General features: G+C 45.7%; 3 protein-coding genes, 1 long non-coding RNA gene, 1 other non-coding gene and 1 pseudogene across 30 annotated transcripts; 2 read left to right on the top strand and 4 right to left on the bottom strand.

The window, feature by feature from the left end:
- Nucleotides 1-13749: 13749 nt before the first annotated feature.
- On the bottom strand, nucleotides 13750-17136 carry TLE7 (TLE family member 7). The gene is made up of 9 exons (XM_060083178.1): nucleotides 16829-17136; nucleotides 16685-16707; nucleotides 16450-16508; nucleotides 15748-15960; nucleotides 15400-15641; nucleotides 15060-15201; nucleotides 14769-14922; nucleotides 14167-14240; nucleotides 13750-13854 (listed from the first exon to the last, which is right to left on the bottom strand). Exons 1-9 carry the CDS (start codon nucleotides 17134-17136, stop codon nucleotides 13750-13752), a joined length of 1320 nt encoding a protein of 439 aa, XP_059939161.1.
- Nucleotides 17137-29041: 11905 nt separating this feature from the next.
- Nucleotides 29042-44150, bottom strand: ZNF23 (zinc finger protein 23). Of its 14 annotated transcripts, none has more exons than XM_060085565.1 (6): nucleotides 44125-44150; nucleotides 43601-43709; nucleotides 37585-37649; nucleotides 35233-35359; nucleotides 34243-34356; nucleotides 29042-31323 (listed from the first exon to the last, which is right to left on the bottom strand). In XM_060085565.1, the coding sequence occupies exons 3-6, from the start codon at nucleotides 37615-37617 to the stop codon at nucleotides 29522-29524; spliced, it is 2076 nt and encodes a 691-aa protein (XP_059941548.1). In that variant the 5' UTR covers nucleotides 37618-37649; nucleotides 43601-43709; nucleotides 44125-44150; the 3' UTR covers nucleotides 29042-29521. The 14 variants fall into 14 exon arrangements, with proteins under 14 accessions (XP_059941548.1, XP_059941553.1, XP_059941552.1 ...); XM_060085570.1 differs by lacking the exon at nucleotides 43601-43709 and adding an exon at nucleotides 36187-36341 and having other exon boundaries at nucleotides 35233-35410; nucleotides 37516-37649; nucleotides 44125-44146; XM_060085569.1 differs by lacking the exon at nucleotides 44125-44150 and adding an exon at nucleotides 36187-36341 and having other exon boundaries at nucleotides 35233-35410; nucleotides 37516-37649; nucleotides 43601-43634.
- A 7133-nt stretch (nucleotides 44151-51283) lies between these two features.
- Nucleotides 51284-74448, top strand: LOC132480950 (uncharacterized). Of its 2 annotated transcripts, XR_009530711.1 has the most exons (4): nucleotides 51299-51367; nucleotides 55273-55509; nucleotides 71776-71936; nucleotides 72934-74448. It is a non-coding gene; the product is annotated as an uncharacterized LOC132480950 (long non-coding RNA). The 2 variants fall into 2 exon arrangements; XR_009530712.1 differs by lacking the exon at nucleotides 55273-55509 and having other exon boundaries at nucleotides 51284-51367.
- ZNF19 (zinc finger protein 19) lies at nucleotides 67161-114864 on the bottom strand. 12 transcript variants are annotated; one of them, XR_009530703.1, is made up of 14 exons: nucleotides 114488-114789; nucleotides 113988-114052; nucleotides 111727-111832; nucleotides 109166-109279; nucleotides 99663-99815; nucleotides 97451-97515; nucleotides 94421-94547; nucleotides 93738-93851; nucleotides 89055-90144; nucleotides 83957-84076; nucleotides 78724-78867; nucleotides 75176-75246; nucleotides 74262-74399; nucleotides 67161-68059 (listed from the first exon to the last, which is right to left on the bottom strand). XR_009530703.1 is itself a non-coding variant. In XM_060085579.1 (8 exons), the coding sequence occupies exons 5-8, from the start codon at nucleotides 97481-97483 to the stop codon at nucleotides 89051-89053; spliced, it is 1368 nt and encodes a 455-aa protein (XP_059941562.1). In that variant the 5' UTR covers nucleotides 97484-97515; nucleotides 99663-99815; nucleotides 109166-109279; nucleotides 113988-114052; nucleotides 114488-114788; the 3' UTR covers nucleotides 86273-89050. The 12 variants fall into 12 exon arrangements, 1 of the variants encoding a protein (XP_059941562.1); XR_009530701.1 differs by lacking the exons at nucleotides 111727-111832; nucleotides 114488-114789 and adding an exon at nucleotides 114846-114864; XR_009530700.1 differs by lacking the exon at nucleotides 111727-111832.
- On the bottom strand, nucleotides 107088-107197 carry LOC132481019 (U6atac minor spliceosomal RNA; annotated as a pseudogene).
- Nucleotides 114865-119649: 4785 nt separating the features above from the next.
- On the top strand, nucleotides 119650-119755 carry LOC132481034 (U6 spliceosomal RNA). Its single transcript, XR_009530741.1, has one exon. It is a non-coding gene; the product is annotated as a U6 spliceosomal RNA (small nuclear RNA).
- The last annotated feature ends 23755 nt before the right edge of the window (nucleotides 119756-143510 follow it).

Here is a 143510-nt window from a genome sequence, read left to right as displayed (position 1 = left end):
ATGCAGGCCAGACACTGGGTCCAGTACTTTGGGGATGGAAATGACAAGACACTGTTCCACCCACCATGGAATTTCTTGAGTGAGGCAGACAACCAAGGAAACATAGTGAGACAAAGATTTGATGGAGTGCAGTGGGCTGGGGGAGTAGAAAGGCGGAAAAAGTACCATGGAAATGGATCGGAGGGGCTCTAATGGCAGACAAGGTGTTTGAGCTGAGCTTTGAGGAGGAAACAAGGAGGACAGATATGGAGAGAGGGGAAGGCATTTGTGGGAGATGGAACATACACAGCCAATACCCTTCCTCACTTGTCTCTTGTCCCAGCTGCTTCCTCTTCCTCCCTCTCCTCCTAATTCACCATGGGTCACAGTGGCTGTCCAGCTAGAGAAGCCACCCACCTTTCCTGGCTGCAGCTCCCCTCTCTGACAAGGTCCGTGTCTGACTGGATTCCTGTGACTCTCCCAGCCCTCATACTTTGACCCTGCCAAGGAGCACTTGGTTTCCTGAATCCTGCACAAGCCTGTCCACAATCTGGACACTTGAGAATTCAATACGTGGGAAATATTTCCTAGGCAGGGGATTCAGCAAAGTCAAAACCATCCTATGTCTCTAAGAAAGAGGATTCATCCCAGGAAAGGAGAAAAGGGGCAAAGGTGTCATGCCGAGAGAAGTTTCTCTGCACATTCTCTGCAGGCCACTATGGCTGCTATACACCCTCGCTCATGGCAGAGTGGGTCCTGAAGGTGCAGGGAAACCCATTCACCCTGGACAGCAGTATTATTCTGATACTCCTATCTCCTTTGTAAAAAATCATCTTGAGCTAGAAATCTGTGCTGCCACCAGGGGGCAGCAGAAGACCAAAGCTTTACCTGAAAACAGCTAATTTGTTAAATTCTCTGCCCAGGAGGAAGAGCAGCCGTTCCTAATCTTGGCTGCAAATCAGATTCACCTGGGGAGGTTTAAACAACACTGATGCCAGGTTCCCACCCCCAGAAATTCTGATTTAACTGGCCCGGGGTGCAAGCCAGCATCACACTTTTTGGCCTCCCCACAAGAACTTTAATTTTGTTTAACAGGGAAAGTGTAGACGAGGAGAAGCAGCAACCTCTCAGACCATTCTACATTTCAGCCAGGGTGAGAACCACTGGGCTAGACAGACCATTGTAACTCAAAGCATGGTTCACAGACTACCAGCATCAACATCACCTGGAGCTTGTTAGAAATGCAAAATCTCAGGACCCACCCCAAACCTATTGAATCAGAATCTGCATTTCAACCAGGTCTCCAGGGGATTTGTTTGCATATTAAGATTTGAGGAATGCTGGTCTTAGTAACCAGAAGGGCCCTTGGGGAGATCCTAGTCCTACACCAAATCTGGTTTACAGATGTAGAGGTTGAAGCCAGACGGAAGAGTCCATCTGCTCAGACATTGGCGATGCGTTGGGTGGGATGGCACAGACCTCAAAACCCTGATTCCCAGTCCAGTACTCTTGCTCCCACAGCACCCAGAGTGGGCCTGGGCACCAAATGGCCATAAACAGTGGCGCGAGTTTGGTGAGGTTTTGGAACTTCCCCGTAGCTCTCAGCAAGCGGACTGTGGGCATCCCAGAGATGGCTAAGTTACCATCCCGGCTCGAGGTACTTCCATCCTCATATGTAACTCAAAACACACACACACGGCATCAGCCAAGCACAGCCTCTCACCTTGAGTCACGCTGTGGGACCATCTCTAAATCTAGGAAGAAAGAGAAGGGAAAAAGATCAGTGTGGACGGATGTGTAGCCAGGGAAGGTTTCCTGCAGGCTGGGCTTGTGAGAGGGGGTGGGTGAGATTTCAGTGGCTGGTGGAGGGAGAGGCAGCCTTTCAGGCCAAAAGACCAAGATGAATGAAGGGTATTAATAAGGCAGGAAGGGGATCAGTGTGACCAGGGCACCAGGTAAGGATTGGGCAGCAGTGAGAGATAAAGCCGGGTTGGGGGAGTGGCTCAGAACACAGACAAGGCCCTGAAAGCAGACAGAGGACTGCTGGGTAGAGCTGATTCAGTTCCTGGGCTGGAGGCCACAGTGAGCCATAGAAGGCATTGGAGCCAGGGTGGAGTCTGGTCCTTGGACAGGTCTTCTGGGGTGTATCGGACATGGTACAATGGAGGAAGGGGCTACAGGAACCCTCACCCTGGGAGCTCATTGAGGGTACGGCTAGAGGCTCGTTCATCTCAAGGTCACCAGCATTTGGTAGAGCCTTGGCCTTGGAAGGTCTCCTCCAGCTGACCATATGCAACCCAAGGGCCATTTAAGACTCAGGCTCTAGATCAGAACAGGAAATTTAAGTCATGCTCTTGTGACCTTGGGCTTGTTCCACCAGAGAGTCAGGATGATAACAGAAACTCCCTCATAAGGTTAGTAAGAATTATCTGTGATAAGACCCTTTCCATAGCTGGCGTCTACCTGGTGCTCCATATCATGATAACTCCTTTCTACTTCTTAACCCCTGCTCTTCCCAGGGCCTCAGAAAGTTAGCACCACCTTGGTATCCCTTTGAGTTGCTCCTTCAGTCTCTTCTCCTTCCCTAATTAACGGTAGCATCTGTTGAGTACTGTACCCATATAAAAGCACAAGCCCGTTACATCCTACAATAATGCTTTGAGATCGGTTCTATTCATTCCCTGATTTAAAGATGAGAAAACTCAAGGGCAGAGTTTTACATGCACACAACAAGGGCTTGAATTGGGTTACCATATCAAGCACCCCTCTCCTAACCACGCTTTCACATGGCCTCCAAGTGAGATGGCCCAGGACTCGCCATGGCTCCTCCATGACCCTCAAACTACACATTCTCCCTCCACAATTCCTCCTCTGACAGTTATAGGGACCAATCTCAACGTTTTGTCTTTGGCCTTGGTCTTCTCCTTTGATCAATAGACCCACATTTCCAAAGGCCAGTGGGATATAGACCCACATGGATGTCTGTCTTCCTCTAAAACCTAACCAACCCCAAGTTCCCAGCCCCTCCCTCTAGCCTGAGCCTGGGTAGCTCATGCCTTGTACCTCCTAAGTTCATTCCATCCAGAAGGGTGGCCATGCTGGTCTCCATCCCCAGTGTGGGGTCCTGGAGAGCAGGAATCTGTCCTCAGGTGCCTCTCGCAGAGCCAAGCACCATCAATACAGGACTTACCTATCCCTCCAACCAGCGTCCCCTCCCAGCTCTCCTATTTCGGCTCACAGCACTGTATCCTGCATCTGGTCCTTTAAGATATGAAACTTGCCCCTGGACCATCCCTCTCCAGCAGCCTCCTCATTCTCCCAACATCCTCTCTGCTCAGAACCGCCTCCCAACTGCCTCTGAGGTTGTTCCCTTCCCCCACTTCCCAACAGACCGACTGCTCCCCGCGCTGCCCTCCGGCAAGCTCAGGTCAAATCCAAGCCCCCTTGAGTCTTAACCACACCCTGGCCCCTATTAGAGTTAGTTCCCAGTGTATACCTTAACGCAATGAACCATAAACTCCCTGGCGGCAGGAGCTGTGTCTTTTTATTTTTTGTCCCCATGACACCATTCACAAAAATTAGCACACAAAACCACTAATAAACATATTTTGAGTAAAAGAATTTGGGGATTTAGTTAAAGCAGAAAGTGTCTGATTCAGAGGGAGCATGTTTTTTTTTTTTTAATTAACAGCATGGAAGTTATATGTGTTCCCAACACCGAAACTTACAAAACTGCCCACTCCCACAGCCCATATCCCTCAGCTCCTTGCCATGCACACCTGCCCTATTTTTATTGATTCATTAGTTTATTCTGTTTTCACCCACTGATGTGTGTTGACTATTCATTCAAATACTTCTTGAGCTAATGAATGAAGATGTTAATGGTCACCTGATCTGGGAGAATTTACATTTGAGTACTGGAAATACCTAAGAAGTTTGTGCAAAGTACAATCCTCAAGACCATTTCTAAAATTTCCTGAATCAGAATCTCTGAAGGAAGGCCTGAGGGCTTCCATTTTTATTTATTTGTTTTTAACTTTTAACTTTCTTTTTAAAGTAATTTTCAGAATTATAAAACAGTTTGAAAATAACAAAGTTCCCATATACCCTTTACCCAGCTTCCCCAAACATTAACCCTTAGGTAACTGTCATGCAATGATCAAAACCAAGAAATTGGTCTTTCCTGGTGGTGCAGTGGTTAAGAATCTGCCTGCCAATGCAGGGGATATGGGTTCGATCCATGGCCCAGGAAGATCCCACATGCCGCGGAGCAATTAAGCCCGTGAGCCACAACTACTGAGCCTGCGTGCCACAACTACTGAAGCCCACACGCCTAGAGCCTGTGCTCAGCAACACAAGAAGCCACTGCAATGAGAAGCCCGCTTGACCCAACTAGAGAAAGCCCGCGCACAGCAACAAAGACCCAAAGCAGCCAAAAATAAATAAATAAATACATTTAAAAAAAAAAAAAAACAGGAACACTTTTTTCTTTCCACTAGTACTTCCATGGTTTCATTTTTTTACATTTAAATTCATGATCCATTTGAGTTTATTCTTCTATATGGTGTGAGCTGTGAATTCATTTTTATCTTTTTTGAAATGACTACTCAGTTGTCCCAGCACCATTTATTTAAAAGTCTATCATTGCCTCTGAGATTGGAGATCCCATCTTTGTCATATACTAAATTTCCATTTGTACTTAGGCCTATTTCTGCATGTTCTGTTCTATTCCATTGGTCTGTCTATTCATGTGCCAAGGCCACTCTGTCTTAATTACAGATGCTATTACAGTTTGTTTTAATGTCTGGTAACTACCTACCACCTCCACCCCCTGCCCGGCTCTTTTGTTTCAATGTTTCCCTGGATATTCTAGCAGGTTTATTTTCCATATGAACTTTAATATCAACAAACTGTGCCCCCCAAAACAGCTCCAAGAAGTAAGCAGTCCACCAGAAACTTCCTGGAAGACACTCTCAACTACCAGAGTTCCTCTGGCCCAGCCGCCAAAAACAGGTGAAATCTTGCTCCCAGTTATCAACAATAAGCCAACCTGTGGGGCCTTAAGACTCTTCCTTTTCTGGGAGCCCGGCCCGGACTGGAAGCCCTGACAACCATTCCCAGGGGTCACCTGAGCCCTCCAGTGCGGTGCCTGCCTCCTGGCTGGTTCATCGGGGCCCCACCAACAGATGCAAGAAACCCTTCTTTTTTTTTTTTTTTCAGTACGCGGGCCTCTCACTGCTGTGGCCTCCCCCGTTGCGGAGCACAGGCTCCGGACGCGCAGGCTCAGCGGCCATGGCCCACGGGCCCAGCCGCTCCGCAGCATGTGGGATCTTCCCGGACCGGGGCACGAACCCGTGTCCCCTGCATTGGCAGGCAGACTCTCAACCACTGCGCCACCAGGGAAGCCCAACCCTTCTCTTCTAGAGAGCTCGATGTCACAGGTCACCTGTCATTTCCACGATTTCCACGATCACACGGAGACGAAGATGCCCGCTGCACCGGGAAGACCGCTGTCTTATCTAGGAGGACCTTGTGCGCCACCCTTCCACCTATGGCTCCACTTAGACCTACTTAGAGAAAATACAATCTGTGCTCCCCCCAAATACGAACTTCCTTTTGCCCAAGGGGGTGTATGCAGACAATAATCTGAGGCTTGGAGTTTAAAAAAACTGTTTGACTGGGCTTCCCTGGTGGCGCAGTAGTTGGGAGTCCGCCTGCCGATGCAGGGGACGCGGGTTCGTGCCCCGGTCCGGGAAGATCCCACATGCCGCGGAGCGGCTGGGCCCATGAGCCATGGCCGCTGAGCCTGCGCGTCCAGAGCCTGTGCTCCGCAACGGGAGAGGCCACAACAGTGAGAGGCCCGCGTTCCGCAAAAAAAACCCAAAAAACTGTTTGACCATTATAAAGACCACTGCCTAAACTGTTTCCACCTATAGAATCACCTACAGGATCACCTTCTTAGTTTAACTCCTACCACCTCTGTAAGTATGAATGACTTAGAAATTTAATTTAATTTCTAAACGTGATAAACTTCACACTATAAATAAATCCTTCTCTATGGATGATTAGCAAGAGTCTCACAGTTATTCCAATGTGCAGCCGGGTTTGAGAACCGGGGGAATACAATAGACAGGACTGGGATCTGGCAGCCCCAGGGGTGCTCCTACACCCTAACAGGGTCCTTGCGAACAGCTGAACCCGCCACACCAGGCAGTGAATAGGGAAGGCTCAGCAAGACCAGGGGAGTCCTCCAGCTCAGAGTGGTCAAACCATCAGTGATGAGTACCTGTCACCACAGCTGCCTTCCCAAGCTAGGTGTATTCTGCCAACTCTAGAATTGTATCTCCCTTCAATCTTCCAGCAGCCCAGTGAGGTAATTTCAGGTATGATCACCATTTTATGGGAACAGAGAGGTTAAGATAACCAATCATGGCAGACCTGGGGTGAACAGAGGCATCTTACCCCAGCAGCCATGCACCCTTATTTCCAAGACCTTGGATTCTAAGGACATTATGAGAAGTAGAAAGCGCAGCACTAAGTCCCACTCTCCACACTGCATGGCCATAGCCCAAGGTGAAGTTACATGATGCTGGATCCTAGAATGGGTGGGAAGGGATTGACCCTGTCGTTTCATAAAGGAGAAACAAACCCAGAAAAGGAAGAGACTTTCTCAAGATCACACAGCCAGTCAGTGTCAAAGCTGAGAACAGAGTCCAGGTCCGCTAAGCAGGGGTCTTTGCACCCACCTGCAAGGCATTCGGGAGTTTAGAGGCAAGGCAAGGCTGCCCCCTGGAGGAAAGACTGGAAAACTGCAGGCGTCCCTGTCCTGAGACCCTGGGCAGCTTCACTCTGCATGATGGATTTCCTGACCCTGTACCTCCCTGAGGGTTTCTCCTTCTTTACTAGTGCCCCTCTGCAGAACCCCCCAGGACTCTGTTGATGAAGTCACATCAGGGGTCTAGCATACACAAAGCAGCTTTTCCTCTCACTGCATCCTCGAAATCACTGGCTCAAGAAACACCTAGATAGAGATGGCTTTTCATGTATGAGGCACTGGGATGGGTGCGTGGGGACAGAATCTGAGATGACCCTGCCTGTCCCCACGGAGGTTATGATGTGTTGGGTGTCTCAGACACAACCTGTGGTGAGCAGAGAGCTGAAATGGGACGAGGAGGCAGGGGAGGACCAGACGCCAACTAAAGAATGGAGAGAGGGACTCATGGGCATCACATCTGAGTTAAGTGTGAAGAGGAAAGGATTTCAGGACTGAAGATGATGGTACAAAATTCCCGGGGAAAGACGGAAAGCAGGGCCAGGGCCTCCCCTCACGTTCCCTGGTGCCTGCCCTTCCCCTCAGCCCCTCACTGCCCAGGCACCAATGTCCGGCTCCTTACAAAGCCCCCTCCCCTACCTGGTCTTGATCACATCTCCTGCAGTCACTCAACCCCAACCCTGAACCCTCAGATCTTCCAGTCCTTTGTAGGCCTGTCTACAGAGAAATCTCTATGGTAATCAATCAATAAGCTAAAACTAGTGCTTGTGTACCTGCTGCAGAGGATCCAGAAAATTCCAAACCAACCTCTGCCCCAAAGAAAAAGAAATCATCTCAGGGGAACAGTAGAAGTGCAAGGAAGTGAGGGAGAGGGAACCATTCTCTGCTAGTTCTGGGCAGCTGTGCAAGGGGAGCCCAGGCCGGAGGGACTTTGGGGGTGACCGACATCGGATTAGGAGGCGTGGGTAGGTGGCAGGAAGGCAGCAGCAGAGGCTGGGAGGCAGGAAGGCCCTGGGTGGGTCTGCAGGTCAGCGCATGGCCTGACTCCTCCAGCTGAGAGGCTAAAGGGTAGCCTTATCGGCCGAATATTTCCCCAAAGGAACTGAGGAGCCACTCAAGACTGGGTGCAGGGACACCTTGAAAAGTGTGTTTACAGAGATTCCTGGAACAAACAGTGTCCTTTGCTCTGCAGCTTCTCAAGGTGGCGGGGGTGGCAGGAGGGAGCTCTGGCTACACAAGCTCTCACAGCCCCTGAGAACCTGTCCCTCTGGGGGAGCTGCCTGTCCTGCAGCCAGTTTCTTCCTCCAGTTCTCGGGGCAGAATTTGTACCACCCCAGGATGACCGGGAGGGGAAGACACAAGGTCAAGGCTGGGTAGTGGCTGAGAGAGAAGAGATGCCAAGCCCTGACTCTGTGCGGTGCTCTTTGCTCACTGCACAAGCCCCCTCCAGCACTGAGTCTAGGCAGGAGGTGTCAGCAGAGAGTGGCTTGGGGGTGGGGTCCAGAACCTCCCCGAGCATGCTTCTGAAAATGGTGTTTCCAGGGGTGGCTCAGATCCTGTCTGTGGGTCACAGAGCGCTGAGTCAAGGGAGGAGACAACTGACATACAGGGAACAATTGACCACAGGATGCAACACTATCACTGAGTGCCCTAGGAAATCAGAGCAGGAAGGGGGAATCAGTGTGAACAGCTGTCCAAGAGATGACCTGAAACCTGTGTCCAATTGAGCACCAAACCCCTGAAAGGGGCAAGTGGGGGAAAGGGGCTAGACCCACCAGATATGAAAATACATTGTTTCCCCGGTGAAAACAAGAATTCCACAAGCATTCAACGAAAAGAATAAGCTGCCCAGTCCAAGGTAGTAATCCTACCCCATAATAATCGTTGGACACATGGGAGGGGGTACTGATTCGTTTGTAGTCATCCCTTCCGGGCATCAGCAACAGAAATTCCCCTGAAGAAGTAAGGAAGGAATGCTTTCTTAGAGATGGTTCTATGTTCTGCTCACCTGCCCATCCATCCATCCCTCCATCCACCCCGCATTCTTATGACAAGACCTAAAACCTTGCTCCGAGGGAATGCTGCTACTCTTCTGCCCTTCAGAACGCGATGCCCTATACGTAATAAGGAAACAAACAGAACCACAAGGCTTAATAAACGACTAAGATGGCAAGTCCAAGGCAACCATAGTTTCTCCCTCCGTTTTCCAACTGAATTCACATCCAAGAGTCTTCTGGAATCTTCTCTCCCTTCTCCTACCTCACCTCTACGCCCAGTCCCGGACCAGGGCCTGGAGAGTTCACGCCCCCAACTGCTCTGCGCCCCTCTCTCCTCTCTCCTCCTTCTCCTCCTGTCCCAGCCTGCCCGCGCCCCAGGGCCCTTCCCACCCTTCAGGGGCACCCTCGATGCCCACCTGCAGCCGGTGTCGCCCCCTCCAGCCTTCGTCCACCCGCCGTTTGTCAGCAATACGAGCCTGAGCTCACGCACCGCGCGCTCAAGCGACGGAGGCCGTCTGGGCGGACGCCCTCGTCTCGGACAGCCGCTCGCGCCGCCTCCTCCGTGCGCTTCGCGTCCCCGCCGCCCTGCCTCGCGCCAAAGCCAGGCGCGTGCCTTCCGGGTTCCCTCGGCGCCTGCGCGCCCGCCTGGCCCTAGCGTGTTCTGCCCCGCCTCCTGCTGTTCACACAGCAGAACCCCGCCGGCCACGCCCCTTCCCAACCCCGTCCCCCGGCGCGAGCTGCTGCACGAGCCAACGTCCTCCCCGGGACCCGCTGCGCTCCCGGCAGGCGCGGGCCACCATCCCACCGCAAGACGGCGCCTCTCGCCGAAGAGCGATCCTCCTTCCCCACGTGTCTGGGGACCTGCCTGATCTCTGCCGGAAGACACTGGCACTTGGGAGGCAGCTTGGCCAGAGGAAGGGGCTGCAGGCACTTTCCCTTTATTGATAAGGAAGACTTTTTCTATATTTGCCTTCTTGGTGCAGTGGGAAGCGCGTCAGTCTCATAATCTGAAGGTCTTGAGTTCGAGCTTCAGAGAACTCATGGCGTTTTGCTGCCATTCACAGAAAATAATCTGCATTCTGGGATGGTGTTTACAGAGGCCCCGCGGGGCCCAGCATGTAAAGGGAATTCCACGTGCTGCCAGAGGACATAAGTAAATGCTTAGGTCCACACAGAGCCCATTCAACCGCAAGCCACGGCCACGAGGGACGATCATTGTCCCCTCTCCCATAATAATAAGATAAAAACCCTTAAATGTGAAAACGTGCAGCATCGGCGCGACTGCGAGGAAATGGACACTGCGCTGCTGAGTGGTTCAATTCCTCTCGCAACATCCGTGAAAAATCTCGGTCTCCGAGATCACTTCCGATCTCCTTTTCCCCAGCTTCCTCTATTCGAAGCAAGGCCGTGTCTCCGCGTTCTTTTTCAGCTGTCTCCGGAGACTATTCTCGCTCCAGTCCAGACCCAGCTTTCAAGATCGGCTGTCAGTGCCGGTCCCCTACGTGGCCCAGGAAAGCAAGGTGGGGCGACATTGATGAGCCGGGAATGGCCAAGCTCTAACTATAGCTTTAGCTGAATCCTTCAGTTTTTGATTATTCAGTTTACAATAGCTTCCAGTTACTTTGTGATTTAGCCTCTACTAATTATTTAGAAATATATTTCTTAATTTCCAAAATAGGGAAATTTCTAGTTTTCTTTTTATTATTTATTTCTATCTTAATTGCATTATGGTCATAGAATATATTCTGTAAGAATTAAATACTCTGAAATTTATGGCTCAGTATTTGGTCAGGTTTTGTGTTTCTTTGTTATTATTATTATATAATTTTATTTATACTAGATTAATATCAAATTAAACAATATACTATTAACAATGAGTTAATAAAAGTATGTCAATTATAAATATAAATAATAAAATTTATTAAACTTATATTATTATATATTATTATACTCTATTATTCCAGTATTTTTCCTCTATTAGTTTGGAAGCTGTACCCTTGTTTCATATTCTTTTAGTAATTAATCTTGAAATTGCAACACTACTCCTTGATTTATCAAGACTACTATTAATTTGGAGTTTTACCTTCTTTCCAGAAAAAAAAAAATTACAGTTCTTTTACTTTATCATTTCCAATTATTACCCTCCCAACTTACATTTGTTTTCAATTCTCTTGGGTATATATCTAGGAATCGAATTGCTGGGTCATATGGTAACTCTATGTTTAGCACTTTGAAAAAGGATGTAGACAAGCTGTTTTTCAAAGTGGCTGCGATATGTTTTACAATCCCACCAGCAAGGTATGGGGGTTCCAATTTCTCCATATCCTCACCAACACTTGTTATTGTCTGTCCTTTTTATTCTAGCCATCCTAGCACATGTGAAGTCACATCTCACTGAGGGTTTGCTTTGCATTTCCCTCATGATGTTGAACATCCTTTCCTGTGCTTATTGCCATTTGTATACCTTCTTTATAGAAATGTCTATTCAAATCCTCTGCCCTTTTAAAAATTGGTTTACTTGTCTTTTATTGTTGAGTTGTAAGACTTCTTTACACCTTTTGGATATAAATCCCTCACCAGAAATATTTTTGCAAATGTTTTCTCCCCTTCTGTGGGCTTTCTTTTCACTTTGTTGATGGTTTCTTTCAAAGCACTCATTTTTGACAAACCTTTTTTTTGAAGAAATAAACATTGCAGATAGAGTTGAAGCTCCCTTTTTATCCTTTTATGATCCAATTTCTCTACCTTTGTCTCCATAGTTTACCACCATTGTGAATTTGATCTTTATAATTCCCTACATTTTAAAAAAAGTGTGTAAAGTACACATAACATAAAATTTATCATCTTAACCATTTTAAAGTATACAGGTCAGTGACATTAAGCACATCCACACTGTTGTGCAACCATCACCACCATCCATCTCCAGAACTTTGTTCATCTTGCAAAACCAAAACTCTGTACCCATTAATCTTCCATTTCCCCCTCCCCTCAGCTCCTTGTCACCACCATTCTACTGCCTGTCTCTGTGTATGACCTCTCTTAAGTACCTCATATGAGTGGAACCATACAGTATTGTCCTTTTGTGCCTGACTTATTTCACTTAGCATGTCTTCAAGTTTCATCCATGTTGTAGCAAGTGTCAGAATTTCCTTCCTTTCAAAGGCTGAATAATATTCCATTATATATATTTTATATATATAACAATATCACATTTTGTTTATCCATTCATCCATCGATGGACACTTGCTATAGAGACACTGGGAGTCTATTTGTTACTATAGCCTAGTAGGATAGACCTACTGTTGGACTCTACCATCTGTATTATATTTTTCAGTGGATGCTAAATAAATATATTATTTAGAGGCACGCTGGCTACAGGAGTCAGCAAACTACAGTCAGCAGACCAAATCTGGGCCACTGCTTGTTTTCATAAATAAAGTTTTATTGGCACACAGTTACATTCACTTATCTGTTGCCTATAGCAGCTTTCATGCTACAGCAGCAGAGTTGAGTAATTAGGACAAAGACCACAGGGCAAAGCCTAAAATATTTACTATCTGGCCCTTTAAGTAAAAGTTTGCTATTTCCAGGGCTATAGTAACAAATAGGCTCCAACATGTATAACAATTCGAATACAAGTTTCTCTCCCATGAAATAACCCAAAGGGGGAAGCTTTTCTCCATGTGTGATTCGTGGACATGGGATGCTTCCATCTCATTGTTTTGCAATCCCTTAGGGCCTTCACATCGCTTACCTGGAGCTAGTCGAAGGGGACAGAGAGCCTGGAGGGGACACCCCACTCCTTTAGCATTGGCCCGGAAAGGAGACACATTCTTCATTGATGATCCATCAGCAAGAACTAGGACCCAATAATATCTCAATGCAAAAGATGGTACATTTTGTCCCTGGCTTTGTGCCTCTTCCGGTGAACTCTAAGCTACAAAACGTTAGTGGACAGCTAGCTGTCTCAGCCATGCTAACACCAAGCAAAGAGGCGGGAGGATGGAAAAGACTAGAAAGCAGGCCTATATTGCTTGATTCAGGGAGCTGGGGCTTTTTCAGCCTGGCAAGGGCCAGACAAAATATCACACCCACCAACATGAGGAAGTTGCCCTGAAACAGAGACAGGCAGCTTTTGACTGTCACAAAATGCCAGAATTGGGATCAGGACTTTGAAAGCCTCAGATAAAGCGAGGTTTCACGAAGTAGGTAGTTAAAAGGACAGCTCTTCCTGGGATATGGTTAGACCAGTGACTGGAGTCTTAACCTGTGTCAAGGGTTGAGTGTTGGGGGCTTCCCTGGTGGCGCAGTGGTTGGGGGTCCACCTGCCGATGCAGGGGGTGCGGGTTCGTGCCCCGGTCCGGGAGGATCCCACGTGCCGCGGAGCGGCTGGGCCCGTGGGCCATGGCCGCTGGGCCTGTGCGTTTGGAGCCTGTGCTCCGCGGCGGGAGGGGCCCCAGCGGTGAGGGGCCCGCGTACAGCAAAAAAAAAAAAAAAAAGAGTTGAGTGTTGTTGGTCTACCAACACCCTGATACAATCTGAAAGTTTGTACATGGACATACATTGCTTCTTGAGCTTTCTTAAGAGTCCATGAATTCCAGAAAAGTTATAAACAGAACTAAGTCTGGTATAAAATTCCTTCCCCAACCTGGAATTTGCTGAAAGGGGGCATAAGCAATCCATCACAACGAGTTTGTTGTTTGAAAGAACTGACCGGGTATCCAAGCCATTTTAGTTTTTGTTTTTCCATTTTATTAATTAATTACAAAATAAAGAAATCAGTGGTAGAAAAATAAAAAAGGAAAAATCCCTAAGTTACATAATAAAAACCTAGAGGACAGGCCAGGTGTGTGCTGGGTGGGAGAGGAACGGACAGATGACCGGTCAGGGAGGAGAAGGTGGGGCTGTGGGAGGTGTTAGCGTTGCCTGGCACCCCGAGGTCACCTTCCGAGCACGCTGGTCTTCTTTGGTCTTCACCTGCAGGACCGTGGCTTGCAAGCTTCAATACAAGAGCTGGTAAACAGTGGCACTGTTCTTGGAGCCCGTGACCAGGTACTGGTTGTCGGAAGACATATCACAACATAGGATGTCCGTAGACTCCTCTACCTGGAGGGAAAGAGAGGCCACAGAGGAATGATATGCAGGGGCCAGACTGGGGCCGGAGATGCACACTTCACGCAGGTCTGTTTCAGGGCTCCGTGTAGACCTGAGGCTCAGTCTGGAGACCAGGCCAGGCTCAGGGCTCAAGGTGGAGCCCAGGAGTTCCCAGGACCTTGAGTCCTTGTTCCCTCCGTGTACTCAATGGCCCTGTTTGCCATCTCAGAGGTACTTTGCAGCACTATTTCTGGGGCCTGACCAACTGGGATCTGGGGCTGTAAGCTCCAGCTGCCTGGGTTTGCGCAGGCCTCCATCCAGTACCTGAAACAATCTTTGTAGAGAAGGTGCAGCTAAGCAGCGGATCGACTCATCCAGTGTGGACACAAAGTAGCTCCCTGGCGAAGGAAAGACAGATGGAGGGGTCAGAGACCAAGCCTGCCTTCCAGTCCCCTCTGCTCCTGACTAGACCAGGGAAAGGATCACTGCTTCTCTGCCTCAGTTTCCCCATCTATACAACTCAGAGACATGACCCAAACCATCCCCTCATCTGCCCGCTCCCTCCTGCCACTCCCGGGATTGTGGTGAGGGGCACTGAACAACTGGACAGCCACATGGGGCTTCGAGCATCTTCTGTCTGCCAAGGTCTTTGGGCTGTGGTTCCATATAGGAAGCTACCATTACAGACAGAGCCAGAAAAGGAGAGGGGGTGAGCAGAAAAAGAAGGGAGGAAAGGTAGCCAGGCTGGCAGGGGAGAAACACCGGTGACAGGAGGAAGCAGAGGCAAGGGCAGTGGGAAGGTGGCCCTGGACCTTGGCCCGGCCAGTGCTGGGGCTGGAGAGGGGGGAATTAAGAGTCTGAAATAAGGCTGGGCCCAGACTCTACAGGTGAGGGCACCCAGAGGTGTCCCCTGCCTGCTCACTCACCACAGGAGGAAAACTTGAGATTGTGGTGGTAGACGTATTTCTGCAGGACAGCCTTAAACTTCTGCCTTCGGTGTGTGTGCAGGATTAGGATGTCACTCATCCTCAGGCCCACTAACAACCACTCCTCACTGGGGTCATGGGTAATGCTGAGGATCTGTTGGGAAGGAGGTTTGGGGTCAGCGCGCATCATTCGTGCCCACCTCTTCAAACTCAGACGCAGCTCCTGCGGGCACCCGCAACTCCCAGCCCCCAGGGGGACCGCACTCAGCACAGCCGCAGCCCTCCAGGCACCTCATGCTGTAAATCGTGTTGCTGCAGCCTCTGGTAGTTCCTCAGGTCCCAGGAATACAGTCTGGTGTCTTCACCTCCCGTCCAGAACTTATTGCCCGTGAGGTCCACACAGCGGGACCCGTATATGGGGACTTCGTGCTTCCTGGTGGGAAAACAATTCAGAGCTTCGTGCACTGGTTGGACCCTCAGAAGTTTCGGGCCCAGGAAGCCCCTAGATACGTAGCCCAGATGCGTCCTCCACACCGACTCACCTAGTCCTACTGCAGAGGAGACAGTGAGGTCGGAAAAGGGGCCCAGGCTTCCCCAAGGCCTCACCATCCAGCCCTCCCCCGGGTCATACCTGATCAAGATTTGGTTCTGCAAATCCCAAATCTCAACAAATCCTTTGAAACAAGCCAAGCAGATCTGGGCATTGGAGGAGACAGCCAGGGAATAGCACATGAGGCCTGTGGAGGCCAGCTGTGCCCTGACGCGGGGAGTGGGCACCAGGTCCCAGAGAGTCAGGGTCTGGGACAGACCCCCTGTGATCAGGCTTCGCTCATCGGGGGACAGCTTGCAGGTGAGGACACAGTTCTGACGGTCCTGTAGGAATGGGTGACATTCTCAAATCATCTCCTGGAAGCACGGGCTCCAAGTATTAGGACACAGGTCACATCTAGGCTCCCTGAGCCTTCTGATGACCCCTCACCTGTAAGTTCAGCTGGGCCTGGGGGGCGTGGTCCCAGGCATGGAGGGCACTCTCATCCCACACCCTGATGTAGCCATGGCCGCACGTGTACACGTGGTGAGTAGAGCTGCTGATGGCCAGGGAGTAGACCTTCTTTCCGTGGTGGAGCTTGCCAACCTTCCAGGGCTCACATGGGGTCATCTGCCTGACCACCATTTCATCTGGAATGGGAGGCTGGGGTGCCCATAAAAGGGTCACAGCCTTGACCTGCCCTCATCCATGGGGGACAGCCTTCCTTGTCCTCCGACTTGATTCCTGACCCTGCATCCAACAGCTCCTCTCTGACCCCCAGGCAGGACTGTGTCCTCAGCTGGGGTCCCCAGACCACTGACATCCTTCTGCACTAGCCCAGGATAGCCTCCCTGATAAACAGGCCACATTTTGAGACACTTCTGAGTACAAGCCACGAGAGCAGAGCCTGGCTCAGAGTCTCCTAGGATGTAGCTCTAAAAGTGACCCTGTCAGCTGAGGCCCTACACACTGGTGATGGGAGGAGGGCAGCTTGGGTCCAAAGAAGCAGGAAGCCCAGTGCACCCACCACCTATGGGAGAGTGAGGATGTGGACACACCGCATGCCCTCACCTTCTTCCTACTAGCTTCTTGTTCCAGGGGTAACAGGAAGGGAAAGATGCCATGTTTAAAAAAAAAAAAAAAGACACTTACAATTGCTCTGAGGCATGACAAGACTTCTTCACTGGGACGAGGTGAAGGACAAGGCTGACCTGCAGGGAGACACCCGCGGTCAACCACTCAGAGAGAGGAGGTCTGGCAGTAACAGCATCACGGGATCCAGGGAGAAGACGGCTCTCTCCACCCAGGGGCTTGTTCCAGGTCTCCCATCCAATGCCCAGCCATGGGCTACACCCTGCCTGCCCGCACCATCCCAGCTGCGACTTACCGAACTCGGGTCCTGGTGGGGAGCTGTGACAAACAGAGGAAAGAGGGAGGAGACAGCGCATGAGACGGATGGAGAGCTCTGTGTCAGGCTCCCTCTCCCCGAGACAGTTCGCACCCCCACCAGTCTTGTTCAGGTGAGACCTACCTGAGGCTAGGCTCTGCTTCTTCTGATTCTGCCTCGGAGAGCTGAGTGGCCTGCAGTTCAGATCCGTCCAGGGCCTGGGGGGCCCACCGCTGTGGACTCACACAGCTCATCTCCTGATAAGCCGGGTCATGCTGCCTCGGGGAGCCTGGGAGCCGCTGGGTGGGACCACACGCTTTGCCCAGCTGGGACTGTGCATGGTGCTCATGCTGGGAGGAAATGCCGAGGCTCTCGGGCACATTCCCCCTCTTCTCTGGTTCATCGTGAATTGTGAGTATACTGAATGAGGGCTCTTCCTTCTCTTCACTCATGGTCTTCGATTGATGAAGTGCCTGAGCTACCGAGTTCGAGTGCTTAGAGGAATGAGCCCGTCACCCAGATCCTGGGTTCCCAATTTGTCCCGATCCCCTGTAGCAAGAGAAAGAACAGATGCTGACACGCAGACGCAATGTTCCAGGTCTATTGAGAAGGCTCAGAGAACACTCCTCTGGGGGAGAGGATTCAAAAGATTGGTCGCCAACTAACTTTTGATACTACATGTTGGCAGCAACGGAAATGAGGGTAAAAGTTCACACGCACGTTTTGAGTTGTTAGTACCAGGTAAGTTATGTTTTTCCTTCTAGACACACAGACTGCATTTCCCATCCTCTAAAATCAAATTCACCCTTTCATCTGACCGTATACTTTTCAAATGAGGGCTCACCCCCAACCCCCACCCCGGGTAAAATAAACAAGAGGTGGGACTTCCCTGGTGGTGCAGTGGCGAAGACTCCAAGCTCCCAATGCAGGGGGCCCAGGTTCGATCCCTGGTCAGGGAACTAGATCCCACATGCATGCCACAACTAAGAGTTCACATACCACAACTAAGGAGACCACGTGCTGCAACTAAGGAGACTGCCTGCCGCAACTAAGACCCCATGCGACCAAATAAATAAAGATTTTTTTAAAAAAGAAGAATGGCTAACTTTTTAAAAAATGAATTTATTCTGGCTGCGTTGGGTCTTCGTTGCTGCGTGTGGGCTTCCTCTAGTTGTGGCGAGCGGGGGCTACTCTTCGTTGCGATGCACGGGCTTCTCACTGCAGTGGCTTCTCTTGTTGCAGAGCACAGCTCTAGGCACGTGGGCTTCAGTAGTTGTGGCATGCGGGCTTAGTTGCTCCATGGCATGTGGGATCTTCCCAGACCAGAGCTTGAGCCTGTGTCCCCTGCCTTGGCAGGCGGATTCTTAATCATTGTGCCACCAGGGAAGCCCCTAGAATGGCTATTTTTTAAAAAAAGAAAAAGAAACAGGAGGGCAACAGGAAACTGCACACACATCACAGTGTCTCTCGCCACCCTGCCCCACGCAGCCCCCCAGAGGGGAAAGCGTGGAAGAACTCAGTGGTCCTGCAAACAAGACAGTCCCTTTGGATGGGGCGAGGCTGCAGAATGATGAAGAGGCTGGCTGGTGGTGATTTAATCTTTCCCATTCTAGGGGATAATTCTGAGAACTAAATGGAATCATGCATGTAGAATACTCATAATTACATCAGGCCAGTGGCAAACACTCAATACGTGGCAGATAGTGCATTTATTTGGAGGCTGTGCCAGGGACCACAGCTTTGAGGATTTAAGGCAGACCAAATGCCTTCCTTCAGGCTGCCCAATAGCCATCCCCAGAAGGCCCTGAGGAGACCCAGTGTTCCACCCTCAGGACGTATTAGAAGCTTCAGGGAGAAGACGATGTGTAAGGCTGGGGAGGGGATCCTCCAACTGGAACCAATGTCTTGAAGACCAGGCTCAATCCTTGGCTCTCAGACACCCGGGGGCACCCAGGCTGCCTGCCCTTGGGAAGACGTGAGGGCAGCTATATGGCCAGACTCCACTCCTCTTGACACTTGGAGGTATCACTGTGTCTTTGGCCCTGAACCAAATACTTTACATAGTTGGTCCCATTTCATCCACACAACTGTGTGGGCCACATTTTACAGGTTTTAAACACTGAAGTTCTGAGCAGGTGAGCAAATAGCTAGAAAGCACGGAGAAGAGGTTCAAATTCTGCCCTGTCTGGTTCTCAGCAGTCTGCTTTCTACTTCCCCATCAGAGGAAGGAAGGCAATATCCACCACAGTGACAATGCAGTTACCCTCTGACCCAGCACTTCCACTTTCAGGAATTTATCCTAAAGGTGCCCTCAAATAAAATCCATGTCTAGACTGAAGCATCACAGCATTGCTTATGATAGTAGATGACAAACCCAAAGTCCATAAGGGACTGGTGAGATAAGTCACAGTATATGCATGAAGTGGAATATGACACAACTGTTAAAAATAACAAGGACACTTACATCTGGACATGGAAAATCCCAAGGTCAGTTAATGGGGGAGGGGTGGATTCAATGCACATAATGCACAGATTTGCTGTAAAAAGATGGAAATTAGAACCTATCTTTGCATATGTTTGTATGCACATAAGAAATTAGGAAGGGCACTGCCCTTGGGAATAGAAATGGGCAAGTAGGAAAGAGGAATGGGAGGAAGATTTGTCACTGCAGAACTTGGGATAGTTTTTGCATATCTGTGGCTATTTAAACCTAAATTAAAATTGTTGGGCCATGAGCCTTTTTCTTCAACCAAGTCCTTTCTTTGTCATCTTCCCCCAACTGACAATTTGGGGTCCTCATGATTCTTAGTTACTTGTTTAAATAATTTAGCAAATTCGCCCAGACACGCAGCAGTCTCCTTTAACTGGGACCCCAGGGCTGCCTCGGCCCTGGGGAGGGTGAAAGCGCGGAGGACACACATTCCCAGCCCAGGGTGAAGAGGATGGGCAAAAGAGTTGGGCAGCAGCCCAGGCTCACATGTGGGTAAACCTTAAAGGCAGGGAGGCCATTTAACCAGGATTCCATGGATGAGGAGGATTTCATCCTAAGAATAAGACAAGGCTTTCTAGAAAGTGTACAAGGAAGAGTCAGTATGACCGATTCCCCTCTCCACTCTACCCTCAGAGCTGAATACAGGCAACTCTTCTTTCTCAAGCTTCAACACAAAATGCTAGGGCTGGGGTCCACCCTGCCAGCAGGACGAGCGCTCATCAGTCCCCCGGAGCATGCAACTCACCTCTGAAGGCAGGTCAGACCCTGGAGATGGGAGGTTAGAACTGCACCCAGCTAGTGCGCTGGGAAGACCCTCCTCCAGCCCCGGTCCGCCCCTCCCACACCCAGGCACTGCCCCTTCCCCTGCAGTGCTGCTATTTTACATTAATTGATAATCAAGCCCTGGGTCAGAACCTGGATCAGGTGCAGGGCCCTGAATGGCTCATCAATTACTGGGCGTGGCCTCAGCCAGCACCCACAGCAGAGCCACCTGCTGGGCTGCCAGTTCTGATAATGCTCGAGTCCTGGGATGCACCAAGTAAATTCACAGCAGGAGGCCAGGTGGAGTGAGACATTTTTCAGGGGATGAGTCTGGGTTGGATTCTGGGAGCCCCACAAGGGCCACTGTTTTTGTGCAAAGATGGAGAGTCGGGTTGAGCTGCACCCAAGAGCAGTTTCAAATTCTCATCTCCAGGTGAATCCCCTTTGCTTGGGGAGGCTGGCTCAGTCATCTCTCATCTCTCACCAGTGTCTCTGAAAGGGAAGATCAGGGAAGAGTTTCTTCTCTGCGGTGGCCTCATCATGATTCTTACACTGGAGCACTCGGAACTCCCTGGAGGGCTTGTTAGAACAGAGCGCTGGGCCCACCCCCAGGACATTCTTTTTCTGTGGGTCTGGGGTGGGGTCTGAGACTTGGTATCTCTGGCGACCTCCCCGGTGAGTGTGATACGGGGCTGCTGGTCTGGGGACCCCATTGAAGAGGCACTGTCTGGTGGTCCCTTTCTGGCAGGAGGGGAAGGGGTGAGGCCAGGCCCTCTCCTGCCCTGCTCCCCTCATTCAACTCCGGCCATTGGCCACCCCTCCCACTGAATGCACTCTTTTTCTGTTTTTTTCACATTCATCGGCTTCCTTCTTCTTTTTTTTTTTTTTTTTTTGGCTCAGCGGCCATGGCTCACGGGCCCAGCCGCTCCGTGGCATGTGGGATCTTCCCGGACCGGGGCGCGAACCCGTGTCCCCTGCATCGGCAGGCGGACTCTCAACCACGGCGCCACCAGGGAAGCCCTATCGGCTTCCTTCTTTTGAAGCAAAGTTCTGAAATGCCTGCTGCTTAGAAAGAAATCTTTTACCACCCCTGACCTCCAATCTCTAAAGCTCTCTGTCTCTCCCTTTCTCTCTCCCCCTTCCTGTACACAGCCCTTGTCCCCAAAACTCTAACAGCTGCCTAGGGCCTTCCAGACAATGCCTGTATTTAAGATCCATCCCCATCCAGGCCCAGCGTGTTCTCACTTTTCCTGTGATTATACCCTAACCTGACCCCCAATGTACTTGACTGTACATTTCCACCCGCACACTGTTCCCTCATCCAGAAATGCTGTTCCCTGCCCATTCATGTATTAAATATGTGCTCCCATATACTCTGAGCAATGTGCCAGGGCCTGTGCACAGTGCCAGAGATCAGCCTAACACCTGGCCCAAGTCCTTGGAGAGTTTCAATCTGAGAGGAGGGATAGGGGTTGGGGGTGGTCTTGATATATATACAAATAACCCCCCATCTGATACATGATCCACTTTTGGAAAATTATCTCTTTTTTGATTCCCATAGGAACACAACAATGTGGGATACCGGCATGGATTTGATCCCCAATTTAGAAATATGAGAAGTAATTTAGGGTGTCAGAAACTCAGAGAGACCTGTCCAAGATCTCACTAAACAGGTGGAAAAGCCAGGATCCAAATCCAGGCCTATATGATGTTTACAAGGAAGTCTGTGGGAAAGTGGATTGAATCATAGAAGCTCTTTCTCTATGCTGGATACGAACCTTTTGTCAGCTGTGCAGACTGTGTATGTCTCTACCACTCTGTGGCTGGCTTTCTAACTCTTTTAATGGTGTCTTTAGATGAGCAGAAGTTCTCCATTTTTTTTTTTCAGCAAAAAAAGTTATCGATTTTAATTCAATCCAGTTTATCTTTTCTTCTAAGGTTCGTTATTTTAGAATCCTATTTAGGAAATATTTGCTCTCCCCAATGTCATGATGATGTGCTCTTTTGTTTTCTTCTAGCAGCTTCTCTATTTTACCTTTCACATCTAGATCTATGAAATTTAGGAACTTGGCACTATCTAGAAAGGGTTGCAGGGAACACAGAGGGTCCAGGACCGAGGCCTGGGTCTCTCTCAATGGGAGGCAATGGGTGCAGGGGCGAGGAGCCCGGCCTGTCATGATTTGAAACCCAGGCCTGTCACTTCCAAGCAGCACGAGCTTTGACAGCTTGCCAGCCTGTGCCTCAGTTTTCTCATCTGTAAAATGGAGATGAGGAGATTACATTCCTCCTAAAGCTGTGGTCAGACCTGGAGGTTAACAGGGCTTTGATGCTGCCAGGGTTAAAGTCAACGCTCATTCAGGGTAGGCAGTTCTTAGGGGACTGAGGAAGAGGAAAGAAAGAGAGAGGTGAGAGAGGTCAGTGGGGGGAACCTAGTGGTCAGCGAGGCAGCCCATGGAGAAGAGGGTTTGTAGAAGGGGCCTAGGGTCTGGATCATAATCCAGAGCATTGTTAGGCACTGGACATGCATTTTCTGCATTATCACAGCCCACTCTCAGAGCTGACCCAGGAGGGAGGTTTACACTGAAGGAAACTAAGGCTCAGAAAGTTTAAGTAACTTGCTCAAGATCGCACAGCAAGGAAGCGCTGGAGTTAGGGTTTGAGGCCAGGTTCTCACAACCCCACACAGCCCTCCACCAGGCTGCAGGGAGACAGAGGAGGATGACAGGAACAGGGGGCCACTTGGCTGCAGCAGCCTGGAGTGGTGCTTTCTGGGCACTCTTAGGCCAGACGCTAGATTGCTAAGAGTTGAATTAGCTGCTGATAAGAATGGAAGTCGGGGTGCAGAGAACTCACTGAGACATTCGGACAAAAGAAAAAATGGGGCATCCTGAGGGGTTACAGGGTCAAGGAGAACAGTGGTTCTGAAACTCAAGACGCAAGTTAAAGTAACCTGGGTGCTTTAAAAGTACCTATGCGCGGGTATCTGTGTGCCCCCCTTTCCCATTTAATTAGTAGGGATGCAGCCTGGGCATGGGGATTTTTCAGACCTCCCACTGTGATTCCAATTCCAAAGCTAAGGTTGGAATCTCTGAAGCAAAGGGTTTTGTAGGGAAGGAAATAGGGCAGAGGGTAGAGATAAGTGGGTGGGAGATACTGCAGAGGCTGGGAACGGAGGGACAGAAGTGACAAAGGAAAATTCCTGAGGTGCTGGGGATGGCTGAGGTCCAGGGCACAGAAGAGGGAATTTAAGATGGAAAGGAATTTAAAACCCAGATGTGGAAAGATAATATGGACTTACTGCCCCTCAACCATGTCTGTGGATGAAGGCGCTGGCTTGAGCCCAGGCTGTGCGTGGATGAGAGTCAGATGCACGTGGCCAACTCGTGGGACCAAAATGTCTGAACCAGGGTGGAGGAACTTCCAGGCAGAGGAAGCAGACTGGGGCCAGGTCGGCAATCAAACACATCTACGCATCCACCCACGAGCCCGTCACCTTTCCCTCCAAGTGACCAGTCTGCACTGTTTTACTGAGACCCAGGCTGTGCTGGGCTCTTGAGGATTCAAGGCTGAGCCTACAGACCTGACCTTGACCCTTGTGGGTTTCAGCCTTTGAAACTGACAGTTGAACTGGCAATTACAAGTCAGAGGGGAAAGTGACATGATGACGGAGACAGGGTGTGATGGGGGAGCACAGAGAAGGGGCACAGAACCCTGATGTGAAAGGTTATGGGGAGCCAGTGAGGTCTGAGACATGATGGATGGGAGGCCTTAGTGGGGGAGGGGCAGAGGAGAGCATAGGAGGATGTTCTAGGCAGAGAGAACAGCAGGTGCAAGGGTTTGCAGAAGTGTCTTTTAGCACTGGAAGAACTTTCTAAATGCTGGAGCACAGAGGGTGTGTTTTAGGGGCAGGGAGGGCAGGGATGTGTGCTGTATCTAGGGAGAGTGGGTGGGAGGGCACTGAGGGGTTCTGAACTGGGGGAGACATGATCAGACTTGTGTTTTATAAGGACTCAGTCTACTCTTCAGTGTAAAGATTGGAGGAGGGGGCAAGTCTGAGAAACCAGTTAAAAGAGAAGATGCTCAACATCAGTAATCATTAGGAAAATATAAACCAAAACCGCAATGAGGTACCACTTCACACCCACTAGGATGGATGTAACAACAACGAAACTACAAAAAATAATAAATGTTGGTGAGGATGTGGAGAAATTGGAACCTTCACACGTGGCTGACAGGAATGTAAAATGGTGCAGCCACTGTGGAAAACAGTTTGGCAGCTCCTCAAAAAGTTAAACATAGAATTACAATATGACCCAGCAATTCCACTCCTAGGTATATACCTAAAAGAACTGAAAATAGAGGCTCAGATTTTTGTACACCTATTTCACAGCAGCATTATTTACAATAGCCAGTAGGTGCAAACAACCCAAGTGTCCATCAACGGATGGATGGATAAACAAGAAGTGGTATATCTATACAATGGAATGTTAGTCACCAATAAAAACAAATGGAGGACAGATATATGCTACAATATGGATGAACCTTGAAAACATTACACTATGAAAAAAGCCAGACACAACTGCTCCATATCGTCTGAGGCCATTTACATGAAATACCCAGAATAGGCAAATCCACAGAGAGAGAAAGCAGATTAGTTGTTTCTAGGGGGTGGAAGGCAGCGGGTATGGGGAGTAACTGCTTAATGGGCATGGGGTTCCTCTTAGGGTGATAAAAAAGTTCTGAACCTAGATAGTTGTGATGGGTGCACAACATTGTGAATGTACGTACTGCCACTGGGTTGTACACTTTAAAACAGTTAAAATGGTAAATTTTACATTATGTGTATTTTACCACAATTAAAAAACAAACAAAAACAGACACTGTGTCAATGAGTTAGAGGCCTTGCAAGTCCCAGCAGCATTTTTTCCTTCTTCCTCTTTATCCACCAAACCCCAGACAGTTTAGCTGGTGGTTTTCTTACCTTTGCTTTCTCAGGAGAAGAACCAATCATATGCAGGTATCCCTGCGAAGACCCTGGCCAGCTATAGTCAAATGGGCAGGGGCTTGAACGCCCTCTGGTGGGCAATCGGAGAGCAACCCAATTCTAACTTGACCGTAAAACGTTTGTGCTCACAGCCCAGTGCAGTGCACTCGATGGTTGTGCTCAGGATACTGCTCTCCCACCCCAGAATTTCTCTTTCTTCACTAGAGCCCCCGGAGAATTGACCTGGGCGCCTGTTGTGGATGAAAATGTATAAACCATATAAACACAGGCAAAAACCACTTCTTCCCTTACTAATTCACTGACATCATCCGCTCAGAAATTATTCTCAAGCAAGTTCCGGCCTGGCCCAATGCACTACCCCCAATGACCTTGCTGTCCACAGGGCGAGCCGGTAAACCAGCAGCTCCAAGTAGAGAAGGCAGAGAGTGGTAAAGTCTAGAAGGAAGTGAGAGCAGAAAGCTGGCGGAGGACCCAGAGCAGGGGACCCAATGCCAACCGAGGAGACCAGAGAGGCCAGCGAAGGGGAGGTGGCGTTTGGCTGAGCTCAATTTGAAGGGGGAGGGGGAGAGTTCTCCGGGTATAAGGGACACTCCTCATTGTTCCCCTGGTCCCTGCACTTCCTCTCTCTTCCTCCCTCCCTGTCATGAGGAGCCTCCAACTCACCACTCCTTCCCAGGAGCCCTTCCCAGGAAAGCAGGGTGGCGGGTCCCACCTCCCCCATCTTGCACAGTTCTTCCTACCCACCTCGTGCCCGCGGCCTGGCTATCGAACGCTTGCATTCTGAATCCTGCGTTACACTTTCCATCCTGGATCGACCTTTTACCTCCCAAGGGACGTTTAAGCAAAGCCCCTGGCCTTCACTCCCAGGGGCCCTCTGGCAACTGCCCCCTCCTCGCAGTCCTACAGCAGCTGTACATATGTGCATTTACAATACAGACCTCTAGGCAAGATTTCATGGGTGATGGGGGAGGGGAGTAGGCTGTGCTTCAAGAAAAGTTTGCAATGCGTTGTGTGCGTTCTTCTGACTGGCCTTCAGGGCATGGGGTCCCGGCCGCAGCCCGGCTCCGCGCGGTCAGGGATCCCTGCAGTCCTCCAGGGCCTCTAAGACCGTGTCCACCACCACCCACCCCCGCCACCCCGCGGATCCACAGGAGATTTTCCGCGGAGAGCTCAAACCGGCTGCCCCAGGACTCCGCTCGCGAGACTCTGTGCGCGAGACTCTGCGCGCGAGACTCCGCGGAATCAGAGCAGGGAGAGCCGGCCCGCGCCGAGGGGAACCCGGGCAGCCTCGCGGTCGTTTTCTTCCCGCCCTGCAGTGAGCGGACCGGCCGTCAGGGGCAGCAGGGGGCCCAGGATGGCGGCCAGTGCCTCCTAATGGCTTCTCACGCCCACAGCACAGGCCTCAAGACCCTGGACGCGCAGGCCCGGCCTCCCCGCTCCGTCTCACTTCGAGGCCAAAACGGGGTACCAGGGCGAGAAGGCGTCGCCCAAGGCCGGCGGGGAGGGAGGCGGCAGGCGGAGGCCGCCACCCGTCTCCCCGTGCTGCGCCCCTGTGGCCCAGGGCGGGGGTGGGGGGGGTGGAACCCAGAGCCTCGGGTCCCCTTCTAGAGCACGTGGGCCCTGGGCGCCCGGGCCACGCACCGCTGGCAGACGCGCCAAACCTGTGGCAGGACGATCCCTTACCGTGGCGGGCTGAGGAAACCAGCCGGGAGAGGCGCGTGCGGCCGCGCTGCCGGGAGGGCTTCCTGGAGGCTGGCTCGGGCTGAGCGTGGGTGGGATTTCAGTGGCCGGGAGGAGGTGGGGGCCACGCTTCAGGAGCACTGGAACCTCCCAGGCTCTGGCCTGCGCGTGCACAGGCTGGCGAGCGGTGGGAGGGAAAGACAGAGCCGGAGGGACGGTCAGGCCGCGGGCAGCCCAGGAGCAGGCGCAAAACGCAGGGCCCCGCAAAGGGGGCTCAGGCTGGGCGGAAGCCTCAGGAGCCCCGTGAGGTGTTGGATTTGCTGAGACCACATGGTCTGTTGTGCGAATGGGGCCCGAGAGCAGGCGGAAGGGGCTGTGGGGAGCTCGCCGAGGGGAGACGTGGCCAAGGTGCCCCCATCTCAGGTTCCCTGAGACTTGGCAAACCCCGGCCCGTGGAAGGGCCTGTGCGAATGTTCAACTGAATTGAATGGACTGTGTAAGGGAAGGGGTGTCCTCAGTTCCTTGTCAGGAGAAAGGATAGCAGACAGGGTGGGGCTGTGGTCTGGGGAGAATGGAGACCTAAGAGGCGGAGGACAGAAGAGCCTCCAGGCGCCTCTCCTCAGAACTCCCAGCCCCATCACCAGGAGAGGGCTGCCAGCCCAGGGAGAGCTGTGCTGAGTCTCTCGTACCCCCACATGACACCCAAGCCCTGTCTCCACCCACCCACGGACCCTCCCAGCCCTGTTTGGACCTCTCTCACCAGGCTTCCCGGACCTGCTGGGGCCCCGCAGCAGCCGCGTTTTCCACTGAGCCTGTTTCCCCTCCTGACCTGGACAGGGCAGGACCAGATGTTCTCTGAGGCCCCTTCCAGGGTGACAGGCCAGGGTGGGAGGGTGCCCTGTGCTGCAGGGACGGAACATGCTGACCTGGACTGAGGGAGAAACTTGCTTTAATCCTGACCCTTCCAGGCTCATGGCTCCCTTTCAGAAAAGAGGTGCCTTTATGAGGGGAAAAGGGTATCCAGAGCCATGGCTCCTCTTTGTCCTCATAAGGCCTCCACTGAATCCAGGCAGCTCTTGGCTGGAGTAGTGAACATCAAGACTACAAGGTGTCAGGACTCCTGGGCCACGGGACCACATGACTTCATGAGAATTTGCAGGTATCTGCCTTCTTCACCCTCGTATCCTTGGGATCTGAACAGAAGGACCTGCTGTGGACAGTAACAAAGCTACAGAAAGGGAGAAGACCCTCAGGGACTGACTGGGTGAGAAGGGTGTTGAGCCCTGGGACTAGCCCCCACCCTGCACTGAGAAAGAGCCTGAGACCCAGAGGCCAAGGTCACACAGGACATTGGTGGCAGATCTGGAACATCTGGGCCTGTCCTCAGTGCTTCTCAGCCCTCCTAGAGTCCCTGCCTTGGTCCTGCCACAGCAAACTGCCAAACCCCACTGGGAGCCAGGACGGCAGGACTTCCAGTCCCCATCTTCCCTGTCACATCTGGAGACCATCTGGAGGCGATTCATGATCTAGGAAGGTTGGGGTAAGCCATGGCCTTCTGACCTCTCCTCTGGCCTGGGTAATGGACCACCTCAGCCACTGATTTGCTGTGTGACCAGGGGCAGTGCCATCCGCCTCTGGCCTTCAGTTTCTCTATAAGTAAATGAAGGACTTGGACCCCATGGCCCAGGGCACTTCTGGGTCTGTGTGGTCTGGAGCTGCTCACAGGAGCAGGGCCAGATGGTCAGGGGGAAGGACTCCGCTCCCTCCAGGATCTGCTCCACCCATATGCAGGTGGGGTGGGGGAATGTCACTTACACAATGGCCCTGGACACTCTGCTGAGGTCCTATACCATGTCAGTAGCTTTCTGACAGGAGTGGCTCCTTGGAGGTACGCAAGACAGCATTCCCAGCCAACACGCGCCTCCTGAGCTACAGAGAGCACAGCAGCAGGTATGGGGAAAGGGGCACTGTGGGGATACACTGTGTGTCTGTAAGAGGGTCTGTGTGTTTGTCTTGTCAGTGGGAGAGAGGTTGGAGGGCTTCCTATGTGTAACTGTATGCATGTTTTAATTTTTTACTCCTTAGAGTACTACTGAGACTGAACATCTTCCTTTATTAGTCATTTTTATATCTTTTTAAAAGCTGCTTGCTATTGTCATTTATTTTCCTCATAATTTAAGACCTCTTTGTATGATACACTTTTATATCACAAATTTTACAAAGGTATTTCCACTTTTTGTGCTTTATCTTTTAAACTTATTTGGGGTTATTTAAAACAAAAACAAGTATTTCATTTTGAAGTCAATTTATCAATATTTTCCCTCGTGGTTGGTTTCTGGCTTTCATCTGATGCTTAGAAAGGTTTTCTCCATGAAAATAAAAAGATTTACTCATATTTTTTCCTTAAGGAACTCTTTATTGTTTTTCCTCTTTACAAAAGTGATGCATGCTTGTTGTCAAAAGTAAAAGGGCAATAAATTAATTTAGGTAGGTAGTATCTTTATGAGTTTTTCTATCTAAGAACAAGGTATCATTCTCTCTCCACCCATTTATTTAACTTTGCTTTTGTGCCCCTCAGCAGAGATTTATAATTTCTCCACATAGGTCCTAGTAAGTTTATATCTAGAAAATCAACTTTTCTTGATGCTGTTGTGAATGGGATATTTTCTTTCATTATATTTTCTATTGGCTGTTGGTATAAAACAAACTATTTATTTTTGGATGTTATTTTAAAACTGGTTGTCATTCTTGATCTAAAATTGAATAAAATGGAAAAGATTTGTTTCCTTGTGAAGACTCTGCTATATCCATTTCTCTCTCAAGGTTTTCCACCAGGGTGAATCTGAGGATACTTGATCTAGTTCAGCATTAACCTTGACAGTTTTCTACATCCTTCTCATTAGGATTTTCCTTCACTATGGACACTCTGATGCTGACTAAGTTGGAAGCTAAACCTGAAGGCTTTCCCACACACATTACACACATAGGGTTTCTTCCAAGTATGGACAGTCTGATGTATAATACAGTCAGAACTATAGCTGAAGCCTTTGCCACACTCCACACATCTGAAGGGTTTCTCCCCAGTGTGGCTTCTCTGATGCCGAATTAAATGGGCATTAACATGGAAGGCTTTTCCACACTCCTTACATTGAAAGGGTTTCTCTCCAGTATGGATTCTCTGATGTACAATATAGTCAGAACTACAGCTAAATGCTTTCTCACATTCCATACATTTGAATGGTTTCTCCCCAGTGTGTATTCTCTGATGCCTAGTTAGTTTGGCATTGATGCTGAAGGCTTTCCCACATTCCTTACACTGATAAGGCTTTTCTCCAGTGTGGATTCGGTGATGATCAAGTAGGTTTCTTTTAGAAGTAAAGCATTTCCCACACTCATTACATTCAAAGGGCTTCTCCCCAGTGTGAATCCTCTGGTGCTGCATTAGTTTTGCATTAACGGTGAAGGCCTTTCCACACTCATTACACTCATAGGGCTTCTCCCCGGTGTGGATTCTCAGATGCTGCCGAAGCTGGGAGTTACACCTGAAGGCTTTCCCACATTCTTTACACTCATAGGGTTTCTCACCCGTGTGGATTCTCTGGTGCTGGATTAACTTCCCTTTGACGCCAAAGGCTTTTCCACATTCAGTACACTCATAGGGTTTCTGCCCTGTGTGAATTCTTCGATGCTGAATGAGTTTTGCATTATTACTAAAGGCTTTTCCACACTCCTTACACTGATAGGGTCTCTCTCCAGTGTGGATGCTCTGATGCTGCCTAAGCTGGGAGCTGCACCTGAAGCTTTTCCCACACTCATTACATTCATAAGGTTTCTCTCCAGTGTGGATCCTCTGATGTTGAATTAATTTTGCATTAACATTGAAAGCCTTCCCACAGTCATTACACTCATAAGGTTTCTCTCCAGTGTGGACTCTCTGATGTGTGATATACGCAGAACTGCAGCTAAAGCCATTCCCACACTCCTTGCACTGATAGGGCCTCTCTCCTGTATGGATTCTCTGATGCCTACTCAGACTCCCATTAACGCTGAAGGCTTTCCCACACACCTTACACTGATAGGGCTTCTCCCCACTGTGGATAGTCTGATGTGTGATATAATGGGAACTGTAACTGAAGCTTTTTCCACACTCTACACATTTGAAGGGCTTCTCCCCACTGTGAAGTCTTTGATGCCAAATTAATTTTGCATTAACGCTAAAGGCTTTGCCACACTCCTTACGCTGATGGGGCTTCTCCCCACTGTAGCTATCTTGATCCTGATTAAGTTGAGAGTTACACCTAAAGCTTTCCACTAATTCTTCACATTTGAAAGGTCTTTCCCCGGAATTAATTATTTCATGTTGAATAAGTTTTGTGTCAAAGCTGAAGGCTTTCTCCAATCCTGTACACTCAGGGGCCTGCTCTCCAGTGGAGATGGTATGACACTGATTCAAGTTTGGACTTTGCCTAAAGAAACACTCCTCCATGGGGCTTATATTGCCTTTCACTGTCCCATCAATGACACTCCTGTTTTCTTTCTCCATACTTCCTACCGAGTGGACTTCCTGCTGTTTCTCTAGAATATAAGTTTCTGAAAAGTCTGTTTCCTGGGAAGAGTTCCTTTGAAGTTCAAATGATGTATTATGTTTTTCTTCATACATTTCCTCTGTCAAATTATTGTCAGTCTGGATATCAATATTTACTATAAAAAACAGAAAACATAAAATATCATGTAAGAACCATGTTAGAAAAAAAAAGAACTGAAAAAAAAAAGGATCAGGGTAATCAAGGGGAGTGGCTCTTTAAAATCACCAGACTAGGTCAAAGAATCTTAAGGTTCATCCATAAGGTGGAATAACATGCAGCTGTTATAAAATGAAATAAATCTATATGTACTGACATGAAAATATGTCAAAGATACACTGTTACGTGGAAAAACAAGTTGAGAAATGATATGTAGAGTATCTTCCATTTGTGTAAAGGAGAGTAAAAAGGGCTGACATAAACACATATATTTGAATATGCCTAGAAAACTACCGCAAGAATACAAAAGAAACTGAGCAAACTGGCACAGGAAGTTTGGGAGACTTCCCCACTGCTCCCACCTTATGCACTTTTTATACTGTTTTGAGCATGTACCAATATTACAAATTTTAAAGTAATGATTTTAAAAGATCACCGGTCTCTAAACCAAGAACCAGTAACAAGAAGGTTAAAAGTGACAGCAGTGGAACAGAATTCTAGGTCTTATCTACCAGATCAGCATTCTTTCCATCACACCATACTTTACTACACTCTTCAGTTTCTATTAATAAAAATGGAAACTGCTTAAGAAGGAGAAGGCACAGAATCCAACAACATGTGGCAACAAGGGATGGCAGGTATTAGCACTAGGAAGCAAATGGGAACAAATCTTGTTTCTTTTCTTAGAACTTAAACTCTAGGCTTTCCAAAACGTCTCCTTTAACTTCTTCTTTCTCTACTTCAGAAAGGCTCTGTTCAGGCCCATGTGATCCCTTTGATCCCATCTCTTCCCACCCCTCCAGACCACTGCTGTGTTCTCCTTGCCTTGCCTTCTACCTCGTCCCTCAATCCTAAAATTGCTCACTCCCTAAAATTCTGTCATCTTATAGTCTTTCTATAATCCCATAGTCCTAGTAGAACCAATGATCTCTACATTATTCTCAATTTCTCAAAATTGGCCCCAAAATGCTTCCTTTGTTTTTTCATCTCTCATCTCTCCTCAACCACATGTAATATGCCCCCTACCCCAGTATTTCATTATAATTGCCCTCAACAGACCCAAATGACCTGGATTTCCCTAGCAACCATTTTCAAAATAATATTGGTCTTTTCCTGATTATAGAAATAATATTCATCTGTAGTATCAGAAACTTACAAAGAAAAAAATTCAGATTACCTGGAAAATTTTTTTTAAAAATCAACTCTGCTGACATGGGTCTTGTGCCCTGTGATTTCCCCTTTTGCCTGCCTAGAACCCATTTGATTCCTGACCCCAGTTAACCTACATACACTGACTAGATGAATGTTTCTATCCTCACCTGACATCATGATGGGTTGTTCAAAGACTTCAGGATTGTCTGTTGCCTATAGAACGAAATCCAGACTTCTTTGACTAAGAATCTCCACAATATCACTTTCATCCCCCTCTATATGTCAAACACTTTAAGCTCTCCATTTCCAAAACGTCTTCCTTGGTCAGTGAACATCTGGTTGAATGATTACAAGGAACAAAAAGCCACTGAAACCATCTTTTAAAAAAAGAGGATTCATCAAAAGGATGCAAGAGTATCTTATGGACCCCAAAGGCAGGAAGTAAAGCTGGGCCTCCTGGGAGATGGGAAATCACCTGGCAGCTACTCTGCGTGAGCCAATGAGAACCTCACTATTTCAAGAGTGGTCTGGGAACCAGAAGCACTGGCATTACCTGGGAACTTAACAGAAATACAGAATCTTGGCCCTGCCTCAAACTGAATGACGATCTGCACATCTGCAAGATGCCCAGGTGATGCATTTGTTCATATTTTGAGAAGCACCAAATTGATAGCATTACTTCCTCCCACCTTATTTCCTACAGCTTATTATACATAGCTTTCTCACCCCCAAAATAATAATAATAGTAATAATAATAATAAAAACAGAATTTAACTGAGCACACACTATAAGCTAGGCACTTGGTACATGTTATCTCATTTTATCATCCAACATAGCACCATTACCTCATTTTATAATTATTATTCCATTTTCAAGGGTGAGAACACTAACTCTTAGAGAATGCAGATAACTGACCTGCTCAAAGTCACACAACTAGGAAGTAGCACAGTTGGGATTGGAACTCAGAAAGTCTACTCCAAAGTCTAAGTAAAAAGACTTTTAATTCTGTACCCTTCACATTAAGTGGACAGTGCTTAGAAAGTAGCAAGGACCCAAAAAAAGCACTGAATCCATTCATTTTGTCTGAGAAAGGTAGAATTCCAAAATTAGGATTGAAAATAATTACAATAAAGCATTTGAAAAAAGATCTCTTCTTGCAATTAGAAAGAAATAGCAAACTATGAAAATAGTCAGAAAGGTCTCAACTGTTCCTATCTCTAGAAATCATCAAAAATTATTTAAATGGGGCTTCCCTGGTGGCGCAGTGGTTAAGAATCCACCTGCCAATGTAGGTGATACAGGTTTGAGCCCTGGTCCGGGAGGATCCCACATGCTGAGGAGCAACTAGGCCCGTGCGCCACAACTACTGAGCTTGAGCTCTGGAGCCCACGAGCCACAACTACTGAACCCATGTGCCAAAATTACTGAAGCCCGTGTGCCTAGAGCCTGTGCTCCGCAACAAAAGAAGCCACCTTAGTGAGAGGCCTGAGCACCGAAGACAAGAGTGGCCTCCACTCTCCGCGACTAAAACAAAGAAAGCCTGCGCGCAGCAACAAGGGCCCAACACAGCCAAAAATAAATAAATAAATAATTAATTAATTAAAAAATTTAAATGTTACTCTGTACGGTTAGCCAATAAATGTGGCACGCTTATATGTTGCTAAAGCTTACTTTCTTCCTAAAGGGTTAAACTTTCCAGCATAATGGGCAATGTGTGCCTCCTTACCAGTCCAGAGGCCCTGGGGGCCTGTGCCTGTTCCAGAGGCCAGTGGAGATTGGCCTTCCAGCTCACCTCCTCCCTCCAGTTGTGAGATCACAGTAGGTTTGAGAAAGGGAAATCCTGTTTTGGGGAAAGGAAATAGGAAAGATAGGTGAATAATCTCCCACAGCTGATTTCCTAAACGTCTTCTCAGATTGTGTCAGCAATGGGGAGGGAAGGAAAGAGCCCCAGAGGGTCCCGTGCCTAAGAACTATGGGAAAGTGGCTGGGGGTGGGGTGGGGGGTGGTGGGAGGAAGAGGCTTGAGAAGATGCGGGAGGAATTGGGGAGGGCCCAGACTGTGAGACCTCATGCAGGGCAAACAGGGAGATTCTGCCTAAAGGGATAGGTACCATTTTTTTGACCAGGGCCTAAAATATTACAAGTGCACCGAGATCCTTGGAAACACTCAAGATATCCAGGTAGGGTGAGGGGGAACCTGAAGTTAATGCTGTAGAACAGGAAGTTACTTTTTTTCCACGCTGTGTCCAAAACACAGCCTCTATCGGGTGGATCAAGAGTGCACAACAGGGCTTCCCTGGTGGCGCAGTGGTTGAGTCCGCCTGCCGATGCAGGGGACGTGGGTTCGTGCCCCGGTCCGGGAAGATCCCACATGCCGCGGAGCGGCTAGGCCCGTGAGTCATGGCCGCTGAGCCTGCGCGTCCGGAGCCTGTGCTCCTCAACGGGAGAGGCCACAACAGTGAGAGGCCCGTGTACCGCAAAAAAAAAAAGAAAAAAAAAAGAGTGCACAACAGTCCCAGTGAAGTCCTATATTGGCCCAAAATGGGCTTGAGGTTCACCCTTCCCAGCAACCCCGGGTCTAGGGGATTAGGAATCAGCCTCTGGGGTTCCCACTCAGTAAAGGATTACCAGAGGCCCCACCTGCAACCAGTAAGGGGAAAGGAAGCCAGGAAACCCTAATCAGCAGAGTCTGAGTCCCCCGGGGAGAAAGGCCTTACCCAGGGAGGCCACATTCCCATAATTCTCCAGCATCACATCCCTGTACAGAGCCCTCTGTGCAGGGGACAGGCCATCCCACTCCGTCTGGGTGAAGTACACAGCCACGTCCTCAAAGGTCACCGACTTCTGAAACAACAGGTTCCTGCTGCCCTAGGGGCCAATTCCATGGCTCATGCCCTAGGTGAGGGGCAGAGGGCAGTATGAGGGCTTGAGGAGGGGCTTGTGAAGAGCACAGAATTAATAACGGGGAAAGATTTGAGAAAAACACTTGGAAGGTAAAGCATGGAATATCTGACTTCGCTCACAGCAGAGAAACCTCATGCCATATTTCACACTTACAAAGGATGACATAAGTTGAGATGAAAGAAAAAAACCTCCCATGACCAAGTTCCCTAACACAACTGCTTTCTTTCAGTCAGGCCATGCCCTCCCTGGCGAAAGCAGCTCTGGACCCACCCACAGGCTTTCCCACTTCCTCGCCCTCGCCCTCACCCTCAAACCTCAAGCCGCGCCCAAAGAACAGCCATGGCTTCCATCTCACCCAGCCCCACCTGATTTCTATCATGGACCCCCTACAAAAGGCTGCATAGCCTCTGCTCCAGCGCCTTCAGCAGAGGAAGCTCGGTGCTGCCCAGATCGGCTGGGCACCGCGGAGGTGGAGGAAGGGGTGAGAGCAGGCAGCCCATCCTGCTTCCAAATGGCTCTCGCCGAAAACCCATTTTCTGTTACCCTCTCCCAGTCAAGCCTCATCCTGTCCAACTTCACCCAAGACTTCATTGCCTCTCCAAGGAGGTTTGGGAAAGAAGGGAGGTCAGCCATCTTTTCGGCTGCTCCCCGGCATCACTCGGCACTCGGCACAGGCTCCACCGGCTGGGCTGATGGCTGAGCCGCTCCCAGGCCCACCTCCTCCCCTCTGGGCAGCTGCCACTTCTGCCTGCTCTCGCTCTACCCACCTCGGCCTTCTGTAACAACCTTGGGGACACACTGGCAGCGATCTGCCTCTCAACTGCTCTCTGCCAGGACCTGTCTTGCTTGATTCTACGGGGCTCCACTCGTCAACAATTCTAGTCCAACTTGTGGGCACTTCTGTGAGTCATTCGTCGTGTGACTTGGATAAGACAAGAAATTCTCTGTACAAAATTAAATGCCTTCGCTGTCGCCCACCATCCCCTTTTAGCCCACGACTGGTGCCTCCTCCTGAATTCAAACCTCAGCTGGTGTCACCCACCACCATCCGCGCAGGAAAGAAACCTGGGGATTCGTTCCTGACTCCTCCCTCGCCCTTACCCCACCCCAATCTTTTGACTCTTCTCCTAGAGATTTTTATGTTAAGCATTACTTGAACTGGATCTCCCTCTTTAGCAAATACTTGCCTTAATGAAGCCTATGTTACCTAGACCAATAGGACTCTTTCTGAAGTGGTCACCTTGCTTTTAAATCTCCCCTGAAAATTATTCCCCACACAGCCATCAGAAACCTGGCCATGTTAACTTCACTGGCTCCACACGTGTCATAGGGCTGAACAGTTAAGTCACGCAATGACAAGTCACTTCACTCCCCTTTGCCTTTGTTTCTTTTGTGGTAGAATGAACACAACACAGCACCTAACTCCCAGGGCGGCTGTCAGGACTGAGTGATCCATGTAAAGTGCTTAGTATGGTGCCTGCAGCATAGTAAGCCTCAAATGGTGTAACTAGAGTTACTGTGACTATGATTATTCCCAAACTGTAGCCCATGGAGGTCCGTGGATGAGTATCAGGGGGTCCATGAAATCCCTGAAATCGTATGGAAATTTTCATTTGCATGTTATTCTGGGGAGAGGATCCAGAGCTCTTATCAGAGACGTAAAGCTTGGCCACTGCACCCCAAGCCCTGAAAGCCTCTCCAGGACACAATGAGACACAGGACCTCCTGTCTTTTTTCCCTCCCTTGATCCCACTCTCCTTATGTCCCCTTCCCCTGGAATTAGAGGCACAGCCATTCTTTATGTGGATCTGGTCCTGCTATTCCTCTTTACCTACACCCCCCTCCCTGGAATCCTAGTCCTCTCCTATCTTCTTCCATTCATGGGCAGCTTCCACGTCTCTCATTCACCAAAGCCCTCTGCTGGGGGAGCAAAGCAAACTGGTGTGCAGAAGACTATATTTCTGCCTTCCAGACACTTCTGTCTTCCCTGTCCTGGTCTCTGGCCCCTATCCCTCCATATCACTGCTCTTCCCACAAGCTCCAGTCCGGCAGGCAGAAGCATGGAGGGCCCCTCCAGCTTTCATAGCAAGGCTCACCAGATTCCCTTCTCAGTTTTCTTCAATGTGAAACTGCTCAGAGGAAGAGCTGAAGGACCCACAGCTCACCTGGGGCCAGGCTGTCAGGAGCATGGCTGCCATCACCTGGTCTCCCTCTCAGAGAAGGACTGGAGCTGAGGGAAAACAGGGGGACAGGTGTGAGACAAGCCAGCCCCACCACAAACAATACAGCCCCTCACAGAGGATCTGAGACGCAGGCAGCCAGCATCCAGACAGAAGTGAGAGCAGGAGCTGCCATGGGAAGAAAGGAGTGATCTGTTCACTGGCTCTGCGCCCAGGGCTCTTCCTGGCCATGACACTGACACTCACTGCCAGGGACCCTAGGATTTTTACAGTTCTGGACACATATCATACACACACACGAGTGTGCATAAAATGCAGGTAGAGTCTAAAGAATAATAAAACAAAGACTTGTGTAGCAACACGGTGCTCTAAACGAGCATCCCTCTCTATTATACTGCAAGAGAAGCCAGGCTGGATGGGCTGCAGCCCCAGCACATAGGCCTCAGAGGCAGGCCCCAGGGCGGCACCTCCTGGAGAAAGGGACAGCTGCTCCCTCCCATATGCCCGTTCCCTCACACAGCTGACTGCCCTCAAGAGTCCTGATACCTCTGTAGAGATCTTGGGAGGTTAGGCTCCTGCCCGGCCCAGGCTTACCGTGAGGAAGCTAGGCCACAAGTGAGGTACCGGGATGGCTCCTCATACCTTCCAGCCTTCTGATGGCAAAGAAGCCAAGGCCTCAGCTGCCTGAGAGAGGGGGTCACTATAGCATCCCATCCCTGGTCCCATAACCCAGCACTCCTTGTTCATTGTATTCAAGACCACGTGGACTGGTTATTTTCTGAATTTTAATGCTCCCAAAGTCAGTCTTGAAATTTTATATTTTCCTAAAATATTGTCTATATCTTCCAGAATTTAAACTTGAGTGTAGAATTATGGGAAACAGTGGCTCATGATTTTTTTCATTTCCTCCATACCTTGAGGTCTACCTTGCTTTTCTTACTTCTTCTTTGAATATATATGCTCTCTAGACCTTTTAGCCTTAGTTAATGCTATGGACTGAATGTGTCCCCCCAAAATTCGTATGCTGGAGCCCTAATTTCCAATGTGACTGTATTTGGAGACAGGACTCATGAGGAGGTAATAAGGTTAAACAAGGTAATAAGCTGATAGGGCGGGAACCCTAATAAGAAGAGGAAGAGTCTCCAGAGTTGTCTCTGCTGTGAGGACACAGTGAAGGCAGCCACCTGCAGCCTCACCAAGAACCAGATCGTCTGGTACCTTGATCTTGGACTTCCAGCCTCCAGAACTGTGAGAAATAAATTTCTGTTGTTTCAGCCAGACAGTGTATGATATTTTGTTACGGCAGCCCAAGCAGACTAATATCATTAGGCTGAACCATGGTTTATCTAGTTTAATGTTGTTTTATTTTCAAAAAACTAGCTTTTCTATTTAGAACACCACTCCCTTTTCTACCTGTTTGGTTTTTTAAAATGAATTAACTTATTTATTTTTGGCTGTGTTGGGTCTTCGTTGTTGTGCTCAAGTTTTCTCTAGTTGTGGTGAGCGGGGGCTACTCTTCGTTGCGGTGCGTGGGCTTCTCCTTGTGGTGGCTTCTCTTGTGGAGCACGGGCCCTAGGCACACGGGTTTCAGTAGTTGTGGCACACAGGCTCAGTAGTTGTGGCTCACAGTCTCTAAAGCACAGGCTCAGTAGTTGTGGCGCACAGGCTTAGTTGCTCCATGGCATGTGGGATCTTCCCAGACCAGGGCTCGAACCCGTGTCCCCTGCATTGGCAGGCGGATTCCCAACCACTGTGCCACCAGGGAAGCCCCCTCTACTTGTTTTAAATTAAGCTCTGCTTTTAAAAATTTGTTTCTTTAGCTCTGTAAGAGACACCTTATGTACCTCACCAAATCCTCCTGTCCACTCTTAGCCCAGTTCCAGAGGCTTTGACCAGCTCTGCACAAGTACAACCCACAAATGCCTCCTCAAGGGTCTACACCACACATGCCTGGATCCTGCCCTGGGGCTTCTCTGTCCTGTGTGGGACACCTGCAGACACCTGCTGGGTCCTGAAGGACAGGGGAGTTAATGCCTGTGATGCTACCAATGACCAACAGGAGACAGAGGTCACTGGATAAACGTTTCCCCCTTTAGTCCCCCATGTGGGCAGCCATGAGATTCCAAGGCTCCTCAAAGATCCAGCAAGTCGAGCTTCCCTGGTGGCGCAGTGGTTGAGAGTCCGCCTGCTGATGCAGGGGACACGGGTTCATGCCCCGGTCCGGGAAGATCTCACATGCCGGGGAGCGGCTGGGCCCGTGAGCCATGGCTGCTGAGCCTGCGCGTCCGGAGCCTGTGCTCCGCAACGGGAGAGGCCACAACAGTGAGAGGCCCATGTACCGCGGGAAAAAAAAAAAAAAAAATCCAGCAAGTCAGAGCACCAGTCGCCTGTGAAGGGGCCAGCCTGACAGCACATCCTTGTATTGGCTGTCCCTCCTTCTCCGTTGCACTCTCCTTTGTCTTTCACTCTGCCCCTGGGACTACATTCCCAAATAAACTGCCCGCACACAAATCTCTGTCCTATGTTCTGCTTTCGGGGGAAGCTAGACTACAAAAAGCTTTTTTCTACCTTCTTGAGGCTACATGATTCATTCATTTTCATTCTTGCTGTGTAGCAATCTAAACCTATAAATGTTCCTCTGAATACATTATTCCCTACATTCCAGAGGCTTTTCATATTTCATGGGTTTTTTTGTTGTTTTGGTTTTTTGTGTGTTTTTTTGTTGTATGTGGGCCTCTCACTGTTGTGGCCTCTCCCGTTGCGGAGCACAGGCTCCGGACGCACAGGCTCAGCGGCCATGGCTCACGGGCCCAGCCGCTCCATGGCATGTGGGATCCTTCCGGACCAGGGCACGAACCCGTGTCCCCTGCATCGGCAGGTGGACTCTCAACCACTGTGCCACCAGGGAAGCCCCATATTTCATGTTTTAATTACTATTTTATAACTCGTCAGCAACTGTGTTTTGTCTCTGGACAAAGAACTGTTTCGGATAATTTGTTGTTGTTAATTTATTCTCTGGCTTTATTGCATGGTGTTTAAGTAACCTGATCTATTTACTTCTGCTTTTCAGATTTTTTTTTTTTTTTTTTTTTTTTTTTTTTTTGCGGTATGCGGGCCTCTCACTGCTGTGGCCTCCCCCGTTGCGGAGCACAGGCTCCGGACGCGCAGGCTCCGGACGCGCAGGCTCAGCGGCCATGGCCCACGGGCCCAGCCGCTCCGCGGCATATGGGATCCTCCCAGACCGGGGCACGAACCCGTATCCCCTGCATCGGCAGGCGGACTCTCAACCACTTGCGCCACCAGGGAGGCCCAGCTTTACAGATTTTTAAAGGTTTTTTTTTGTGGCTACAGTGTCCATTTTAAAAATATTCCATGGATGCTTAAAAAGAAAACTTATTCCAACATGGATGGACCTAGAGATTATCGTACTAAGTGACGTAAGTCAGAAAGAGAAAGACAAATACCATATTATATCACTTATATATGGAATCTAAAATATGATACAAATGAACTTATCTGTGAAAGAGAAACACAGACATAGAAAACAGATTTGTGGTTGCCAAGGGGGAGGGCGGTGGGGGAGGGATGGACTGGGGGTTTGGGACCAGGAGATGCAAACTATTATATGTAGAATGGATAAACAACAAGGTCCTACTTTATAGCATAGGGACCTATATTCAATATTCTGTGATAAACCATAATGGAAAAGAATATGAAAAAGAATGTGTGTATATATATATATATATATATGCATATATATAAATGAATTACTTTTGTGTACAGTAGAAATTAACACAACATTGTAAATCAACTATACTCCAATAAAATAAATTTAAAAAAATAAAACTTATCCCGTGATGGAAGAACACATTATCTATCTGAATCTAATAAATCAACTCTACCAATTTTATTATATAGATTTTTCTCCATAACCCATGATTACTTTTACCGAATTGTTTAGAGAGCCAGTGAAGAGTGAACTCTCACAAAACACTGAGCCCTTATGTATCATGGGAAAAGCCTTTCAAATCTTTAAGAAATGAATAATTCTCTAACACTATTTAAACTGTAGCAGAGAACAGCAAAATAAGTTTCCCAGCCCTTTTTATGATGCCAGCAAAATATGGATACAAAAACCATAAACTAGTCTCATTTATGAATACTGATGCAAAAATCCTAAATATTGAGGACTAGACTCCGGTAGTTCCTTAATGTGACATATCATGACTAAGAGGGATCATCCTATGAATGCAAGTAACGTTCAATATTAGCACAGACTGTACTTTTCCACATTAATAAATCAAAGAAAAACATACTCTCCATCTCAGTGGATGTCAAAGGTGTTGGATAAATTCAATATTCATGCCTAAATTTTAAAACTTATACCCTAGGGAAACTCTCATATGTAGGTAATATACATACAAAATTATTATCAGCAGTATTTTAATAGCAAAAAATTGGAAACAACTCACATGTCCACTGAGAATACACAAATAAGCTGTCATACCATTTTTACAATGGAACATTACCCAGTAGCAAAAATGGATGACTCACAGCTACACACAAAATATGGATGAATTTAGGAACATTAATATTGAGTTATGCAAGTCCCAGAAGACTACAGACACCATGATGCCATCTTCATAAAGCTCAAAACCAAAATTAATCACATTATTTACAGACACATGTATATATGATAAAATTATTTTTAAAAATATGATTAACACAAATATGATGTTATCAAAAATCAAAAATATGATTAACACAAAATTCAAGAGAGCTGTTACCTCTAGGGGTGAGAACGTGGGAACTGGGTTGGGGAGGAGCAGACAGACAGATGCAGCCGTATGGGCAGTGCTTTTCTTTTCTTTTTTTTTTTTTTTTGCGGTACGCGGGTCTCTCACTGTTGTGGCCTCTCCCGTTGCGGAGCACAGGCTCCGGACGCGCAGGCTCCGGCCATGCAGGCTCAGCGGCCATGGCTCACGGGCCCAGCTGCTCCGCGGCACGTGGGATCCTCCCGGACCGGGGCACGAACCCGCGTCCGTGCATCGGCAGGCGGACTCTCAACCACCGCGCCACCAGGGAAGCCCGGCAGTGCTCTTCTTAATGGTGTGGTGTGTTTAATGGGTGCTCACATTACTACTATGCTCCATAAATGCCATGCTAGATGCATAACATTTAAAATATACATACTTATCTCTATGATATGAAATGATTTTCAGTGTGCAAAAGATAGTGTGCTATCTTCTGTGTAAGAAAAAAGGGAGTATAAGAAAATACATGTGTATCTGGTGATTTGTGCAAAAAGAAACAGAAGGAAAAACAAGAAACTAAGGAGAATAGGGGCCTCAGGTGTGGATGGGAAGTAGGTGAAAGGAACCTGGGAACGGAAACAGGATAGAAGGAAACAGAGCAGAAGGGATGAGGAGGAAATGATACTTCCCTGTGCCTTTTTGTTCTGACTTCCATAACCACAGTAATGTTTCACATATCTTTACCTGTATCTATCTATCTATACATATGTATAAAAATCAACCAACCAGAATGGGATGGGGGGGTGACGACATCCAAAAAATACAAACAACGGTAAATAAGCCTAACTATACCACAGCATAACCACAGTGAAGTGGTGGGAAAGAAAAGAACTAAGTAACTCTGCAAAACAGTATTTTAACTAAATTCTGTAAGGCTAAAAAGACCTGCAGCCAAAGACTTCTTGAGGTTGCATGATTTTTTAAATCTATTTTCATTCTTTCCTATTTGGCAATTAAAACCTATAAGGCCACAAAATTTCCTCTGAATACACTACTAGCCACACTTCATGTTTTCATTACTGTTTTATAGTATTTTTTTTGTAAACTTGCTTTCATGAGGGTATGAATGAGTCATTCTGGAACTTTTTGTGTATTCTAGGACTAAGCAAATCAGTATATTCTACATTGTAGAAATCATTCTCAGGTCATTGTCATCCCACCGCCCAAGAGAAGCTGGGCCGGGTTACCTTTTGGAACTGACACGGCTCCTGAAGACAGTGCCCTCAAAAGCCGGGCTTCTTCTGTAGCCTGAGGGGCTCTGCTTTTTCTGCTCCCCCACTGGCCTCGATTCACACCCTGTGTTAGGAGGGCGGGGCGCATACAGTCCATGCTTGAAATGCATAAAACATGCAGGTAAAAGCCCCTGCACGACCTCAGCATGTCAAAAGACTCATGATATCACGTCAGGCCGCTTCACCCCAGCAAATATTCCACCCCCTGGCTGCTCCAACACAAGTTCCCAAAAGGCGAGTAGCATCTTCCCCAAAGTGCTAAATGCTCGGGGCTTCGTGGCTGTGGCAGTAACTCGGGCTTCGCCTTCCACGAGACAGAACGTCATCGGCCACCAAGTCCAAAGCGGGAGTCGAGGAGGGGGGGAAGAGGCCCCCCCCCCACAGGAAACCCACAGCCAACGCAGGGGGAAGGAGCGTCCCAACCGCACCCAGAGCCTCGGAGCCAGGAACCGCCCCCGCCTCCCGCAGCCCATACTCACCTCCGCAGCGGGCTGCTCGGCGGCGCGGCCGGAAGTGCGTCACCAGGCCCCGGCCGAGCCTCTCTAGGAGCAGCTTCGCTCCTTCTCGGCGGCGGTCTGGCCCCGCCCCCTGCAGCCGAACCCCTGGTACTCCGAAGCCTGGCACTCTTCTCCTCGCTGCCCGTCTCAACGAGAAAGCCGTTGCTCCTCGCGGTGAGCTAGGGAAGACAAGAATGCGGCGAGAGCTGGGCCCAAACCAGGGGTGGCGCCGGGGATTTGTATCTTAGTAAAGCTGCCGTGCAACCAGATTTGGGAGTTTCCGGACTGGACGCCTGGATCGCATGCTGTCAAACCCAAGGCCCCCTTTCTGGAACAAATATTTCCTAATGACCAGCAGACTCTCCTGTCATGAAACTCATAGGTAATGTTTTAGAAAATCATAGGCAGTATAAACAACCTGCATTATAAAAAGTAATGTTATGTGCTAACATTTATGTAATAAAGGAGAAATAAAAGGAAAATTATAATTTAAAATATATATTTCAGAATGTAAATGTTTGGTCGTGACTGGTATAGGAGACCTAATAGGTGGTCAGATAATTTGCCTCTACGCATAGAACGTGCCTGAATGCCACAGTGCTGTATCTCATATTGGTATTTCAAAAATCACAAGTTGTTATCCAAAATGGTGAGCACAGGGACTTCCATGGCAGTCCAGTGGTTAGAACTCAGCGCATCCAAGCTGCAGGGGGCACGGCACGGGTTTGATCCCTGGTCCAGGAGCTAAGATCCTGCAAGACGGGCAGCAATAGAAAAAAAAAAAATGGTGATCACAGAATCTTCTCTTGATTATACAGTAGTTATATTTCTGGAGACTCAGTTATGTTAAAACTGTGCAAAAATACACTGTGTTCATCTTGATTTTTTTTTAAAAAGCTCTAGATTCAGGTAATTTATAAACAGTTTTTACCTATGTGAATGTTCAGCAAGACATATGAAAGTCTGTGAAAACTTTTTCAATAGACAGGTCTGTCTTGTGCATTGCAGGATTTGTGGTACTCCTGGCTCCCATCCAACACCCCCAAATCTTGTGACAAAAATGGCCCCGTAAAATTCCAAAATGAGGCCTGGGGGAGCGGGACAGCTCCAAAAGCCACTGGATTGACCACCCTTAAGTTCCCTCCCAACCGTGACAGAGCTGGCCTTTCTTCTTTCAGCTCTGATCCCTCAGTGCTGCTGCCCTGGAAGGTGGCCAGCCCTCACTGTCTTCCAGCCTCTTAGCACTCCCATCCTCCTCTCAACTTCAGCCCCACTTGCTGAACATGCTGTTCTCTAAACCTAGAATGCCCTTCCCATTCTCACCCTCTGTCTTGACTGTTACTTGAAGTCTCAGCTCATATCCCATTTACCGTGGGAAGCTAGTCTTCCCTGACCACCCAGAATAAGGCAGGTCCCCAGTCACATGCCAACATCACCCTGTACTTTTCAGTACATGGCACATGTGTAATTATTCAATGGTGACAGTTTATTTAAATCTCTGTTTTCTCTGATCCCTCCAGGGAGCAGGAACTATATCTATCTTGTTCAACACTATCGTTCTCAGCTAGAGCACAAGGCCTGGCACAAAGGAGGTGTGCAATAAACATTGGTTACTGACATGATCCAAAGGCTTCAGCCCCAACTCCTGGGTAGAAGCTTTCTTTATTTCTGTGCCACTAGAGGTAGGATACGTCTTATGCCTGGGATCATGACACTGACCAGGAACTCTTCTCTGCTTTGCCCTGACTCTGATCATCACTGTTGCCCAAAGTGAGCACTTTACATGGCTCGTCTCCTTCAGATAGGAAAGTGCTCTCATGATTGGGCACAGTGATAGCTGGGGATTACATTGCTCTTGGCAAGAGCTGCTGTTTCCACTTCTTCCTAGACTCACAAAGCAGACCTTTAGCTAGGAATGAGGACTCCTCTAAAGAAATAAGGAATTAGATCACAGTGTCACAGAAATGATGGCCCCAAGTGTTGGATCATAAACCAGTTGCCTAATTTTACACACACAAAAATAAGTCCTCCTAAATAATCATGAATCTTCTACTACTAAGAGTGCTAGGACAGGTGCATGCCAAGTTTCTAAGGCTCCACAGAAGGCCTGCAGAGGCAGAGACCACTCCTCGTCTGCCAACCTCTGTTCTTCCCTTCTTATATGTAACAGAATCTCTAGCAAGGCAAAGACAGTCCAGAAAAAATAACACACTTCCCAGCCCCCTTTATAGCAAAGTGTGGACATGTGAGTAACTTCTGGCAAGTGGGCTCTAAGAAAAAGCAATGCTTTGGTCTTAAAGAGTAGAGGCATGCTCTCCCTTGCCCCTCAGCCAGGGAATGCTGGCAGGGGTGTGAGCATCTTGGACTATGAATGAGGATGTGGCCCCTGAATATGACAGAGCAGCCAGAAGGAAGAGTCATGGAGCTGCTATATCAGCCCTAGCAGCCCAAATCCTAGCTAATACCCCTAGAAATAAGGAGTGGTGAAAAGAATCACACAATAGTTCAGTGTTCTGCAAGTCCATCTCTATGCTGGGCCTGTAGCCACTTTTATTCACACTCAGATCTAAGGCTTATTCTCCTGGACCCTCTGTCCTCGAAATCCCAGGGCTTCCCCGGAGCCCTTCCTCCCTGCCTGCTAGGGGAAACTGACGGCCTTCTCACATTAAAAAAAATCTCTTTTGGTGTTTCCAGTTTTAAGATGGCAGAGTAAAGATGGTTCTGCTGTGTCTCCTCTTGAAAATTGTGGGAAAGAAATAAGAGCCTGGTTGGGGTTCATTCCAAGGGTTCAAGGATGTTTCAATATTATAAAATCTTCCTTTATTTATGGATATTGTGAATTAAATTAGCAGATCATTCAACTTACTATGTGGAGAAATATAGTCACATGCCCGGTTTTATGTCAGGTCCCCTGGCTTTACGTCAGGTGCCCCAGCTTTATGTCACGTGCCCTGGTTGGGGGTTTTTTTGTTTTTTTTTAATAAAACTATTATTATTTGTGGTTTACCAGAATATGTAGATGAAAAAACTAGTCAAAAGAATCTACATACGAGCCAATAGAATTAGTAAGTTATTTTAGCTAGGTAGGTCCCTGGATAGATCAATAAACAAAAATTGTATTTCCATGTACTTACAACAAAAGAATTTACAAATGAATTTTAAAATGAATTCCATTATAAGAGCATGAAAAAATATTAAATACCTAAGCATATAAGTATATCCCCCATATCTGTGGAGGATATGTTTTAAGACCCCCCCAGTGGATGCCTGAAATCAAGGATAGTACTGGACACTATGTATAAAGTTTTTCCTATACATACATACCTATGATAAAGTTTAGCTTATAAATTAGTCACAGTAAGAGATTAACAACTGATGGTAAAATAGAATAATTATAACAATATACTGTAATAAAAGTTATGTGAAAGTGCCCTCTCTCTCTAAATATTTTATTATACAAATTTAATGCCTTTTCCATCTTTTAACTAAGCACTTACACACTGTGGCCGTATCTTTTGCAGCTTGAGGTTCAGCAAAACTAGCACAAATTTCTTTTTCTTTCTTCACAATTTCATAGACAGAACATTTGTTCTTACTAGATCTTAGCAACCTCAGCATAGGATTTTTTTTTTTCCTTTACTAAGTCAAGAGCTTTCACCTTTTCACTTAAAGGAAGAACTTTATGGCTTCTCTTTGACATTATCGAATTGCCAGCATCTCTACTCTTGCACTTTGGGGCCATTATTAAGTAAAATAAGGCTTCCTTGAACACAAGCACTGTGATGCTGTAGTAACCAAGGAGGACCTACAGGGCCTACCCGGGAAAGACCCCTCCTCCCGAGTCCTCTGCTTTGGGTCCTCTGTGAAGTACCTAGGTAACAGTATCTGATGCACATTTCCCGAGTTGTTTTACAGATGCTAAAACCACCACTAAATGGAAGAAGTTAACTACTTGATGACCGTGATGAGCACGTAGCCCCCAGTATTGATAATGTTAACCCCTGTGACACCGCCCTCTTACCTCACATCAACCAATCAGAGAATTGCGTCCGAGCTGATCACCTACCCTTCCTCAACTTGCCTTTTAAAATGCCTCCCTGAAACCCACTGAGGAGTTCAGGTGTTTTTGAACATTAGCTGTCCTGGACTCCTTGTCTGATGCCTTACAATAAACACTACATCTTCCTTCACCATAACCCGGTGTCAAGTAGATTGGTTTTACTGTCGGTGGGCAAGTGGACCCAAGTGTGGTTCAGTAACACAGTGACAGGCGATTTGATAACTACGACGGCTGCTAGGTGAATAACGGGTGGGCAGAGCAGGAGAGCGTGAGATTTCATCACGCTGCTCAGGAAGGCTCACAATTTGAAATTTATGAATTGTTTATTTCTGGAATTTTCCGTTTAATATTTTCAGACTGCGGTTTGGTGCTCTGGTTTTGCATAAATCTCGTCTGTATTACTTAAAATGGCTCAGCATCCTGAAAATTGACCATAGTGAACTTTAGGGTTTAACTTGCTATAGCCACTTGATCTCAAATCCCTGGATTGATTTTGAGTGTCTCCTAATAGTCTGCAGTCATATGTCAGTTTTATATTGAAGCAAACATCAAACCTCACTTAGTTATGGTATTTGGAGCTTGCTTACTCATAGCATTAAAAATAATTTCAGAGAACTTAACTGAAGAAAATAAGACATTACCAAATAAAAATAAATCATGACTAGCTTGTTACCAGGGAAATAAAAATACGGGTCTATAAAACTGAGGCTGCCTCCAGGGGACACCTCTACATCACCTGGCTCTGGCCTATGCTTTCAGCCCCACAGCACTGTTTATATTTGCAAGTTTTAAAATCTTCTGCCTGAGGGTCTGGCTTCCAATCAGCCTGAATCTAGGTGCTGACTGAGATTCCCCTGCTTTGGAACACCGACTGGTCTTAGCACACCCTCATCTACTAGGAGCCATTAAAAATAAAATAGGCTGCTTAGACAATCACTGAGGTTTGAGAGACAACAAGAGTGAGGCAGGATTGAACGGTCAGGCTCATCTCCTGCAGGAGGCCACTGCTTTAAGTCTGGCTGCTTTATCTAATGCATAGAAACCAACAGAGAGTCAAGCAAAACGAAGAAACAAAAGAATATGTTCCAAACAAAAGAACAAGATAAAACCTCAGAACTAAACCTCAATGAAACAGAGGTAAGTACTTATTAGACTGAAATAGAGCTGTTCAAAACACAAATAAAGGGCTTCCCTGGTGGCGCAGTGGTTGAGAATCTGCCTGCTAATGCAGGGGACACGGGTTCGAGCCCTGGTCTGGGAGGATCCCACATGCCGCGGAGCAACTAGGCCCGTGAGCCACAACTACTGAGCCTGCGCATCTGGAACCTGTGCTCGGCAACAAGAGAGGCTGAGATAGTGAGAGGCCCATGCACCGCGATGAAGAGTGGCCCCCATTTGCCACAACTAGAGAAAGCCCTCGCACAGAAACGGAGACCCAACACAGCGAAAATAAATAAATTAAAAAAAAAAAACACAAATAAAAAATTATTGAAACACAAGCACTTGTGTGGTTCTGGATTAGATACTAATTTGGACAACCAGCTATAAAAAACATAATTGGAACATTCGGAAATTTTATATCATGTTTCATGTATTAGATGAGATAAAATTTATTGATCTGTAGAGACCAAGATAGTCAACTGAAAAAAGCATATAATTGTACAATGTGTATGATATCTATAGTTAAAAATATAATATTACAGAGGTTTATTAGGGCAGTGAAAATGCTGTCTGTGATACTGTCATGGTGGATACATATCATTATACATTTGTCCAAACCCATAGAATGTACAACGCCCAGAACAGACTCTAATGTAAAGTATGGATTTTGGTTGATAATGATGTGTCAGGGCCTCCTGAGTCGGGGCCCTTGATCCACGTGCCGTCAGGCCACCTTTCGTGCCAACCCCTCGCCTGGGCCTTTATACTTGTGTTTATTTACTCCTCTCCACGGAGAAACCGCCTTTGCCCCAACTCTCCAGATGCTTCCAGACCTTGTCTCTTTTCCTCCAGATTTTCAGCCTCAGAGTTACCTGTCACCACTCACAGTCCCTGCAGAGCCCAGAGATATCTCCTTGAAGGAAAGGTTCTGGAGAAATCGGAGGGTTAAATAAGGAGTGCAGCCATTTCCCACCTGGTGCTGATGCCCAAGAGGGTGAAGAGAATGAGTGTTTTGTTAACGCAAGTTATTGTGCCCAACACACAGTGAGGTCAAACAAACTGAAACATTGGAGTTTGGAGCAGACAAAGGTTTATTGCAAGGCCATGCAAGGAGACAGGCGGCTCATGTCCCCCAAAGACTCAAGCTCCGGGGAGGGTTTGGCAAAGCATTTTTAAAGGCCAGGGGTGGGGTGGGGTGGGGTGGGGTGGGGTGGGGTCGGGTTGCAGGGTGCGTGGTCAGCTTGTGCACGGTTCTCTAATTGGCTGATGGTGAGTTAGCAGGGCGGAGTCACAGGGCTAAATATCAGTCCTTAGGCTCCAGGAGGCCTGAGGCTACGTGCTCATGGTCCTCAAGTAGTCCTTCCACCCGTTGGGGTGGGGGTGGGGCGGGTTTCACATCTGTAAAACAACTCAGGAAATGTGCATCAAATACTATTATCTAAGGACTTCAGAGAGGAGCTAAAGCAGAGGATACGGCGAGAGGCCTGTCCTGGGAAAGCCCCATAGCGTCCTGCTCCGTTATATTTTCTCGCTAGAATTTTAAAATCCTCCAAGTAGTAGATCATTTGGGAGCAGCCTGTGTCTTCCTGTTCGTTCTAAGAGCATGTCCCTCTTGAATTTTAAGGGGGGAAATTCTTTATCTCATAAATATGCGGAGTGGGAGATCCATTTATAAAATATTATCAAGGTCACTGCAGAGGTTTCCAAAAAACCAGGACACAGCGCCCGATGCTCAGAAACTGGCTGAGAGCTTCCCGCCTGGATCCTCAGGCCCGTCGGACGGCGGGGCAGTCATGACCCTCCTCCCACACGTGGGCCTCTTCACGCGGGCCCAGATTGGCCAATGGCAGGCAGCTGGCTACATTTGCGAACGAGAGAAAACGGCTCAGCAGCCTGGGACCACCCCTGGGCGTGGCTTAAAGAGCCTGGTCCAACTCTGCAGCTCCTCTGCGGAGCGACGCGCTGCGCCGGGAGCTCCTCCGGTCCGGCGTGTGGCAGGAAACTGTGAGTTGAAAGGAGAGGTGTTTGGGGTGGGGGGAGCTTTCCGCTGAAAATAACTGCTGCTTCCACCCCTGCCGCCGACTTGGTGTTTGGTCTCCCAACAAGCCCCTTTCCCCCTTGGCCTGGGTTTTCTTACCTGTGGAGAAATGCGTTAGATGCCGGCCTATTGAGTTTCCTCTGAGTTTGAGGTGCTCCTGCGAGACCCCCCCCGCCCCACGGCCTCTCCTTCCCACTCAGGCACCTATTGGTTTGGGGTTCTCAGTTGATGCAATTTTAATAGGTTTCCATCATTTCCTGAGGGGAAAAATGGGAGGGAGGGTGGTTTGTTGCAGAGACGGATCTCACTGCACCTGGGAAGGCGGGACACTCATTTCCTCTTTAGCTCCGCTGATAACCCTCCACTTTCATCAGCAGGTGAGTGAATGTGGCTTCTTCTTCCCAATCATGGTACAAAATGTATAATTTCTCCTCATGAAATTTGATTTTAATGAGAGACTAGATCATAGGAGAGAGTAATTATTTAGATGGTATGCACCTGCCAGGTTAATTTTAAATCAGCTTTTAGATCAGTCTGTCTTAGTTATTCAATTACGTGTTTTCGACTAGCGATTTCAATAGTTGTATTAGCACAATGCCTGGGAATGTAATTGCTTTTTAGATCCTGATCATTGTGACATCAAAGTCAGTGCCTGGGCTCTTCCTCTGGGCTGGTTTAAGTGTGTGTGTGAGAGTAGTGTGTGTGAGCGTGTGCACACACACGCTGGGGGGGGTGCTCTTTCTCCTAATTTTTTCCCCCTACATTAGGACTTGTTTATTTTATATTTAGTAGTTTGTATCTGCTACTCCCCAACTCCTAATTTATCCTTTCCCTCCCTTTCCCCTTTGGCGACTGTAAGTTTGTTCTCTGTGTTTGTGAGTCTGTTTCTTTTTTGTAAGTAAGTTCCTTGTGCCATATTTTAAATTCCACATATAAGTGATATCATATGGTATTTGTTTTTCTCTTTATAACTTACTTAGTATGATAATCTTTAGGTCCATCCATGTTGCTGCAAATGGCATTATTTCATTCTTTTTTATGACTGATATTCCATAGTAGATATATACCACATCTTTATCCATTCCTCTGTTGATGGACATTTAGGTTGCTTGCATGACTTGGCTGTTGTAACTAGTGCTGCTATGAACTTTGGGGTACACGTATATTTTCAAATTAGAGTTTTCTGCGGATCTATGGAGTTGGCGGAACCCCAAGGACGTGCAGAGAGGAGGGGTTCATAACCGCGATCCTCTGACTCTCCGGCCCTAATTGCCTCGCCTCGTAGAGGGGACATAGGTCTGCCTTCAGCACCTGATTCGGCACTTCTAGCCTGGCCAGGTGGCCCACTGGCCGGACAGCCTAACAGACTCTCTACGGTCCGATTGCCCTTTGTTTCTCTAGAGGCAGAACTCTAGACCCAGAAATACCTGGCTTGACTCTTGGGCTTGCAGTTTTCAAGCTGCAGGCCTGCGTGGCTCTTGGCATCTGGAAAATGGTGCTGGTGGTCGTGAATACGGAGCATGTAAAAACCGTGGTATTTTGGTGCGCAGGCTGTGCTCATCCCCGCGCCCTTTCTCTTGAGAGTTCTCCGCAAACTTCCTTCTCCCCTTTCCGTCTGAGCCTCTTTCTCCTGTCCCTGTTAGCACAAGTTCGTGTGCCTGATGCACAGTGAGGCCAAACAAACCGAAACGGAGTTTGGAGCAGAGAAGGGTGTATTGCAGGGCTGTGCAAGGAGACGTGGCTCATGCCCCCCAAAACCCCGAGGTCCCCGAAGAGTTTCAGCAAAGCATTTTTAAAAGCCAGGTGAGGGAGGGGTGGGTCAAATGGTATGTGATCAGCTTGTGCACAGTCCTCTGGCTGATGGTGAGGTAGCAGGGTGGTGTCACAGGGGTTAACATTATCAAGCCTTAGGCTCCCGGAGGCCTGGGAGCACATTGCCTTGTGCTCATGGTCTTCAAGTAGTTCTTCCACCTGGTGGTGGTGGGCGGGGCCGGGGGTTCAGACCTGCAAAACAACTCAGGAAACGTGCATCAAATACTATCATCTAAGGACTTCAGAGAGGAGCTAAAGCAGAGGATACGGGGGAAGGCCTGTCTCAGAAAGGCCCCATAGGGTCCTACATCCCCACACCCCTCCCCTCAGCAGAAGGTTCTCACTTATCCGTCTGTTGAACAATCACTGATAGCCTCTATGCCAAAAGCGATGTTAGGCCCTGGAATCAACAGGAAGTTCCAGTTTTTGAACTCCTCCAGCTTTTGCAGGATTGAGGGGCAGGCGTGGCATAAATCAGGCTTAGATGATACAAAGCCTGGGTAATTGATATAAACAAAGTCTGTGATTGTGCCGTAAAGCACGGTCAGGTGCCGTAAAGCAGCGCCGGGTGATGTACACCAGGGTCGGATGACGCAAAACCCGGGAAATTGATGTAAACAAAGCCTGGTGGGGGGTGCCGTAAAGCAGGGTCACCGGCCATAAACGTTGGGTAGTTGACGTAAAAGAAGTCTCGGGGAAGTGCCGTAAATGACAGGTGAGGTAATGCCTGGCACCTGACCAAACTGGGCTCCTGCAGCAAACCCGGGCACGTGACGTATGAATTGGGATATATGAATACCCCAATTATAAGTCAAATCCAAAACTTTGCATAATGTTTAGTGCATAGTTTATGGGGATTAAATACATCATTTATGTCAGACGTTACATTCCAACTTGAGGGATCAGATTTCTTGAATGGATTCCTGCATAGGCCTTTTGTCCAAGTCCAGAGACCAGTATTCATTAGGAAGAATTTCAATGGCAGAGAAGAAAGGACACCGGGAATTAGGATATTTGTGTTCTGATCTTGGCACTGCCCCTGGGAAATTGGCATCAATCTTGTGTCTCTGTTTTTTAAGCTGTTAAACAAGGCAATTGGATTACATTTGTATTACTCAGGGTGCTCTAAAAATCGTCTTTGTAACAGCGCTTCTGGGGTCAGGAAAGTTGTTTAAAAAAAAAACCTGCATACTCCATGGGGTATTCAAACTATGATATTAGAATTCCCTGGACGTCCAGTGGTTAGGACTCTGCTCTCACTGCCAAGGGCCCGGGTTCAGTCTCTGGTCAGGGAACTAAAATCCCACTAGCTGCGAGTGGTGGCAAAAAACAAAACCAACGCCCCCCCCCAAAAGTATAATATTAAAGTTTATATAGATAATATCTAAGAGATACATCATAATATATTATGTATATGACATAAGAATTTTAACATGATAAATATTAAAGCTTATCTATAGTATTTATTATATATTGTGATATGCATTCTATTAATATTTTAAAATGTATAAAACTGCATTTTAGCAACCACGAGGCTCTGAGAAGTCTGTGGGGTCAGAAAAACAACAACGAGCCACAGAGTGTTGACTACAGACCCTCTCTTCTGAGAAAGCTGTTAGCATCACATGGGCCACCTGGAGGATACTGGATTTGATGAGTGTAATATCCTCTCTACCTCCAACATGCTATGGATATCTTTAGAAAGATCTGGCTTTGGTAAAATGCAACAATGGCTTATCTTTCAGGAGGCTGAGGTGCTTTGTCTTTTTATCTCAAACTGTGCAAACAGTGAGGAGACCTGGAGTGTTCAAAGTACACAGTGACGATAGGGAGGCTGGTGAGCCTCCTTTTGTTTTCTTCATAGACGACAGCTGCACCGTCGATAGCATCTTCTTTGGCTGTTAGGAAGGCTGCATCAATTCAGGTGTAATCTGCCCTTTCCAATTTTATTTTGACCCTTTGATTTGACGAGGGTGTTGTAATGGGAAGTTTTGTGTTAAAATAGAGAACACATTTAAGTCTTCTGAGGGAGTAATGGCTCCCTTTCTCCACTTCTCAGCTCCTGGTCCCTGCGGAGAGGATCCGTGGACCCTCCAGCTGGGCAGCGCTGTCCCCACAATGACGTGCAGGGGCAGGTCAGCTCTGGGAGGTGGCTCCTCCCACACCCTCACAGGAGTGGGTGTTTCACATCCAATCAGGAGCAGGAGTGTTTTGGCAAGTGCCTGAGGCTCCCCCGGAGGGGGACTGGCAGACAGGCGGAGCGGCAGCCGGAAACTCTCCGAAGTCAGCTGTCGTCGTGAGTACCGCCTGACTGTATCAGTTCAGAGGCTCGAGATGGGGCGGTGGTGAAGGGTGGTCCGCGCTCTCCTCGGGTCCCGGCTCCTCCTTCCTTCCTGGGACCCAGGGGCTGGAGGGGCAGCAGGAGAGCATGGAGGGCGGCGGGGGTGGGTGGGGGCGGCCCGGGGGGGGGGGGAAGCGTCCGCTCGCAGGCTCCGGTGTTCCCAGCGCAGAGGGTAGGTGACCCGCTGGGTCAGAGCCTCTGAGCCGGCAGGAGCCTCTGAGCCGGCAGGAGCCCCTGGACAGTGGCTCACGGGGGGTGTTGACAAGCCCACTGTCTGCTCTGCCGCTAACCTAGTCGGTAGGACGGGTCTGGGTCAGGCACGAACTTGTTGGCTGAGGCCTCCTTTCCTGGCCTTATGCTGCGGGGACAGGGCCATCTAATCTGGGCAGGTGGGTGTGGGTGAGCATCTGGGGAGCCCACTGAACGTTCAGGGGATCTGATGAGTACTTGAGGGGCCCAGTGAGCATCTGGGGAGCCTTCTGAGTGTTTGGGGAGACTGGTGAACATTTGGGGGGCCCAGTGAGTGTGCAGGAGGCCTGGTGACCATTCGGGGAGACTGCTGAGTGTTCGAGGACCCGCAGAGTATTCTGGGGGCCTGGAGATTGTCTGGGGAGCCCACTGAGCACTTGGGGAGCCTGGTGAGCATTCAGGGGCCTGGTAAGCATTTGGGGGGCCTGGCGAGCATTTGGGGGGCCCTCTGAGCATTCCGGGGGGCCTGGTGAGCATTTGGGGAGCCCGCTGAGCATTCCCGGGGGCCTGGTGAGCATTTGGGGAGCCCATTGAGCGTTCAGGGGCCCAGGTGAGGAGAAGGATGGGAACTCCAGTGGGTCTGCCAGCAGTGTGCACGTCCATCCATTCCTTTACCTGAGAACTATTTCCTGAGTGTCTACTCTGTGCCAGTCACCACCTGCAGGTGAGCGTGGTCATGGAAGGAGCCTTCCTGCCATGGTCACAGGTTGGCGGCTCAGATGTCTCACCTGGCCATCCAGGAGGGTCAGCGGGACTGGGCCCTTAGCTCATCTTGCACCCGCTGCATTTTGTGAAAGTGTCTCCTTGTGCCCACCTGAGTCTCGTGTTGACTGAGGAGGCAAAGGGTGGAGTGGATCCAGCTGAGGAAGTGCTGGGTGGGGAAGGCGTCAGGGTTTGCGAGGGGCACCTGGCTTACTCCCAGGAGTGCTGTCCCAGGGCTCAAGGTTGTGGCTGCACCCGGGGAGTGGGGATCGCCTGGCCGGTTCTGGGATTGCGCTAGTGCTGAGCACACCTGAATCTGTACTTGGAAACCAGAGAGCTGGGGTGTGTAGTCGAGGGAGAGGGTGGGTAACTCACACCTGTGCACCTGGGAGGAGGTGAGTGCCTGGCAGGTGGAGGATTGGTGTCCACGGGGATGGGACGCTTTTCCTCGCACCGTGGACAAACCCATGACCTTCTCAGGCAGGGGCAAATGGGAGGATGAGGGACTTGTTACAAAGTGACCCAGATTCTGATGAAACTGGGGGATGTGGAACAGGAGGGGACATGACACTCAGTGCTCAAGTGACCCGAATTATGGGGAGAGGCCTGGGGACATGGGGACAGGAGTTGGCAAGACACCCTGAGTGTCATGTGACTTGTGTTTGGGGAGAGGTCTCCTCTGTGATGGGGATGCAGACACACACCTACAGGTGTCCCCACAGTGGTGACAGTCACACAGGTGCCCCACAGTGGTGACACAGACACACTAACAGGTGCCCTACATGATGGGGGACATACATCCACAGGCACCTTTGCACCACCCACGCCTGGGCCCTGCAATAAGTGTTTTGCTTTATGTCACCCTTGCAGTCCCTTTAGGTCTATAAAATAAAATCAAGTCTGGGTTAGAAAGGAGACTTTTATTTCAAAAGAATTACTGCGAGGAGGAAGGGGGACTATTACAAGGGGACTGAGAGTGTACTAGTGGGGGGAGGGACTGTTACAACGGGGGGGACTCTTACTGTAGAGGAAGGACTATATCTGTACAAGGGGCAATGTTAGTGTAGAGGGGTGACTGATATCATAGGGGGGGAAGATGACAGTAAATGGGGGCTCTGACAATGGGATATTACTTTGGAGAGGGGACTCATACAGTAAAGGAGGACTACTGTAGTGGGGGGACTATTACTGTAGAGGGGGGACTGTTACAATGGGGGGGATTATGGTAATGCAGGGAGCTGTTACAATAGAGGGAGGTCTATCACTGTAGAGGGGGGACTATGATAATAGAGCAGCATTGTAACTGTAGAGGGGGGACTATGACTATAGAGATAATTCCTGACAAGGACTGGAAGCATCTGGAGAGTTGGGGCAAAGGCGGTTTCTCCATGGAGAGGAGTAAATAACCACAAGTATAAAGGCCCAGGCGAGGGGTTGTCATGAAAGGTGCCCTGACGGCACGTGGATCAAGGGCCCCAACTCAGGAGGTGCCCTGAGCTGGGCTTCTGACCCGGCAGCTGCAGTTCAGGCTGGGGAGGAGGGGGACGTGTGGGTCACCAGCCCTTGTTCTGACAGATCTTTAGAAGGAGCAGGTCAGCTCCTGGCTGCTGAGCCTGGGGAGGGACTGGGTCTGTGTGGCCTCGTCAGGAAAGGGGGGCTCCTGAGTCTCAGCAGAGTCTTTGTGGGGAGGGGGTCTTTTCAGGAAGCCATTTCCCAGAAGCAGAGGGTGAGGGGATTTCTGGACATTTAGGTCACCTTCAACATTGTCGAAAGGCAATGGGCTGTGACAGGAGGGAGGGGACATCCAGACCCTGGGCTGTGATGGGAGGAGGGGACACTCAGACCCTGGGCTGTGACAGGTAGAGGGACTCTCAGACCCTGGGTTGTGACAGGAGGGAGGGGACATTCCACAAACCATTTACTCTGGACCCAGCATGAAACCATAGTGTGACGTGCATCCCAGGTGGCGTCGGGGAAGACCCACTGAGAGGCTGCAGAGACAGAAGAGTCTCAGCCTTCCTGCAGCTGAGTGGAGACCACGCATTCCACCCATGGTCCCAGATAAACAATCACCGTTGTCTTCATAATGGAGGCCGTTTTGTGTTTGGAGCCAGGCCCCACTGGACTCAGGCCTCTCCTCCTAGGAGCAGGGAGACGGGGTTTCCTTCTCCATCACATTTCAGACACACGCCCAGGTCTGCAGGAAACATTCTGAGCTGTGGTAGTGTCAGAGGTGTGTTCTGCCTTTAAAAGATGTGCACACGCTTCAAAGAGTCAGAGAAGGAATTCCCACATTTTCTAAAGTAAATGTCCTACAAAAGCGGAAGAAGGGAGTCTTCCTTTATTCTCCAGGGAAATTAAGCCCCGTGGTTTGGATTTGGATTTGCTGTACACTGCCTACTGTGCGTCCTGGGTGGGCTGTGTAGGAACCGAGTTCCTCAGCCTGCTTTCAAATTCATCTGCACTGTGAGTGGATTTTTTTTTTTTTTTTTTGCGGTACGCGGGCCTCTCACTGTTGTGGCCTCTCCCGTTGCGCAGCACAGGCTCCGGACGCGCAGGCTCAGCGGCCATGGCTCACGGGCCCAGCTGCTCCGCAGCATGTGGGATCTTCCCGGACCAGGGCACGAACCCGTGTCCCCTGCATCGGCAGGCGGACTCTCAACCACCACGCCCCGAGAGAAGCCCCTGGGTGGATGTTTTTTGTTGTGTCTCAATGTAGATGAGGCCCCAGGAATTATTTCACTCGGTTGAGGATGAAAAGTACAAAGCAGCGTGCGAGCACTGTAGTGGATCCATTACCACCACCAGCCCTACTTCTGGAACAGCTGCCACTAATGTTAGTCACAGGCACATCATCAGGTGTGTGTACCTGAGGATGCAGAGCTGGTGGGCGGGCCCAGGGGAGGTACGAGGTAGGTACAGGGAAGGGGTGATCGTTCCGTTTTCAAGTCCACGTTTTTGATGGATTTTCCTGGAGCAACGCTGGCTCCTATAAATAGGAATGTCTATGTGCTTCTATGGTACAGGGGTAATCTTAAAAGGTAGGGGCTCTTGCGACTGTATCTGGGAGTGACATTTGTTCGTTTACTCAACATATTCATGTTTGGGGTCAAGGAGCGTGTGTGAGGGCCTGCAATGCAGGTGTGGGGTGAGCTCCCTGTGGGGAGTGACTGGAATTTCCCTCGGGGCGGGGCTGGGGTCCCTGTGGACGCCCTGCTGGGTTCCCACCAGTTCCTTCCCTCCTTCATTCTTGTCTTCACTCAGGCATGAGTGAGGCTGAGGTCTACCGGGGTGACCCTTTCTCCTGTGGTGACAGTGCCCGGACGCAGACGTCCTGAAGCAACAGCATCCTTGTCTGGTTCTCAAGTGAGGGTGTCCGGCTTCACCACGGCCATAATCATGGACCTGCTGGTCGGACACAATGTTTTCCTCCTCTTCCGTCTTGTAGGAGCTCTGCCCACTGCCCTTGCTGACATCTGAATGTGCAAAGTGGCCGTGTTTATCCAGTTTGGCAAGTTGTGGAGTTGAGGTGAAAATCTGGAAAATCCATACCCCTGGACCACCTAGGTTTTGGGTGTGAGTCCAGCCGATGGTTCAGGGTCTGAGTTCTGCCAGGGGGTGGTGACAGGGTCATGGGCAAGGACGTACTGGCCAATGGTCAGGACCCTGCTCTCCAGGGAAAGAAGAGCCAGCATGCCTGCACAGTTTGTGATATAAGATGACGTGAAGGACAGTGGTACACAGATAACAAAGATGAAGCTGTGCTGGTATCACGTGATAACAGATAACACACAATCCTGATTCTCAAGGGCTCCCCCAAAAGGTGCATATATGGGCACATACGTTTATTAGCTAAATTGATACCCAGGCTGTAGCAAACAATTAACAAAAAATACTAGTGGACAGGACTTTGGTGTAAATTCCAGAGAGACCAGGGCTTCACGGGATGCTTTTGTGGATTTTTGCCTGGCTCCTGTTCCCCCACCACCCTAGTCGACACACGAGGGCAGTTCTGGTGTTGCTTGGAATTTTCTTGTTTTGAAGGAGTAAGACTACGAACTCCACGTGTGTAGAACCGCACTCCTTCCTCCATGACGTCAGCAGCCTCTGCTGAATCGCGTCCTGGGTTTCGGATGCAGAAGAGTGTTCTCTCGGTCTTTACAATGCAACACCACAGACACACACCTGCACATCCGGTCTGCATGAGTCACACTTCTCCCATCACTTTCTAAGTCTGGACCATCAACAAAACAATCACCCAAGGCTGGATGGCGGCACCTGCCGTTCCTGTGGTGTAGATATTCCCACGGTGGCCAGTTTCGAGTTTCCGATGTGATGTTCGTGAACAAGGAGCCGGGAAGAACCCCAGAGAGAGCTTCCACCACACACACTATGTATGGGAGAGGGTAAGAGTGAGCAGAGATGGTGGTAAATGCAGTACGATAACCAGTGAGGTCTACAGTAATGCTAGTGAGTTTTGAGAATTCGCTGCCTTTATTCTGAATATAGTTTATTCAGTGTAAGGCTGTAAGTTAACTGCTAACGCTAGCTGTGGTTAACAATGGCTCAGGCCATTTCTGAAGTTTCCAAGATGGCTTTCACGATGGATGGCAGCCCGCTCCAGCGCCCTCTCCCCTTCCAGGTTCAGTGCCTGGACCCCAGATGTTAAACTGAGAACAGGCAGCCTAACAAGAGGGGAAAAAAAGATGGAATGTGTGGGAGTTTATAAAGCAGTATTCCTCAAGGAGGCAGTGAGAATTGTGGGCTCAAATACCGTCATGGGCTGGACAGAGGGAAGGGGTTGTGTGGGGCGGAATAAGCCCTGGGAAGTCAGTCCGGAAAGCCCGGTGAACAAGAGTGTTAGTGGGGCTTGTGATGCAGATTCAAGTCGGTGCCTTTTTTACTGGTGAGAGTTGTTATGCAGCCTCCTCTTCCAGGTGTGGGAGAGGAAGAGGTCCCTACAAGTGGGCATTTCCTTTATACATGTGAATTTCCTTTATGGAAGGAATGCTTGTGCCCTGTTCTCAGAGCATTTTCCGAGTCTGCTGGTTCTCAGTGGCCTTCTGTTCAGAATAATCCTTATGCCAAACATGCACATTTGGGTTGGTGAGTCCTGGTTCCTTTCATTTGAAACTCAGTGGTGTTCCCTTAAAGGCAAAATGGGGAAGTCCCAGGAATCACCTGAGCCCCTCGGTCTGGGATCATTGCGACCTGGCCCAACTTGGATAGGATCCACGAGGGCTTGGATTGCAGTCAGTACTCCAGCTGGCTGTGAAGGGGGCCGACTGGGGTGCGTGGTTGGGAGGGGCGCAGACCCACCCCTGTTCTCCTAAGGACCTCAGAGGTGTGTCTCCCTACATGGAAGGTGACCACACTCCTAACTGGGGTCCCTATGATGCAGCCATCCCACACTACAGAGCCCTGAGTGTGGGGTTTTGGGGTCTGAGCCCTGGCCCTGATCCTCCAGCATTTCAGAAACCTGCGTGGGCGATGTGCGGGCCATTGTAGCTGGAGGGCACTGGGATGAAATCACCCCCAGGTGTGCTGCACGGCAGTCCAGCTCCAGCCACCTGGACACTTGGTGCTGGAATGTCAGCCCCCCCAGGTGGCCTGGGGTCCCGGGTTCTCGCCTCGGGGGACATGTATGAGACAGGGTGTGACTGAGGGAGCTATGGGGCAGTCTGCGAGAGAAGATGGAGACAGGGGTGCTAGTTGAGTATCTCAGGTGGGGAGAGGGTTGGTGTCTGTTGCCGCTGAAGCAGAACAAGAACAAAGGGGGGGTTGGCTGTTGGTGTATTTGACGTGGTATAGGGGATGAAAAATTTTTCCTCTACTCTCTTAGGTTCTGTCCCAGGGACCTGCAAATTAAACTGACAACAGATTAACAGGAGCAAAAGGTTTTATGTCTGTGTACAGAGCCCTGCACAGAAAAGAAGTGGAGATGCAAAGAGTCAGTTAGACTTAAGGACTTATATGCCTTGTTAACACAGGGTGATAAGTTTCTGGAGAAGTGATAAGACAAAGGAAAACAGGTTTCAGTTTCTAGGGACAGGAAGTTGTGGGAAGGTGAGTAAGTGGGGGAAAATAAGAGAGGACAGAGCTGACTTAGTGAGGTTTGTTATGCAGACTGAAGTCAGTACCATCTCAGATGATAAGATTGTTTCTTCCCTTCCTGGAACAGGAGAGGGAGGGGGACGTCCTCACAAAGGGACCAGGCAGATGGAGGAGGGCAGAGGTTTTCTTTTTGCAGCTTCTCAGTCACCTCAACTCCAAAAAACCCTTATGCCAAAGTGACATATTAGGGATGGCAAATTCTGAACCTCCTCAGCTGTATACAAAGAGTTTATAACAGCTGGATGTGGTACCGGTGAATGGGCCTCCTCTAGACTAGAGGGAAGACTTCCCTACCAGAGGAGAGGGCCCAGAATGTCGGGGTGATGGCCAACGTGCTGCATGGTTATTGTGCGCCTCAGTTCTGAGTGCCTCACGTGCGTTAGCTCACAGAATCCACCCTGTGACCCTGTGAGATGGGGCACTATAACCAATCCCATTTTACCGGTGAGAAACCGAGGCCCGGATGGTGGGGTAACTGGTCCAAGGGTGGCTCGTTGGTGGTGGAGCTCAGGTGCAAACCCAGCTCTTCTCTGCCCTCCACAGCGGATGGTGTCCGTGTTTCCTGGGGCTGCCCTAACAAACACCACAGACCAGGTGGTTAAACAACAGACATTTATTGTCTCCCAGGTTCTGGAGGCTGAAGCTCCGTGTTCAAGGTGCTGGCAGGGTTGGTTTCTCCTGCTGTCTCCCTCTTTGGCGTGTTCTAGAGCTTTCCCTGCATCTGCTGGTTCTTGGTGGCCTTTAGCTCAAAGTAATCGACATGCCAAGGAGGCACATTCTGGAGTGGTGTGTTCTGGTGCCCTCATTTGTGCACTGACTGAGCAGGATTCTTGCTGAGACCGGGCTGTGCAGGCCCCGCAAGGATGGGGCCAAGGATGGGGCCAAGGACAGGGTCTGAGTGAGATATGGTTCAGGAGAGTCTTGGTCACCTCGGGTGGTCCTGGGCACGTGCCTGGTGTCTGTGTCCTGATCTCCTCTTCCTACAAGGACACGTGTCATATGGGATCTGTTACCTTAGAGTGAAGGGGGGTTGTGTCTGCCCACCCCACCGCCACCCATGGAAAGAGACAGCCACATCCTGACCCCAGGGCCTCAGGACATGACCTTATTTGGAAGTAGGGCCTGGGGCTGTAAGTAGTTAAGACAAGGGCATTAGGGTGGCCCTCATCCTGTGTGACTGCGTCCTTATAAGATGAGGGGAGATAACAGACACAGGGGAGGAGCCACGTGAAGATGAAGGCAGAGATGGGAGGGATGCAGCCACAGGTCTAGGGATGCCTGGAGCCCCCAGGAGCTGGAAGAGGCAGGACGGACCCTCCCCTGCAGTCTCAGCACTTGGCAAGTAGACAGTTGCAATGGGTGGGCCTGAACTGAAGGCAGTGCTGTGGCCCTCGACCGTTCTGTGTTCCCCACAAGGTGCCCCGAGGACAGCTCTCACAGGACACTGACCAGCAAGGTGGTGTCACGTGAGACTGCAGGGCTGGTCCTCTGAACCTGCAGGCCTGTCTCACCCGTCCTCCTGGGCTCCGGTCACACAGGATGACTGTGCACCGTGTGGGGCTGGGCTTTCAGCTCCTGCACAGGACCCCTGGGTGTCGGTTAACAATGCAGCTTTGGGCTTCCCTGGTGGCGCAGTGGTTGAGAGTCCGCCTGCCGATGCAGGGGACATGGGATCGTGCCCCGGTCCGGGAAGATCCCACATGCCACGGAGCGGCTGGGCCCGTGAGCCATGGCCGCTGAGCCTGCGCGTCCGGAGCCTGTACTCCACAACGGGAGAGGCCACAACAGTGAGAGGCCCGCATACCGCAAAAAAAAAAAAAAAAAAAAAATGCAGGTTACAGCCCAAGAATGACAGGAGGTGAATTTCTCATCAACCCTATACAGTGTGGGCAGGGAGTCACAATAAATTATAGAGTTAAAAGTAAGGGGGCGGGGGCAGGGAGTGTTAACTCAGCCATGAAAAGGAGTGAAGCGCTGACATGGGCTGCAACATGGGTGAACCTTGAAAACACGATGCTCAGAGAAAGAAGCCAGACACATAAGGACAATTTATTAATTACACTTACATGAGACATCCAGAACAGGCAAACCCATAGCGACAAAGTGGATCAGTTCTGTGCTCAGATGGCTTCTGTGCTCCAGCCTCTCCCTGTGTTCGCCCCTCAAATCAGACCTGGTGTACGAAGCAGCCTGGCTGGGTGCTGTAGGAGCCCTCACCCCCCGGCACATGCTGCCGGGAAGCAGGACCTGTGCGCCGTGCTCTCAGCTGCCCTGAGCGTGCTCCCCCGATTTGGCCCGTGGGATGCACTGTCCTTCCTGGGCTTCCAGTGAGGCCGCCTCCTGTTGGGGGCCTGGGATGCTGGAATCAGGCCACTTCTTGGACTGGGCTGCACTGCAAGAAGTTTCAGGGTTACCCCGGGATCCTGACCGTCACATGGCCAGAGAAATTGGTAACATTTTTATTTTGCACGTTGAAATGTTTAATGTCAGATTTTGTTTAGTTTCCTGACGTGGGTAAAGTGTGCAAGCCCAATGTTGATTTCTTCTCCCAGAAATGTACATCCTGGTTCCCGCACGAGGGTGAACCCCTGTCCAGAGATGAGAGACCCCGCATGTGTGACCTGTGCCTCGTGGGAGAGCAGCCCTAAGCTAGTTTAAACCTGATCAAGTTCTGTCTACACGGTAGGGTTAGACAGCTCCATGTCCTGTGTACACTGAGTATGTTTAGACGTGACCGTGTGCTGTCTACAATGAGAATATTTAGACCTGACCGTGTTCTGTGTGCGCTAGGACATGGGGACCCGGCCTGGCCTCTGTCCTGGGAGCTTCAGGGGGACGTGGAGACCTGGCCTGGCCTCAGTACTGAGAGGCTCCATGCCTCTGTCCGAACGTCAGTTCTCAGACATCTGGGGTCTGGAGCTGAGGTGGGCTTGTCTCAGACATCTGGGGTCTGGAGCTGGCGGGAACCATTTCTGGGAGAAGAAATCAACATTGGGCTTGCACACTTTACCCACGTCAGGAAACTAAACAAAATCTGGGTGACAGCGCTCTGCTCTGAGTGTGGTTACGTGGCCCTCCCAAAGGAGCCATGGTAGGGGCCTTAGTCCTTACCCCTGCAAGGATCACCTTCCCTGCGGCTGGTGGAGACTCCTCAGGTGGGCTACCTCATGATTATTCCAGTTCACCAGCACACGCAGAGCGAGTAGGGAGGCAGGTGTACCTGGTGAATTGATTGCCGGGCACGTGGATCTAGGTGTAAGGCCAGTCGGCAGCAGGTGAGATGTGCCTCTGTAATCTCCTTCTGGTCAACCATCTCTGCTCAGCAGAGTCCGGACCTGCCCCTGCTCTTTCAGCCCTGCTGTCCTGTGAGTTTTCTCAACACCCCAGCAAATCAGGAGAGGACCGAGCCCGCCAGAACCAAGGTAGTGTGTTCAACTTCAGCACAAAAAAGTTAAAAACAAAAGTGAAGGGCTGGGCCTCCCTGGTGGCGCAGTGGTTAAGAGTCCGCCTGCCGATGCAGGGGATACGGGTTCGTGCCCCGGTCTGGGAGGATCCCATATGCCGCGGAGCGGCTGGGCCCGTGAGCCATGGCCGCTGGGCCTGCGCATCCGGAGCCTGTGCTCCGCAACGGGAGAGGCCACAACAGTGAGAGGCCCACATACCGCAAAAAGGAAAAAAAAAAAAAAAAAAAGTGAAGGGCTTCCCTGGTGGCACAGTGGTTGAGAGTCCGCCTGCCGATGCAGGGGACACGGGTTCGTGCCCCGGTCCGGGAAGATCCCACATGCCGCGGAGCGGCTGGGCCCGTGAGCCATGGCCATTGAGCCTGCGCGTCCGGAGCCTGTGCTCCGCAACCTGTGCTCCGCAACGGGAGAGGCCACAATAGTGAGAGGCCCGTGTACCGAAGTGAAAACAGGAGGGGACTGACTTCTCTGGGGCAGGCGTTAGGAGAGGAGACAGACCCTACGGTCCCAGGGACCCGGCTTGTTCCCACGTTGGGGGCTCACGCAGCACAGCCATGGTATCCTGACCAGGGGGATGTGTGACCCTAGTTGCGGTGTCTGGGGATTGTGTGGGGCTCACCCCATCCGTGTGGGTCAGGCTCATGTGCCGACCCCATATCTGCTCTTTGCCTGCAGTGTGTCTTGTCGCCTCTGAGATTTCCAGCATCTGAATTGAGGGTGTTGCCCTGATTAACCTGTGGTCCCTTTTCTTCTCTTAACCTTGTCATGTTCATATGAGGACAGGCACCTTTGAGCAGGGTGGTCCTCCTGCTGAGTGACAACCCTTGGTGGTATCATGTTAACATCATAGCAGATCATATGTCTCATCTCTGGGGTCGCTGCTGTCTGGGTTCCCGTGGACAGAGCTCAGGTAACACAGACTGGCCCCCCCTAAGAATGGTCCTCCACATGCCATGTGCCCGAGGTGGGGGACACTGCTTTGACCTTGCACATTTGTAACAAAGGGGTCAGATTGGAGTCTCAGTTAACCAGACATTTTAAAATTTTAAAAGAAATAAAACACACATCATATACCATTTACTGTCATCTTTTTAAGTGCATGTTTCTGAGGCATCAGGTACATTCACCTTGTGGAGCCATTACCACCATCTCTGGAAAATTCCACGACCATGGAAGTCTCACTTCCATCCCCTCCCGAAGCCCTGCTACCAACGACCACTTAGGTCCATGAGTTGTCCACTCTTGGGCCCCTATTTGAGTGGAATCCTGCAGTGTTTGCCCATCCGTCATTTTGGAAGAGCTTTCAGTCTGAAGCTCTGCTTGTTTGCATCTGAATACCGTATGTTTAGGGAGAGGGCATGTGAGGGAGAGGCTGTATGAGGGACAGGGTGTGCAGGGCGCAGATGAGCCAGGACCTGACCAGCTGCCTCTGGGCCCTTCTGCTCCTGTTTCTTGGGCTGTTCCTCATCTGCATCATTGCTGTCCACGCTGGCAGCCCTGGGACGCTGATGTCTGAGTGAGTGAGATTCCTCTGGTGCCCCGCCTTCCACCTGCTCTTCCTGCTGGTTGGGGAGAGGGCTGCCAGCTGGGTGGTCTCTGCTCCTGCAGCAGGAAGGACCCTGCAGGGCGGACCCACAGAGTGTGGAATGCGATCCCTGGAGCTTGGGGGGGGACCACAGCGTGAGGGCCGTGACAAATGCTCAGGCTGCCACATCACTGACAGAATGTTCCCAAGACCCCGCTCAGGAGGGAGTGGTGGGTGGCCCGGGACTCCAGAGACCCCCTTCCTGTCCTGGAGCTCAGAGAGCACATCCTCTGTGGGCTCTGGATTCACCCCGTGGCTCACGCCATCTCCCTCTGTCCTGTCTTTGAGTGAAGGAAAATGATTTCTCCTGATTAGTGTCCACAATACAGGTGTGGTCCTGTCGATACTATGGTTCTTTAGTTTAGGTGTCCTGGAATAGCATCTGTTTTTAGGCCTAAAGAAGAAACAGCTCATGAGTATAAAACATTTTCAGATGAAACTAATATTCAATGACTATGCTACTTCGTTGTTGAATTAGTCATAATTCTCCTGGTTTTAGATCTGATGTGGGGATTATAGAGGAGTAAAAATTTAAATCTTCATAATCTGTGTATTCATAGCTTCAGTATCATTGATGACCCACAGTTTTTACGTTTAGGGAAGGGTTACTGATTTCATGTATCATGTAAAAGATTCGTAATGAGGATAGGGCAATTAAGATTCAAATGATGGCCGGTACATGGTCCAAATTGTCTCTACTTGTGCATCTATTGTGTGTACATGAGTAAGTTTAGTTGTCAGTATTAGTGAAATAATACAGAGAGCTAGAGAACTTATTTTAAAAGTGATTATTAATGTATGATCATGAAAATGTAAAAGTTTTTCCATAATAGGTGATGTTGCATCTAGAAAGTCTAGCTGAAATGGATTTGCCATCGTGTTATACACTATTTTTGTCTATGATTCAACTTTGACAAAGTTACATTTTTTGCTATTATCTCACTTATTAAGAAAGACATAATAGTTATGGTGTTGGCTTGAAACTGGTTGAGGATTCAGTTCCTTCCTTTCTTATTTTAAATTTACATAGGTATGATCTTCAAGTATAGAATATGGTAGAGGGCATCCATGTAACCATTCTGGGTTAGTAGTAGTTAGTTCCTCTTCTGAAACTTCTCATTTAGATGCAAATACATCTCAAAATTTGAAGATTATTAGCATTCCTGCTGTTAATGAGATGAATGAGTGAAATATTTCTTGTTGTGTGTGCACGAGGGTAGCTGGAGGAAAGTCGTGGCATCCCTGAAAAGCCAAGAAAGTGCTGCAGGGGGAAAAAAAACCCATATTTTCTACTACAAAATAAAATTGTGAATTTTTGCTCATGTTAAGTGTATAACCTGAGGTTATTGGAAATCAGTATACAAAGCCTCCTATAATAGTGAAGACTGCTCCCATTGACATTACATACTGGAATGTGCTACTGCATAGTCTGTATTGTGGAAGACAGTGTCCTGGGATGAATTGGCTAAGATGATTCCTGTTAAACCACCTACTGTAAAAAGAAAAATAAAGCATAAGTCTCATTATGCTATACTATACCAAAATCTCTATGAAGAGTTGTTAATCAGCCACTTTTACTGCTAAAGGAATAGCAATAGTTATGGTAGCTGATGTAAAGTATGCTCATGGGTTAACATCTATTCCTACGGTAAACATATGATGGGCCCACAAGATAAATCCTAAAAAGCCAGTGGACATGGCTCATACTATTCCCATATATCTGAAAGGCTCTTTTTGTCCCAAATAGTATGTCATGATATGTGAGATTATTCTGGTAGGATAAGAATATAGACTTCAGGGTGACCACAGAATCAAAATAGCTGTTGGTGTAGGATTCGGTCTCCTGTAGGGTAAAAGCAAGCAGTGTTTAGATTTTGATCTGTTAACAGTATGGTAATTCCGGCTGCTAGAACTGAGAGTGATATAGTAATATGGCTATAACTAGGGCAGATCAAATAATGGTGTTTAATATTGGGATAATGGCTGGTGGTTTATATTAAAGATGGCAGTAATAAAAGTAACAGCACCAGGAATTGAGGAAACATCTACTAAATGTAAGGAGAAAATGGTGACGTGGAAAGAGGCTCCTGCATGGGCCAGACTGCCGGCTAGGGCTGAATATATGGTTCCACCGGTACCAGAACCAGCTTCTACTATTGATGATACGAGTAGGAATAAGACTGATGGGGGAAGTAGTCAAAAGTTTATATTATTTATTCAGGGAAATGCTAAATTCAGTGCCCCAGTTATTACGGAAAGAAGCCAGTTTCTGAACCTTCCAATCATAATAGGTATACCTATAAAGAAAAGTATGACAAATGCATGTTCCGACTACATTATGGATTTGGTCAGCTCCAAGCAGCACTCTGTTGGCCTAGGTCAGCACGGATTAATGGACTTAAAGTGGTGCCTACGATTTCAGTTCAAGCACCAAATAATAAAGTCCTGATATCTTTGTGATTTGTTTAAAATAATCAGCGGTTTGTGAACATAGGTAAAAAAGGCTGAGCAAGTGTTAGACTGTAAATCTAAAGACAGAGGTTATGCCCTCTTTTTGTCAAGCCCGGGGGTGAGTCAACAAGTTGAACTGCAAATTCAAAGATGCAGACGTTGAGAACGGACTTGAGGACACGGGTGGGGTGGGGAAGGGGAGGCTGGGACGTAGTGAGAGAGTGGCATGGACATACATACACTACCAAATGTGAAATAGACAGCTAGTGGGAAGCAGCCGCATAGCACAGGGAGATCAGCTGGGTGCTTTGTGACCACCTAGAGGGGTGGGATAGGGAGGGTGGGAGGGAGGAGATACGGGGATATATGTATACGTATAGCTGACTCACTTTGTTATACAGCAGAACCTAACACCACTGTAAAGCAATTATACTCCAATAAAGATGTATAAAAATTTTATTTTAATTAAAAAAAAAGCAGCAGCTTCAGTTCTGCTGGATCTTCTTCCACCTCTTTTAAGATTGACGGTGGGAGAAGTAGATTCAAGCCAGTTGACTAGAGAATTTACCTGTTAACTAAAATTTTGTGGGGCGGAAGCTCAGCAATCTAGTAAGGATTTAGCTTGAAGTGTTTGATTTGCATTCAATTGATGCAGATAGAGTCTTGCAATCCTTATTTTCAGGAAGTAAATTGTCCTTGCTTAGGGTTTTGAAAGCTCTTGGTCTATACTGACCTAAATTCCTAGTCCAGCGCTGATAGAATGGGTATTAAGGGTGGTAATAGTGTGGATATTGAGGATTAGTACTGATAGGAAGGTTATTTGTTTTGTATGTTTGAATTGTCATTTTATTTTTAAGTTATTTATTGAAGGGAATGTAGTTAGTAATATGGGGTATGTTAGCCAAAAGTAGAAATACCTGTTGAGTAGTGCTCTGATGGCTGTTAGTGTTGGCAGAATGATGTGATTGTTTTTTGTTTTCTCTTGGATAATTACTCATTTGGGTAAAAACCCTGATGGGGTGGAAGACCTCCCAGTGATAATATGATGGTAATGATAAGGATTGTGTTGAAAGGTGTTTTGTTTAATGTGTGTGATAATGACAGTGTGGCGGTACATGAGCTGGGCATAAATAGTAAGAAGATAGTGTTATTCTGCACTGATAAAAGCAATTTTCACATATTGAGGTACGGGGAAGTCATTCTGGCTTATACATGATTTAACTCAAATTTTATGCTTACTTAAAAATAGCCAGTTGTGGGCTATCAGACATACATTGTTCACCTGCTTTAACTGCTAAAGAAAAGGGCACACTGACCACAAGTGAAGAATGTCCATGTTAAAAATAAAGATTAAATGCTTCCCTTCCTGGGATGCCAATTCTGGTAAGACCCTTCAACGATAAGACTCCTTCCCAGGTGTCAAGGCCATACTGACTTGTGTACGTGTGTAGTTTTCTTTTTCTTTTTTATTTATTTTTGAAACCTTAAAGGAATGTATCCCTGACTTTAATGTTCTTTGTTCTGACAAGATATAAAACTGTACTGAAAACCATGCTTCTCTGAAGCAGTTCCTCAGAGTTATCTGAGAGGTTGTCTTCTGGGTTATAGTCCTCAGTTTGGCTCTTTTATAAAACAAAACTCTTTCTATTCCTATTCTAGGTTGTTTATTGATTATTTTCACTGAAATTACTTGGCATAGTCGGCAGGATATCAGAAAAACCCGCCTGAAGTCACCTGGATATACTTTGGACCGGTGCTCGGAAGACCAAGCCTGGGCCCTTTGAGCCCCTCTGGCTTCAAAGTACCCTTCAGGTGCTCTGGTGAGTTCTTCCTCATATCTGGATCTCCTTGTGCTACATGACAGTTGACTTTTTTGTGTGTGTGTGTGTGTGTGGTATGCAGGCCTCTCACTGCCGTGGCCTCTCCCGCTGCGGAGCACATGCTCCGAACGCGCAGGCCCAGCGGCCATGGCCCACGGGCCCAGCCGCTCCGCGGCATGTGGGATCCTCCCGGACCGGGGCACGAACCCATGTCCCCTGCATCAGCAGGCGGACTCCCAACCACTGCGCCACCAGGGAAGCCCCGACAGTTTGACTTTTATTTGAGCTGTTATCTTAAGACTTGGAGTCTTAAGGGGATACTGGTATATTTCCTAGGTGAAGAGGTCCTAGGGGTAAGTTTCCAGGGAGAGGACCTAGGGGGGATTCCTAGACAGAGGACCTGAGGGAATTTCTAAGCAGGAAGGCCTGGAAGAAATTTTGGAGTGAACTGTGTTGGCTGACTTTTTTAAAAAATGGCTTAAAATTGGACATTTAAATTTAATTTTAGATGTGTACTTTATAATAGAATGAAACTAGAAGAAAGTGGGAAACTGCACTTCTAAAACCTACCAGCTCCCGGGCAAGCATCCACCCACTGACACTCTAGCTGGCTTGACAATTGGTATGGAGCTAATACTTACAAGTACTTACCTAATCCAAAAATGGCCAGGATGGAACTTTTTTGACATTCGAAACTGCTTTTTGTGTGCACAATTAAAGAAAGGTGGCTTGATACAACATGTTTTCAAAATTCTGACCCTGTAAGAATAAAAGTACTCCTAGGAGAAAACTTGTAATTATGACTCTTATCATGTCCTTGAAATGCGAATGCAGCCCACACTGTTTGAGACTACAACCTTGGCTCAATTAGTAGAATGTAAAACTGAAGGGAATAAAAAGGCTTTTTAAACCTCAGGCAGGAAAACTATTAGATATCTGTGTCTATCTGGATGTGTTTATGTCTGTATGTACGTTACAAGTATGTTTCTACTTCCAGATGATATCATCCAAATGAATTCATAGGGCTTCCCTGGTGGCGCAGTGGTTGAGAGTCCGCCTGCCGATGCAGGGGACACGGGTTCGTGCCCCAGTCCGGGGAGATCCCACATGCCGCGGAGCGGCTGGGCCCGTGAGCCATGGCTGCTGAGCCTGCGCGTCCGGAGCCTGGGGGAGGCCACAACAGTGAGAGGCCTGCGTACCGCAAAAAAAAAAAAAAAAAAAGCTATGTTGGAGGCTTTCAAGACAGCAGAGTGGAAGGACCTTGAGCTTACCTCCTTCTCATGAACACACCAATATCAAAACTGACTGCTGGAACAACCACTGATTAGAAACAAGACTGGAACCTACCGAAAAATATCTTCTACATCTAAAGGCATAAAGAATACACCACAATGAGACGGTTGGAGGGGTGTACTCGCAATATAATCAAATCCCCCCATCCCCCCACCAGTGAAGTGAGGGCAGTATGTTTGTTAGGTGAGTTGGTTGAATCCTATATGCTTTGACTTGTTTTGGGGGTTTGGCAGGGTGATAATGGTATATAAAGTATGAGAATTAGTGGGGTATGGGTTTGATTAAGCAAGCTGTTTACCAGATATGAGTGTGCCTGTGTGGTATGTGTGTAATTGCTCTATATCCTGTGACCATTGACGCAATAACATATTATGGTAGATGATGTTGGAAAATAATACTCAATGCAAGCTCAGCTACAAGTTTCTCAGCTGTGTTAAGACCTCTGATGGCCAAAGCTGAGTCACAGCATGCCCCCCAATTTAAAAATACCAAAAGCATGAAACCAGTTATGTGTGAACATGGCTGATTAGTCATTAGTCCATCGAGGTATATTATTGAAGAGGAAAGAGTAGGCAATTTTAGGTGAGATGGTCCTGAAGTAGTAAGAACCAGATGCCAGATATAGTTCATTTATAGAAATCCTCATGGTTCATTGGCCTAGAACGAGGAGAGAGGCATGTTTGTGGATGGGTTGATTGTGGCTTGATGATTAAGCTCTGGTTATCGGTTGTGATAAGCATGATGACTGGAAATGATTTGACTTTATGTGATATGTGTGATTAATAAACATATGTCCTGTATAATATCAATCACTTCAATTACCCCTGGAATCTAATGTGAGTTGAACTGTTTAATGTGTATGTAATATCAATAGGCTGATGTACTTGCTTATATACATGGGATAATTAATTTATGATTACATATCATGTATTATGCATAAGAAGGTGTATATACTTACATATGTGGAAGGGCACAAAATGCACAAAGTACATAGTAATGTTAGTTTTCAAGATGTCATTTTTAAATACTTACACAGTACTTAAAGACAGTGTTAATGTCCCATAAGCAAGCTGTTCAGGGAATCGTTGAAGTGGAATTTCAGCTTTGGGTGTTTATGGTGGGGCTGGAGCTTCTTCCTCGAGTCTTAGGGAAAAATGTTGTTTTCCTTTTCTGGTTTAGAAGAACAAAGTAATAAATTTACTACAAAGACTCTTCATTTTAGGAGGTAATTTTCAATAATGCTTGTTAGTGGTATAAGGACTATAATTATAAGAAGGTATAGAAGGTATAGAATAGATGCTGTTTGTCCGATGATAATAAATGGGTGATCAATGGTTTGTCTTCCAATTCATGTTACTTTTAATAGGTCCCCTACAAGTACTCAGAATAAACGCTGGCTAAGAGGTCATAATGTTATACTTCATTGTTTCACTGTATGAAGTACTGGGACAATCAATCAAATTAGGAATGAGATGGTTAATACTAGTACACTTCCTATTTGTTGTGAATAGATCATAGAATTGCATATCAAAATAAGAAGTATCATTCTCGTTTGATGTGAGGGAGAGTGCTGAGGAGGTTAGGTGGAGTATAACTGTCTCTACCTAGAAGGTCTAGTACTAGTATTAGTAAGATTACAAATAGGAACAAGGCACCCAAGATATCCTTAATTTTGTAGTATGGATAAAGTGGGATTTTGTCCATATAGGATGAGATCCCTGTTGGATTACTAGAGCCTGTTTCATGAAGGAATAATAGGTGAAGAACTGCTAAAGCTGCAATAATGAACAGGAGGATAAAGTGGAACGTGAAGAATAGGGGAAGAGTGGCTTTATCAACTGAGAATCCTTCTATGAGTCATTTGACTAGGTTAATGCCAATGTAAGGAATTACTGAAGGGAGACTTGTAATGACTGATGTTCTTCAAAAGGATGCTGGACTATTACCTTAAATAGTAGGATGATTCCATTGTTTCATATTTCTAGGAAGGTGTAAGATCCATAATACAGGCCTCGCCCTACATGGATAAATAAGCAAAGAATAAGAATAGGAAAGGTCTGTTTGCATATACATATCAGATAATTCATCCATAGTTTATGTTTCAGTGATATGAGTTATAGATGAGAAGGCAGTTACTGTACCTGATGTATATAATGTATTGTTAAGAATAACCCTGTTGGGCTTCCCTGGTGGCGCAGTGGTTAAGAACCCGCCTGCCAATGCAGGGGACATGGGTTCAAGCCCTGGTCTGGGAAGATCCCACATGGGGAGCAACTAAGTCTGTGCGCCACAACTACTGAGGCTGCGCTCTAGAGCCTGCGAGCCACAACTACTGAGCCCGTGCGCCCTAGAGCCTGTGCTCTGCAACAAGAGAAGCCACTGCAATGAGAAGCCTGAGCACCACAACAAAGAGTAGCCCCTGCTCACCACAACTAGAGAAAGCCCACGCACAGCAACGAAGACCCAACGCAGCCAAAAAATAAAATAAAATAAATAACCCTGTCAAGATTTGTAAAATTAAATATAAAGCAAGGATGAAATTTTCATCATGATGAGCTGTTTGATGGGGCTGGTAGATCATTATATGCATTATTAACAATTCTGATTAATGGGTGGGATTTTAAAATGTTGGTCATTAGTGTTCCTATAGCTGGAATACAATGATGATTTTTCAAGTCATTGGTCATGATTACATTGCATTTAAGAATAATGATGACACACACTGTATTTGTTTTAAGTACTATTTTGGTAGTTTTGTGGGTCTTCAAAACCTTCACAGATTTATGGCGGGCTTGGGTTAATTGGGTTAATTGAGTGGTTGTGATATTGTAATGAATTTTGGTGGATCGTTTTTGTGCTTAATGGTTTTTAAAATTTGTTTAAAGAGAATGTGAATAGTTTCTGGTTATACAAGAGCTATGTCTACTAAGCAGTATCCTGAGGTTTGAGCGTCTAATAAAACCCTCTTAGGTATATTTCTTTAATGTTATGATGGACATGCAAATTAAAACCACAAAGTGACATCCATTCACATATAATAAATGGTTATAATCAAGAACAAACAAAAATGCTGGCAACAATGTAGAGAAATTGGAACCCTTACACATTGCTTGTGGAAATGATTAGTTTGGCATTTCCTCCAAAAAGGTAAAATACAATTAGAGTCTGGTTCAAGAACTCAATGCCTAGATATATGCCACAAAGAATTGAAAACAGGAATTCAAACAAAAGCTTGTACATGAATATTCATAGCAGCATTGCTTACATTGGCCCAATGGTAGAAACAATTCAAATATCCATCAGTGGATGAATGGATAAGCAAAAGAGGGTAGATCTATGAAGTTCCATATTATTCTGCCATACACAGAAATATAGCAAAATGGTGCCATCTGCTGTGGAAAAACAGTATGGCAGTTCGTCAAAAACAAAGTATGATTCATCACTTCCACTTCAGGGTATATACCCAAAAGGTTTGAAAGGAGGGAGTTAAACAGATATTTGTACACCCATATTCACAGCAGCATTACACTGGCCAAAAGGTGCAAGCAACCCAAGTGTCCACTGATAGATGAATTGATAAGCAAAATGTGATAATATACACAAAGGTACATTATTCAGCCTTAAAAACTAAGGAAATTCAGACACATGCTACAACATGTATAAGCCTTAAAGTCATTATGCTAAGTGAAATTACCCAGTCACAAAAGGACGAATATTATATGATCCCACTTCTATGAGGTATCCAGAGAAGTGAAATTCAGAGACAGAAAGTAGAATGTGGTTGACAAGGGTTGAAGGGAGTTAGTTAATGGATGCAGTTTCACTTGGAAAAAAACAAGTACAGGAGATGGATGGTGAGGATATTTGTACAATAATATAAATGTGAATGTCATAGAACTATATATTTTAAATGGTTTAAGTGGTAAATGTTATGTTCGATATTTAATCACAATGGAAAATGTGAATGAAGTACTGATACAAGTTACAACATGTATGAACATTGAAAACATCCTAAGAGAAAGAAGCTATGCAGAAAAGGCCACCCAGATCATATTCATCTCGTGTGATTTAAATCCATCAAGGCTGTGAAAATGAGGGGAAGTCTCAAGATTGCTTCCAGAAAAAGAAAACTGGGTCAGAATGGAAAAAGACATTTTCATGCTTTGGGGCAGGTGATGGAAGTGAAAGTGGAGCCAGTGGATTGGATTAGAAGGTGAAAACCGTAATGATTTCTCATATGGGGGTTATAGGGGTGTTCCCTGGGAGAGTGTCCCTTTTTGGGGTGGAACACAATGGAAGCAGTCATTGAAATTGGCATATGTGGTAAAACAGTGATGACTGGGGAATCTGAACTTACAGATAAAGAGTACATTGTACTGCTACTGCAAGTTTTCTGTATGTTGGAAGTTAGTAGAAAGTAAGTAACTTTTCAAAACATGTCAACACCATGCCAGAAGAATAGATAAGACATCAAACTTCATGATGAGGCGAAGCCCTACCCAGATACATTTCACCCAAAATGGTTAAGCTAATTGCTCTTGTAGGAATCATGTATTATTAAGAGGTGCTGTGGGAAGATTATATTATTAGCAGTCACTGTGTCTTGGGGGTTGTGGATGACCTGGGATGTGGTAGAAACAAAGGGATTTTTGAATTACAATTTTCCACACCAAACTGCCAAAAGTTACAAGTAATACATGAATTTAGTAAAGTTGCATGATACAAAAGCAATACACAAAAATCAGTTGAGTTTCTATACACTAATAAGTATCAGAAAGAAAAATTAAGAAAACAACCCCATTTACAGCTGCATCAAAAAGAACAAAATACCTAGGTATAGATTTAACCAATGATGTGAAAGACTTGCACAATGAAAACTGTAAGACACTAATAAAGAAACCGAAGGAGACACAAATAAAAATATTCTGTGATCAGGCACTGGAAGAATATTCTTAAAACGTTCATCCCTCCAAAGCAGTGTACACATTCAATTCAATCTGTAACATAATTAAAGTGGCATTTTTCACAGAAACAGAACAAACAATCCTATCTATCCTGTGTGGAACCAAAAAGGACCCCAAATAGCCAAAGCAATCCTAAGGAAGAGAGCACAGCTGGAGTCAACTCGCTCCCTGACTTCTAACTACACTGTGAAGCTACAGGAACCAAAACTGTGGAATTGGCATAAAAACAGGCACACGTACCAGAGGAACAGAACAGAGAACCCAGAAACACACCCACATGTATGTGGTCACTTAATTTATGACAAAGCTGCCAAGGACATACACTGGGGTAAAGTCCCTCAATAAACTGATGCCAAAAAAACTAGATACCACACACCAAAGAAAGACACTGGAAACTGTCTACACTACACACAAAATGACCTGAAATCCAGTTTTCCACATCAAGCCCATTGTCTGCTGGCTTCTCTGAAAACAGACCCCCTTTCAGCAGTCAGCCACATACAGGAAGCTTCTCCCCACTTTTTCTTTACCTTTTACTCCCGCGGCGGTGCCTCCCAGCAGGTCCTGAAGACACTGGCTCCTGTCTGCACGGACTAGTATGTCCGGAGGAGACCAAACTCCTGTCTGTGTTGACTCAGCCAGTCATTGTCCGGAAGCCAAAGCCCTGGAGAATCCTGAGAAGACCAAGCCCCGGTCAGCTGCATGGAATCAAGTCCTCCAGCTGAACACGCACTAGCCTCGAAAGTCAGAGAGGTGGACTTGGCTCCACCTGGTGGCCATTTGGGAAGTGCACGCCTCAGCCACTTACCTTCCACTGGAGGCCCTGCTCTCAGCTGGCAGGTCTGATGAATCCACTAAATTTGAAAATTCAGACTCACATGGAGCCCCAAATCCCATGACAAGCCACAAATGGAAAGAAAAAGATTTGCAAAACACTTATAAAGGATTTGTACTCAAATTATATCAAGAACTATAGAACAAACAACCCCATTAGAAATGGGTAAAATCTGAATGGAGACCTGGCCAAAGTAGATAGTAAGTAAGCATACAAAAATATACTCAACATCATATATCATTAGGGACTTACAAATTAAAACAATGAGATATAGCACTGCACAACTATTAAAACTGAACTCCAAAAAAAAAAAAAAGACACTACCAATTGATGGAGTGTGAGGAACAATGGGAACAATACTTCCCTGCCAGTAAGATGAATATACAGCTACTCTGCAAGGCATTTTGGAAGATTTTTCCAAAGCTAAACAAATCTCACCTAAAGAGCCAACATCCTGCCTCCAGTATTTAGACAACTGCTCTGCAGAACTAGGTCCAAACAAAAACGAGGATGCAATTAAGCACAGCATCTCTATTCGGAACGGCTAAAAACTTAAATCAGTGTGCCCTTCAACAGACGAACACATAAGAAAACTGGGGTACATCCATGTTGGGGGAACAGAATATGCTACCCCAAAATATGCCTGTTTGGTGTAAGGATTATTTTGGCTTGATGGATTGTTTTTTAAAAAGATGATTTCTGAAAACCAAGTCAAGATTACACTTTTGTGAAGGAAATTTACATTTATAAGGGAAATCTCCATTTAAAAAGTTGTCTCCCTCCCTGTACCAGGAGTAGACAGATGACTAAATCTCATGAAACACTTATCAATGGGGAAGGCCGGGACTTAAATCTGCGTATCAACCATGTCCTTGTTTTTTTTTTTTAATTTTTATTATTTTAAAATTTTAATTTATTTTTATTTATTTATTTTTGGCTGCATTGGGTCTTCATTGCTGCTTGCGGGCTTTCTCTAGTTGCAGCCCAGAGGGGCTACTCTTCGTCGTGGTGCACGGGCTTCTCATTGTGGTGGCTTCTCTTGTTGCAGAGCACGGGCTCTAGGCTCACGGACTTCAGTAGTTGTGGCACGCGGGCTCAGTAGTTGTGGCTCACGGGCTTAGTTGTTCTGCAGCATGTGGGATTTAACCGGACCAGGGCTCAAACCCGTGTCCCCTGCATTGGCAGGAGGATTCTTAACCACTGCGCCACCAGGGAAGCCCTTCTTTTGTTTTTAGGTGAAGATGGTATTTAAGGTGATGACTTAGGCCATTTCAGGGACTAACTTTTCCTAGGCATCGCCCATGCATATAGGAAGTACAAATGTTATTAAACTTCTCTTTGTTTTTCTGATGGTAATCTTTTATTATGGGGGGCACTTCTCAACCAAGAACCTAGGAGGGTAGAGGGAAAATTATTTTTCCTCTCATACACATGCAATGGAATACTATTCAGACATAGAAAGGAATAAACCATCAACCCTTGCAAAAAACATGGATTAATCTTACACGTATACAGTATTGCTAAGTGAAAGAATCCAGTCTGAGGAGGTACACACTGTATGACCCCACTTATATGACATTCGGGAATAGGCAAAACAAAGATGTTAGGGCTTCCCACTGGTGGTGCAGTGGTTAAGAATCTGCCTGCCAATGCAGAGGTCACGGGTTCGAGCCCTGGTCCAGGAAAATCCCACATGCCACAGAGCAACTAAGCCTGTGTGCCACAACTACTGAGCCTGCGCTCTAGAGCCCGCGAGCCACAACTACTGAAGCCTGTGCGCCTAGAGCCTGTGCTCTGCAACAAGAGAAGCCACTGCAATGAGAAACCCGTGCACTGCAATGAAGTGTAGCCCCTGCTCACTGCAACTAAAGAAAGCCTGTGCACAGCAACAAAGACCCAAAAATAAAATAAATTTATTTTAAAAAAAAAGATGGTAAACAAGTTATGGTGTGGGGGTTGAAATGTTCTATATGGTACTTTGGTGATGGATACTTGCCACTATGCATTAATCTAAACCCATGGGTTTTTACAACCCAACAAGTAAGTCATAATCCAATTTATTTAGGATATGGGAGTGTCACAGGATGAAATACAGATGTGACAAAGAATCTAACTGATTTAGAAATGTACGAAAAAAACTCACTGTTGATAGGGTAAAAGGTACTGACTTAAGTAACTATGGAAATAAATGGACCCTGTAGAGCAAAGGCAAAATGTGCCATACATAAATACTGGACTCTGTAAGTTCTTTCCCATGGTGGTAATAGCTAACAATAGTAAAACTACTATATCTGTAATCTAAAGGGAGCAAGCAGTGAATTCAATGTAGGACAGAGGTGGTAGGCTGGCATCTTACATTTGGAATCGCAAGTTACAGAGAAGCAAAGGCAGAAGGTTACAATAACCATGCAATAATGGATAGATTATATTTCCTCAATTTTAAAAACTTTTGTGCATCAAAAGATGATATTCAAAAAGTGAAAACACAGCCAGCAGAAAGGAAGAAAATATTTGCACATTGTATTGTATCAGACAAGAATCTGTTCTTCAGAATATATCAAGAACGTTTACAAAACATCAATAAAAAGACAACACAAATTTTAAAATGGAAAATGACTTGAATAGACCTGTCTCCAGACAAGAAAAGCAAATAATCAACAAGCATGTGAAAAGGTGTAAAACATCAGTTGTTGTGATGGAAATGCAAAGTAATACCATAATTCAGTACTCCTTCACACATACTAAAATGGTTATAATCAAAAAACAGAAATTAACAAATGTTAACACTAGAGAAATTGAAACCCAACATTGCTTGTGGAAATGGAAAATGGTGCAGCTTATGTGTACAATAGTTTGGCATTTCCAATAAAAGATAAAAATACAATTATCATATGGTACAACAACTCCACTCCTATAGACCCCAAAAACTTGAAACCAGGTATTCAAAATGTTGGAGAGGATGTGGAGAAAAGGGAACCCTCCTACACTGTTGGTGGGAATGTAAGTTGGTGTGCCACTATGGAGAACAGTATGGAGGTTCCTCAGAAAACTAAAAATAGAACTAGCATATGATCCAGCAAGCCCATTCCTGGGCATATATCCAGACAAAACTCTAATCCAAAAAGATACATGCACCCCTATGTTCATAGCAGCACTATTCACAACAGCCAAGACATGGAAACAACCTTAATGTCCATCGACAGATGAATGGATAAAGAAGATGGGATACATATACACAATGGAACACTACTCGGCCATAAAAAAGAATGAAATAATGCCATTTACGGCAACACAGATGCAACTAGAGATTATCATACTAAGTGAAGTAAGTCAGAAAGACAAATACCATATGATATCGCTTATATGTGGAATCTAAAATATGACCCAAATGAACCTATCTATGAAACAGACTCACAGACATGAGGAACAGACTTGTGGTTGCCAAGGGGGAGGGGGGTGGGGGAAGGATGGAGTGGGAGGTTGGGGTGAGCAGATGTAAGCTATTATATATCGAATGGATAAACAAGGTTCTACTGTATAGCACAGAGAACTATATTCAGTATCCTATGATAAACAATAATGGAAAAGAATATTTTTTAAAATATATATATGTATAACTGAATCACTGCTGTATAGCAGAAATTAACACATTGTAAATCAACTATACTTCAATAAAAAATGAATTAAAAAATAAAAACAGGTGTGCAAACAAAAACTTGTACACAAATATTCATAGCAGTGCAGTTCACAATAGCCAAAAGGTAGAAACAAGCAAAATGTCCTTCAAAGGGTGAATGGATAAATAAAATGGGTAAATCCATAAACTAACCTATACCATATAAAGGAATAAAGTAAAATGGTGGTGCCACTGTGGAAAACAATATGGTAGTTCCTCAAAAACTTAAACAGACAATTAATATATGATCTGTCAATTCTACTTCAGTATATATACTCAAAATATTTGAAAGCAGAAACTGAAACAGATATTTGTACAACCATATTCATAGCAGCATTATTCATAGTAGCCAAAAGGTGGCAGAAACCCAAGTACCCATCAACAGATGAATGAGTAAACAAAATATGGTATGAACGAATAAATACAATAGGACATGATTCAGCCTTTAAAGCTAAAGTAATTCTCATACATGCCACAACATGGATGAACCTTGAAGACACCATGCTGAGTCAAATAAGTCAGTCCAGAGAAGTCAAATTCAGAGACAAAAAGAATGTGGTTTCCAGGGGTGGAGGGCTGTGAGTGAATGGATACAGAGTTTCACTTGAGAAAAAATTTTAAAGTTCTGGACATGGATGGTGAGGATATTTGTACAACAGTATGAAGGTAGCTAATGCCACAGAACTGTACACTTAAAATATTTAAATGGTAAATGTCATGTCATGTATTTTTAATAACAGTGGGGAAAAATGAATTAAGTACTGATAAGTGTTATAACATGGATGAACACTGAAAACATCCGTACTGAAAAAAATCCATACAGAAAAGGCCACCCTGATCACATACGTGTCTTGTGTGCCTTAAACCCATTAAGGTTATAAAAATAAGGGAAAATCTAAGTAATCATTCCAAAAAAAAGAAAACTGGATCAGAATGGAAAAAGATACTTTCAAACATTTGGACAGCTGGTGAAAGTTAAAGTGGGCTTGTGGATTAAATTATAATGTGGGTACCATATAATTTCTTGATTTGGAGGTTATGTGCTGGTTTTCAGGGAGAGTATCCCTGTTTTGGGTAAAACACACTGGAGTATTTTGTGTGAAGTGGCAAATGTGAATACTTTTTACCTTTGTGGAAAATTTTCTGTATGTGTGAAATTACTAGAAAGTAAAGTACTTTTCAAAACAACCACGTCAATACCATGCCAGAAAAACAGAACACATCGAACTTCATTATAAATGCCAAGACTTACCCAGATTCAGTTCAACAAAAGTTGTGATGTTAATTGGCCTTGTAGGAGTCCACATGTTATTAAGAGACACCGTAAGAAGATTACACTAGGAGCCACCATGTCTTGGGTGTTATGGATGACCTGGGATACAGTAGAAACAGTGGGATTTTAGAATTACAACTTTCCACATCACTCCACAAAAAAAAAAAAACCCTGTTGGAATAAAATTTAGTGAAGTTGCAGACTATAAAATCAATATACAAAAATCAGTTAAGTATCTATGCACTAATAATGAACCACTAGGGGCCTCCCTGGTGGCGCAGTGGTTGAGGGTCCGCCTGCCGATGCAGGGGACGCGGGCTCGTGCCCCGGTCTGGGAGGATCCCACATGCCGCGGAGAGGCTGGGCCCGTGAGCCATGGCCGCTAAGCCTGCGGGTCCGGAGCCTGTGCTCCGCAACGGGAGAGGCCACAACAGTGAGAGGCCTGCGTACCGCAAAAAAAAATAAAAAATAAAAAACATAAATGTAGGAGTAAACTGTAAAGTGCCCTAAAGATGTAACTGTCACTGGCAAAGCCCATTAACAATTCCCAGGGAATAAAAATAGTATCTAGGTAATGAAATAAAGTCTAACCTTTAAAAAAAAAAAATGAACCACTAGAAAGAGACATTAAGAAAATCCCATTTATAACTTCATCAGAAAGAACAAAATACCTAGGAATAAATTAACCAAGGACATGAGAGACCTGTACTCAGAAAACTATAAAGCACTGATTTTAAAAATGGAAGAAGACACAAATAAATAGAAAAATATTCTGTGCTCATGGATTGGAAGAATTACTATTACTAAAATGTCCATTCTACCCAAAGCCATCTACAGATTCAATGCAATCTTGATTAAATTTCCAATGGTGTTTTTCATAAAACTAGAAATAATAATACTTGTATGGAACCACAAAGGACCCTGAATGGCCAAAGGGATTCTGAGAAAAAAGAGAACAGTTGGAGGCATCTCCCCCTCTGACTTCAAACTGTATCACAGAACTAAGGTAACCAAAACAGTGTGGAACTGTCACAAACACAGACACACGGAATAAAGGAACAGAATAGAGAGCCCAGCAATAAACCCACATGTGTGTGGTTAGTTAATTCATGACAATAGGGCCAAGAACATACAACAGGGAAAGGACAGTCCCCTGAAAAAATGGTATTGGGAAAACTGGACACTACTCTCCAGGTAATTAATTAGAAAACACATGGAATGAAATGAATATTGACACAAACTTTACAACTTATACCCAAACTCACCCAAAATTGTCCACAAACTTAAATTACAAAACTATAAAAGTTCTAGAAGAAAATGGAAAAAAAATCTACAGGACCTTGGGTGTGGAGATGACTTAACACACACCACCAAAAGCCTATCAACAAAAAAAAGTTAATAATGTGGATTTTATAAAATTAGAAAAACCACAAATTGAGAGAAAAATATTTGCCAAGCACATAGCTAATAAAGGATTTATAATCAAATTTTCCCAAGAACCCTAGAACAAAAAGCCTCATTAAAAATGGGCAAAGATCAGAACAGACTCCTGGCCAAAGAAGATATACAGAGTGTAAACAGGCATATAGGAATACACTCATCATATACCATTAGGGAAATACCAATTAAAACCACAACGAGCTAGCACTGCACACCTATCTGACCTGCTAACTCCAAACACTGACAGTATCAACTGGGAGAAGAACAACAGGAACTGTCCTTCTCTGCTGGCGTACACGTACAATCACTCTGGAAGACAGTTTGGCAGTTTTTTCCAAAACTAAAAAAGTCTTAGCATGGGATAGAAAAATCAGACCTCTAGTATTTAGACAACTGCTTTGAAAAACTGTGTTCAAACAAAAACTACCATAAAATTATACACAAGTTCTATTCATAATGGCTAAAAGCTTAAAGATATTAGGATGTTCTTCTGTAGATGAATGCGTAAGATTATTGGGGCACCTACATGTCAAGGGTAAGAGCATATGGACCCCCAAATATGCCTGTTTGATATAAGAATTATTTTTGGCTGATTAATTTTTTTAAAACTGCCAACATGGAACAATATAAACCCATTAGAAGTTGATTTTTATGAGGTCGTTACAGGGTGGGATCTGAACCAAGAACAAAGAAGGGTAGAGGAAAAATTATTTTTCCTCTCCTATATATGCAATGGAATACAATTTAGCAATAGAAAGAAACGAACCACAAGCCCAAGCAAAGACAGAGATGACTCTACATATATATTGCTAAGTGTGTCAACCAAAAAAAAATAACATAATGCAGGAGACAACAAACAGGAAAAGAATTTATTTGGGGTCTTAAGAATTGCTGTTTGGGAGACACAGATTCAGGTAACCCTGAAAGTGAAAGGCTCTTGCCTCATCCCAGGCAGAATTCAGAGATGAGACAGGGAGGTCAAGAAAGTAAAGTGAGGATTTATTTAAGCTACAGTACGCTCTTGGGGAGAGCGGGCAGGCTCAGGTGAGTTTTTTCAGCAAGCCGGTTACATGGGGTGTAATGTTCATTGGGGAGGGAGGGATTTGGGGGTCATATTCCCTGATTTTCACCCCAGCTCCACCTTCCCGGGAGGAGGAGGAATTTTTGTCCTTATTTAGCCTTGATCAGAAGTGTCACGGCTTCTGTGCATGATGGGTACTTCTTATCTGCAAGGCTAATTTTATTGTAATAAGAGCATAATGAGCAAAAGGTTACATTCGGACACCAGATTCCCGCCTTTTCCTACCTTTCTTTGCCTCCAGGACACTTATCCCAAAATGTATGGTTTCCTGCCAGTTTGGAGGTTCCAAGGACCCCACCCCACCCCCACCTTTTACAAGACGCATGGTTTCCTGCCATCTGGCCCATGCCCCCCTTTCTCTGCTCACATCTATCTACCTTCCTGCTTTAACAAAAGAATTTCTGGGGAAGAGAAAGAGGGGCTTTTAAAAACAAAAAAGCAATGAGGTTGATAAAAGTTGCCTGGCAATAAATGCAACTGACTCTGTTGCAAGTCTGAAGATATTTGTCCTTAAAGAATCGCCAGTTGTTAGAGGTAAAGTAAGTTGATAGATTTTCATGGATTATTTTAGTGTAGGAGTCCAATAAGTATATAGACTGTCAGGAGTTTCTGGCAGATGTTCTGGATGATTTCAACAGGTGCAAAACACCCCATGTAATATGGAAAATACAAGCAGACCAATTAACCATCCTGTGACCCTTTCTCTTTGCTAGTTCTCCTGTGTTCTGGGATTTCCCTCTCCTGGGACACAGAGAAAACAGGGACAGAGTTGTCTGGCAGCTCCCCTTAAATCTGACCCCACCCAGTGTCTTTATCTTCCCCAGACATGCCCCGCCCAATGAGGACACCATGCCAGAGGGAGTCTCAGGAATCAATGATCCTGATGTGGGCTTCCCTGGTGGCGCAGTAGGTATGAATCTGCCTGCCAATGCAGGAGACACGGGTTTGAGCCCTGGTCTGGGAAGATCCCACATGCTGTGGAGCAACTAAGCCCATGTGCCACAACTACTGAGCCTGCGCTCTAGAGCCTGCAAGCCACAACTACCGAAGCCCGAGTGCCACAACTACTGAAGCCCACACGCCTAGAGCCTGTGCTCCGCAACGAGAAGCCACTGCAGTAAGTTCATGCACCGCAATGAAGAGCAGCCCTCACTCACCGCAACTAAAGAAAGCCCACATGTAACAATGAAGACCCAATGCAGCCAAAAGTAAATAAAATTTAAAAAATGATCCTGATGTGTCAGGACTTACTTGATTACAAGGGACTAGACACGCTTACTCAAGTAAAATATTTTAAATGACAGAAATTAATCCTTACGAGACAAGTTGAAAACTGGGTTCAGAGGTGTGAGGTCCAAGGGCTCACATGCTTGTAGTGTGACCTGGTCCCTCTCTGACCATCAGCCTACTGAGTGCCTTGTGGTCCCATTCACAGGCACAGTTTCTCTCATTGCATCCAGCACCTCCAAGATGACACAAGCTCAAAGTCCATACTGGGAATGGTTTCTCCTTCAGTAGGCTTCCCTGAAAACTCATGGCTTGGAATGCCTTTGGCCTGGCTTGGATAACATTCTCATCCTTGCACTGATCACAGCAATCAGAGGATGGAAGGTGGGATCGGCCAGGTGGGTGGAATGTGGGGTCAGCGGGGGGATCGGCCAGGTGGGTGGAATGTGGGGTCAGCCCTCTGAAACTATTTGGACTGGAAGCAGGTAAGATGTAGCTCCCAAAGGAAAGCTGAGGTGCTGCACTTGGACATGAGGACAGATGCTGGCTCGGTGAAAGCAGCAGATTCCCTGTCACTGACCACCCACTGCACAGCACAGAATCTGGAGCACAAGGTAGAAAGGGATTCACTTAGGGTCAGGGGCTGCAGCCAGCCATCTAAGATGCAAGGTCCTTGCATCTCAGAGACTGGCCCAGAATAGCTCATGTGCCCTAGGAAGGCACACAGACCTCACTCTTGTTCCTGGGGATTCATGCCTGCCCCCCAGCCACATTAATCAACCACTGCCAAAGAACAAACGTTGCTCATTTTTCCAGTCTCCTCTCTCCACGACAAAGAGCAGACACCAAATGCTAAGGGTGGTAGAAAATTCTTGTTCAGTGAAGTACTGGGAGGTTCGAGGATTATTCAATACCACGGAATTCATAATTGGCAGGCTTTCCAAAGTCCACATGGGTGCACGTGGCTCTCCAATACCATTCAGCCACTGTGAAACTGTCCATTAGGAGGCCCAGCTGCTTAACGAGCATGAGTGATTAAGATCTTAATGAGTAGGAGTGTCAAAAGTTTGTTAACAACTGGAAGGCGAAAGGATTGCCAGGCCACAGTCTGCCATCTGGTTGTTGTGCCAGGGCCACACTCACCATTTACAAGGTTATTAATTCTTGCCAAGTCTGGGATTCTAACTGGACTATCTTGGGTTATCTCCTGACATCTGAACCAACAGCTATAGCTTGAGGGAAGGAATCTGCAGCTGAGCTGGGGCTGTGTCACAAATTCTACCCCTGAGTGGAAGACAGAATCCAAAAGGAAATTTAGTGTACTATTACCAGTAAAAGGGGGTAAAAAATTCTGGGAGGCCAAAACATCCAACATCCAGCACTGGCTTCTCTCCAGGGTGGGTATGATCTAGCTGGGAAGAAGTCCTAAAGGTTTTTTCATACTTGACATATTCACAGGGTTTCTCTCTAGTATGGACTCTTTGATGCTGAAGCAGATTTCTTTTGCTAGTAAAGACTATTCCACACTCATCACACACATAGGAAGTCTCCTGAATGTGGATTCTTAGATGCCTTTTTAACTGATCCTGAGCACTAAAGGCTTTTCCACAATCTACACAGTCAAAGGGTTTCACCTCACTGTGGACTCGCTGGTGCCGAGTTAGTTTTGTATGAAAATTGAAGGCTTGCCCACATATTTTACAAGAATAAGGCTTTTCCCCTGTGTGAATACGCTGATGCTGACTAAGATGAGAAGTCCGTCCGAAGCTTTTGCCACACTCATTACACTCATAAGGTTTCTCTCCAGTGTGGATTTTCTGATGTCGCAGCAGTGGTGAATTACCAACAAAAGCTTTTCCACACTCATTACACTCATAGGGTTTCTCCCCAGTGTGAATTCTCTGGTGTATGACAAACTCAGAACTACTGGTGAAACCATTTCCACACTCCTTGCAGAGATAGGGTCTGTCCCCACTGTGGATTCTCTGATGCCTGATCAGATTTGCATTATCATTAAAGGCTCTCCCACACTCTTCACACTGATAGGGTTTCTCTCCAGTGTGGATTCTCTGATGTCGAATTAATGAAGAATTGCCATTAAAGGCTTTTCCACACTCATTACACTCAAAGGGTTTCTCCCCAGTGTGGATTCTCTGGTGTCTAACATAGTAAGAAAAATAGCTGAAGCATTTTCCACATTCCTCACATCTGAAGGGTTTCCTATCATAGTGGATTCTTGGAACCTTTCCTCTAATATTTTTCACTGTAGGGATTTCCTGGTGCTTCTCCAGTTCACATGTTTCTAGGAAGCTGTTTCTCTTAAGAACATTCTTCTGTGGCCCATGTAACATCATCGTATCTCTTTCTTCAGAAACTCCCCATGTTGGTGTTAACTCACTGTCAGTGTTGATCCCGGCATCTGACAACAAACAGAAAACAAAAATGCCACCTGAGGATTATACTAGAAAACAAAAGAACACTGAAAATTATTGCCATCCCCCCTTATCTGCAGTTTCCCTTTCTGTAGTTTCTGTTTCCTTGTCAACCATGGTCTGAAAATATTAAATGGAAAATTCCAGAAATAACGATTCTTAAGTTTTAAATTGTGCACTGTTCTGAGTAGCATGATGAAAACTTGAGCCATCCCACTCTGATCAGATGTAAATCATCCCTCTGTATATGCTACCTGCCTATTACTAAGTAGCTGATTCAATTATCAGATTGACCATTGCAGTATTGCAGTGCTTGTGTTCAAGTAACCCCTATTTTACTTCATAATGGCCCCAAAGTGCAAGAGGAGTGATGCTGGCAATTTAGATATTCTCTTACTGTGCCTAATTTATAAATTAAACTTTATCATAGGTATGTATGTAAAAAAGACATGGCATATACACAGTCGGTCCTCTGTATCCACGAATGAAGAACCCGCAGTTACAGGAGGCCTACTGTATTATGCCATTTTATGTATGATACTTGAGCATCTGCAGATTTTGGTATCTACAGGGGTCCTGGAGCCAATCCCCGACAGATACCCAGGGACAACTACACAGGGTTCAGTATTATCCACAGTTTCAGGCACCCACTGGGGGTCTTAGAATGTATGCCCCACAGATAAGGGGGGACTACTGGATAGAGATTTTAGAGATTACTAAAACTCCCAGCATCAGCCTGCTATTGAGACAAGACTAATAAAATGAAAGTGCCAAATATTCAAAAGCAGAGAACAGTTGAGATGGAAAGTTGTTTATATATTTCAGATACTAGTCTCTGTCAGATATTATGCCAGAAATTGCAGCGGATCTTCTATTCCCTTCCACCAGTCAGACTACCTTCCTTTTTTTCCCATCTGCAACCCATTCTTATCTGTTGAACTCAGAACAAATGGCCCTGCCACTGAAGGAGCATCACCTGAGCTTCTAAATTGAAATTACTCTAACCTCTCCTCCAGCTATGCTTCACAGCCCACTGCCTATATATCAACAACAGCACTTGACACACATTTTGCAGCTCTAAACATCTGTCTCCATAACTTGTATCCTCCAGAGCTTCTAAAACAAAGCTTGGCACATGGCAAGTGCTCAAAAACTGCTCCTGAATAAATCTATCCCATCCAAGGAAGGAGGGCCTCTGAGACAGGCAACGATGAAACTCAGAAAGGAGCAATGGACACAAAAATTAACTCAAAATGGATTAAAGACTTGAACATAAGTAAGACCTGAAACCATAAAACTCCTAGAAGAAAACACAGGCAGTAACCTCCTGACATGGGTCTAGGAGATGATTTTTTTTTTTTTTTTTTTTTTGTGGTACACGGGCCTCTCACTGTTGTGGCCTCTCCCGTTGCGGAGCACAGGCTCCGCACGCGCAGGCTCAGCGGCCATGGCTCACGGGCCCAGCCGCTCCGCGGCATGTGGGATCTTCCCGGACCGGGGCACGAACCCGTATACTCCGCATGGCAGGCAGACTCTCAACCACTGCGCCACCAGGGAAGCCCTAGGAGATGATTTTTTGAACCTGACAGAAAAAGCAAAAGCAACAAAAGGAAAAATAAACAAGTGGGACTACATTTAACTAAAAAGCTTCTGCACAGCAAAGGAAACCAACAAACTGAAAAGGCAACCTATGAACAGGAGAAAATATTTGCAAACCATATATCTGATAAGGGGTTAATACCCAAAATATATAAAGAAGTCATAAAACTCAACAGCAAAAAACCCCCAAACAATTCAATTAAAAACTAAGAAGAGGCGTCCCTGGTGGCGCAGTGGTTGAGAGTCCACCTGCCGATGCAGGGGACACGGGTTCGTGCCCCGGTCTAGGAACATCCCACATGCCGCAGAGCAGCTAGGCCCGTGAGCCATGGCCGCTGAGCCTGTGCGTCCGGAGCCTGCGCTCCGCAACGGGAGAGGCCACAACAGTGAGAGGCCCGTGTACCGCAAAAAAAAAAAAAAACCCCAAAAAACCAAAAATAAGAAGATCTGAACAGACATTTTTCCAAAGAAGACAGACAGCCAACAGGCATGTGAAAAGATGCTCAACATCACTAATCATCAGGGAAATGCAAATCAAAACCACAATGAGATATCACCTCACACTGATTAGAATGGCTATTATCAAAAAGACAAGAAATAAGGTGTTGGCAAGGATGCGGAGAAAAGGGAACCCCTGTGCAATGTTGATGGGCATGTAAATTGGTACACCCACCATGGAAAACAGTATGGAGGTTCCTCAAAAAATTAAAAAGAGGGGCTTCCCTGGTGGCGCAGTGGTTGAGAATCTGCCTGCCAATGCAGGGGACACGGGTTCGAGCCCTGGTCTGGGAGGATCCCACATGCCGCGGAGCAACGAGGCCCGTGAGCCACAACTACTGAGCCTGCGCATCTGGAGCTTGTGCTCCGCAACAAGAGAGGCCGCGGCAGTGAGGGGCCCGTGCACCACGATGAAGAGTGGCCCCCGCTGGCCGCAACTGGAGAAAGCCCTCGCACAGAAACGAAGACCCAATACAGCAAAAATAAAGAAAGAAAGAAAGAAGCTTTCAAAAAAAAAAATTAAAAAGAGAACTACCATGTGATCCAGGAATTCCAAAGAGAATGAAAACACTTGGTATTTAACCAAAGAATATGAAAACTAACTAGAAAAGATATATATACACCTCTATGTTCATTGCAGCATTATTTATAATAGCCAAGATACCGAAGCAAGCTAAGTGTCCACTGATGGCTGAATGGATAAAGAAAATGTGATTGATACATACATACACACACACACAGAAGAATGTTAATTCAGCCATAAAAAAAGAAGGAAATCTTGCCATTTGTGACAACATCGATGGACCTCGAGAGCATTACACTAAGTGAAATAAGTCAGACAAAGAAAAACAAATACAGTATAATCTCACTTATATCTAAGATCTAAAAAAAAGAAACCACACACACAAAAACAAATAAACCAAGCTCACAGTTACAGAAAACAGGTTGGTGGTTGCTAGAGGCAGGGGTAGGGAGTGAGAGACACAGGTGAAGGTACAAACTTCCAGTTATAAAATGAGTCGTGGGAGTGTAATGTACAGCATGGTGACTAGAGTTAACAATACTGTACTGCATATTGGAAGGTTGCTGAGAGTAAATCAAAAGTTCTCACTGGAAGAAAAAAAAATTTGTAATTATGTAAGGGGACAGTCGTTAACTAGACTTCTTGTGGTGATCATTAACGCAACGTATACAACTATCAAATCATTATTTGTATACCTGAAACTAATTTGTTATGTCAATTACACTTCAATAAAAAACATTTTTTTAACTAAAAAAGAAGAAAGGAGCAATAGATTCGAGAATTATGAGATGTGTTAATGGAAATATGTTAGGAAGAATTAAGATTGGTGGAAATGGTTTCATAGTTTACCTATTTTGAGAAATCATCTGTTTTATTTAAATCCTTCCCAGCATGGTTCATTTTAAAATATACTGCTCTGTAAAGCTCTGTAGCTGCTGTTCCTAAACCTGCCTCACTTACTTTTACAGATGTCTTTGGTCCCCCATGCAGGGGGATCATCCCGTGTCTCCAGGCCCCAAGGCAAATTCCCTCTCTCCAGAAGTAAGACCAATGCACGTTTGGAAACTGGGTATCCTGAAAAGGGGTAGAAAATGGCACCTTTCAGTCCTGTGTCTGCTGTGTCAAAAGAAGGAAAAGCTCAGGAGTCTCAGTGAGAATAAAATAGATCCACAGAATAGGGCTCAGGACTGGGGAAAGCCAAGATTTTTGCTCAAGTGGAAACAGCATTTGTGACCTCTTCCTAAAACAACACGTAAGAGTACGTAAGTTAGTGATTCTGCAGGACATATGCAAACACAGGGAAGGGGTCATACCTTTCCCTAGACTACGGGGAGACAGCAACAAGCTGAGAACTTATTTGGCAACGGATGCTACTTATTCCTTACTGTGCAGAGCCCCTGGGAGGACAGATCATACTCTTACCAGGCGACAGCAATTCCCTACATTGAGACCAAACTGACCCAAGACTTGTCCCTACCCAGCAAGCTCTCAAGTGGGTCATTTGGTCTCAGTCCCAGAACCATCAGTGAAGGATATAAGAGATGACTCCTCCTTTTCCACACCACACCTCCGGCTGATAAGGAGGAAAAAAGGAAGGAAATGGGAAAGCATAGATCTGAGTCCCAGGAGAAAAGTGGCCTTACCCAGAGACGTCAAGTTCCCATAAATCTCCAGCATCACACTTCTGTACAGGGCCCTCTGTGCAGGAGAAAGTCCAGCCCATTCTGTCTGGGTGAAGTATACAGCCACGTCCTCAAAGGTCACCACCTCCTAAAACAAGAGGTTCCTGCTGCCCCAGAGCCAGTTCTCTGGCTCAGGGCCAGAGTGTGGGGTCCCAGGGACAGTATGAGGGAAGGGTCTTATTAAGGATGAGTCATGAGAAAATGTGAAAGAACTGAGTGTTAAATGACTATTGCTACAACCAAAAATCTGGAACTTCTCTCACTACCAGAAGGGTTTCCATTTGAACACAAAATTTAGTGTCATAAAACACGACACGTTTTGAAAACCCTGGAAAGTCTCCCATTAATTAATATTCCTAGAGCAAAATCTCTTTGATTTTATAAAACTTTGTCTTTTATTGTTGCAACTACAAGGAAACAATTAGCTTCAGTCTCTCCAGACACCACTCAGAGGTGGCATCTCAGGACTGACCTGTTCCCCCTTCACTGCCCCAAGTGCCCAGTCAATCCATCTGTTCCCCACACGCGCTCATTCTACCCTAAACCTCAAGTCCACATGACAGGAACAGAGTCACATTTTGCCTTAATGATTGGTTTCATCCAACCCTCATCTGTTGCTTGAAGAAGGGGTTGTACAGCCTGTGTTCAAGCATGTCCAGTAGAGAGAGCTCAGTGCTGCCGGGGGCAGTCTATTCTGCTTCCTGATGCGTTTTCCTGGGAGAAGATGCTTCTGGAATCAAATTGCTGCTGGGTAGTTCTTTTAACTGCTTTTCTTTATACCTCAAAGACAATCTGTAATTGTTTCTGCCAACTAAGGCTCATGCTTTTTTAATAGTCACCCCTTCCCTTCCCTGATGGTCCCAACTCTACCTTCCCAGAGAGCTCAGGATCTGGTTTATAAAACTCTTATTCATTCCCCAGACTTTGGTATCAAACCGGGTTACCTGAATGCGCAGTGAATGTCCTGCCACCTTCCAACACCTCAACGATTCTGCAGATCTCCCCAGCACTGCCTCAGACTCCCTGGGGGACCTAACACATCTGACCCATCTAACACCAAACGCATCCCCCTTTCCTGCCCCCTGCCAAACTGACTCTATTTTCAATTCACATAACTAACTGGCACAGTGAGCGACAGTGTTGTTTCTCATTTAACAGTGCGAATTCCATCCCAGTCTCCTAAGTTAGAAAACTGAAATTCATACTAGACTAACGTGCCCTAGTCACTACTCATTTCCGATAAATAGTCAGTAATCAAATCCTGCCAAATTTATATTGTCTATATGTTTCTGGAATCTGACTCCTCTTCACTATGGTACAATCAGTACAGTAGTATGGGCTGGGGATACTTAACTCCAATTCCAGGCCTGTCCTGTTCTGAATCCATCCTCAGCCAGCCATACAATCAACAACTTAAAATGACAAACTGACTCAGTCAACTGAAGGACTTCCTTGAATGAGTCACCACTAACTACAACAGTGGTTCTCCCAGTGTGGTTCCCCAGAGCAGCAGCAGGATCACCTAGGAACTTGTTGCAAAGGCAAATTCACAGGCCCCATCCAAAAGCAATTTGTGCTTCCGTAAGCCCTCCAGGTGATTCTGACGCACACCAAAGTCTGAGAACCCTGGACTACAGGATAAAATCCGAGCTCAGGAAACCAAGCTCTATCAGGTAACAGTTGGTGATGGGAAAGCACAAGACTGTACACAGAGAAACTAGCTGGGAAACTCTGCAAACAAAAGCCCAGAGAAGGAATGACAAACCCTGAATGAGGGCAATATAAAAGACGGGACAAGTGGAAGAGATAGTAGGCAGAAGCAATGAGACTTGGTAACTCTCTGAAAATGGTATCAAGGGGGAAGAGAGTCAACAATTACTCAGCAATCTAGAAACTGAGTGGTCAGGATTGCGACACGGTGATACCAGTAACTCACTAACAACTTACAGAAGATCAGAAGAGGACGGGAGCAACAAGAAAGATAATGTCTTGGTGAGATAGTAGGCAGAGGACCTGCCAGATACCAGAAATCCAGGACTGGGGCTTAGGATACAGTTCATAGATGATAAGTTACTGGATAAATAAGTCCCAGGAAGAAGGTAATGGTTAAGGAACACCCAGCAACTCATCAGTCTCAAAAAGTAAAATCAACTCAAGAAATCAATTTCCCTGTCCCACAAATGTAAGGTACTTAATGTTCACCTCACAGATGACGTTAAGGTGCAAAGAGGTTAAGTGACTGGCTCAAGGCCACAAAGCCACTGAGGCTTTATGGGATCCCTCACTTCAGGTGTTCTGTCCTAGTGCAGATTTTTCCTATTATAGCCCCCTGCCTTGATTAGCCAACACCACTGACCTCAAGGAAAGCATATTTTCCCTGATTCTGAAGCCAACTTCTTCTTTTTTTTTCAGCGGCCATGGCTCACGGGCCAAGCTGCTCCGCAGCAGGTGGGATCTTCCCGGCCCGGGGCACGAACCCATGTCCCCTGCATTGGCAGGTGGACTCTCAACCACTGCGCCACCAGGGAAGCCCTCAACTTCTTTAATAAATGGGACAAGCCCGCTTGTTCTTGTCTTCTTCCTGCCATCGCTCTGCCCCTACTTCCCAAGAACCTTGTGACCTCGCTAATCTCGATGACTCTTACTGTGTAATCAATACCTACAGCACCAGCCTGGGTCCTTCATTCTCACAGGTCCCTCTGTAGGAGGAACCACTGAACCTGGGAACCATCTAGCTCAACAGAGATCCTCAGAGTGCAGGAGCCTAGGCTTCTGCTGCCCAGGACACTCTCTCCAGCCATCACTTGCTGGGCTTCTGGCTGTTCAATCCCTCATCATCAGCTTTCCCTGGCATCCAGTCCTACTGAAGAGAATCAACAAGGGTCTTCCTACTGCTTTGGCTCTAAGACTTTTGCCAGAATCATCTCTCTCATCCCCCATTTCCTTCAAATCAGATCTCTCCAAGGCTGACCTGAGGGAATCACAGCTCACCTGGTGCCAGGCTCTCAGGGGCATGACAGCCATCACCTGGGTTTCCTCTCAATGAAGGGCAGGGGCTGAGGGAAGAAGCAAAGAGAAACAAGAGTGAGCCCAACCCACACAAAGGCTCTCCTTTAAAACAACAAACTTGCCGGTAACAGTAGCAATCATTTACTAAATGCCACTTGGTAAGCGGTGTATGAATATTTCCTCTTTTAATCCACAGTATGCCATGAAGTTTGAATTCTGAGGAAACTGAGAATTTGAAAGGTAAGTAACTTGCCCTCAGCACCATAGGCTGTACTTATCAACATCATGCAATGCTGCCTGTCCTAAGACATGAGTACAGGGGAACATGAATACACAAAGAGCAAAACAAGCAAAAGACACCAGAAAACTCAAAGCAAACCCTAACAAGAGGAAATCCAGACCTTCATTTTTAAAAATAAGTTTACTGAGAAACATAAAAGGTAAAAAAAAAAAAACAGAAATATGTTTTTGGAGGAGAAATACATATTCTCTCATTCAATCTCCACAATAATCCTTTGAACCTTTTCTTTTTTCCAAATAAGAAAACAAGTCTAAGACAATAATTTTCTCTACCAAGGTCAGTCACCCAGTGGATGGATGAACTTGAATCCCAAACCAGATAAGTCAGATTCCAGAGGCCAAGCTTTTAATAACTACATCCAAGTGCTTCCAATAGTAATCCCAACAGGATATTTCTTTTTTAGAACTTGATAAAGTGATTCTAAGGTTAATATGGAAAAATAGGTAAAAGTAGCCCCCCCAAAATCAAAGAATCTTAGAGTAAGGTTTCCTTTTCTTGGACCTTGGGGCAGGCATCTTTTATGATCATCAGCCCACTCTACACCCAGTGATAACCAGAAACAAATTAGCAAAGGACCCTGAAGAGGCCACACAACATGCCAAAAGGTCTGGGTTATTACTTTAATTATATCATCCCCTACAGACACTTTGTATTCTTGTTAACCAGTCATATTCTACCAAAAAGCCAGCATCTTCCGAAACTCATTGCATGCTGCGATTTCCTGCTAGCCTCATCTTGTGCCACCCTCCTGCTTTCTATTAGTTTAGCCATACTGGTCTTCTTTCAGTTTCTCTACTATGCTAATTCAGGATCTTTGTACCTACTGTTCCTCTGCATGAACCACTCTTCTCCAACCTTAGAACCTTTGGAACTGACGGTCTCTGTGTGCAATACTCTCCAGCAGCCTGACCTCTCTTCATCTAGGTAACTGCCTGCTCACCCTTCAGATCACCACCTGTCTCCACAGATCAGGTCGGGGGCCCTGGGTTACACACTCCACTAGCACTGTATTCCCTTTCTTGTATACCACCTCTCCCAGTTTGAGATAATACACTGATGTATGTTTTCTTCATCCCACAAACATTTATCACATATTTATTTCATTCCAGGCCAAGCATGAGACACAGGAGATAACAGTGGAGAGAGAAAGGTTTGATCTCTTCCATCACGAAGCTTAGACTAAAGAAATCAAAGATTCTCGTAGTTAGCTTTAAGACCACAATCGTGATTAGTGCCAGGGAGAAGTTAACCTAGATGGGGAGGCTTAAGAATAGGAATTAACTAGGTTGAAAGAAAAATCTTTCCGAAAAGTAACAGCATGTGCAAAAACATGTTCCCGAAATGAAAGTCCAAGAAGACTGTAGCAGAGCCAAGGGAAGTGTGCTGAACACCAAGGTGAAGAAGTTGCAAGAGGCCAAGTCCCGCATGGCCTCTGCACGTCAAGGACTTCGTCTTCATCCTAAAAGCAACACACCGCAACTACAGGGTTCGGCGCAGGTGGAGTGAAACGATCGCACTGGATTAACAGGGGGCTTTCCATTAAACTGAAAGTTCCCTGGGGGGAGGGGCCCACGGCCGTCTCATTCGCAGCTACATCCTGGGAACCTACAAGAGCAGCTGGCATTTAGCTGCTCAGTAAGTAGTTGTTGGCCCAGGGAGCAGGGGAAGCTGCGGCTATGGCGGGTCAAAGGGCGTCTCCTTTCCATACCCAGCCTCCATTTCCTAAGGCGGCCGCAGCGGGCTGGGAAAAAGGCGCCAGGGCGGGCTGGACTGCCTGGCGGGCGCCCTCGCTCCCCGGATCCGGTGGCGCCGCCCGACTCCCTCCACCTCGGCATCAGGGACCAAGGGGACAGCCTCCCCCAGGGGAGTGAAGAGCGTGGCCCCAACACTCACCTCAGGAAAGGCGCAATGTACGGCGTAACCGGAAGTGCGTCACTATGTCGGCTGCGACGCCCAAGCTTCACGAGCTTCCTCTCTAGGAAGCCAGAACGCACCTCTCTGTGGACTCTGGCTTTCCTCCCCTGGCGCACGTTTTTAACCACGGACCTAGAATAGAAAAAGCTTATCCTTAAGCTAACCTCTAGCTGAAACTTAGCATTTCCTTCAATTATATGTTGGCAAAAACCACGGTAGTATCAGCAGTGCCTTGCGACTTTGTCAGCAATAGAAATCATAGATGTTTTCATATCACATTGCAATTGATGAAGTTATAGTGGAACTTAAGTATCATGCACGGTGATTTTTGCCTTGGCTGACAAAAAAAGTAAAGTTAACCTAATGTTTTGTTGCAGTACCTATACTGACTATATTTGATGTGATTATCTCCTTGCTGCTGAAAACATACTTAATGGTGAGAGAACGCCTTCCCTGTAAAGTTGGCAACAAGGCAGCTATGTCTGCTCTTCCCACTACTATTCAACATCCTCCTGGGAGTCCCAGCAAGTGCAAGAAGGCCAGAAAAAGAAATAAAAGGCATAGAGATTGGAAATAAAGAAATAAAACTGTTACTATTTGCAGAGGACATGAAAAAATCCCAAAGAATCTACAGAACTTCTAGAACTAACAAGTGAGTTTAGCAAGGTTGAAACAGGAGGGAAGGGGGCAGGGCACAACCTTCAAAGGAATGACAGCCGTTGAGGATACGACATAAACTGATTAGAACCAACTAGGTCCGGACTTCCCTGACCGGCCAGTGGTTGAGACTCTATGCCCCCACTGTAGGGGGCACGGGTTCGACCCCTAGTGGGGGAGCTAAGATTCCGCATGCCTCACAGAGTGGGAAGGAAGAAAAAAAAAAAAACTCCAACTAGGTCCAAGATAGCAGAAGATTCAGCTTCCCGTAAACCTTGAGTCTCATTATACGCTCATTGTAACACACTGCCATATGCTAATGACACACCCGCAGGTGCCATGACAGTTCCAAGGCTAACCCTAAAAGGCCAAAAAGTGGGCAGTGGCCCAACTCCTGGAAATCCCCATCCCCTTCTCCAAGATAGTTGAAATAATCCTCCCAGTCATTAGCCTATGAAATTACCCAGCCCATAAAAACTAACCACCCCATATTTCAGGGCCTCTCGCCTGCTGAGATGGCCCGTACTCTCTCTGTGGAGTGTGTATTTCTCTCAATAAATCTACTTCGCCTCTCGCTGAATTCCTTCTGCGCAGAGACGTAAAGAACCTAAACTTCAGTAGGTCCTGAGACCAGGTATGTGATTTTTATTAAAAGACAGTGGGTCAAGTCCCAAACTGAGTTGTGTGGCTTCACGGTCACAGAGTTAAAGTATTAAGGTGCAAAAAAGATCAATTGTTGGAAACCAAACTTTCCAGCAATAAAATTTCCTGCAACCTTAATAAATTTTTAAAAATAGTACCATTTACAACAGCATAAAAAACATGAAATACTTAATGCCTAACAAGATATGTACAAGATATGCATGCTGAAACTATAAAATAATCACAAAAGAGATGCATGTATACCTAATAAATTGAGATACTGTGTTCATTGATTGAAAAACTCAATATTATTAAGATCTCAGTTATCCCCCAAATTGCTCTATATATTCAAAGCAAGCCAATCAAAATCCCAGCAAGACCTTTGTAGAAATCAATCAGCTGATTAAATTGCATGTCAATCATTTAACAGAGCTGAAAAAAAGCAGTGGAGAAAGGAGGGATTTTTCAATAAATTATGCTGGAACACTTGGATATCCCAATAGAAAAATAAGATTCTTACTTCACACCATCACTAAAATAAATTCCAGGTGGACGAAAAATCTAATTGCAACAAATCTACATCTTTGATGAGAAAGTATGGGCAGTATGATTTCTACAGATGTTAATCCTGTCTGCCCACACATCTGATGCCTGAACCATGTAATGGATACCTCAACATGGGGCTGCTCAAGCTACAGTCCAGCATCCCCGGCAGATGGACATGGTGTCTTCAGAGGCATCTCGCGTGGCCTCCCTGTACATGTTTGTACTCACTTGCCACCAACCCTGCCATAATGCCCAGTGGCACTGATTACCTCTTCATGTCCTGTGTTGTCTCCTATGACTGCCCCTCCTGCCCTTCTGCAAGCCAAGGAGAAAGGCCTCAGGAGAAATCAAACCTGCTAACACCTTGATTTTGAACTTCCAGCCTCCAGAATTGTGAGAAGATAAATTTCCGTTGTTTAAGCCTCACAGTCTGTGGTATTTGTTACGGCAGTACGTGCAAACTACTTTGGACATATAAAGTTAAGACATGTTGGCAGTGTCAGAGGCTGCTAGTTGCCTGTACAAACATCTATTTGTTCCTCTTATTTAGTAACAGAAAAGTTCATCAGGGGTTGGCACCTTGTCTCTCATCCAAGGACATTTCTTGCCATCCTTGTAAGTCTGTGGCTCTCCCAGGACTAAGTTCTGCACAGTGAAGTGGAAGTGTTCTCAGCACTTACAGGATATTTCCTTGAAAGGAAGGTGACATGCTCTTCTTCTTTTCCTCCATCCTGCATCCTGGAATGGCTGGAGCTCTAGCTGTTGCTTTAGACTATGAGGATATTGCCCCATCTGATGGATGGCAGTGCAGTGAACTGGAAGGAGGCAGGATTCCCGCTGCCAGTGTGCAGCTGCCTATCTCCAGATCTCTTTTATTTGTATGTATGTATGTATGTATGTATTTACTTATTTGTTTGTTTGTTCGTTTGTTTGTTTATGGCTGCCTTGGGACTTCGTTGCTGCGTGCCGGCTTTCTCTAGTTGAGGCGAGCGGGGGCTACTCTTCATTGCGGTGCCCGGGCTTCTTATTGTGGTGGCTTCTCTTGTTGCAGAGCACAGGCTCTAGGTGCGTGGGCTTCAGTAGTTGCGGCACGTGGGCTCAGTAGTTGTGGTGCACGGGCTTAGTTGCTCCGCGGCATGTGGGATCTTCCCAGACCAGGGCTCGAATCCGTGTCCCCTGCATTGGCAGGCAGATTCCCAACCACTGCAACACCAGGGAAGTGCCCAGATCTCTTTTAAAAAAAAAAGGAAAAATCAACTCCAGTCTTATTTTAAGCTCTATTATTTTGGATTTTCAATTATGTGCACTTGAACCTAACCAAGCCTGATCCAAAGACGGTAAGTCAGTTCGAGAGGGACTCCAGCAGTGGTACCTAGGTCACATATCATGGGTAATCTGCTAGATACTCAAGTTCAGGAAGATGGAGCTACTCCGTTACCTTAGAGATAAGAGACACCTTGGGGGTCCAGCTTTCTGGCTCAGGCACTTACTATGAAGGTACTACTTTCAAATAGTTGTAGCAACAAAAATGCCAGTGCCATGCAGCCACTAAGCCTTACTGGGGAATCTAGGAACGAGGTCCTCTGCCTCCTAGAGCTGTATTTTCAACTTCTGCACATGCTACCTCCCTGACAACAGCAGTTTGAGACTGTCAAACACACAATGAGCCACTCCGTACTAGATATGCCTCGCTGTTTTATCTCAACCCATTCACCGCCCTCTTTTGTCCAAAGCCAATATACAGCCTCCCTTTGCCTTGACCTGATCCCCAGTGTCTTCCACTCACAAAGAGCATACCAAAGTCACCTCAAATGTGTCTTTTCTGTCACTGAATTACATTTGTTACAGATCTTGCTTCCAGCCTTTAGGGCATCACTCTGTGACAGTTAGAGCATGGGCTCTGAAGCCAGACTGCCTGGGTTTGAATCTCTGCTCTTCCAGTTACTAGCTGTATCTTTGGGCAACCCACCTAACCTCTCTGTTCCTCACTTTCCTAATTGAAACAAGATAACAGTACTTCAAAGGCTGTTGGGAGTTAGTAAGTTAATGCACTATGGAGCACCTAGCAGAGATAAGTGCCACAAAATGTTACTGGTTATTAGCATTTATTAAAGAACAGCTATGGCAAATTAAAGACTAGTATTCTGTTGGGGAAGCAACAACAGGAACTAACAAACCTCAGCTCAAGTGACTTCAACCATTTCTTTACCTGAATCACTTTGGTTTCGGCAGAATTATAAGTCCACTACTAAAAATGATTCCCCTCCCCGGGCAGGGGTAGATGGCTGTCATGTAAAGAGGACGTGGTGAAGTCATTTTCTCAGGGCCAGATTTCAGTCAACAGGTTAAATCTGGAATTGAAAAACTGCCATGACAGTAGATGACAGTACAAGGTGGCATGGGAAGTAAGGCACAGGTTGACAGGCATCCAAAGAAGAGAACTTCCTCCTTATTTTTACAAAAACATATCCTCGGCATCTCTTTAGACCAGTGGAAACAATTTTGATAGTTATGAATGAGGGTAGGGGAGAACATCACAAATAGTATCTAGTGGGTAGAGGCCAGTGGGTAGGCTAAACATCCTACAACTCACAGGACAGTGTCCAGCAAAAAATTATCAGGTCCTAAATGTCAAAAGTGCTGCGTTTGTAAAATCTTGCTTCAGACTGAGAACCGAAGCCATTTCCTTGGGTGTAAAAGCCCCCTAACTAGATCAAAGGGCAGGGCAAACATGCTATTACTCAAATATGAGTAATAAAAATCTTCCTATAGGTTTTATAGACAAACAAACGGGAATGACAAGGGGCATATTTGAAAATATTTTTTAAAGTAAGAAAAGTAACTTGGGTACAATGCTAAGCTAATGATTTATAAATGTCAGTAGGAAATTATAAGTTACCAACATTGATTCAAGAAGAAATAGACAATGTAATGGACAATGCCAGGGAAGGAATTACTAAAGGAGTGAAAGTTCTACTCTGCCTTACACTACCCCCAACAAAAGCAATGGGTCCAGGCAGCTTTATAGGTGAACGTTTTTCAAATTTCCAAAGAACAGATAATTGCTAGGCTTTTGAAACTGTTCCAAAGCACAGAGAAAGAATAGTCTCCTAACTATTTTTAGCAATGTGGTATAATTCAGGTCCCAAATCTTGACAAAGAGTGAAAAAAATTACAGGCCAATCACATTTATGAATATAGATGCTAATATCCTAAACATATTAATATAATCCAGCAACAGTTAAAGAAACTTAACAACACTATACCCAACTAAGATTATGAGAACATAAGTATGACTCAATATTAGGAAAAACATTAATATAATTAACTATATAAATAGGTCAAAAAAGAAATATCATCTTTAACAATCTAAAATAAGATAAAATTCAGCATCCACTTCTATTAGAAACTGAGTAGGAAATAAATACTTTAAAAAAATTTTTTCTAATTAATACATTCATCTAACCTACAGAATATTCGATATTTTGTTTTATAATAACTTGAAATTTTCATTAAATTGCTGTAACTTCCAACCATTTAGGATGCCTGAATGTTGACCTGGCTTAATCGAGGGTTAAAGGCTTTCCCACATTCACAACACTTGAGTGGCTGCCTCTGTATGAACCATCAGAATCATAGCTACATCTTTTCCAATACATCACTCACATGAAAGGTTTCTTCATAGTGTGGAATCAGTGAAGCTAAATCAAGTTTATGTTAAATCTGAAGGTTTTGAAACATATGAGACATTGAAATGACTCAATATCAGTAAGGATGCTGTTACAAGTCAAAGAAATCCCAACTCAAAACTATTTAAGCAAAGAATTTAATTTTTTGATTTACATCACTGAAAAATTCAGAGGTAAGTTTAGTTCTCTGCATCTCTGTTTGCAGGGCTGGCTTTCTTCTCAGCCTTCACGTGGGTCAAGGCTAACATCCATGTCCAGTAGAAAAGAATGTCACTTCGTGGTAGGTTTTGCACAGTCAAAGGGTCCATTCTGATTGGATGAACTTGGGTCACCTGAACCCACCATTGTGGTGGGTGGAAGGAACAGTACAGATGGGCCAGACTAGGCTACATGTTCCACCTTTGCAGTAGGGAATAGAGCCCCACCCAAACCACATGAACTGTTGTGTTGGGGCAGAGTGGTATTTCCCCAAAAAGTAGGGCAGTAATTACCATGAAAATGGGGTAAAAAATGCTGGGAGGCCAAAAGAACCAAGGTCCAGGACAGGCGTCTTTCTAGGGTGGGCATACCCAAGATGATGTAGCTGGGAGGAAGTCCTAAAGGTTTTCCCACACTTGCTACACTCATATGGTTTTTCTCCACTGTGGATTCTCTGATGCTGACTTAACGTTGACTTAACAGCAAAAGCTTTGCCGCACTCATTACATTCATTTTTGGCTGTGTCAGGTCTTAGTTGCGGCCCGCAGGACCTCACTGAGGCATGCAGGATCTTTCCTAGTGGCGCACGGGTTCTTCATTGCAGTGTGCGGGTTTTCTCTTTAGTTGTGGCGTGCAGGCTCCACAGAGTGTGGGCTCTGTAGTTTCTGGCACGCAGGCTCTCTAGCTGAGGCGTGCGAGCTCAGTAGTTGTGGCGAGTGGGCTCAGTTACCCCGCGGCATGTGGGATCTTAGTTCCCTGACCAGGGATCGAACCCGTGTCCCCTGCATTGTAGGGTGGATTCTTTACCACTGCACCACCACCACCAGGGAAGCACAAAATTAAACCAATATTTCTAAATTTTTGAGTTGTTAAAAAAATAAATTTTACATTCAAGTGTTGATCTTTATCAATTTGTACACTTTTGTTAATTTGTATTCTAAAATATTATATCTTTTGCAAAATAAAACTATGTGCTGAACACCTGGTTTATTTTTCCTTTTCTTTACAAATTAGCTGACCTTGATCTTAAACCACTAGAACATAAGCTCCATGAGAGCACAGACTTTGTTTTCTTTCCTGCTATCTTGGGTGTCCTGAACAATACCTGGCACATAGTAGACACTAAATAAGTATGATAAATAAATGATTGAATAATTGTTTGTTACTCTGTATAAATAGGCATACAACTCATGCACTGCAATAATAAAATTATTCTGGCTCAAAAATAACTGTACAATTCCAGACCTGACCTCTCCTCAAGATTACAGAGCTGCATTCTCAACAGCCTGCTATACCCAGGGAGGTGGGTGTCCCAAAGAAACTCAAACTTCATGGCATTAAGTCTAGTGTCATCTACCATAAAAACTGTTTTTATATCAGGACTCCCCTATGTTACCCAAGTCACTGACACTTTTACTAAGCTCTGTCAGTGGTACCAGGACATTTCTCACAATCCTTTTCATCCCTACATCACCCTGTCCCCAAACTTGTGTAGGCCTCCAAAGTTATTAAATGCAATATAATGACAATGGAACAGGGGTTTATGCCTTCATTTTCTCCTCAGTCCAATCAAATTACATACTATTTTGAGTTAGTATTTCTAAAACAGAGCCCATTACGGAACTTTGTCACAATGGCAAAGGCACCGCGGTGGGGCCACTGCTCCTGCTCCACACTCCCATTTGACTGCTCTCTCATTTTCTGAATACGTGTTGTCAGGCCCGAGGGCCTCTTCCATCCTTGGCAAGGGGACTGCTAACCTTCTCTCCTTTCATACAACACGACTGCTCTCTCATTTTCTGTTCCCATGCAGTAAGTTCCCTAGGACAGAACTCTTCAGGTCAGCCATAAGCTCTGTGTTCTAGACTTTCCACATGCACCAACAACATTTATGCACGGATGGCTAAGTAAGGGGGCTTAAGGATATGCTCTGCAGTAGAAGAGGGATGTCCAAAGAAATATAATGTGAGCCATAAATGCAAGTTACATATGTAATTTAAATTTTCTGGTGGCCACATTAAAAAAGTAAAAAGAAAATGGCAAAATTAATTTTAATAAATTTTACGTAATCTATTTAATATATTTAAATAATATATTTTATTTAACCCAATATATCCAAAATTTTATTTCAACATGAAATCAACATAAAGATTATTAATGAGGTCATTTACATTTTTTTACTTTTTACCTTTTTTTTTTTTTTTTTGGCCGTGCTGCGTGGCATGTAGGATCTTAGTTCCCTGACCAGGGATGGAACCCATGCCCCCTGCAGTGGAAGCGCAGTCTTAACCACTGAACTGCAAGGTAAGTCCCCTCAATTACATTTTTTTATACTAGGTCTTCAAACTCTGGTACTTACAGCATCTCTCAATCTGAATCAGCCCCACTTCAAGTGCTTAAGAGTTTAATTTAATAAGTACATGTAGCTAGTGACTACAATGATAACAGCGTAGAAGTGGAGAAAAGAAAATCTTATTAGGTTTTCAGTCCTAAGCCCTATGCTTTTGAATGCTTACTAAGAAAGTCAGAAGAATGAATGCTTGAAGGAGAGACCCAGAAATATCCATTCTTTCTTTTTTTTTGCTGACAAAGCAAAAGACTTTATCGGGAAGGGAGCGCCCGGGCAGAAAGCAGCTGGGTAAGGGAACCCAGGAGAACTGCTTGGCCACGTGGCTCACAGCCTCTGGGTTTATCAAAAATATCCATTCTTACAACAGAAACTAACATAGTATTGTGAAGCAATTATACTCCAATAAAGGTCTATTTTAAAAATATATCCTTTCTTCAAAAAATAAATGTATTTATTTATTTAATTTTTGGCTGCGTTGGGTCTTCGTTGCTGTGCGTGGGCTTTCTCTAGTTGTGGCGAGCAGGGGCTACTCTTTGTTGCGGTACATGGGTTTCTCATTGCAGTGGCTTCTCTGGGCACACGGGCTCAGGAGTTGTGGCTCATGGGGTCTAGAGCACAGGCTCAGTAGTTGTGGTGCACGGACTTAGTTGCTCCGCGGCATGTGGGATCTTCCCAGACCAGGGCTTGAACCCATGTCCCCTGCATTGGCAGGCAGATTCTTAACCACTGCGCCACCAGGGAAGTCCAATATATCCATTCTTAAATAGATTTTCCAGTACTTTAAACCATGAAGCTCTTCACAATTATATATGTGATATATGTGACAGGTGTGTATGACAGCTCACTGTGGTTTTAAATTGCATTCCCCTGATGTCAAACATCTTTTCACATACGTATTTGCTATCTGTATATCCTCTTTGGTGTAATGTCTGTTCATACCTTTTGTGCATTTTTTAACTGAATTGTTTTTACTATTGAGTCTTGAAAGTTGTTTATATATTTCAGATACTAGTCTCTGTCAGATATTATGCCAGAAATTGCAGTGGATCTTCTATTCCCTTCCTCCAGCCAGACTACCTTCCTTTTTTTTCCCCATGTGCAACCCATTCTTATCTGTTGAACTCAGAAGAAATGTCCTGCCACTAAAGGAAGGTTACTTGATCTTCTAAATGGGAATTACTCTAACCCTTCCTTCTGCTGTCCACAGCCCACTGCCTATACACCAGCAACAGCACTTAACACATCCTCTCTTTTTTAGCTCTTTACATCTGTCTCTAACTATTATCCTCCAGAGCTTCTTAAAGAAGTGCCATTTTGGCACATGGCAAGTGCTCAAAAATTTGCAAACCATGTATCTGACAAAGGATTCAGGCCGCTGGTCTGAAACCTGCTTCACTTACCTTTACAGATGTTTTTGGTCCCCTCTGCAGGTGGATCATCCTGTGTCTCCAGGCCCCAAGGCAAATACCCTCCTTCTAAAAGTGAGATCAGGGCAAGTTTCCAAACTGGGTATCCTGAAAAGTGGGGAGAAAACAGGGCTGTTGGTGGGGGGGGGTGTCTCACTTGAGTGTTCTTAAGGCACCTCGTAGCCTTGTGTCTGAGGAAACTCCAAAGCAGCCCAGTAAGGATAAGGCCCACACAGGTGGGGTGGAGGGTGAGGAAGCCCAAGGAGATTCTGATCAAAAAGAAACTGAACACTTGTGACCTCCTCCTAAAAGGCCACTTTGAGTATTGTAACAAGATCCTCTGTGACACACACAAGCACAGAGAAGCAATGGTGGAAGGCTTCCTTAGACCACTGGATGAGTTGAAGGAAGCTGAGAACTTCAACAGTAAATACTTCTTTTCCACTGTGACCTGCATGGAGCCTCTTATGATGAGGAGTGTTTCCCCACCATAATAGCTGCACTTTCCTTAGACCCAAACTAGCCTCAGGCTTCTTCCTTCCTCCTCCTTCCCAGCCTGACATCCTCTGGGGCTGAGGGATTAGGAGGTTTTGTCCCTGGAAATACACAGGTTATGAGATTCATGCCTTGATCCAACCCTACCCCTGTCCTGAGTCTGACTCCTAAAGGCAAAGTGGCCTTACCCAGGGACACCAAGGTCCCGTAACTTGTCAGCATCACTTCCCTGGACAGGGCCCTCTGTGCAGTAGGGACTGTCTCACTCTGTCTGGGTGAAGTACACAGCCATGGCCTCGAAGGTCACCACCCTCTGAGACAAGAGGTTCCTGCTGCCCTAGAGCCAGAGGGTGGGGCACAGGGGACAGTATGAGGGCCTGAGGGAGGGAACTGTGACAACAGGTGGGAAATGAAGGAAGGGTGATAGAGCATGGACACGAGTGCTAATGAATGGCTACACCTATAACCATAAAATCTGAAACTCCCTTCACTACCAGAGCAGCTTCTACTTGCACACAAGATTTACTAATACAAGTGGCCATGTCACATTACAGGAAAATGGGAACAGAGGAAGTCTTTCGTGAATTCACCTTCCTGAAGCAAACCCACTTCCTTTTTGCATGTACCCTCCCAGTTTCAGACTCTCCACAAGCAGATGATCGCCCTCTGACTGCCCTTCTCACTGGTGACACGTCAGGATCTACTGACCCCACTGATCAAGGGCCTGGCCAGCCCATCCTGCTCCCTGAGCCCCGCTTTGTTTCCACACCTGCAAGCTCTACCCCAATCCTCACACCCACCTATCGAGAACAGCCATGGTTTGTCCAAGTGGGCCTCTGTCTCCAGCACACCTGATGCTTAAAACTCTGTTGTGCCACCCACTCTCCCACCTCCAACAAAAGGGGGCTGTGAAGCCTCTGCTTGAGCCCCTCCAGCAGATTTCCCTCTGAACAGCCTACTCAACTCCAGATGGTCTTCCTTGGAGAAGGTGCTTCCTGATTCTAATGGCTGCTAGGTAGCTCCTCAGACCGTCTCTATGCCTCTCACATAATCTGTCCTCTGCCAAACAAACCTGCCAGCAGCCCAACTCTCCCTTCCCATACAGTGCCATGATCTGATCCCCTGGTCTCTTTGGTGCCTTCCCTGTGTGGTGATGATCCTCCCATCTCCTCACTCCAAGGTCTCAGGAGGTTCTGGCATCACACATGGCTAACTCAGATGCCCTGATGACTAAAGAAAAAAAATATTGTTGCCTGCCATTCCAGTTTTACAAGGATCAAGCCATTAGCCACTGCAGTCGTCCACCCACAAAGCGTCTGAGAGGAATTCAGGATGGAGAAAAACAGGAATCTTCTGTGCTCTGGATACAACCCCTAGTTAGTTAAGATAAACATCTAAGGAAATTTTTCAATGACCCCAAATTCTTGAATCTTCCCATGCAAAGCACTAAAATCATTAACTCAAGATGTCTGTTCTTTGTGTTTAGGAGTAATCTTTTGATGTTTGACATGTTTTTGTTTTTTCTCCCCCATGGCAAAAAATTCATATACATCCTGGCTCCTCCCTTATCTCTTCAGAACAGTTCCTCAGAGCTGAGAGGCTGTCTCCTGCGCTACAGTCCTTAGTAAAACCCTGAATAAGCTCAACTCACAGCTCTTACATTGTGCTTTTTTTTCTTTTAAGCTGATACAACCTTCACCCCAGTTATGTTCCTCATTCATGAGCCACAATCCAGTTTGGAACTAATCTCCCTTCCTAAACTGGCTTCTTCGCTCCTCCAAATTCATTCCAACTGCTCAGTACGTGAGAAACAAATGGTGAGAAACGAATGCTCAAACATGATGTTGGTTCTGATTTTGATCCCTTGTCTCAGTGAGTTAGTAGCCTTTCAGCCTGTAACTTTCAGCCTGGTCTCCTAGGCTAGAAACCCGAGAATCCCTCCCTCTTAACCATTTCCCTACTCACTGCTCAGTTCTGACGCACAATCAGTAATCAAATCCTGCCAATTTTATCTCCTAAATATTTCTTGGATCTGACTCCTACTCTCCATCATTACTTACCATATCATTTTTCAGTTCCTCAGCAACTGTCCTGTGGACCACTGCAACAGTCCCTAACTCCAGACTCATCCTCCAAGTCCACCTTCTGTCCAGCACATAGAATGATCTATAGAAAATGACAACCTGACCTCAACTCTGTGGGTTAAAACACTTAAATGGATCACCACACAACAGCAAACTTAAGCCCAAGATCCTGACCCTAAGCTCTACAGGCAACAAATGTCAGAAGATTAGAGACACTTTCTTTTTTTTTTTAATTAATTAATTAATTTATTTGTTTTTATTTTTGGCTGTGTTGGGTCTTCATTGCTGTGCACGGGCTTCCTCTAGTTGTGGCGAGCAGGGGCTACTCTTCCTTGCAGTGCACGGGCTTCTCATTGTGGTGGCTTCTCTTCTTGTGGAGCACAGGCTCTAGGTGCACGGGTTTCAGTAGCTGTGGCTCACGGGCTCTAGAGCGCAGGCTCGGTAGTTGTGGCACAGGGGCTTAGTTGCTCCGCAGCATGTGGGCTCTTCCCAGGCCAGGGATCGAACCCGTGTCCCCTGCATTGGCAGGCGGATTCTTTTTATTTTATTTATTTATTTTTGGCTGCGTTGGGTCTTCATTGCTGCGTGCGGGCTTCTTCTAGTTGGGGTGAGCAGGGGCTACTCTTTGTTGTGTGCAGGCTTCTCATTGCAGTGGCTTCTCTTGTTGTGGAGCATGGGCTCTAGGAGCGTGGGCTCAGTGGTTGTGGTTCGCGGGCTCTGGAGCGCAGGCTCAGTAGTTGTGGCGCATGGGCTTAGCCGCTCCGCGGCATGTGGGATCTTCCCGGACCAGGGCTCGAACCTGTGTCCCCTGCACTGGCAGGCAGATTCTTAACCACTGTGCTACCAGGGAAACCTAGGGCCTCTCACTTTCTGAGATGGCCCACACTCTGTCTCTGTGGAGTGTGTTTCTCCTAGGGCCACTCTCGCCCTTTGAGATGGACCACTTTCTGTCTATGGAATTGTAACCCAGCAGGACCCCATGGGGCCTTCCTGGGACAGGCCTTCCCTCGTATCCTCTGCTTTAGCTCCTAAGTACCTAGAGAGTAGCATTTGATGCACATTTCCTGAGTTGTTTTGCAGATGTAACCACTCCACCACCCCAGGCCTCCTGGAGCCTAAGGACTGATAAAGTTAGCCCTGTGACCCCACCCTGCTACACCATCAGCCAATCAGAGAACTGTGCAGAAGCTGACCACACACTTTGCAACCCCTCCCTCACCCGGTTTTGTTCTTTTTTTTTTTTTTTTTTTTTTTGGCGGTACGCGGGCCTCTCACTGTAGTGGCCTCTCCCATTGCAGAGCACAGGCTCCGGACGCGCAGGCTCAGCGGCCATGGCTCACAGGCCCAGCCGTTCCACGGCATGTGGGATCTTCCCGGACCGGGGCACGTACCCATGTCCCCTGCATTGGCAGGCAGACTCTCAACCACTGCGCCACCTGGGAAGTCCCTTCACCCGGCTTTTAAACGTGCTTTGCTGAAACCCTTTGGGGAGTTTGGGGCTTTTAGGGCATGAGCCGCATCGTCTCCTTGCATGGCCTTCCTCTGCTCCAAACTCCAACGTTTCAGTTTGTTTGGCCTCACTGTGCGTTGGGCACAGGAACTTGCATTAATAGAATGTGTATCTCTCCAAATAAATCCACTTCTTACCTATCACTTTGTCTCTCACTGAATTCTTTCTTCGAGGAGACATAAAGAACCTGAGTGTCATTAAATCCTGAGACCAGGTGTGTGATCTCAATTAAAAAACAGGGAGTTCAAGTCCCAGTCTCGGTTTTGGCTGGATTCAAGTCCCATCTGAGTTGTGCGGTTTCAGCACAGGCCCCCCTTTTCTTGCCTTCCTCCTGCTGTCCCCCTGTCCCCACTTCCCAAGACCCTTGTGACCCACACTACTAGCCTGAGTCCCTCATTCTCACATATCCCTCTGTGGGGGAAACTAATGAACTTGGAGATCCTCTGGCTGAGCAGAAATCCTCAGAATGCAGGAGGCTGTACTTCTGCTTCCCAGGACATTCTCTCCAGCTATCTCCAGCCATCACTTCCTGGGCCCTGGGGTCTCTGCTGCTTAGCCTCTCACTATCATCCAGTCTCACCGGGGGAGGAGGGGGGTTGGATGAGGGATGTGTGAACAGGGGTCTTCCTACTGCTTTGGCTCTAAGACTGTCAGAATCACCCCTCTCATCCTCCATTTCCTTCAAATCAGATCTCTTGAAGGCACATCTGAGGGATCCAAAGCTCACCTTGTGCCAGGCTCTCAGGGGCATGACAGCCATCACCTGGGCTCCCTCTCAATGAAGGGCAGGGGCTGAGAGAAGAAGCAAAGAGAAACAAGAGTGAGCCCAACTCAGCCAATACCTTTCCTTTAAACCTGCAAACCTGTATTAGCTGCGAATAACGACAGCTGGCATTTACTGAGGGCCTGCAATGTGCCAGCCTCAGAACTCGGGCACTTTACTACGTACTAGGAGATATGTAACACTGTTGTCCTCATTTGACCAAAACAAAGAAATGAGCCTTAGAAAGTTTAATTAATTATCTTAGGCCACAGATCTGTATTCATAACCACTAAGTAATGCTCTCTCCTGCGTGAAACAATACAGCAAAAAAATACACGTAAACAAAAGCAAGATGCCAGGTCACACAGGGCCCGTGAACGTTAAGAACATCGTCTTCTGCCCCCAGACAATGGGGTTACTACGAGCAGGAGCAGAGGTTATGATCAGACTTGATTAATACCGACTTTCCCGTGAGGCTGAAAAGTCCCCGCGTCCGTCTCAATCACAGTTGCGTCCCCGGAACCTGGAACTACACTGCACTCAGTAGGCGCTCGATAAGGTCACTTTCTAAACCGTAGCGTGTCGGTTACCGCGGCCACCCCTTCCAAGGCAGTCCACATCCCCGCTCCACTCCCAAAGCGGCCGCGGCGGGGGGCTGAGGGAGTCCGGGCAGGGCTGGACTGCCCGCAGACCTCCTCGCTCGAGGCGGCCCTGCGCCACCGCCCGACCCCCTCCCGGGTCCGCCTCCCCGTGGCCTGGGGGAAGCTGTGGCGCTGCCCGCCCGGAATGCGAAGCAGGAACGCCTGTTCACCCTGCACTCACCTCCGACGGTGGGCGGCGGCGCTCCGGAAGTACTTCACCAGCTGGCGCGCTTTGCGGAGCCTGCGCTTCCGCTCCTCTAGTACGCCCGCGCTTCTCTGGGGAGTTTTCTCCCGTTCACCCGGACCAACCCCTACGAAGAGCAGGCTGCTTTTTTTTCCCGGTGGCCTACGGTGGCACTGCCTTTCAGCATTCTGTATGGGGCGGAGGAAGCCAAAGGCCAGCCTCGATGAGCGCTAGCATTTGGGGATTCTCTTATTTGACTGCAGTCAAGCTGTCTGTGCGCATTGGATCGGGTCAGATTTCGCTGTAGGTCAATCAAGTTGCAACTGCAGTATGAAGAATGGATTTAAGCTGGGCAGGAAAGCAGTTAGGAGGCTATTAAAAAGGCCCAGTCACGATAAAGAACAGCTGGATCAAGGCAGTACTGTTTCTAACTCTTTGTAACGGGAAACAGCTGTAACTGTAGATACACACAAGCTCATTTATATGAATCACCTATACATTTATTCAGCCTTCTGGATGGTACCGCTCTAGAAATTAATCTTTAGATAGTCTTAATTTTCCATCACACATAATTAGCATCCAGACTACTTCAAAATCGACAATGTTTATTCTGTCGCAGTGCTCTTGGCTGACAACAAAATGTTCAGCGATATGCCTTCTTCATTTAAAGATCACTCCAGTGACTTCCCTGGTGGTGCGCAGTGGTTAAGAATCCGCCTGCCAACGCAGGGGACACCAGTTCGAGCCCTAGTCCGGGAAGATCCGGCATGCCACAGAGCAACTAAACCCCTGCGCCACAACTAATGAGCTTGAGCTCTAGAGCCCATGAACCACAACTACTGACGCTCGCGCGCCTAGAGCCCATGCTCGGCAACAAGAGAAGCCACCGCAATGAGAAGCCCGTGCACCACAACCAAGAGTAGCCTCTGCTCGCCGCAACTAGAGAAAGCCTGTACAGAGCAACGAAGACCCAACACAATCAAAAACAAATAAATAAATAAATTTATTTTTAAAATAAACTAAAGATCACTCCAAGGACCTCCCTGGTGGTCCAGCAGTTAAGACTCCGTACTCCCAAAGCAGGGGGCCCGGGAACTAGATCCTGCATACTGCAACTAAGACCCAGCACAGCAAAATAAATTAAAAAAAAAACCCCACAAAAGTTGGCCCTGTTTAAGAAAAAAAAAAAAATAACTCCATTATTTCAACGAGGAAACAGAATCCTAGAAAAAGGAGACATATCTGAGATCTCACAGCAACCTAGGCGGCTTTCTGGCCACCTTTGCAGTATGACCCTGGCTTTTATCTCTGTTCTCATTACTTCAACTCAGTCACTGAGGGCCTTAACATCTCTTGGGGCTCTGCAAACACTTCCAGTTACACTTTTCCTAGACAGATAATTATCAGGCCCTGATGAGGCTGGACTGTAAGCTCTGTAATTCAGTTCAAATTCAACTAGTAGGAAAAATACAAAGGGGACTTAGACTCTAGGCAGAATTCTTCAGCCCAATTTATTGCTCCGGATACAGACAGAAGGTCTTTTCCGGGGGGCTTCTGGCTGGACAGATCTTCCATGGAGAGGCTGTGGTACCTGGCTTCCATGGATGGGGTTGAGGGCATCTATTCCTGTTGTTGGAGGCTCAGGGTCTCAGCTGCACGGGAGCCCTGGCTACCAGTTAGTGGTCCTTTAGGAATATTGAGGGGGAGAAAAAATAGAAAAAGGAGAAGGTTGACCAAATAACACTAGGATACTGGAGAGCCTTCACTTTACACTTGGAATAGCCACAACTTAATGGTTTTCAATTTCTCCCCCTATGTGGCTTCACTAGTGATGTCATTTATATTGTATCTGAAGCTTTCCCACATTAATTCCATAACATTGTTTCCCATATCAGTGATTTCCAAGGTCAAGGGTTAAGGGAGGATTTAACTACAAATGGGCAGCAGAGAGTTTTATTGAGATGATAGAACTGTTCTGAATCTTGATTGCAGTAGTGGTGATTACATAACTATGCAATTGTCCAGGCTCATAGACCTATACAACCAAAAAAGAGTAAATTTTACTGTATGTAAGTTTAAAATCAATAAAAAGCAAAAGTTTACAAACATCCTTATAAAAGAATATGTAAACACAGAAAATTCAAATTCTATAAAAAAGTACAACAGGGAATGTAAATTGATATAGCCACTGTGGAGAACAGTATGGAGGTTCCTTAAAAAACTAAAAATAGAATTACCATATGACCTAGCAATCCCACTGCTGGGCATATACCCAGAGAAAACCATAATTCAAAAAGACACATGCATCCCAATGTTCATTGCAGCACTATTTACAATAGCCAGGTCATGGAAGCAACCTAAATGCCCATCAACAGATGAATGGATAAAGAAGATGTGGTACATATACACAATGGAATATTACTCAGCCATAAAAAGGAACAAAATCTGGTCATCTGTAGAGATGTGGATGGACCTAGAGACTGTCATACAGAGTGATGTAAGTCAGAAAGAGAAAAACAAATATTGTACATTAACGCATATATGTGGAATCTAGAAAAATGGTACAGATGAACTGGTTTGCAAGGCAGAATCAGAGACACATGTACAAAACAAACATATGGACATGAAAGGGGGAAAGCAGGGGTGGGGGTTAATGATGGTTAGATGAATTGGGAGATTGGGATTGACATATACACACTAATATATATATAATAGATAACTAATAAGAACCTGCTGTATAAAAAATGAATAAATTTTAAAAAATAAAAAAATAAAAAATATATATCAGCACCATTATAAAAACGTGGTTAGACAAACTGAAACAAATTTGATAAGTTAGATACAAATAAAAGACCTATGGAATAATTTTTTTTAAAGTATACCAAGCAATATAAATATTATTGGAAATCCCACAGAAAACAGGAGAAAACAATATTTTGGTAAATACCTTTGTAGAAATCTTTCCATGCATATAAGCTCATATGCATATTACATGACCATAAATTCAATTTTATAGAAAATACTGTAGTAGATGTATTCAAGCTCCATAATTCCCATGGGATCAATATGAAATTAGTTCCCAGCTAAGACCACATCTTTGCCTAGCTTTTCCCCTGGTCCTGTATCTCCTAAGCACACTCAATTAATCACTTGCACAAGAATCCCCATCTCAGGCTCTGCTTCTGTTAGACTCTGGCCCAAAACAGGTATCATACTCTGTATGCTCACCCATAACTTACTTGTCAGTCAACAAGGTATAGGCATGTGTTTTTCATATTAACAGTGATTCCCAATGTTGTTCTAAGTGACTGTACAGTATTCCACAGCAGTTATAATAATTTACCTGATCACCTATTGATGGATATTGATTATCTATCCACCTATTGATGGATATTTAGGTCATTTCTAATTTATCACTAATATAAACTGTATATAAAGCTAAAAGAAATACTCTCATAAGTATATTTCTGAATACAATTTTATTATTATCTGAGAGTAAATTTCTAGTAGATGTGGAATTTCTGAGTCTAAGGGGTAGCATATTTAAAATTTTATTACATACACTGCTAGCAAACTGCCACCCAGAAAGTTCATCATCAATTTATGGTCACAACAGAGCACAAGAACACCCATTTCCCCACACCCACACCCAAAACTGGATTTGCCAATTTTTTTTTTTTTTTTTTTTTTTAGCGGTATGCAGTCCTCTCACTGTTGTGGCCTCTCCCATTGCGGAGCACAGGCTCCGGACGCACAGGCTCAGCGGCCATGGCTCATGGGCCTAGCCGCTCCGCGGCATGTGGGATCTTCCTGGACCGGGGCACGAACCCGTGTCCCCTGCATTTGCAGGCGGACTCTCAACCACTGCGCCACCAGGGAAGCCCTTGCCAATATTTTTATCTAAGCAAATCTCACAGCAAATATAGCACTGAATTTTGTTAGAATTTCATTGATTACATAAAACTGTTCCCTGGCTAGACACACAAAAAAAAACCAGAGTTCACAATTCAGGTAGCAGAGGATCCCCGGAAAAAGCAAACACCACTATAGATAAGCACACAAAATTAAAACAACAAAACAAAACAAACAAAAATTTTTTTGATTGAGATTAAGCAGATGAGACAAAAAGCAAGATCCAAGATATAGAGCTAATAAGAAAAGAGAATGTAAGATAAGTTTGAACATCAACAAAGGCATAAAAGGAAGAAATCAAAATCTTGAGTAAAAATGATGTTCTATAAAAAGACATGAAAATGAACTAAATAGAATTTTACACATAAATATAGACACTGAACTTGAATCCTCAGTGGATGGGTTGGACAGCAGAGTAGATGCAGTCAACTGGAAAGTTAGTGAAACTGAATATAGACATAGACTATAGCACAGCTTGACAGAGATGGAAAATATAAAACCATGATACTAAACATCAATGAAAATGAATGAACTTGAGCTATGTGGTTAAATCTCAAGTCTATAAAGTTGAATTTAAAAAGTAAGCTAGAGGGCTGGTGGTGCAGTGGTTGAGAATCTGCCTGCCAATGCAGGGGACATGGGTTCGAGCCCTGGTCTGGGAAGATCCCACATGCCGCGGAGCAACTGGGCCCGTGAGCCAATTACTGAGCCTGTGCATCTGGAGCCTGTGCTCCGCAACAAGAGAGGCCGCGATAGTGAGAGGCCCATGCACCGCAATGAAGAGTGGCCCCTGCTTGCCACAACTAGAGAAAGCCCTCGCACAGAAATGAAGACCCAACATAGCCATAAATAAATAAATAAAGTTGTAAAAAAAAAAAAAAGTAAGCTGGTGTTCGCTTTGGCAGCACATATACTAAAATTGGAATAATACAGAGAAGATTAGCATGGCCCCGCACAAGGATGACATGCAAATTCATGAAGCGTTCCATATTTTTTCAAACTACCACTGGCCTTTTTCACAGGACTAGAACAAAAAATGTCACAATTTGTATGGAAACACAAATGACCACGAACAGCCAAAGCAATCTTGAAAAAGAAAAACGGAGCTGGAGGAATCAGGCTCCCTGACTTCAGACTATATACTATAAAGCTACAGTAATCAAGACAGTATGGTACTGGCACAAAAACAGAAATATAGATCAATGGAACAGGATAGAAAGCCCAGAGATAAGGTCACCCACATACGGTCACCTTATCTTTGATAAAGGAGGCAGGAATGTACAGTGGAGAAAGGACAGCCTCTTCAATAAGTGGTGCTGGGAAAACTGGACAGCTACATGTAAAAAAATGAAATTAGAACACTCCCTAACACCATACACAAAAATAAGCTCAAAATGGATTAAAGACCTAAATGTAAGGCCAGACACTATCAAACTCTTAGAGGAAAACATAGGCAGAACACTCTATGACATAAATCACAGGAAGATCCTTTTTGACCCACCTCTGAGAGAAATGGAAATAAAAATAAACAAATGGGACCTAATGAAACTTAAAAGCTTTTGCACAGCAAAGGAACCATAAAGCAAATGAAAAGACAACCCTCAGAATGTGAGAAAATATTTGCAAACGAAGCAACTGACAAAGGATTAATCTCCAAAATATACAAGCAGCTCATGCAGCTCAATAATAAAAAAACAAACAACCCAATCCAAAAATGGGCAGAAGATCTAAATAGACATTTCTCCAAAGAAGATATACAGATTGCCAAAAAACACATGAAAGAATGCTCAACATCATTAATCATTAGAGAAATGCAAATCAAAACTACAATGAGGTATCACCTCACACTGGTGAGAATGGCCATCATCAAAAAATCTACAAATGATAAATGCTGGAGAGGGTGTGGAGAAAAGGGAACACTCTTGCACTGCTGGTGGGAATGTGAATTGATACAGACACTATGGAGAACAGTATGGAGGTTCCTTGAAAAACTACAAATAGAACTACCATATGACCCAGAAATGCCACTACTGGGCATATACCCTGAGAAAACCATAATTCAAAAAGAGTCATGTACCAAAATGTTCATTGCAGCTGTATTTACAATAGCCAGGAGATGGAAACAACCTAAGTGTCCATCATTGGATGAATGGATAAAGAAGATGTGGCACATATATACAATGGAATATTACTCAGCCATAAAAAGAAACGAAATTGAGTTATTTGTAGTGAGGTGGATGGACCTAGAGTCTGTCATACAGAGTGAAGTAAGTCAGAAAGAGTAAAACAGTAAAACAAATACCATATGCTAACACATACATATGGAATGTAAAAAAAAAAAAAAAAAAAAAAAGGGTCAGAAGAACCTAGGGGCAAGACGGGAATAAAGATGCAGACCTGGGCTTCCCTGGTGGCGCAGTGGCTGAGAGTCCACCTGCCGATGCAGGGGACATGGGTTCATGCCCCGGTCCGGGAAGATCCCACATGCCGTGGAGTGGCTGGGCCCGTGAGCCATGGCCGCAGAGCCTGTGCGTCCGGAGCCTGTGCTCCGCAACGGGAGAGGCCACAACAGTGAGAGGCCCGTGTACCGCAAAAAAAAAAAAAAAAAAAAAAGATGCAGACCTACTAGAGAATGGACTTGAGAATACGGGGAGGGGGAAGGGTAAGCTGGGACAAAGTGAGGCAGTGACATGGACATATATACACTACCAAACGTAAAATAGATAGCTAGTGGGAAGCAGCCGCATAGCACAGGGAGATCAGCTCGGTGCTTTGTGACCACCTAGAGGGGTGGGATAGGGAGGGCGGGAGGGAGGGAGACGCAAGAGGGAAGAGAAATGGGGACATATTTATATGTATAACTGATTCACTTTGTTATAAAGCAGAAACTAACACACCATTGTAAAGCAATTATATTCCAATAAAGATGTTTAAAAAAAATAGATCATCTACAAGGACCTAGTGTATAGCACAGGGACTCTACTTAATACTCTGTAATAATCTATATGGGAAAAGAATCTGAAAAAGAATGGCTATATGTGTATGTATAACTGAATCACTTTGCTGTACACCTGAAGCTAACACAACATTGTAAATCAACTCTACTCCAATATAAAATAAAAATTAAATGAAAAAATTTAAAAAGTAAGCTGCAAAAGAAAATATCAAGTATACTATTTATATACATTCAAAACATGTAAAATAATGTTATGATGTTTATGGAAATAACCATATATAACAAGCTTAAAAGCATCTATGAGCATGAATAACACCAAATTCATATGGTAACTACCTCTGGAACCACAGAGAGGTAAATGCAATTCAAAAGATGTATACAGGAGACTTCAATTCCATCTGTAATGCTTTAGTTCTAAAAAACACATGGAACAGCCATGACAAAATGGTCAGATACGATAAAGCTGAGGGGAGGTACATGGGTGTTTGTTATTCTCTTAATTTTTCTATACCTGAAGTATTTTAAAGAACTTAAAAAAAATGTCAATAGTTCCACTAGTAGAATAAAACCAGGAGAAATACGTTTTAAAAAAATTGAGAAAAGAGAGGGACTTCCCTGGCAGTACAGTGGTTAAAACTTCACTTTCCAATTCAGGGGGTCCAAGTTTAATCCCTGGTCAGGGAGCTAAAATCCCACACGCCTTGAGGCCAAAAAAACCAAAAAACATAAAACAGAAGCAATATTGTAACAAATTCAATAATGATTTAAAAAATGGTCCACATCAAAAAAATCTTTAACAGAAATTGATAAAAGAGCAAAGAAAGCAAAAGGGACAAAATAGGACACAAGTAATCATTAAAAACTAAAAGCATTCAAGATGACAGATGTCAGACCAAAATTTATCACAATAAATGTAAGTTGGTTAAAATATTCTTAAATGCATCAATACAGGAAATGTATGAAACATATTCTGCCTAGATAATTGGGCTACTTTCCATAAATCCAAGGGTAAATAAGCCTGTGAATAAGGAGGTTGCCTCACAAACTAGAGAGCTTCTGTTTCTAATTACCTGCAGAGCCCTTGTTCTTTTCACTGAGGACAAGACCCCATATACTCATGAAGTACAGTATCCTAAACAGAAATTTCTAAGTTACTAATGCAACAAATTAAAATATTAGTGAGGTCTCACTAATCATTTTCCTGTATTCCATATACAATATGTGCTTTCCTGATATTTCTTGCCAAAGCCCAGGAATCATTAAAGACTTTGGGGAACAATAACTTCTGTGTTACATGTGGTGTACCAAACTGCTGGGTTTGCACGCTCCAAAACAACTGGACACTTCTACAGCCTTGGTTAAAGTCTCAGCTTTCAGTGACAGAACCCAGGGGGCTGTTCTGTCTCTCAGGGCCAGGAGGTTTCCTCATTCTAAAGCTCTGCACAGCCTCCTTGCCTCTTTCCCTCTCACGCAGGGCAGTGCCATCTGCACACACTTCCCTCGAGCTCCCCATCCCCAGGCTGCTCTCTTTCCAGCTCAGGCTGCAGTAGTGGAGCTTGCAGCTGTGTGGCCTCCGACAGCGGGGTCGGGGTGGGGGAAGCTGGCGCAGGTCGGAGGCAGAGACCCAGAGGTGGGAACCACTGCACGGGGAGGCCCTCCACCAGGAGCTTTGAGGCCGGCGCCCTCCCTGGTGTCTTCCTTCGAGCTTGGACTGCCTCAAGCACTACCCGGCTCAAGGAATACGGAATGAATCATATGCATGAGAAGATCAAGGTTCAGGGAGTTTTAATAAGGCCACGGTAATCATATACTGGGATCAGGAGAGGAGAGAAATGAACAATTTCAAACACTTGAAGGCTTCCCTCTGTCCTGAAAATTAAATAGAACACCTGCATGTCAGCTACATTTTTCACAGCACAATGGTGTCATCTAGTGTTAGCTGGGTAAATCTCAGCCTTGCAATTGACCTGAAATTCAGAGTCTTGGTGCCTCCTTTTGCCTCAGGATTCTCACCTTGGCTTCCTGCAGGGCCAAGAAATTTGTTTTTGTTTTTTTCCAATTTCTAACTTGCCTTTTAATTTTCTTAACAATTGCTCTTTTATTTTTCACACTGTTGAAGTAAAATTGATGTACAATAGACTGGATATTTAAATTTTTTAATTGAAATATATTTGACATAACTGTGTAAACTTAAGGTGTACAACATGCTAATTTGATACATTTATATATTGTCATATGATTGCCATTGTACTGATGATTTGCACCTCTTCCACATTACATAATCATCATTTCTTTTTAGTGGCTGGAACAATTAAGTTCTAGTCTCTTAGCAAGTTTGATGATTATAATACTGTTGTCTATATTCACTACACTGGGACTACTCTGGGACTTATTTACTACTTGTTGCAAATTTGTAGCCTTAAACATCTGTCCTATCCTCCCACCCAAATGGGACATTTTTAGGGGAGTACAACGTGGTGAATTTTGACCAGCAAAGAACAAAACAGACAAAAATCCCTGTTCTCATAGGCTTGCATTCTTTTTTTTTAAATATTTATTTATTTATTTTTAACTTTGGCTGCGTTGGGTCTAAGTTGCGGCACAGGGGATCTTTCATTGCGGCACGTGGGCTTCTCTCTAGTTGTGGTGTGCAGGTTTTCTCTCTCTAGCTGTGGCGTGCAGGCTCCAGAGCACGTGAGCTCTGTAGTTACAGCATGCGGGCTCTCTGGTTGTAGCGTGCAGACTCAGTTGCCCCTCGGCATGTGGGATCTTAGTTCCCCAACAGGGATTGAACCCACGTACCCTGCATTGGAAGGCGGATTCTTAACCACTGGACCACCAGGGAAGTCCTGGCTTGCATTCTTTTTTTTTTCCGGCTTGCATTCTTTTTTTTTTCCGGCTTGCATTCTTAATGGCCAGAATTATGCCACATGGCTACTCCCAACAGCAGAGGAATTCGGAAGGCAAGTTTTTAGCTTTTTGGCTTCCACAATAGAGAGAAAACGGAAAGGGTGTTGTGTGAACCAACTTACAGTTCCTGCCACAGTGCGACTGAGGAGCATGCTCGAAATGTGTAAATGCTTATGTACATCAGTTAGGTTTAAAACACGTCTCAAAAGTATTGACATACCTACTCCTTCAGCCAGCCCCATTCATTATTATTATTACTACAGTTAGTATTAACTTAGTTGTCTTATTTGATGACAGGTAAATAGATCCCCTAGCACAAGACCCTGGCCCACAGGGGACCTCCATTCAATGGTAGATACTATCTTGGCACCAATAAGGTACCCCCCAATGGTCCTCGAGTGTTGTTTAGACCTTTCATTACCTCAGGTCCCTTTCATTAGCTCACTATAAAGATTCCTTGTTAAGTTACATGCTCAGCTGGCTTTGCTAACCTCTCATGATGTTCACAGCCTCTTTGTTTTCCAAAGTCCCCTTAGTAGAAAGAAACAGATGCTTACTAGATAGGATGAATGAAACTGCTCATCTGGCTCAGAATATACTCATTTTTACTGAATCAATATTAAATCACAGTTTATAAAAACCCACTCCAAAACTCCTGGGACTCTCCACCCAGGATACGCTTCCCAAAGTAAATTCCATCAGATCACGTCTCTTAAACTGGAATACACATTGGAATCACCTGGGAAAATATTTTTAAACTATGATGCCTGGGTCTTGCCCCCAAAGCAGTGATTTTCAATTGGGTGATTTGCTCCTTCCACCAGGAAACACTTAGCAATGTCTTTTGGTTGTTACAACTGGGAGAGGGTGCGACTGGTGTCTAGTGGGCTCTAGTAGAGCCCAGGCATGGTGCTAAACATCCCACAATGCAGAGAAAGAGAAAGGCCTCCATAGTAAAGAATGTCTGGTCCCAAATGTCAATATGGCCAATGCTGAGAAACCTCATTAAAGATTTGACTCTCTAGATATGTGTTCACCCTGTGCGTGGGAGTTTTTTTTTCAATTAAAAAATTTTTATTTTATATTGGAGCATAGTTGATTAACAATGTTGTGTTAGTTTCAGGTGTACAGCAAAGTGATTCAGTTTACATAACCATGTATCTATTCTTTTTCAAAGTCTTTTCCCATTGGCATGGGAGTTAAAACCTTCCCAGGTGATTCCATTATGCAGCTAAGTTTGAGGGGAAAAAGCTAGAAACCTGTTGCTAGAGAACATTTGCATATGTGGCTAAATTGCTTTCAACCCTGTGCCACTGAGTTTCAACTGGAACATTTCCACATCTTCTCATTGGATCGTGAGTTGGGTTGGAGGTTGAAGGTGGCTGGAAGGATGAAGAGTTGGTTGCTTTCGTAAGGAGGAACCTAAGTTTCCCACAACATGCTAGAATGGACATCTCCACAAATATAAGTTTTGCTGCTTATTATTCACCTACTTATGAGTTGGCCTCCCTGGTATATAGATCAGAAGGATCATTAACTACAGTCACATCCTGGGAAATTGGCCACTAGGAGTCACACGTGGGGGAAGCAAGCTAGCTAATCACTGCCGCTGCTCTGGGAGGTGACAGCTTCTTTGCGGGGAACTCCAGGAAGGGCCACTGCAGTTGCACAACTTCAGGGGCACTGTTCACATAGAACACAACACGAATGGTGCTTCCCGGCTCCGAAGCCCCCAAAGTAAATTTTTACATTCACCAGATTGCCTAGACTTTTAAGCTAAACCGTTTTAAATATTTTTGCCAAATGAAAATAGCTCTATATATTCTATTTTCTTTTTTTAAGATTTTTTTATGATGTGGATCATTTTTAACGTCTTTATTGAATTTGTTACAATATTGCTTCTGTTCTTTGTTTTGGTTTTTTGGCTGGGAAGCATGTGGGATCTTAGCTCCCTGACCAGGGATCAAACCCGCACCCCCTGCATTGGAAGGCAAAGTCTTAACCACTGGACCACCAGGGAAGTCCCTATTCTGATATTTACACTGTCTCAGATAATGCTAAGGAGAATATATTTTATAGTATATATATGATATTTGCATGTGTATGTGTGTAGATATATAATATAAACAATTTTTAAACACAAATGGTATCATATTATACATACCAACTGCAACTTGCTTTTATTTTTTGGCCATGCCATGCAGCTTGCGGGATCTTAGTTCCCCAACGAGGGACTGACCCCGGGCTACGGCAGTGAAAGCGCAGTCCTAACCACTGGACCGGCAGGGAATTCCCTGCAACTTGCTTTTTCATTTAACTCTCTATATTGCCCACTTCACAGGTTCAGACATGTAGCTATGTTATTCCATCTAACAACTACAGAGTATTACATTGTGTGGAACTGATGACCTTAAAGAGTAGTTGCTTATTAAATAAGGGTGGACTGAACACAAAAATTCCTGGAATCCTATAACATGACACTAAAAGTACAACAAGGATAAGGATTTACAAGGACAAGAGAATGAGAAAGGAGATGAAAACCGATGAGAGATGTCAACACAGCGTGAGCAGATGGAAAGAGAGAAAGAAGTGGTAACCAGAGAAAACCAGAAGCCTTGCATGTGACAAGAGTGGGGAAGAGGGTGGCTAGGACACATGGATAATACCACAGAGCAAACTGATTCACCCAGCAGAAAGGCTCAGGAATCAGGTGTCAGACACTTCACACAGCAGACACAAGACACAGGGAAGAGGAAAGAGGGAAGAGATATAGGGACAACTGGACCTATAGATCCCATCCCCATGTATACAGCCCAGAGGTTTCTGCCCCCAAACCCTGTAACACATGAGGTTTATTCTCTGGGGAAAAAAAAAATTACAGAGGGCCAGACTGAAGCAGTGGATTTAGAACAAGGAGATGAATGAAAGTCTGCAAACTGTACAGAGAAACATCACAATGCCTCAACTCCTCCTGCCCCAACCCCCCAGATCTATTCTCCCACGTGGCTCTGAAACTCTATCAACCTGGCTTTATACCGTCTGCACAAGAGCTTGGAAGGGCCTTCTTTAGAGGCAAGGAATAAAGGGAATAACACCCAATAAACCTACAGACATCTGTGGTAAGGGTCTACCAACAAAAAATTCAACAGTCTCTCGAATTCTTCTTTACTACAAAGTGTTGGGTGTGATTCTAAGGTCCCAAGCATGGCCATGCCTATGTGTAGGTCGAAGGTAATAGAAAGATAACGGAAGTAGAGGGAATGCTCTAGAAATAATGATCAAGGATATAGGGGATATTTTATGTGTAAGCTGAGAATCTTAAGAACACAGTGGTGCGGGTAATGAAGAGCTGTTAGAGGATGTCAGACTGAGATGGACAGGAATGAGTGAGAATCAGGAGCAGCAACCAGGATGTCTACTTCCTAATTCCCACCAAGGAGACAGTCATCATGGAGCAGAGTGTCACCAGTGCACTTTCCCATTCAGCTAACATCCTGTGTGTACCTACTGTGAGCCAGGTTCTGGGTTAGGGAACATGTAAAGATATAGACTAAGAAGCTGTTCTGATCTATACAGGGGATACTGCCAATTGTACAGCTCCCTGCTGTCCTAGGGTAGACATGGGGTCCTGAGACTCTCCTGTCGCTTTCACAGATCCCTCCTCATTTCCTCACTCTCCTCCAGCCTCACACAAAAATGTCTTTCCCTTAGCGTTCCCACTCAGTCTGTGAGAACCACAATTCGGCATAGCTGAAGGTCTCTTCTGGCTGTCATGTCAAACTAACAAATAAGCATGGAAAAAGCTCACTACGTGCAAGGGGCTAGCTAACTCTGGCATTCAAATTTCATCATATAGGCTTGGAAGTTTAGCATTTATAATGATGTCTTCAAAATAGAAGAGGGCTAATAAAAAGAAACGAAATTGAGTTATTTGTAGTGAAGTGGATGGACCTAGAGTATCATACAGAGTGAAGTAAGTCAGAAAGAGAAAGACAAATACCGTATGCTAACACATATATATGGAATCTAAAGAAAAAAAATGGTTCTGATGAACCTAGGGGCAGGACAGGAATAAAGACACAGACATAGAGAATGGACGTGAGGATATGCGGAGGGGGAAGGGTAAGGTGGGACGAAGTGAGAGAGTAACATTGAAATATACACACTACCAAATGTAAAACAGATAGCTAGTGGGAAGTGGCCACATAGCACAGGGAGATCAGCTCAGTACCTTGCTACCACCTAGAGGGGTGGGATAGGGAGGGTGGGAGGGAAGGAGACGCAAGAGGGAGGAGATATGGGAACATATGTATATGTAGAACTGATTCACTTTGTTATAAAGCAGAAACTAACACACCATTGTAAAGCAGTTATACTCCTATAAGGATGTTTAAAAAAAAAAAAACAGAGGAGGGCTAATTTAGTAAATAGCAGAGAAAGAAGATTTTTCTTCTCTTTTTTTTTTTTTTTTTTTTTGCCGTACGCGGGCCTCTCACTGTTGTGGCCTCTCCCGTTGCGGAGCACAGGCTCCGGATGCGCAGGCTCAGCAGCCATGGCTCACGGGCCCAGCCGCTCCGCGGCATATGGGATCCTCCCAGACCGGGGCACGAACCCGTATCCCCTGCATCGGCAGGCGGACTCTCAACCACTGCGCCACCAGGGAGGCCCTTTTCTTCTCTTTTTATTTTAGATTGGGTTTTCTAGTTGTAGTTTCAGTCTGCACAGACTCTCAAACCACCCCACTGAGAGGGAAGCTTTTTAAATTGCAGTTCTGCCCTTTGAGAAGGTAGAAGGATTCCTCAGACGAATTTTCCCAAAGCCTCGGGGCCATAGCACGATGCTGCTGGAGAAGAGTGGCACAGTCTGAGCAAGAACTTCAGAAACACAGCAGCTTAGGGACTTCCCTGGTGGCAGAGTGGTTAAGAATCTGCTTGCCAATGCAGGGAACACGGGTTTGATTCCTGGTCCAGGAAGATCCCACATGCTGAGGAGCAACTAAGCCCGTGTGCCACAACTACTGAGCCTGCGCGCTAGAGCCCGTGAGCCACAACTACTGAGCCCGTGTGCCACAACTTCTGAAGCCCAAGTGCCTAGAGACCGTGCTCCACAACAAGAGGAGCCACTGCAATGAGAAGCCCATGTACTGCAAGGAAGAATAGCCCTCTCTTGCCGCAACTAGGGAAAGCCCACACACAGCAACAAAGACCCAACAAAGCCAAAAATAAAAAAAATATTTTTTTAAAATCAGAAGATTAAAGAGGGGGGTGATCTGCTTTATTTAAAAAAAACCCAGAAATATAGATCAATGGAACAGGATAGAAAACCCAGAGATAAACCCACCCACATATGGTCACCTTATCTTTGATAAAGGAGGCAAGAATATACAATGGAGAAAAGACAGCCTCTTCAACAAGTGATGCTGGGAAAACTGGACAGCTATATGTAAAAGAATGAAATTAGAACACTTCCTAACACCATACACAAAAATAAACTCAAAATGGATTACAGACCTAAATGTAAGACCAGAAACTATAAAACTCTTAGAAGAAAACACAGGCAGAACACTCTATGACATAAATCACAGCAAGATCCTTTTTGACCCACCTCTGAGAGAAATGGAAATAAAAACAAAAATAAACAAATGGGACCTAATGAAACTTAAAAGCTTTTGCACAGCAAAGAAACCATAAAGAAAATGAAAAGACAACCCTCAGAATGGGAGAAAATATTTGCAAACGAAGCAACCGACAAAGGATTAATCTCCAAAATATACAAGCAGTTCATGCAGCTCAATATCAAAAAAAACCAAACAACCCAATCCAAAAATGGGCAGAAGATCTAAATAGATGTTTCTCCAAGAGGATATACAGATGGCCAACAAACACATGAAAAGATGATCAACATCACTAATCATTAGAGAAATGCAAATCAAAACTACAATGAGATATCACCTCACACTGGTGAGAATGGCCATCATCAAAAAATCTACAAATGATAAATGCTGGAGAGGGTGTGGAGAAAAGGCAACCCTCCTGCACTGTTGGTGGGAATGTAAATTGATACAGCCACTATGGAGAACAGTACGGACGTTCCTTAAAAAACTACAAATAGAACTACCATACGACCCAGCAATCCCACTACTGGGCATATACCCTGAGAAAACCATAATTCAAAAATAGTCATGCACCAAAATGTTCATTGCAGCTCTATTTACAATAGCCAGGAGATGGAAACAACCTAAGTGTCCATCATTGGATGAATGGATAAAGAAGATGTGGCACATATAGACAATGGAATATTACTCAGCCATAAAAAGAAATGAAATTGAGCTATTTGTAATGAGGTAGATGGACCTAGAGTTTGTCATACAGATTGAAGTAAGTCAGAAAGAGAAAGACAAACACCGTATGCTAACACATATATATGGAATTTAAGAAAAAAAATGTCAGGAAGAACCTAGGGGTAAGACAGGAATAAAGACACAGATCTACTAGAGAATGGACTTGAAGATATGGGGAGGCGGAAGGGTAAGCTGTGACAAAGCGAGAGAGTGGCATGGACATATGTACACTACCAAACGTAAAATAGATAGCTAGTGGGAAGCAGCCGCATAGCACAGGGAGATCAGCTCGGTGCTTTGTGACCACCTAGAGGGGTGGGATAGGGAGGGTGGGAGGCAGGGAGACGCAAGAGGGAAGAGATATGGGAACATATGTATATGTATAACTGATTCACTTTGTTATAAAGCAGAAACTAGCATACCATTGTAAAGCAATTATACTCTAATAAAGATGTAAAAAAAAAAAAGATACATTACTAAATGCAAGCAAGATTCAAATAATGTAGCTCTTACATAATTTATTCACACTTAGAATAATTTATGAAAACAAGATAATCACACAGTTGTCATCAATTATACTTCAATGTAACATGCAGTTAACATTGTAAGTTATTTATAAAGCAAGAAATATGAGGGAAAATATGGCATTTCTTTGATGTTTGCATGTGCATATATCAATACCAGGTGTTCAGCTTTTGAAAATAATTAAATAAAACTATGTGTAAATATCACAATTAACTTCACTAATTTTGTTTGATATCATGATTGAATTTTTTCTATGAAAGAAAAAGGTATATATTGCACTAATTTGTACAGCCCTTGCATCATTAACATTTTATAAGAGAAAATGAAGATTGACTGCTATTGGAATAAATATTTCATGATATGTTTTGATAAAATTGCCTTAATGAACTACCAGATTGATTGATGCACAGAAAATCTGGAAGAAATCATATAAAACTTTTGTTGACAAGTTTATCCAGTACATCTTGAATAATTTATTAGTCCCAGAACACATTAAGCCTCCTTGAAAAGAACCAGCATTATTAACTTTTACCAACCATTTGGAGGTACTTTTCTTTCCATAAAAGACATGTCCTGGATTGAGGATTCAATGGAATGGTTTACCTTAAAAATAGGAGAGGGAAAGGCATTTTGAGGATCTGATGTTTGCTTTGCTTTCATGGGTTTGTTGCTAGGAGCAACGCTTTCTTCAATAATAAACTAGAGAAAAACGAGGTGAAGTCAGTCCCACCCCACTATCACACTCCATAATATCTGAATTCAGAGTATCCCAATGCAGGCTAATTCCTCCCAATAAAAAAACAAACAAGACAATGGAAGACAAATGGTAGGCAGTCTGTTTTTCCTCTTTGACTAATTATTAAAGGAGCCTATTCAGAAATCTGTGTTTCAAAGTGTCCCTTTGTTTGGTGCTCCAGAGGTTTTCCTGGGGCAGTCCAAGGCAGAGTAAGAGTGTGCATTCCTTTTGTAAAGCAAGAGAAGGTCAGATTATGAAAGAGACTTTGGAAAGGAGAACCGCATACGCAAGCAAGTCTGCTTTCACAGATGGAGCATGAACTGAGAATCTGGATATGGATTCCCTTAGAACTGTCCATGCTGCTGTTCCCACTTTGAAGATCACTAACCGCTGGCCTCTGGCTTTGAGGCCATTTCCTTGGACTGGGAAATGGTAGATAGAGAAGGCTTGACCACTAATTTGCTCTGGAACTTGTGGGACATTCTTTAGCCTTATTGTTCTAATCTGAAAAGTGGAATCAACATCTAGTTTCCTGTTTCCTTCGCATGGTATTTTGAGAATTGATCATGAAGAACAGTTAATAATACCACTTAGGTTTTGAATAGTACTTTTAACTTTCTAAAAGATTTTGTTGTCTGGACCTTGTGTTTTCCTCCTAACTGTCCTTCAAAAGCAAGTCTTACCCTTGTGTGACAGATGTGGGTCATGACCCAGGGCAAGTCTTGTCAAAGATCTCACAGCAAATAAGTGACCTCACTGGGAATAGCACCTACATTTTTTTTTTTGTATTTGTATTTGTGCTTTGGGTTTGTCTTTTTTTTTTTTTAACATCTTTATTGCAGTATAATTGCTTTACAATGGTGTGTTAGTTCCTGCTTTATAACAAAGGGAATCAGCTATACATATACATATATCCCCATATCTCCTCCCTCTTGCGTCTCCCTCCCACCCTCCCTATCCCACCCCTCTAGGTGGTCACAAAGCCCCAAGCTGATCGCCCTGTGCTATGCGGCTGCTTCCCACTAGCTATCTATTTTACGTTTGGTAGTGTATATATGTCCATACCACTCTCTCACTTCATCCCAGCTTACCCTTCCCCCTCCCTGTGTCTTCAAGTCCATTCTCTATGCCTGTGTCTTTACTTCCTGTCCTGCCCCCTAGGTTCTTCAGAACCATTTTTTTCTTTTTTTTTAGATTCCATATATATGTGTTAGCATACAGTATTTGTTTTTCTCTTTCTGACTTACTTCACTCTGTATGACAGACTCTAGGTCCATCCACCTCACTACAAATAACTCAGTTTCGTTTCTTTTTATGGCTGAGTAATATTCCATTGTATATATGTGCCACATCTTCTTTATCCATTCGTCTGTGGATGGACACTTAGATTGCTTCCATGTCCTGGCTATTGTAAATAGTTGCGGCGAGCGGGAGCGACTCTTCATTGCGGTGCATGGGCTTCTCATTGCAGTGGCTTCTCTTGTTGCAGAGCACAGGCTCTAGGCACGTGGGCTTCAGTACTTGTGGCTCACAGGCTTAGTTGCTCCATGGCATGTGGGATCTTCCCAGACCAGGGCTCGAACCCATGTCCCCTGAATGGGCAGGTGGATTCTTAACCACTGCACCACCTGGGAAGTTCCTGCACATTCATTCTTGACTGTGCAGTGATCTATGACATATTTCCTACTTCTGTAACCACCCTTCAAGGTGATCTCCCTGCTACGGAATGCTGCTGACCAAACAAGAAAGTTGTTAGAAATAATTACACTTCAGGTGGATTTCCCTGGTGGCGCAGTGGTTAAGAATCTTTCTGCCAATGCAGCGGACACAGGTTCGAGCCCTGGTCCGGGAAGATTCTACATGCTACGGAGCAACTAAGCCTGTGCGCCACAACTACTGAGCCTGCACTCTAGAGCCCGCGAACCACAACTATTGAAGCCCGCACGCCTAGAGCCTGTGCTCCGCAACAACAGAAGCCACTGCAATGAGAAGCCCGTGCATGGCAATGAAGAGTCACTCCCACTCGCCGCAACTAGAGAAAGCCCATGCGCAGCAACGATAGACCCAACGCAGCCTAAAATAAATAAATAAATTTATTTTTTTTAAAAAGAGAAAAAAGAAAGAAAGAATTACACTTCAGGAGAGTTTTGGGTTTTTTTGTTTGTGTTTGTTTTTGTTTTTGCTTCCTTTGAAGCAAAGTTTTAATTTATACAGATACAAAAGTTATTACAAAAGAGGTTTCCCTTCCAACCTTTTCCTCCTCCACACTGTTCCTTTCACCAGAGGTAATCAATGAGAAAGAACTTAGAACATGAAATCTGTTGTAATCCTGTACATGCCTGGGGCAACATAAGATAAACCATTTGAGGCTAATCCATAGCCCAGGAAGTGTTTGGGTATTGTAAAACCTTTGCTACGGAAGACTAAGTGTAGAAAGTTGGAAGCAGGGTCAAGATAAAAAAGGCACAGAAGCAAAGAAGAGGATGAGGGACAAAGGAACAAAATAATGAGTCTGGGAGTGCTGAATTATAACTACGAGTTACGTGGGAGCCCGAGGCAGGAACAGGAGTTTTCAGAAGTCCACAGAGCAGTTAAGATCAGAATAAATCCAGGTAACCAAGACCAGTCAATGTAGAACATAGGCATGGAGTCAGGCCCCAAGACTGCCCCTCTTTTCTCAGACGGATTAATGATCTTGAACCCCTGCCCTCCAAAACTACTTCACGGATAGAGAACCCCTACATTTTAGAGCTGAGAAGAAACTTAGAAATTACCTAACACATCTATTCTCAAGGACTTTGGTCTCAGGGCCACATAATACTCTTAAAGATATTGAGGACCCCAAAGAGTTTTTGTTTTTGTGGGCTATGTCTATCTATATTTGCTATATTAAAAATGAACACTGATGAATTTTTTAAAATATTTATTAATATATTTTAAAATAACAATAATAAGCACATTACATAAGATTTCCTATGAAAAATAACTATATTTTCCAAAACAAAAAAAAATAAGTGAAAAGATCAGCATTATTTTTGAAAATCTCTTTACTGCCTGACTTAACTGGAGACAGCTGGATTCTCATCTCTGCTTCTGCATTCAAGGTGTTGGATATCACATGGAGTGGAGCCTCAGGAAAAACACTGTATACATGAGTGGTTTGGAATGTACAGGCTCCCCTGAAATGTCTTGGGAATCTCAGTAGTTCCTGGACCACAGTTTGAGAACTACTGATCTGATGTAATTTAGGATTACACTTTCCTGTAATGCCACTTATTAGCAATGTGACCTTCAGCAAGTTACTTGACCTCTCTAGACCTCAGCTTCCTTAGCTGTGAAGTTGGACTAATAACAGACGGTCGTTTTTATGACTTGTGTGGATTCCTATAAATGTGTGTCCTCACAGTCATTTAAAATACATAAGTGAGGTGATACTGATAAATGTTTAATACAGTGTTTGGCCCATAGTAATCACTCAAATGACGACTCTTCTACTACTGTTGTTAATATTTGTTATAACAACATGCCAAGCATTGTGCCAGGCACCAAGGATCATATCAAAGTGAGTAAAATAGTAGCCTGAGTCACTTAAGAGTAGGGGAGATAAAATAAATGCGTAACTATAAGAACAAAAGATTATGTCAAGAATGATAGAAAAGAGAGAGAGGTCACACTCATTCTCAACAAATATTAATGAATTGCTTCCCGCGTTTCAGGAGCAACATGCAGTAGGGGGCCAATATAGTGGAGAGGAAGGGTGGCAGGAGGTAAGGGGGGATATGGAGAGATGCAGGTGGGCCATGGACACATTATGTAGGCCTTGGTAGGCCAATGTGATTTGGGATAGAAGGAAATGTTTCATGAGGAAGTACCATTTTAGTTAGAATTTTGAGAAGAGGTAGGATTTGGGAATAGAGTTGACGTACACATTCTTTTATTTACTCATCCAACAAACATTTGATTTTTCTGCTGAGTCTGCTCTATGTTGTACAAACTAAGGATCCCTACTTTCAAAGAAGATATCTTGCATTTAACTGTTTTTATAAGAAATATAGGATCACTTGAAAAAAAAAAAAACTGGAACATACAGGTGAGCAAAAATGAGAAAATAAGACCCACTCATAATCCCCCTAATCCACAGAGCACCACTTCAGGACCAGGATTAAGGTGAGGTGAATTGTGCCTCAGGTGCAAAATTTCAGGGGAGGGGAAGGCGCTAAAAAAATCAGTAATATTTTAATTTTTTTAAAAATCAAAATTATTGCAAAAAATCCAGGATGACACAATACCTACGTTTTTGTTTGTTTGTTTGTTTTTTGCGGTACACAGGCCTCTCTCACTGTTGTGGCCTCTCCCGTTGCAGAGCACAGGCTCCGGATGCGCAGGCTCAGCGGCCGTGGCTCACGGGCCCAGCCGCTCCGCGGCATGTGGGATCTTCCCGGACCAGGGCACGAACCCGCGTCCCCTGCATCGGCAGGCAGACTCTCAACCACTGCGCCACCAGGGAAGCCCGTCTTATTCATTCTTACATCTGACCTCTACCCCTGGCTGTAATTAGTTTTTCACAGAATTAGACCAGCAGAGGCCGGGGGAGTGTATGGAAAGCAAAATAGAAGAAAATGAGACAACCCAATAGCCAGAGGGGGGAAAAAAACAATTCATGGACCCCCAATGGACAACAGGCTAAATGACTGTCAGGGAGAGAACAGCAAACCTTTTCATCTCAAAATAATTCCTTGGTCACTGGCATCCAGCAGAAATCTAGACTTTAATAAGAGATGTGATTTAAAAATAAACCGGGGGTGGGGGTGAGTGGGCTTCCCTGGTGGCACAGTGGTTGAGAGTCTGCCTGCCGATGCAGGGGACACGGGTTCGTGCCCCGGTCCGGGAAGATCCCACATGCCACGGAGCGGCTGGGCCCGTGAGCCATGGCCGCTGAGCCTGCGCGTCCGGAGCCTGTGCTCCGCAACGGGAGAGGCCACAAAAGTGAGAGGCCCGCGTACCGCAAAAAAAAAATAATAATAATAAAAATAAACGGGGGACTTCCCTGGTGGTACAGTGGTTAGGAATCCGCCTGCCAATGTGGGGGATACAGGTTTGATTCCTGGTCCAAGAGGATCCCACATGCCTCAAAGCAACTAAACTCATGCACCACAACTACTGAGCTTGCACTCTAGAGCCCGCGAGCCACAACTACTGAAGCCCACGTGCCTAGAGCCCATGCTCCACACAAGAGAAGCTTCCACAATGAGAAGCCCGCGCACCGCAACGAAGAGTAGCCCCCGCTCACGGCAACTAGAGAAAGCCCACATGCAGCAACGAAGACCCAATGCAGTCAAAAATAAATAAATTGATTAATAAAAAAGATAAACGGGAACATAATCTGCATAATAGTATTTTTGTATTAAATTATTTGATATGACTATTAGCCATATTTCTGCAAAAACCATCCCACACCATGCTGCTAGAATTTAGCAGCTAAGACTGACCCAACCCTTCATTATGTCACTTCCTTGCTCAAAAGTTAACTATCGGGCTTCCCTGGTGGCGCAGTGGTTGAGAGTCCGCTTGCCAATGCAGGGGACGCGGGTTCGTGACCCGGTTCGGGAAAATCCCACATGCCACGGAGCGGCTGGACCCGTGAGCCATGGCCGCTGAGCCTGCGCGTCCGGAGCCTGTGTTCCGCAACGGGAGAGGCCACAACAGTGAGAGGCCCGCGTATCGCAAAAAAAAAAGAAAAAGAAAAAAAAAAAAGTTAACTATCCCCTGCTGAGTAAAAGATAATGTTAAAATGCCCCTAACTTTATATTCAAGGATTTCCACGACTGGGCTCCATCCTGCCCTACCACTCCCAGACTTTTTTTTTTTTTTTTTTTTTTTTTTTTTACTATTTCTCTGTAGAAACTCTCTTCTTAGGCAAAACTACTTTGCTCAGTGTCCCCAAAACATGCGAAACCATGTGATTGTTGCTGACCTTTCATAAGGATAATATTCTTGCCTTTCTCCCAACCCCCATACCTGACTAGGCTACTAGATATGATATTTTCCTCTGTAGACCCCTAGTGGACCCCTTTCTCTTTTTTTATATTAACACAAATACTTTTTTTTAAAAGCCATGCAAGTTTCTCGACATGATTTAGGAAATATCAGTAGTTAACAATGGTTTGGTATTGTGTACCGAAGAGTAAAGGTATCTAGACTGAGTCATATCCATTTACACTCTACCCTTTAAAGTGTACTTAAAGTATTTAGATTCTCTTTAAACAGATCTATACAACATAACAAAATGTACAATAGATTGCCCAATGTTTAAGAAATAGCCATGGTACTTGAGGTAGAAAAAAGCTTTAATCTGTGATGAGTGTTTATTATATACTAGAGCTTCAGATATCTTGTTGAACTAGGTTTTCTGTGGGTGCGTCCATTTGATTACACTGTTTAACCATGGAGAATTTTGCACCTGTTGTGCACAAAGAAATAAGGCCCTTTGTAAAGGCTGAACAAAGGTTCATTCATTCATTCCTTTCACAAGATTTCACTGTGCACCTTCTAGGTGCCAGGCACTGTGCTAGGTGACAGATGTACACAGATAAAAGTGTCCTGTCGTAAGGGAGCTCCCTGACATTAGTTCAGGAGACAGGGTTAAGGCTTGTAGCAGAGCTATACCCAAGGGACTCTGTGTCAATGATCCAGTGCCATAATAATGCTAAGTAGCAACCAACCACATAACTTTAGTGGATGAAACAGTAACTGTTAATTTTGGTGGTTGCCTCGGCAGTCCTGCTGATTTTGGTTGGGCTCATTGAAGTGTCTGGGGGTTAGGTGCTACTGGCTGATCTAGGGTGGCCTCACCATGTTGATCTAGCTCTGTTTCATGTGTCTCTCATCCTCCAGCAGGTATGTTCTCATGGCACTGGCTTAGACACAAGAGGAAGAGCATGCTCTTGATGATTTTTAAGCTTTTGCTTTAAAATATCCCATTGGTTAAAGCAAGTTGCATGGCTGAGACCAGAATCAGAGTTATATGGCACAGGGCATGGATACAGAGATGGAAGAATTGGGGTTGACATTGCACTCTATCACAGGCTCTGAATACACACACCAGGGGCACCTAATTCAGCCTAGGGAGATGAGGAATGTTTTCTCCAAGAAGATGATGTTGACTTGAGTAGAATTTTGAAAGAGAAGATGGAAGTTAGCTAGGGAATAAAGAAGATGCTTTAAACAGAGCAATCCACATGAGCTATTGTAAGTACTTCCACATTTTTGCCTCATAGATGCATATACCCTTTGCCTGTTAACCTTTTCCCCCTTTCCCATTTTGAATTTAGATGTGAGTTCTACATGTGCAGCAAACTTCTTATGACCATAAGGCAATAAGTGTCAGGTTGAAGGTCTGCAGAAAGATGGCACTTAACAGCATCACTGAGCCACTGTTAAGAGCCCCAACTGGGGCTTCCCTGGTGGTGCACTGGTTGAGAGTCCGCCTGCCGATGCAGGGGACACGGGTTCGTGCCCCGGTCTGGGAAGATCCCACATGCCACGGAGCGGCTGGGCCCGTGAGCCATGGCCGCTGAGCCTGCACGTCCGGAGCCTGTGCTCTGCAACGGGAGAGGCCACAACAGTGAGAGGCCCGCGTACCGCAAAAAAAAAAAAAAAAAAAAAAGAGCCCCAACTGACTATGCCCAGACTTCCTGTCATATGAGTCAGCACCAGAAACTCCTGTAAAGTCCCCTGAAGAATTTCCTGGTTCTTCAGTGTCCCACACTCCACCCCTTTCTTCCTTCAATCAAAACTCCCATTTGTTCAGTCAAGCTGACTCCAGATGCTTTGCATCATTTGCAGAAATGGTGACACTATTTATCTCCAGAATGACATTTCTAAATTTCTAGAATTTCAGGTGCCCTCGACAAGACAACACCCCTCCCCTGACCTCATCACTGTGAAGAGTAAAGGTGGGCATATCTTGGATGCTCCTGGAAGGTCCTTCATACCTCCGTTTCCTCAGTATTCACAGTTCGGCCACCGTTATCTGCCTTCAGACCATCATTATCTGTTATCATTATTCCCTTTACCCTGGTTTATGCTAGTCACACAAGAAGCCCCAGGATTCTAGATCATTCATTATCCCTTGCAGTTCATCCCCAATGGTCCTGTACATTCTGTTTTCTAACCCCATTTCCTACCCTCTTCATCTCCTGAAACTCTCAGGAATTGGTTGTTGGGATCAGCAAAATCCCTCTCTTCTAAAAATCTCTGAATTTTTCCTTCTCCTTGCTCTAAAGGAAATCTGGGTCTCCTCTGAGGACAGTGATTCCCCTGCAGCCCTCTAAAGTGGTGGTTGTTTTTTGCCCACACCTTGCAGTGGAATAGGTTTCCTCTTTGTCCTTTTTTTTTCCCCTCTGTTTTCCTTATTGCTGCTTCCAGACCATTCTGCTTCCCTCCTTCCCCAAGTGTCCAGCTTTGATTCAGATGTTAACCAGACTATGCTACCCTCATTGCCACCACGTGGCCACTATCACTCTCCAACCCTGCTCCCACATAACCTCAGTATCCTTACAGATGATGCTTCCAAAACACTAATTTCTAAAATCCCTGACCGCCTCTCCTCCAAAAAGTTTGTCCTCCATTGTAGCTCAGTTATTCCCTTTGTGTCCTTGTTTCACCTCTTATCTCACTTAGATTCTGTGGTCCGTTATAATGATCACTCCTTCAAATATAACCTTGGTTCCCTTTCCCCTCTCTCGCGCTTCATTGTACTTTTCTGCCAGAACACAAGCCTTAATAAAATCTAACCCTCCACCTATGCACGCGCAAGTGGGCAGCTGAACATGACTGGAAGATTCACAAACTTCTGCTAACTGCTCTCACTTTAAGTGTATGACCACTCACCTTAAAAAGGCCTCCAATGTCACTCATCAATTCTACTTACAGTATCCTAGCACAGTCATTAACCCATTCTCACAGATGGCCATTCCATACCTTCCCCTCTTTTCAAACTTTTCATAACTTCTTCTCCATCCTAAGAGGACAACCTTGTCTCCTAGTTCACTGAGAAAATAAAAATAAGAAGAGAAAGTCCACAAGGTTCCCACCTCCCTGCGTCCAGGCTCATCTAGTCTGCCTTCCCTCCTATCAATAATGATGAATGGTATGTGCTCCTAACTTGGGCCAGCTCCTCCACTTGTGTACACCTGATTCCATCACTCCAACCATTCTCCTCTCTCTTCTGGATCATTTCCCTCAGCAAATAAACACACCGTTATTTCTCTCATCTTCAAAAACAACAACTGTCTCTTGATCTCACTTCTCTTTCCAGCTACGGTCCCATGTCTCCTCCCCTTCAGACAATGAGAATTGGCTATTTTCCCATCTCCAAACCTTTCCTCCCATCAGATTTTCATGCTTATGACTCCACAGAATGTCCCCTTGTCAAGGTTATGAATGACATCCAAATTGCTATATCTAATGGTCAATATCTATCCTTAATCTGTCTGAAGCTTTAAACACGATTGGTTACTCCTTTCTCCCCGGAACACTTTCTTCTCTTGGCACCACACGCACTTTGTTTTCCTCCTATCTTGCTGGTGACTCCTTGGTTTCTTTTGTCCTCTTCTCCAACTGCTCACTCTTCCTGAGGGCTCTTATCCAGCCCTGTGGCTCTCTATGTTGATGATTCTCAAATATACATTTCCAGCCCAGACCTCTCCTTTGAATTCTATATATGTATGCATATACATATATCCAACTGCCTGATCAACATTCCCACTTGGTTGTCCAATAGGCATCTTGAACTTAACACATCCAGAATCAAATTCTTGATTTCTACACCAAAGCCTAATTCTTCCCATTTTTGAAAATGGCAACCATATACTTGAGTCAGCCTTGACTCCTCTCTTACTCTCATTTCCACATTTGGTCCATCCGTGAATTATCTGACTCTACCTTTAAAATATATGTTTTAGGGCCTCCCTGGTGGCGCAAGTGGTTGAGAGTCCGCCTGCCGATGCAGGGGATACGGGTTCGTGCCCCGGTCTGGGAGGATCCCATATGCCGCGGAGCGGCTGGGCCCGTGAGCCATGGCCGCTGAGCCTGCGCGTCCGGAGCCTGTGCTCCGCAACGGGAGAGGCCACAACAGTGAGAGGCCCGCATACCGCAAAAAAAAAAAAAAAAAAAAAAAAAAAAAAAAAAAAAAAATATATATATATATATATATATGTTTTAATAGATATTTTAGAATCCACTACCTCCACTGCTACTACCCTGGTCTGAGACAATGGCCTCTTGCCTAGCCTCCTGGCTGACCTCCCAGCTTCTGTCCTTGACCCTCTTAGGGTTTATTCCCCTCACTGTAACCCAAATGATCCCTTAGAATATGTCATTCCTAAACTTATACCCTCCAGTAGCTTCCCATTTCACCCTAAGTCAGAGTCAAACTCCAACTAATAAGGTCTACTGCGTTCTTACACCGTTTGTCCCATCCTGCCTTTGCTACCTTGCAACCTCCTCTCTTATACTCTCCTTGCTAACTCACTCTGATCAGTCACACTGCTTTCCTTGTGATTCCTGGCTTAGCACCTCTGTACTTGCCTGTTCCTTTTGCCTAGAATGGTCTTTCCTCAGGTATTTTCCTCACCTCCTTGAGGTCCTCGCCAAAATGTTACTTTCCCTGACCCTTCTATTAAAAATTGGAAAACGGAGTTCCCTGGTGGTCCAGTGGTTAAGACTCCATGCTTCCAATGCAGGGGGCCTGGGTTTCATCCGCGGTCAGGGAACTAGATCCCACATACATGCTGCAACTAAGAGTCTGCATGCCGCAATGAAGATCCTGTGTGCCACAACTAAAATATGAATAAATACATTAAAAAAATTGGAACAACCCCACCCCTGGTCACAATTTCTTCTTTCCTTATTTTTCTCCATAGCACTTATCACAATCTGATATACTACACATTTATGTGTTTGTCCCCCACCCAACAGAATGCACGCTCCACAGACACAGAGAATTTTGCCTGTTTTGTTCACTGCTGTTTTCAGGGCCTAGAGTAGTGCCTGGAGTGTAAGAGACACCCAACAAGTATTTCTGGAATTTACTGCATGAAGAAGATTATGATGGAGAGTACAGAAACAACAGCACTTGAAAAAAATACTTAATGGCATACCAAGTTTTCATCTTGCCTATAATGAGCTCCACTGAAGCATTTCCAGCAGAAAGGTGATAGGGATCAGATCTGTACAGTGAAAGATCACTCTAGCTGTAGGGTAGAGCAAAGACTGGAGGGG

This window comes from Mesoplodon densirostris, chromosome 19 (genome assembly GCF_025265405.1).
Source record: "Mesoplodon densirostris isolate mMesDen1 chromosome 19, mMesDen1 primary haplotype, whole genome shotgun sequence".
In the NCBI taxonomy this organism is placed as follows: Eukaryota; Metazoa; Chordata; class Mammalia; order Artiodactyla; family Ziphiidae; genus Mesoplodon; species Mesoplodon densirostris.
Note: the sequence above shows the minus strand (reverse complement) of the source record. Positions and strands in the feature narration are given on the sequence as shown.

Excerpts from the sequence above, each read along its gene's own strand:
- TLE7 (XM_060083178.1), bottom strand. The coding sequence starts at position 17,136 with ATGAGTGAAGAGAAGGAAGAGCCCTCATTCAGTATACTCACAATTCAC. Across the intron at positions 15,202-15,399 it reads CAGAACCAAATCTTGATCAG|GAAGCACGAAGTCCCCATAT; the intron begins GTATGACCCGGG and ends TTTTCCCACCAG. Across the intron at positions 14,923-15,059 it reads AACACGATTTACAGCATGAG|ATCCTCAGCATTACCCATGA; the intron begins GTGCCTGGAGGG and ends CCTTCCCAACAG.
- ZNF23 (XM_060085563.1), bottom strand. The coding sequence starts at position 43,755 with ATGCATTTCAAGCATGGACTGTATGCGCCCCGCCCTCCTAACACAGGG. Across the intron at positions 37,650-43,600 it reads AGCCGTGTCAGTTCCAAAAG|CTCCAGTCCTTCTCTGAGAG; the intron begins GTAACCCGGCCC and ends GTTTTCCCTCAG. Across the intron at positions 34,357-37,584 it reads TCCTGACAGCCTGGCCCCAG|GATTTCCCTTTCTCAAACCT; the intron begins GTGAGCTGTGGG and ends TCCCCAAAACAG.
- ZNF19 (XM_060085579.1), bottom strand. The coding sequence starts at position 97,483 with ATGGCTGTCATGCCCCTGAGAGCCTGGCACCAG. Across the intron at positions 93,852-94,420 it reads TGGGAACTTGACGTCTCTGG|GATACCCAGTTTCCAAACGT; the intron begins GTAAGGCCACTT and ends ACCCCTTTTCAG. Across the intron at positions 90,145-93,737 it reads GACCAAAGACATCTGTAAAA|ATGCCGGGATCAACACTGAC; the intron begins GTAAGTGAGGCA and ends GTTTGTTGTCAG.